The following is a 136,394-nucleotide window of genomic DNA, read 5'->3' as shown; positions in this document are numbered from 1 at the left end:
TCACCAAAGAATGGATGCTTTCGAATGATGGTGCTGGAGGAGACTCGTGAGAGTCCCATGGACTGCAAGAAGATCCAACCTCTCCATTCTGAAGGAAATCAGCCCTGAGTGCTCACTGGAAGGACAGATCCTGAAGCTGAGGCTCCAAGACTTTGGCCACCTCATGAGAAGAGAAGACTCCCTGGAAAAGACCCTGATGTTGGGAAAGATGGAGGGCACAAGAAGAAGGGGACGACAGAGGACGAGATGGTGGGACAGTGTTCTCAAAGCTACCAGTTTGACCAGACTGCGGGAGGCAGTGGAAGACAGGAGGGCCTGGCATGCTCTGGTCCAGGGGGTCACAAAAAGGCGGACACGAATAAACGACTCAACAACAACAATAGCAGGAAGCCCCCTGAAAAAGCGGCTTTCCTCAGATGGAGATGCAGCACCAGGGAAAGCAAAACTGCGCCCGTTGAATTTCTGCCCTCTAGGCATCTGTTTGAAGCAAAGAACCTAGAGGGCAGGTTCTCTTTAACAGTTTGAAAGGAGCAGATAATCAAGTTGTCCGTTCTCTACAAGAGCTTCCGCCTCTGTTTCTCTCAAGTTTTATTTTACAAAATCTCCCCCATCTCTCTCTCTGTGGCTGGAACCGTACAGCAGCGGTTTTTATTCAGTTTGAAAGGTTCTGGGGAGAGGGGCATTCTGAGAACAGCAGGATTGCTCCAGCTGTATGCTAATCGTAGCACCTGCCCCCTTAAAAGTCTCTGGAGCCAGCACTGTCCTTCCAAGTCCTTGGACTCTGCGGCCTCCCATCCCCAGCGTGCTGGCGGGTCTCATTGATAACCAACTGGATTTGCTTCCAAGTAAATACAGTTTTTCTGCCCACATTTCTTAATCCCATCAAGCTCATCCTCATCATGTGCAAGAAAACTAACATCATATTTAAAACTCCCCAGGGTTGGGGGGGAGTGCTGGCATATAACCTAAGCACCAGACAGCATTATTGGAGGTTTCCTGTTTGACTCTGGAGTGATGGCTCCAAAAATTATAGCAAACGACACTTGTTGAAAAATTCTCGAAACGTCTAAAAGCAAAAAAATAGTGATGGATTGCCCAGTAGGCAGACTTAAGCACCATATTATTTTCAATGCTTAGGGACTCTAAAGGTCTTAACCAGGCCCTGCCCTGATGATTTTGTTGTTACTTTATTCAGTATATCTGAACAGCTAATGTTTAAGGGATCCACTGGTAACACCTCATGGACAACTATATTCAGATAAAAGGTAAAGGTAAAGGACCCCTGACAGTTAAGTCCAGACACAAACGACTCTGGGGTTGTGACACTCATCTCGCTATACTGGCCGAAGCAGCCGGCGTTTGTCCGCAGACAGTTTTTCTGGGTCATGTGGCCAGCAGGACTAAGCCGCTTCTGGCAAAACCAGAGCAGTGCACAGAAACGCTGTTTACCTTCCCGCTGGAGTGGTACCTATTTATCTACTTGCACTTTGACGTGCTTTCGAACTGCTAGGTTGGCAGGAGCAGGGAGCGAGCAGCGGAAGCTCACCGCATGGCAGGGATTCGAACCGCCGACCTTCTGATTGGCAAGTCCAAGAGGCTCAGTGGTTTAGACCACAGCACCACCCACGTCCCTAATGAGACGAGATCAGGCAAGATTGCTGGGCACCCAAGAACAAAGAAGGATGTAGGGAATATTACATTTGTTTTAGGTTTTTTGCATAACTTGTGTTGTGGAAAATCAACAAATTAATAGGTAGATGATAGGTGATAGATAAGATAGATGACAGATAGATATGGATGATAGATAGATAGATAGATAGATAGATAGATATAGATAGATGGATTAAAATCATTTCTATGGGATCCAGTTGGAGGGCAGTTTTCAGGGAGCTCCATTAACACAGGAGATCCAAAGTTGGCACAATATTTTTAACTGTTTGAAAACTTAAACAGTAACATAAGCTACTGCTTCTTATTAAAAGAACACACACACACATTAAGATCAGAAGATACAACAGAGGGATCCTTTATCAGCATTTAGAGGCCTGTGTATTTAGCATAATAATTTGTCCTCCCTTTCTCTGATTTTCAACATCCCGTGGTGTTCAGGCACATAGGTTTTGATCTGTGTAGAAATCTGAGTGACTGAGGAGTCTGTGGGACCCCAAAGCATACACTTCCTAAATTCCCCATCCTACAATGGCAACCAGTTCACTGAATGTGTAACAAGTGTTTTAACACGACACAACTTGAAACCCTGGTTGAAAACCCCACACATCACTTCTGTTTGCTTTCCACAGAGTCTGATTCTGTGTTCACCTTTTCTTCCACTCCCCCACCTCCATTTTCCCCCCAGGCCCTCCCAGATGCCCCCAGCTTCGGCTGCTGACCTGCGAGTGCTTTGGCAAACTGTTGATTACTTTATTATTTGAAGGTGGGGAGAGAGAGATGTCTGTACCTTAGCTGTGACCCCTGGACATGTTCAGTCCAGAAGGTGCCAGCTATTGCGTCCATGGACTGAAGCATGGGAGGGGGGGAAATGCTCAGTCAAACATGCGCCCCAGTACCTAAGATGATCTCCATGTTCACTCAACTGGAAGAATGCCAACCTTTGCTTCTGTTCAACTGTTGGTAACAATGCTTGGAACGTCCCCTCTAGAATGATACAGATGGAGATATTGTGGGGGCTCTGCACTCTTCCATTGCCTGGGGGCCATTTCAAATCTCCCCACTTCCTAAAATTAAGTTGCAAATCAAGCCTTGAGCACTGTTGACATAGCTGGAACCCCATTTCCCACAATCATAAGGACTAGAGCCATCATTATTTGCGAGTGTGGAGGACTCCCTGGTCCTGAATGCTGCAACTGTGCCCCTGAAGGACCAGGTGCGCAGCCTGGGAGTCATTCTGGACTCACAGCTGTCAGTGGAGATGCAGGTCCATTCTGTGTCCAGGGCAGCTGTCTACCAGCTCCATCTAGTACGCAGGATGAAACCCTCCTTGCCCACAGACTGTCTCACCAGAGTGGTGCATGCTCTGGTTATCTCTTGCTTGGACTACTGCAATGTGCTCTATGTGGGGCTACCTTTGAAGGTGACCCGGAAACTACAACTAATTCAGAATGCAGCAGCTAGAATGTGGACTGGGAGTGACCTCCAAGACCATATAACACCGGTCTTGAAAGTCCTACATTGGCTCCCAGTATATTTCCGAGCACAATTCAAAGTGTTGGTGCTGACCTTTAAAGCCTTTAAAGTCTCCACCTCCATCGTTCTGCCCCGACACTGAGGTCCAGCTCCAAGGGCCTTCTGGCGGTTCCCTCGCTGTGATAAGCCAAGTTACAGGGTACCAGGCAGAGGGCCTTCTCGGTGGTGGCACCCGCCTGTGGAATGCCCCCCCACCAGATGTCAAAGAGAAAAATACGGTAACTACCAAACTTATAGGAGACATCTGAAGGCAGCCCTGTTTAGGGAAGCTTTTAATGTTGAATAGGTTATTGTTTTGTTGGAAGCCGCCCAGAGTGGCTGGGCAAACCCAGCCAGATGGGCGGGGTATAAATAATAAATTATTATTATTATTATTATTATTCAACCTAAACAGATTTCAATTATGCTGAACAGGCAAGTTTTGCCCTTGCAGGCAAAAGCTCAGAGATCTCCCTCCCTGTCCCACAAAAAAAGCAGCCTGGAATTTGGATGACTAGTCCAAGAGGACAACTGACCAATTCTTCAAAGGTCAGCGATTCATTGCTGCGGCCCGCCCCCCACTGCAAGGCCTTAATGCCTTTCCCAGGGACACACTTTCTCCCCACTCCGCCCCCAATGCATTTGCCAGCCCAAGGTGTCGAAACAATGGTGATAGGACAGTAGGGGGGTGTCCCAGATTCCTGCCATGTGCCGCCAGGGTGTGAAACTGCAGCCCCTTCTCCCTGGGGGTGGGCAACACACAGCTGAATAGGAGGCACACTCTTTCGCACCTCGACACATGGTGAGGAGGGGGGGGTCAGCCCTGGTGCACTAATGAAAAGGACAATACCCATTCGCACATTGTCAAGAAGAGCATCTCAGAGCATTTCCCAAGTTGAGTAAAAGCCAACTCAGGATCCAGGAGATGTAAAATTGACAAACGGTTGAGGGGTTGGGTATGTTTAGCTGGAGAAGAGAACACTGAGAGGTGACACAATAGCCATCTTCAAATATCTACACAATAAAACAAAATGCCCAAAGAGTACGTCATTTTGTTTTTGTGTGTGTAGAAGATGACGAGTGAGACCTCGTCGAAACGTCGCCTAGACACCCCAACTTTTACACGGGAAGACACCCGAGGACACCAAAACCTGCATTCCTGTACCCGTGAAAATCTACGAAAGCAAATATATATATATATATATATATATAAAATTGATTTTTTAACGTATCATTTTCAACAATTGTGAAACATACTTTTATACCTTATACAGTATTTTAGACTTCCGTCAATCACATCTGAACATTTTCCTCTCTTTTCCACTTAGTTTACATTTCTTACTTTCACTATTACATTTAAGTTTCATAATTAATAGCTTTCACCTTTATCTTCTTTGCAATATTTCATATATTCCTCCTTACAAAACTTCTTGTAGTCCTACTAGGGTAATTGGTTGATTACAATTGCTCTTCAAATAATTTGTATATTTGTTCCAATCTTCTGTGAATCTCTGGTCCTGCAGGTTTCGAATCCTTCCTGTCATCTTATCTAGCTCTGCAAGAGTAGGATAAAGCTGCACCAGGGATACTAAAATGGATAAAAAGGGATGGCCGTAACAATCAAAGAATAAGACCAGCAACAATTTTCCCTATAAAAAAGGGCTAAAGAGTTTGGGAGATGTTTTGCTAAGAAGGAAAAAAGTTGGGAGGGGCATTAGAGCGCTTTAGAGCAGAGTGTGGCACTAAAATCTTAGAGCTGCACAATTAAACAGGTCAGAGAGAATAAAATTCTCAGCGCAGCACACTACCGTCAGATATGCTGAAGGGAACTACTTTAGACAGCTATGAAACCAATGGCAGCTAAATGATGATTGCATGTTCAGAGGCAGTGCACATTTTTTAAAAATAGCATTGATAGAATTCTGTCTATCTATATCTTGTTGTTTAGTCGTGTCCGCCTCTTTGTGACCCCTGGACCAGAGCACGCCAGGCACTCCTGGTATCTTTGAAAACACTGTCCCACCATCTCGTCCTCCGTCCTCCCCTTCTCCTTGTGCCCTCCATCTTTCCCAACATCAGGGTCTTTTCCAGGGAGTCTTCTCTTCTCCTGAGGTGGCCAAAGTCTTGGAGCCTCAGCTTCAGGATCTGTCCTTCCAGTGAGCACTCAGGGCTGATTTCCTTCAGAATGGAGAGGTTGGATCTTCTTGCAGTCCATGGGACTCTCCAGAGTCTCCTCCAGCACCAGTCTACCTATATATGATCTATTAAAACATACAGATGTTTGCATTAAAGAACATCACAGCACCAACTCTTTCCTTAGAAACAGTTTGTTGGAATAAGAAAGTCTTCACCTGCCAGGAGATGGACAACAAAAAAGTAGCCAGTCGAATTTCTGGAGTTCCTATATTCAGAAGCTCCCATCAGCCCCAGCCAGCACAGTCAATAATTGGCGGTTCCCTCACTGCAAGAAGCCAAGTTACAGGGACACTGCAATGGACTACTGCAATGTGCTCTACGTGGGGCTACCTTTGAAGGTGACCCAGAAACTACAACTAATCCAGAATGCAGCAGCTAGAATGTGGACTGGGAGTGACCTCCAAGACCATATAACACCGGTCTTGAAAGTCCTACATTGGCTCCCAGTATGTTTCCGAGCACAATTCAAAGTGTTGGTGCTGACCTTTAAAGCCTTTAAAGTCTCCACCTCCATCGTTCTGCCCCGACACTGAGGTCCAGCTCCAAGGGCCTTCTGGCGGTTCCCTCGCTGTGATAAGCCAAGTTACAGGGTACCATGCAGAGGGCCTTCCCGGTGGTGGCACCCGCCCTGTGGAATGCCCTCTCACCAGATGTCAAAGAGAACAACAACTACCAGACTTTTAGACGACATCTGAAGGCAGCCCTGTTTAGGGAAGCTTTTAATGTTTGAGGCATTACTGTATTTTAATATTGTGTTGGAAGCCACCCAGAGTGGGTGGGGAAGCCCAGCCAGATGGGTGGGGTATAAATAATAATAATAATAATAATAATAATAATAATAATAATAATAATGCCTTCTCCAGAGTAAACAAAGGAGCCGACCCTCACCTCTTTCACTCCGTCTAGCTCCAAAGGATGAGAAGACGTCCTCTTAGTGGCTAAAAAGCTCCCCTTTCGTGCTGATAGACTGGCCCTTGGATGTTGGAGGCAGAAACAGTGATGGGTCTTTGACCCACCATGACCCTGGGCGACCGTACAACTGGCTAGTGGCCCTTCCTCGCCTCTGAACTAGGATGGGCATCAAGTCAGGTCCATCAAGGCTTTTCAGATGGATGGGTGTACCCAAAGAGCACATGTACAGTATACCCTAAGCCACATTTTCTCCCTCCTATCAATAAAGAAAAGGGCAGGCTTCTTGGGACGGCAGCCAAAACTCCTTTCAACCGACCCATTAAAAAAAAAAAGGCATCGTCTCGCTTCCTTTGCCGGGCTGAGCTGTAAACAAACATCATTGCTGCATTAAGAACAGTCCGGGGATGTCAAAATATTGGCACAGCCACTGCCAAGGCAAAAGAGGGGTAATTAATTCCTGAAAGGGAGGTTATTGGGGGGGGGGTTGAGTGGGGAGAGGAAGAGAAAGCTGTAATTTTTAAGAGGATCCCCCATTTCGCAAACTGATGCCAGGGAGCAGCTCTGGCAAATTAATGGCCGGCTGCTGTTACAGTGTTAATATCTTAAAGCAGGCATCGTTGCAAAGGGACCTCCTAGCTACAGAGCAACTGAGAAGACCCATTTTGCAGTGGTGCCTGCTGAACTGGAAATGAGGCAGCAGGAAACCTTGAACTCAGTCTGAAATAGACTCGGAGTCAAGAGTGGATTTCGTGCTCTTTATTCAGCTCATAGTGGTGAGGAGGAATGGAAGTTCCCCCAGAATGTCTGCCTTATATACATTATTTACACAATGGGCCCCACGTGATTGGCTAATTCCAGGATTCACCTGTAAGCCAATCAGGTTGCGGATTCACTTCCACTTGGAGCCGGATTGGGTGGCTCATGTGGACCAATCAGACTGCTGCATTCTGAATACTATTGTTCTAGGACCAATCAGACTGCTGCATTCTGGATCCTATTGTTCTAGGACCAACCAGACTGCTGCATTCTGAATCCTATTGTTCTAGGACCAATCAGACTGCTGCATTCTGAATCCTATTGTTCTAGGACCAATCAGGCGGCTGCATTCTGAATCCTATTCGACTCAGTACATAACACAGTCTCTGCCAGGGTGGTTGAAAGGCGCCTTTGTCAACTTGGCACCCTTCAGATATTTAGGATGACAACTCCCGTCATCCCCACCCAGCACAGCTGTACGGCCACAGGGGTGCCAAAACATCTGGAGGGCACCAGGTTGGCGAAACCTGTTTTGAAGATTAGTGCCCAGATCTGGCCATAGATGCCCACTCAGCCACAAGTTTTCTTATTCCCATCTATAATTCACAGTTTCATTGATTAAACATTACACCATGACATAAGATTTAATTCAATCCTGCCAACGTTTTCATATTTCTACAGTTCTCACTTATATATATATATACCATAAATTTACTCCATTCTTTTTGGTACTTCGTCTCCTCCTGATTGTGAATTCTGTGTGTCAGTTTTGCCATTTCAGCGTATTCAACCAACTTTATCTGCCATTCCCTTGCAGTCAGAATCTCTTGTAACTTCAACTTCTGGGCTATCAAAACTCTGGCTGCTGTTGTTGCATACAGGTATAATCTTTGATCTGACTTCTTAATATCTTCCCCCACCAAACCTAGCAGAAATTCTTCCGGCTTTTTTGGGAAAGTGTATTTAAACGTCTTTTTTAACTCGTTATAGATTGATTCCCAAAACTCTTTTATTTTCTTACATGACCACCACATATGATAAAAAGTGCCATCCTTTTCCTTACATTTCCAACAAGTTTTACTACTTGTCCTATACATTTCTGCCAGTTTGGTGGGCGTAAGATACCAGCGATAGACCATTTTCATAACATTCTCTTTCTACTTCTCTCTTGATACTGTGAACGGTTCCCTAGCTTCAACTCTTTCCCAAACTTCATCTCCTGGTGGGACTGGGAGAGACTCCGGTCTGAAATCCTGGAGAGCAGCTGCCAGTCCGTGCAGGTGATACTGAACCAGATGCACCAATGTTCTGACTTGGTATAAAAGCAGTTTCGTATGTTCCTATGTTCTTGTGTGCGATTTACTCGCTCTGTATGCCTGGGAAAATAAGGGTGGGATTTTAGTTTATGAACAAAACTGAGGCTTGCCAGCATTTTTCTGGAGACACCCCCCCTTTCTCCCCCAGGCTATAGAAGTATACTCTGATAGCATGGCGGCAGAGTTGATTTATTTTTGTAGCACAAACCTTTCTCTTTTTTTTGGAGAAAAACAACAATCCTGCTGTCAGCGCTGGGTGTTCCCCAATAATTTACAGCCCTCCTTTCCCCCGCTTGTGTTTTCCCTGTAAATAGCAGGCACAAAAGAGGTGCGGAGAAGAGAGACACAACTGTGAAAACATTCAAGGGTGGGGGCACGCAGCATCTGAGCATGTGCAGAAGACCTTTCTCAGCCTGCAGAGACACAGCTTTTGAAAGAAGGGACTCTGGTGGCCAGGGAGCGCTGTGGCTTCCAGGTGGGGCCCTCTCTTCTTCTTCCTCCTCCTCCTCAAAGGAGGAGGTGTAAAGACACCTCTGCTACCATGGCAGAGAATGAGCAGAAGCGAAGCCTTTCCTAGCACGTTCCTGCTCTTTGAAAGTGGCTGTGACGTGTTCTTTGTGCTGCTGCATCAAAGTCTATGGCAAATCAGCCAGAAAGAAAGCCCCAGTGTCAGGAGTGTGCGCAGGAGCCGGGCCCTGTGACCAATAGGACTTTGCAGGACTGGGGCCTTCCTAAGTTTGTTCTGGAGAGGCAAGGTGCGGCCACACAGGTGAGGCCGATTGGTAACTCACTGCACCTGGTGGCAAGAGCCGGGAAGGGATATAAGGTCAGCATTTCCCTTCGGCTCTTTGCCACAGCAACACGTTCCCTGCCTTGCTGCATTTGACTCCCTGCTTCTTGATCCTTGGACCCCTGACTTTGTGACTCCTTGCTTCCTGACCCTCGGACTCTTGGCTCCTGACTCCTGGCTTCTGGACCCCCATTCCTGCTCCCACCCTGCCATCTTGCTCCTGGTCCCAGTGTCCCCAGCCGGGACTTCGATCTCCTGTGAATCGGACCATGACACGCAGCTCAAGTTGCTTTTTTGAGTCTTGAGTTTGATGCTGGCACAGCCGGCCCTCCTCTCAGGCAAAGCAATGGCTGCCTCAGGCAGCAAATACTGGGGGGCGGGGAGTGATGTCATGTCGATGCTGCAAAAACCTTGCATGCGTGGGCAGCGCCGAGGCCACAATGATCTGCTGCGTGGAAGCGCCCCTGGTGCACGCAAAGACTTTTAAATCCGTGTATGAGGCAGCAAGCTTGCATCCAGGGCGTGGGAGGCCAAACAAGCCCAGAGCCGTGCTGTAAACATGAATGGAAGGAAGTGGCACAGAGGGCTGTGTCTCCAACCTGTCTGCTGCCAGCAACTTGGGCCGGGTTTTTGCTTTCTTTTGGTGGAGGGGAGGCAGTGAGTGGGATACATTAGGAAAGAAAAATGAAAAGAAAAAGTACGCATTCTGAACAAATGAAAAAGCAATTCCCACCGAGTTCAGGTCTCGTCCCTGGCTGAATGTTATAGCTGAAATGGATATTTCCCCGTAGTCTTCGCTGTTGTTGGGGGTCCAGGGTGCCTTCAGAGTAGTATCAGAGTAGTATCAGTGTTCAGAGTAGTATCACTGTTTCTCAGGAATCAAGCACATGCCAGAAATGCAGGCTTGCACAATTAAAGAGGATCAAAGTGTTCTTAAAAAGCAGAGACATCGTCTTGCCAACAAAGGCCCGTATAGTCAAAGCTATGGGTTTCCCAGTAGTGATGTATGGAAGTGAGAGATGGACCACAAAGAAGGCTGATCGCCGAAGAATTGATGCTTTTGAATTATGGTGCTGGAGGAGACTCTTGAGAGTCCCATAGACTGCAAGAAGATCAAACCTCTCCATTCTGAAGGAAATCAGCCCTGAGTGCTCACTGGAAGGACAGATCCTGAAGCTGAGGCTCCAAGACTTTGGCCACCTCATGAGAAGAGAAGACTCCCTGGAAAAGACCCTGATGTTGGGAAAGATGGAGGGCCCAAGGAGAAGGGGACGACAGAGGACGAGATGGTGGGACAGTGTTCTCGAAGATACCAGCATGAGTTTGACCAAACTGCGGGAGGCAGTGGGAGGCAGGAGTGCCTGGCTTGCTCTGGTCCAGGGGGCACGAAGAGTCGGACACGACTGAACGACTAAACAACAACGGGTTCTGTTGCTCTAGTGCAACAAATCCACTGAAAAGAAAAGGCAAGACTTTTTGCAGCTAGGAAAGTGACAGGGATACACACCAAGAAGCTTGGGATGAACCAATGATTAATGGGGAAACCGAGAAACACCTTGCCAACAAATCAGAACGAAGGCTCAACGAAGGCTCCATGCACACTGTTCATTTAAAACAGTATCGTACCAGTCATTGGAACAGTCATGGCTTGCCCCAAAGAATTCTGGGAGCTGTAGTTTGTAAAGAGTGCTGAGAATCAGTAGGAGATCCCCTATTATTTAACTTACTTACTTACTATACTGCTCTATACCTGAAGGTCTCAGGGCGGTTCACATTAAAAATCACTTACATAAAATCAAAACTAAAACCAGATTACACCTCCCCTCCCCAAAAAGAGCCAGCATTTTTAAAAAGGTAGAGGATGTCAGGTCAGGCAAAGGCCTGGTTGAAGAGGAATGTATTTGCCTGGCATCTAAAGATGTATAGTGAAGGCGCCAGGTGAACTCCCTGGGGAGAGCATTCCACAGACGGGGAGCCACTGCACAGAAGGCCCTGTTCTTGTGCTGCCACCCTCCGGACCTCTGAGGAGGCACAAGAAGGGCCTCAAAACATGATCTCAGGGTCCGGGTAGGTTTATATGGGAAGAGGCGGTCCTTGAGGTATTGAGGTCCTGAGCCTCACACAGCTGCAATTCTCACAATGGTTTGTCAATCAATCACTATTCCCAGGAAACTCTGAAATTCATTGCTCCTCAAGTGCCTGGCAGGGGTATTGATTAGGGGCTGTTGCTGAGGTCGACATTTAGGTTTGGAGATCTTTGCCACTTCCAGGATTATGCTACTGTTCTTTCACTGTTAAGGATTTACTTGTGAGTGGACTATTTAATTTTATCGCATATTAGTTGACACAAAAGGCTTTCGTTAGCCTATCATTTATATGACCATGGTATTTCAATGTCTTGTACTGTATTTCTTAGTGAAAGATATTGTGCAAACTTTTTTTTTGTGGTTGTGAGCTGCCTTGAGCAGTTTGCCAGAGAAGAGCAGCGCACAGATCAAAGTTCATGAACTATGGAACTCCCTGCCACAGGAGGCCACCAACCTGGACAGCTTTAAGAGAGCATTGGACTAGCTCGGGTACAAGGCTATTGATGGCTACTAACCCCAGTGCTGATGCTCTTGCCTGCAGTTGGAAGCAGAAATGCTTCTGAATATCAGTTGCTGGAAGCCACGGGACAAGCAAGCTCTTCAGCTTGGGTCCCGTTTGCAGGTTTCCCAAAGGTTGGCCGCAGTGCAAACAGCATGCTGAACTAGATGGGCCACTGGTCGGATCCAACAGCCTCATCTTATGTCCTTCAAGGTCCTTTTTTAACTGGGAAGGTCACCGTCAGGGCCGGGAACGCTCTGCAGGCAAAGCATGTACTCAGCCACTGAGCTATGGACAGACTGAGGTCTTCCCACACAAGTAAGCATTGAGGAATCTCTCAGTGCTCATTTCCAAAACATACAACCTCGCAGCAGCAAACTGCACAGTCAGATTACCAGTGAAGGCGGTGAAGGTCCTGTGTGAGTGTCTGGAGGCGGTTGGAGGATGGATGGCGGCTAACAGATTGAGGTTGAATCCTGACAAGACAGAAGTACTGTTTTGGGGGGACAGGGGGCAGGCGGGTGTGGAGGACTCCCTAGTCCTGAATGGGGTAACTGTGCCCCTGAAGGACCAGGTGTGCAGCCTGGGAGTCATTTTGGACTCAGCTGTCCATGGAGGCACAGGTCCATTCTGTGTCCAGGGCAGCTGTCTATCAGCTCCATCTGGTAGAAGAAGAAGAAGAAGAAGAAGAAGAAGAGTTTGGATTTGATATCCCGCCTTTCACTCCCTTTAAGGAGTCTCAAAGCGGCTCACATTCTACTTTCCCTTCCTCCCCCACAACAAACACTCTGTGAGGTGAGTGGGGCTGAGAGACTTCAGAGAAGTGTGACTGGCCCAAGGTCACCCAGCAGCTGCATGTGGAGGAGCGGAGACGCGAACCCGGTTCCCCAGATTACGAGACTACTGCTTTTAACCACTACACCACACTGGTATGCAGGATGAGACCCTATCTGCCCGTGACTGTCTGGCCAGAGCGGTGCATGTTCTGGTTATCTCCCACTTGGACTACTGCAATGCGCTCTACGTGGGGCTACCTTTGAAGGTGACCTGGAAACCGCAACTAATCCAGAATGCAGCAGCCAGACTGGTGACTGGGAGTAGCCGCCGGGACCACATAACACCGGTCCTGAAAGATCTTCATTGGCTCCCAGTCCGTTTCCGAGCACAATTCAAAGTGTTGGTGCTGACCTTGAAAGCCCTAAATGGCCTCAAAGGCCCAGTATACCCGAAGGAGCGTCTCCACCCCCATCGTTCTGCCTGGATACTGAGGTCCAGCTCCGAGGGCCTTCTGGCAGTTCCCTCCCTGCGAGAAGCCAAGTTACAGGGAACCAGGCAGAGGGCCTTCTCGGTGGTGGCGCCTGCCCTGTGGAACGCCCTCCCACCAGATGTCAAGGAAATAAACAACTATCTGACTTTTAGAAGACATCTGAAGGCAGCCCTGTTTAGGGAAGCTTTTAATGTTTAATAGGTTATTGTATTTAGTGTTTTGTTGGAAGCCGCCCAGAGTGGCTGGGGAAACCCAGCCAGATGGGCGGGGTGTAAATAATAAATTATTATTATTATATTACCCTCCAGATTTTCTTCATTCACACGCTGAATCGCCTCTCTTGCAGCTTCTGCTCTACTGAACCAAGCCTGGGTGAGCAATGGGAGGCTGGGGGGGGGGGGGAGCGGGATGCAGAACAGCAGCCCGGGGGTGAGGTAATGTCAAAAGGTGCAGGAAACGGATTCATTATACATGCCAAACAGGAAGCAATGAGACAAGACCTTGGCAACACTAGGATTTATTTATTATCGGAGGTGGTGGTGGGGAAGGACGCAGGCCCTGCAAGTCGAACTGCAACCTTGTGTGTGTGTGTGTGTGAGAGAGGGGGAAATAGAGGACAATTACATCCCAGATTAGCAGCCTCTTGCCTCCCAAGCTTCGAGGCAGAGTGTGAGGTTTGAATTAGATGCAAAAACGACAGCTCAGCAACCTGCAGCTTTTAGGGGTCACTTAATGCAGCCTTCCTGGGGTCTTCCAGCTGCTTTGGACTATCAGCCCCAGAAGACTGCTGTGCAGAACAGCTGGTGTGTGTGTGTGTGTGAAGGCTGGATTGTCCATAGTTTTCAACACAGCAGCTGTGCTGCCTTAGCCAAGCCCCACTCAGCAGAACCAGCTCCTGGGCCTCAAAGCTCAGCATGGTGTAGTGGTTAAAGGTAAAGGGACCCCTGACCATTAGGTCCAGTCTTGACCGACTCTGGAGTTGCGGCGCTCATCTCGCTTTATTGGCCGAGGGAGCCAGTGTGCAGCTTCCGGGTCACATGGCCAGCATGACTAAGCCACTTCTGGCGAACCAGAGCAGCGCACGGAAATGCCATTTACCTTCCCGCCGGAGCGGTACCTATTTATCTACTTGCACTTTGACGTGCTTTCGAACTGCTAGGTTGGGAGGAGCAGGGACCGAGCAACGGGAGCTCACCCAGTAATTGCAGGGATCCGAACCGCCGACCTTCCGATGGGCAAGTCCTAGGCTCTGTGGTTTAACCCACAGCGCCACCCGCGTCCCTCTGGTGTAGTGGTTAGTGTGCCAGAATAAAACCCAGGAGAGACTATGGTTCAAATCCCTGCTCAGTCATGCTCCCTGGGTGACCTTGGGCCAGTCAGATTCCTTGAGCCTGAACCTACCTCACAGGGTTGCTATGTGGATAAAATGGGAAGAGAAGCGCGTACGATACACCTTGAGTCAAGGCAGTCACGAAAGCGTGGACTGTGGGGCCATCAACAAACCTTATTTTCCTTGTTATCTTACTGATAACCATTAGATAGATTCCACCTTTTCCTTGGGATATAAATGGAATACATAGATAATAAACAGAACTCTCCCATCATATGATGGTGACGACGATGGGGTCAGGTGCTTAGCCTAGCACTGATCAATACAACAGAAGCCACACTATTTATGCCACCCAAAGCGCTAACAGCCAATTCAGGATGCAGGAAGAAGTCCAGAGAATGAGCCTTTTTAGTGGTGGCTCCTCAACTGTGGCAATGTTCTCCCTGGGAAACCTTGCCTGGCACCATCATTGCCTACCCATAGTGCTCAGGCAAAGGCACTCCTATCTACCAAGGGATTTGGCTCTTAATTGGCCGTTATCTTTCATTTTGGTAGGGCAGGATGTATCCTCTTTACAGTGTAGCTGGATGTGCATCCTTAGGTTAATTTCTGACCTTCCAGTGGTTTTTTTTTAATTTGGCATTGTATGCTTTTGAAAAACAGACAACCCTGCGCATGGCTTTTTGGAAGGCACCCCCCTCCTCCGCCAAGTCTGAAATTACTCCGCCCCCCAACACACACGGCGCACAGAGAAGCCACCCCCTCTCCTTCCTGTTGTTTGGCTGCAAAGGGGGGGGGGGGTATCAGTGCAAAGTAACCTTGCATTTAAAAATCAGCCAGGAGGGGATGCAGACCTCCTTCCAGAGTCACGTCCTGTTTATGTTCTAAACACTTCTGTGCCTCCCCCCCCCCCACCTCCAGCTGTTTATTCCTCTCATGTTCCCCACCTTAGACAGCCTGGAAAGGGATTTTCTTTGGGGGAAGGAGATGAGAAAGGGGGGGGGGGAGAGTGTGGGAAAGATCTGGATTCAGTTCCTGCCAGGAAGTGTCTTTCTCCGCCCCCCCCCTACATTCTTTCTAAGAAGAATAAGGTAAGGAAGGCGGAAAAACACACACACACAAACACACACACAGCATTTTCAGCTGCCCTGGAAAAAAGGGCAAATGGTGCCAGGAACTCACCAGGCCTGCTGTTAATCCCAGAGGGACCAGGCCTCGCTCTGTGCTGTGCCATGTGGGCTGGGCGCAAATGCTGGGCATTGGGGGCATGCTCTGTGCTTTGGCTTGAAACTGGTTTGCTCACATGGCACATGGCAGCCATTCTGGCCAGTTCACAGTCAGAGAAGCTGGAACTAAGGACTCACACTTGCAGGTATCGCACCTGCCCCCGCTGCAGCAATCCAGAACCGCTGTGGCACATCTTTGTGCAAGAGTTGCGCTTGCGCAGGAAGGAGGCAGACTTTTGCTCTCTTGCTACCTGGGTGGCTGCTCTGTGCAAAGCTGCTTTTGGCCACGTTCCTCAACTACAGAAAGTCCACACCCACCCACCCTAATCTACAAATTCCTCTCCACGTCCAACACATCAATTTCCCACCCAACTCCTATTGCCCAGCTTTTTCTCCTGAGTCTGGCAACTTGGTCAACTGAAGGTGGTGTTCCTAAGATGCTTAGCTGTCCAACAACCCGTTACTTGCACAGCAAATCGTGTATTATATATTTGGGCTGAGAGGGACAGTCCCAAGCACCAGTAGAAATCCCTGCCCCAGAGGGTTTTATTGACATTTACAAGGAAGGGGGTGGTGGGAAACCGCAAGGCATTTTTAAAAATGCAGCACAACAGCGGAGCAGGAGTGAAACCCCCTCCGACGGCTGTGTGCTCCTCCTCTATAAAAGCTCACAGCCCTCCGCACCCCACCCCACCCCTCTAGCCCAGCATCTCCCCAGCTGGCTCCCTTTCCTGTTTACATCCGGACCTGGACTGCGGAGGAAGACTGGAGCTGACTTTCCTGCACTGAGATGTCAAGGTGGGGAGAAGGTGGGGCCAGGGAAGTCGCGCTGGAAAAGAGGCACTCTCTTAGGAAGCAGGTTCCCATCTAAACGAGAGGATGAAGACTCCTGTGCGCACGCATTCACACATTCTGGCTGGGGAAACAGGGCCCGACAGTGCCTTCGCTAGAAAGATGGCCGTTTATTTCAGAGTACACCCAACATTCATTTCTGTTTGCCCCAGAAGAGTAGCAGCAGGGCCTGGAGCCTGAAGGGAACATGATAGCAGGATGCGAGAGACCGGTCCGGAGGCGATCTAGGAGAATACTGCGTGCCCCCCCATCCTCCCCCCTTTCCTGGCTGGGACGGCGAGGCTCACTTCCTTGGCTGCGCACAGGAGAGGCTGCTCAACAGGCCACCGCAAATCCTGCTGCTCCAGAAGAGCTCCTCCCCTGGAAAAAGAGAGATCCCAGTCTATGCGCACGGCGGTCCAGGCCTTGGTGGGGATATTGCTGCTGGAAATTAAGGGAAGGATGAGACGGTGGGTGCCAGCTCTTGCAGCCCCTGGCTTTGGGGGGCAAAGTCTGTGGCGCACCCTCAGGTGTGGCTCTCGCCTCCAGAGCGGCCGAGGAGTCCGTTTCTGCGGGCAGCGTGGCTGTCCCTCGAAGGCGCTGGCGTCACTGCTGCTTGGAGCGAGGCCACAGACGGCTTGCCAGGGAGCCCAAGAAGAGCTGCTGCTTCTTATGCTGGGAGAGGTCAGAGAGGCGTTGCTGCTCTTCCTGCAAAAGGACAGGCGACACAAACGGGAGCCTGGTCACCACCAAGGAATCCAGGAAGCCTGCCGCCCCAGGCCCTGCCGATCCCATTCCCGTACATGTGGGCGTGTCAAGGAGGCTAGCAGAGTAACTCAGCAGCCTGGCTCACCTGCCACATTAGGCCAGAGACTTGTTTTTAAACTGCCTTCATGCAGATGATCAGCAAACCTTGGTTGCTTGCCCAGGGTGGTTTCGGAGAAAAACAAACCGCAAGCCCAGGATCGAACGGTGCGGAAGGGCAGACTCAGCTGCTTGTTTTGTTTGCAGGACCACAGCAGGGGAGGGGAAGAGCTGCGTGAATTTTTTTTTTTTTGCTGCATGCAGCAGCATGCTGCTCACGTCACAGTAAACCATGGTTTGCTTTAAACTGTGGTTTAATGTGAGGTTGAACTAGGCCAATGCGTGGAGAAGGCATTCTACAGATCCTCTGAGGCACTTGCCTTCCCTTGAGAAAAAGGAGAACCAACCAAGATATGGTGGTGAAACGCAAAAAATCTTCTGGGACCCCACTGTCTGCAAAAGCCAAACTCGGCCTAAGATCTGTATTGAGTGTGGGCCTTTCTCCAGCAGCATTTTTGCCCACTGGGCTGGCCTCACCATACGAGATGGTGGTGTTACCACAATGAGCTTTGAACCTTGCAAGTAAGCTAAAATATTTATACTTTATTAGCAAGGAAACCAGGATTTCCCAACGAAGCGACTGGGACGGTGACTCTGCAACCCCAGCTCCCTGACCATGTTTAAGGGCTTCACCAAAGCAGTAGCAGCCTCCCCCACCCAAAGACAAAGCCCCCAGCCCTGGCTCTGCACTCCTCCTCACCTGTTCCAGCTGCGACTGCCTGCGCTTGAATGCCTCCAGGGGATCCTCTTCCAAGGAGTAGTTTTCCAGCACGGTCCGGACGTCTTCTACGCCACTCAAGGCAATGGCTGTCAGGCAAGAAGGAGGCAACAAGCATTAAAGGAGAATCAGCCTGGATCATGTACCCATTTCATGTATTAGTGACACGGTAGAGGGCAGCTTCCTTATGTCCCTGAGTCAGACCATTGCTCCAACTAGCTCAGGACTGTTTACTCTCTCCAGGGCATGGGCAGGCAAACTAAGGCCCGGGGCCCGGATCTGGCCCAATCGCCTTCTAAACCCAGCCCCTGGACGGTCCAGGAATCAGTGTGTTTTTACATGAGTAGAATGTGCCCTTTTAATTAAAATGCATCTCTGGGTTATTTGTGGGGCATAGGAATTCGTTCATTACCCCCTCCCCCCCCCCAAAAAATAGTCTGGCCCCCCCACAAGGTCTGAGGGACAGCGGAGCGGCCCCCTGCTGAAAAAGTTTGCTGACCCCTGCTCCAAGGTTCCAGGCAGGGATCCTTTCCCCAGCCCTAGCCTTGGCAGTGAAGAAGGCAGAAGATGGGTCTCCTCTTGGGTTTCCTGTATTCCACCCGGCAGTGCCTACACGCCATGTAGCTCCTCTCTGCAGCGGTGGGAGTCAGAAATCTGCTGCGTTTCGAAACAGGAGATTGTTTGACCTTGAAGTTCTGCACCCTGACACTGCCATGGATACAGTGGTACCTCGGGTTACATACACCTCGGGTTACATACGCTTCAGGTTACAGACTCCGCTAACCCAGAAATATTACCTCGGGTTAAAAACTTTGCTTCAGGATGAGAACAGAAATCGTGCTCCGGCGGCGCGGTGGCAGCAGGAGGTCCCATTAGCTAAAGTGGTGCTTCAGGTTAAGAACAGTTTCAGGTTAAGAACGGACCTCCGGAACGAATTAAGTTCTCAACCCGAGGTACCACTGTACAGTGGTGCCCCGCAAGACGAATGCCTCGCAAGACGGAAAACCCGCTAGACGAAAGGGTTTTCCGTTTTGGAGGTGCTTCGCAAAACGAATTTCCTATGGGCTTGCTTCGCAAGACGAAAATGTCTTGCGAGTTCCTGCGGGGGTTTTTTTCCTCCCCCCCCCCTTTTTCCCAAGCCGCTAAGCCGCTTATCAGCTGATCCGCTAAGCTGCTAATAGCGCTAATCCGCTAATGGGCTTGCTTCGCAAGACGAAAAAACCGCAAGACGAAGAGCCTCACGGAACGGATTCTTTTCGTCTTGCAAGGCACCACTGTAAGTGGAACAGGCACTCACTGAATACCTTTGGACAGGGATGAGGATCCTACAAATGCTTTGGGGTCGTCCCACGTCCTATAGCCCAGCTTTTCTCAACCTTGGGTTCCCAGGTGTTGCTAGAAAACCCCTCCCAACATCCCTGACTGCTGCCCCTGCTGGCTATGGATGATGGGAGTTGTAGTCCAACGACATCTGGGAACCCAAGGTTGAGAAAGACTGGACTAGATAGTTCACGTGGAAAAGAGAACAAGCTTGTTTTCTGCTCTGAAGAGCAGGACTCAAACCAATGGAGTCAATTACAAGAAAGAAGATTCCAACTAAACCTCAGGAAAAGCTTTCCGACAGCAAGAACTGTTCAACAGTGGAACCGTCTCCCCCAGGAAGTTGTGGCCTCTCCTTCCTTGGAGGTTTCTAAGCAGAGGTTAGACAGACGGCCATTTATCATGGATGCTTCAGCCGAGATCCCTGCACTGCAGGGGGTTGGACTAGCTGGACTCTACAATCCCATAATTCTATGATTCTATTTTGGGTGAATGTCTCCTTACTCTTCAGGAAGGCAGCAAGGTCGAAGAGTGTCCGGTCGTCCGAATTCCCGTCCCACTTCTTCAGAGCCATGCCGTTGAAGGGCTGCAGGCGGAACGCCTCCTTCTTGCAGTCCACCACCACCACTTTCGAGGGATCTCTGTTCAGGCAGGAAATATCCTGGCGAGAGAAACACACAGAGGCAGGCTGGAGGGGTCACCAGCAGACAAGGCAGGCTTCCCCCCAAAAAACTCAACAGGCGTTTTAGGACGGGCCTGCACAATGACACAGAAACTTCCCAAGGTGCAATTGTCCTAGCCTACTTGACAACAAGAGAAATGGGTCAAAGGCCCTGAGAGGTTCAAGAGAGCTTGAAATGGAAACTGTGTCTTGAGATCTAATCACCGCCTTTGAATTTCCTGGTGAATATTCCTCCCTGCCGCCCCCTCCCCTGCCACCCATTGTTCTGCTTCAGAACCTTGGGTTTTTTCTTGGCGTTTTGAGTTTAATACGTAATCTTAATCCAGGTATCCATTTCTGCAATACAGGCACAGAACCCGCCTTGTGTCACAAGAACGTTAAGATTGCTGTGACTTTGCTTCCAAATAAGGAACTTCAGGGGTGAGGCGGGGAGAAACTGATCTGAATCTCCCTTGCAATGCAAAACTATTTTCTTTGAAAGAATGAAAGCAATTCCTCTTTCGACTGTCCCATTAAATACTCCAACCCCGCCTCACTCACATGGGCGTTCCTGCTATATCAAAGGCTCCCTCCTTAGAATCCTTCTTTCCTCTTTCCCTGTTTTCAACCCTGCAACTACAGTCCAAGCCTTCAGCAGTTTTACCATCTCTGAGGAACATCAGAACTGCTCCTCACAGCAGGTGGGGGGGGGAGAGAACTCCTTGCCCCCTTCCTCTGCCTGCCTCACCCCTCCTCCTCCCCCCCCCGCCCCGCTTTCACTTAGGAAAATAGAAAGAAAAGAGAATCCACAACAATCAGAAGCGCACATGCCATGGAGTGAAAAAGACACCCCACAGGCTCCGGGGCAGCAGATGGGAGGTGGAGGGAGGGAGGGAGGGAGGGAGGACAGACAGAAGGCAGGCTGGCTTGCAGCAGCGACCACCGCACTCTATTGTGGAGCACAGACACAGGGGAACTCGCATTGCGGAACACGAGGAGGGCACCTGCTGCTCCAGCCTCGCGCTCGCCTAGGCTGGGTAGCGGGGCCACGGGTTCGAAACACAGCTGTGGAGGCAGGGCTGCAAGGGAGGCCCGGGTTGCTGCTGCATAACATCGCTTTGCAAGGAGATGCAGACAGGGAGGACCAGCGTCCCTTTGCCAGAGCCCACTAGGAACGGCGGGATGTTCAAAAGGTCTCAATCCCTTGGTAGTGCATTCCTGTGGATTTTCACCCTCTGGGTTCTCTGGAACTTAACCCTGTGGCAGTGTGAAGAGTCAAGATTTCAGCACGCCTGTTCTCAGTGATTTTAAGGCAATACAGGAGGAGGCCAAGAGCAAGATGCTCAGCCAGCACTCGGCAGGCAACTGGTAAAAGGGTAAAGAAATCCCGCACGTGCTCTCCTCTTTGGGGCTCTGTGTCAAGCCCACCCTCACCCCCAACTGGCCACAGCTCTCAAAGGAGGCACCGGGGATCCAGTCTGGGAATCGAAACGGGTCCTCTCATCGATGCTTGCTAAAGAGCAAACCCTCCCAGAAGTATAATAATAATAATAATAATAATAATAATAGTAATTTATTATACCCCGCCCTTCTGGCTGAGTCTCCCCAGCTGGGCATCTCCCCCCACAGAAAGCCTGGCTGCAAATACCTTCACGTGGTGTCCATCCATGTAGCGCGTGGCATCGCGGAAAAGCCGGTAGGAGATGAACCCGTGAGGGTCCACGCTGTCGATGAGGGGGAAAGCGGTCTGGAATGGAGAAGGGGAAAGCGGAATCATCTCACGTGCCCAAAATATTTCCAGGATCTGTCTTTGTAACAGTGGTAAGAGCAAGTGAAGGTGCTTTCTGCACCATGCCATTCAGCTGCTTACGATACTGGTTCAGGAGGCCGTACTGGCACATTTATTTCCGGAATAAACACACTGCTTGATTACACACAAACATACAATGATAAAGCACGGGCCTCGAGGGTCTGGCCTGCCTATTCTTGCAGCACGAGCAAAAGCCTCACCCCCCCCCCCCGAGGGACACTGTGCCAACCTGTGCCTCAGGTCTTGGCCAGCTGTGGGGCACTCTGCCACTAACGGACTTTGCTGTGGCTCCGCCCCAGCTGCAACAAAACGGGTCTCTCCCGTATCGGTCTCTACAGCCGCAGCAGGTGCTGTAACCTTCCGAGAGTTTGACTTCACGCTGAAAGGCACACTCTCCCATCGAGACAGAGAGATGCTGACATCTGGTCCAAAACTGGAGAAGCCTGCACCACTTCCCAAATACGCTCAGGGTAGGCTTTCCCTGGAAGGCATTCCATAAACGTGGACCAGCTACCAAAAAACACCCTCTTTAATGCGTCTGCTCTCTTAGGAAGGGGTCATCGAGTGGTTGCTAAATTGTGAAGCATCACAGATTAACGCACATCGTCCTTTTGCCCTGTTTACTGGAGCGACAGCTCTGAACGCAGATAGCGCTTTAGACCTGGGCTTAACAGAATCCCATGTGCTAAGAGCAAACAAGCCAGGCTGCTCCCTTGTCTTCTGCCCACAAGTCTCCTGGCCGTGCTGTTGTTCTCTCCCCACAAGGACAGGCCCACTCAATTAGCACAGTAATAGCCTGGATTCAATGGGCTGAATGGCGGTCCGGCTGGACCCATACATATTCAAATGAGCAGCGGCACACTCCCCTGTGGGACTCCCCTCCTGCCACTCAAGCGTGAGAAAGGAGAAGTGGAAGGGAGGAGACTGACCCAGGAGGATGCTGAGCAGGCCGGCCCTCTCCTACAGGACACAAATTCCTGAGTCCGCTGCAAGGCTTTGGGGACCCCAACTGTGGACCCCTGCCAGCCCTTGCACCACGCAGATGTGGGATGTGGCACTTGGCACAGAATTCAGGATCTCAAGAAGCCCAGTGTTTCTTTGTTTTTTAATGAAACAGCAAACTTCTAGTGTTTATGGTTCCTGAGATAAGATGGGCAACAGTCTGGGGTGGAGCTTTCATGTCCTTTCCCCACATCCAACAAAAGCAAAACATGGCAAGTGTGCTCGAGTTGCATGATTTATAATAATAATAATAATAATAATAATAAAATAATAATAAAATGTTATTTATATCCCGCCCTCCCCAGCCAAAGCTGGGCTCAGAGCGGCTAACAACCGTAAAATAATACAGAATTCTATAATCAATTCATTATAAAATCAGTTCAAATCAAATTAATAGCAACCATTGGGCTAGAGTTCTGTGAAGAATTACCAAAGGATGGGGTCAGGCTGTGCCTTGGCCAAAGGCCTGGTGGAACAGCTCCGTCTTGCAAGCCCTGCAGAAAGATGTCAAGTCTCACAGGGCCCTAGTCTCTTGTGACAGAGCATTCCACCAGATCGGGGCCACGGCCGAAAAAGCCCTGGCTCTGGTCGAGGCCAGCCTAACCTCCCTGTGGCGTGGGATCTCCAAGATGTTTTTGTTTGCAGACCGTAAGGTCCTCCGCTGGGCATACTAGGAGAGGCGGTCCTGTAGGTATGTCTAAGTATTTGGGGTGTGGGTGTGTGTTAGTGTATGGGCTCCAGCCTTGACCTGCTTTCTCTGGGCTCTTACATTCCCACAACCCTTTTAAGTCCTTCATTCTTACAACTCTCTTCAAGGCTCTCCCACTTTCCAGCCTGCCCTGAGTGGCTGCAGGTAGAGAAGCAGCCCTGCAGCCCTCCTTAACACACCCTGAACACACACAAAAACACAAGCGGAGGAGGGAGGGTTTGTGGGGAATACGCCGCCGGAGGAGAAAAGCGGTGCACACCTATATTTCCGCCTAGGCAGAGCCATCTTTGCTTCCTGGGATCAGGGTCCCAGGGTCAGAAGCTAAGGAAGCCAAGCCATGCCTGGCAGGGGGCAGCGACAGAGCACTCACCATGCCCGTTTCAGAGGTGAAGATGACAATTTCAAAGAGAGGCGCCAACTGCTGGAACAGGTTGTCAATGCCTGGCCTCTTCTTGAAGCGCCAGCCGGTCACTAACTGAGGGAAGGGGGGGGGGGAGAACAGCGTCAGGGCAGTTGGGGTACAAGAGGCGAGAAAGTGGAGCCTTGGGAGAAAGATACAGAACCAGCTGCACAGAAAGAGCGCTTGCCAACCAGCACAGATCAACCCTGGCAGGAGACCAGGAAAAGTCCATGACCCGTCCCCAAATACTAAGGCAGCTCTTTCTGCATATCCCGGCTACTGCACTGCAAACAGGAGTGCAGGAAACAGTCCCCTGTGCTGTCCGTCAAGGGATAGGCTACCATATCACTTAATCTGACCTAGTAATACTCAGGTGGGGTGGGGGGAAATGAGTACGTTTGCTAAAGGTAAAGGTACCCCTGCCCGTACGGGCCAGTCTTGACAGACTCTGGGGTTGTGCGCCCATCTCACTCAAGAGGCCAGGGGCCAGCGCTGTCCGGAGACACTTCCGGGTCACGTGGCCAGCGTGACATCGCTGCTCTGGCGAGCCAGAGCCGCACACGGAAACGCCGTTTACCTTCCCGCTGGTAAGCGGTCCCTATTTATCTACTTGCACCCGGAGGTGCTTTCGAACTGCTAGGTTGGCAGGCACTGGGACCGAGCAGCGGGAGCGCACCCCGCCGCAGGGATTCGAACCGCCGACCTTTCGATCGGCAAGTCCTAGGCGCTGAGGCTTTAACCCACAGTGCCACCTGCGTCCGAGTACGTTTGCTACACCTCCCTAAATGGATACGTACCGACCATTCCGGATGAAGGAGAACATCTGTGAGTTCGATGACTAGAGTGTAAGGGGGCTGGTAATAGGGCTCCTTCAGGGGGTCTGGGAGCAGCTTAGGACTGGTTGGCTCTATGATCATCTGCAGGAGACACAAACAAAGAGCAGCAGCAGCAGCAGCAGTTAAAAGAGTGGAGGACAGACCCTTCCTTCCTTTGGCGCGTCCAACTTAGAGGTTACCAGAGTTAGGCTGTCTCTGTCCACACAGGGCATGGGTAGGCAAACTAAGGTCCGTGGGCTGGATCAGGTCCAACTGCCTTCTAAATCTGGCCCGCGGACAGTCCAGGAATCGCTGCATGGATCGCCAGCGCATACACGTTCTTTCCCTTTCCCTCTCACAGCAGTGGTGGCTCCTCCCTCCCTCCTCCTGGCTTCTCCCTGCCCTGCCTAGAGGAGGAAGGGGGCTGGGCTCTGTTGGTGCCAGCCCCTCTCCAGAGCCCTTTTGCGCACCACTCATCGTCCCTTGTTCATTCCCCCCCAATATAGTCCGGCCCCCACAAGGTCTGAAGGACAGTGGACCGGCCCCCTGCTGAAAAAGTTTGAGGAGCCCTGACATAGGGGCACAGTAGGGCTATCAGCCAAAGCTAATGGAGTTTAATTACTTTCTAACTTAATCTTTCATTATCTGATGACACCTTCAGTTCTGGTCTGGTAAAAAGGAAGGAAATAATTAGCAGCAGCAGCAGCAGCAGCTGTTCTGGAGCTGCATACAGAGGAGAGGATCGGATCCAGACTGCTTCAATTATGTCCAAACAGTTGTTCTGATCTGTACATTTTATTACTTCTTTCAATTAAGCACAGAAACACAACACAAGAGTACACAGTGCAAGTTTTTCTTTTCTTTGGAAAGACCTTCAAACTTTGCAGTTTGTTTTAAAGCCAGTCTTCACATTATCCAAACAGACCGAAAAGCCAAGGTGCGTTCTTGCAGCTGCCACAAGGATAAAGTCTTTGTAGAGCGGACTCCCCGCCCCCCCAGCTGTGCCTGGCGATGGTCCTTAAAAGGAACATGAGTGCCCAAGCAAAGCAAAGCTGTCGGGCTCCAAGCAGCTTGCAGGCTGGCAATGGCAGAGTTCAGGCCAGCGATTTTATCACCCTGGCGGCAGATGGGATTCTCAGCGCACAGCAGCGGCAAGAGGCACAGAGGTGCTGATAGCAAAGCAATAACCCAGGAGCAGAAGCCATTCAGATACTGTCCCAAAAAAACTCAAGGCCCGTCAGGCTTGATGACTGATGGTTTGCTTCCTTTTTCTAACCAGCCCATCCACCTGCCCACACTTCAATCTCACAAGGGTAGTTTGGGAGGAGAAGACTGAGAGGTGATAAGGTGACAGTCATCTTCAGATATCTGAAGGGCAAGCTTGTTTTTTTGAAGGGGGGGGTTTGCTGCTCAAGAGGTTAGAAAGTGAGCCAATGGATTCAAATCACAAGAAAGGAGTTTCCAACTGAACGTCAGAAAGAACTTTCTGCAGGGAAGAGCGGTTTGACAGTGGAACGCACTCCACTGGAACCCGGGCTCTGTTTTTTAAGCAGAGGCTGGATGGACATCTGTCAGGGGTTTTTTAGCTGCGATTCCTGCATTCCTGTGTGTAAGACTTGGTTTAGATAAAACTAGCTCATCGGTTAGATGCCTGGAGTCCATCTTCAAATGTCACTTATAAGTTCTGAGCTTTGTGTGTGTGTGTGTAAAAGCAACAACTGTTTTCAACATACAAACTCATAATAAGCCATGACTTTGGCTTAAATGCAGAGCATAAAATCGGAAGAAGAAAGCGTTCAGCGCCACTGGCACACGCGCACAAAGGCTCTGGGTGCCCCTGGGCTGAAATCAACAAAACTGCTGCTAAGAATTCAGAGTAGCAGCACCCATTTGCAAACAGGTGTTTCAACAGGAGAAAACAAAACCAGCTTTTCTTCTGGTCACGGCACTTAACACTGGCAAAGGAGTGTTAAGGTCTCCTAGTGTTTCTCCACAACCAGGAACTTGCTTTAAACTTAAAGGATCTGAGGGCCTGAACTCTTGGGACACAGAAGTGCCTGCACAGCAACTTACCTTTTTAAAAACCCAGTTAGGATACAGCTCCTGCCGACACTTAGGGGAAGCCAATTTTTTACGTTTGGGGAGAATCAGGAACAGATTCTGAAAAAGGACCACAGAAGGCTCACTCACCTGCCTGTAATCTTTAAAGTATTTGTATGATCTTCGGAGCTGCTGGATCACTACGGGATCTGAAAGCCAATTCAGAGAACAGGGTCACCAAAGGAAACACCTTGCAGGAATGTCAAGGCACCTGAGTTCGTGCTCTGCACATGTCTGAACTTCGTTTCCCCCCTCCAAATACTTGGAGGGGATTTTTTGTCAAGGAGGGACGGTGCGTGTCTCTGCGTTGGTAGACTTTACTCGCGCCGATGTGCCTTTCTGCTTTAACTGTCAAGGCTTCAGGCAGAGAATCTAGGGGGACCTAGCAAACAGTCTCAGCTCCTTCAGAAATCAAGAGCTACACTTCCTGGGGAATCTTTGGGGGGCTGGATAAGCTATTCCAGTTATATTTATTTCAAGCCAGTTTATGTTCAAGCTGGCTTGTTGTTTCATTTATCACTGGGAAGAAAAAACTCCCTCCCGGACTGCAAAGTGTTCCCAGAACCAAGAGAGGTAATATTTAGCTGTGATTCCTTGCCTTTGCCGGGGGACTGAGCTAGATGACACTTTGGGTCCTGTCCAAGTCTGCAGTTCTATGATTCTGTTGCTGCTGCAGCAGCTAGTAAGCGTAAGGCTGCCAAAAGTTAAATCTATCTGTGAATGGGTATTAACCAAGCAGGGCTCTGTGGCTGGCAGCTTAGCCGGGGCTCCCTGTTCTGTAACACCCCCCAGTCCCCCCCCCCCAAAGCCATCTGATGCAGTTTGAACATATGCGGAGTCCTGCAGTCCTTCCAAAAGAATACTAATGGATTCCTCAATTACCAGCTCACTTAAGCAGAGGTCAGGCTGAAGAAGAAAGAGCGTGTGAGCCGAGACCACAGTCCCACACCAGCGCTGTTAACTATCCCTCTGAGATTACAGCTTCAGCATCTTAGCGCCAGGGTTATTCAAACAGAAACTGTAAGTTAATCAATCAAAGGCAGGCGCATTGAATGGGGCGTAATTTGGGAGCCATTGTCATGATAATTCAAGCTGAGCAGCTGGGGAGGATGACTGGCTGCACCAAGACACAGGCAAAAGGGATTCAGGTGTCTGCCAGGGGCTTATATGGTGGAATTTGGCTGAGAGGCTGCCGCCGGCCACCGCCAGACTGAAACGCCTCATTTTTAGACAGTTGGCTGCAACAGGAAGGAACGAAGTTAAACCGGTATTAATGCTCATCCAACTTGGATGCACCAGAACCTGTTCCAACTTTTAGATCAATCTCTTCTCTTGGTCAACAGAGCCTGTGAGAATCTAATAGATTATGTCTGAATAGGATGAGAGTGTTGGAGATACGTGCGAATGTGTATGTGAATTCGGTCTTGGGTGTTTGATTTTCGTTGTTGTGTATACTGTGTATATACGGACAATGACAATAAATCTATCTATCTATCTATCTATCTATCTATCTATCTATCTATCTATCTATCTATCTATCTATCTTTACTCGAGGAGGCTCTGTGCACCACAGAAAGATGCAACTGGCCACGATAATACAGTCTATGTTGTCGACTGATTTCAAAGCAAGCGGCCACTTGTGCTTCAAACACTTGCTTCAGTGTCTGCACATTTCTAGCGACCTACGACGTTACGCTATAAAAAAATTAAGGCCGTTGGTTTTGTTTTCTAGGAACCAGCTTAAAAATTCCGGCAGGCATTCGCTGGTCACGAACAAAGGAGGACAAAGCTCAAATAATTGGTATTTATTTACATAAACTGTTACGTGCCCTAAAGCTTTTGATATCTGGTTTGCTGCAACAAAGGACAGGATCAGTCTTCCAGCTCTGTATATGTAAATAGGCTAGATAACTAGGGGTGGGGTGGGCAGCAAGATTTAGATCATTTTGCACCATATATTAAATTATCTAATAGACTGGATTTCTATTCTATGTCTCAAGGAATGCTCTCCTCCCACTCATCCTCCTGCACTTGGGAGCTTCTGAAGAGGCTTTGCTTTGGCTTCCATCTGACGTTAGCCCCAACAACAGATGTGGGAAACAAAGAATAAGAATAAGAATAAGAATAAGAAGTATATGCTCCCATCTGACTGGGTTGCCCCAGGGTGGTTTCCAACAAATTAAAACATCAAACATCAAAAACTATACCTTTGGCCCTCCAGATGCCACTGAACTACAACTCCCATCATCCCTGGAAACTGGTCATGTTTGACGGAGCTGATGGGAGTTGTAGTTCAGCAACACAACACCTGGTGGGCTAAGGGAGCAGGGCTTTCGCTATGGCAGTCCTAAATTTCTCTAAGATCCAGCTCCTCCCTGCTGTCTTTTCGAAGGAAGCCGAAGACACTTTTCCCCCAAACGTCCTTGATTTTAAAGACGTTTGGCTTTGTGTCTTGTGCTGCTTCTGCTGCTGTTTATTGAACCTGGGCTCTTGATATCATCTGCCCATTTTACTGGCTGCTGTTTCCATTCTATGTTGTAAAATGCTAGCACAGCGTTTCCCAAACTTGGGTGTCTTCAGCTGTTTTTTTTTTAAACTACAATTCCCATCATCCCTGATCACTGGTCTTGCTAGCTAGGGATGATGGGAACTGTAGTAAAAAACAACAACACCCAAGTTTGGGGAGCGCTGTGTTAGACACCTCCCAACAAATGGTGAGCTATTTTAAAAGCTAAGCTTTTAAAGATTCCTTAGGGGGAAGTAAGCTGACAGTTAAATAAGACACAAGGAGAGCGAAGGAGGGTTGCAGAGAGAAATTTCGGTGCTCCAGCACAAGGACCGGGACAGAGCAGCTTACACAAAAGGTGCCAACAGGAACCTGTACAACTTTCTGTCAATGGGTGGATGCGGTTGGGGAGTGAGCTGAAAATCTGGACGGCAGGGAAAGTGGTGGGAAGTGTAAATGGGGTGAGGAGGGGGTGGGGGTGGGGAAGAGAAATAATAAATCTATTGTGGGCAACAATGGGGCCACGACTGGAGAATGCCTTTTAATCTGCTGGGAGCATATGCCAGGCCGGCTGAAAGGAGCTGGTGAAAGAAGCTTCCTATCCCAGGAAAAAAAAAAAACACAACCCCACAACACCCTCCCCTCCCTACTGGCTTCCTACATATTTTATCGGGAAAGTTCCCCTAACCGGGCAATCTGCTTTCTGAAAGCCCTGCGCTAAGTTCCATCTGGCCTTCTATTGTACAGACTCCCCCCCCAAGAGCCTCCGTTCGCTTTTGAAACTCCTGGACTGCGAAAGCCTGTTAAATAAATTAATAAATAAGTGACCCCGCTCATGTGCAAGTATTTCAGGACAAGGGAGCTAGAAATAGCCCAACAGTGTCCTCACTAAATCAAGCTCAAAAGTGTGCATTTTTTGGCAAGGGGCAAACGTTGTTGATGATGCACCAGGGAGGGGATGCTGGGAAGACGACGGTTGCTCAGCGGAGCAGGACCGTCAGAGACACCCAAAACTAAGCACTCCAAGGAGAGAATCATGTCTGGGGGCTCCCGTGGGCCAGAGGCTCACATAGGGTGTTGTCCCAGCCAAACTGGCAGCTGCAAAGCGAAATCTCAGGCAACCAAGACACGCCAATGGCGTAGCTGTCAAATTTTCCCTTTTCTTGCGAGGAATCCTATTCAGAATAAGGGAATTTCCCTTTAAAAAAGGTAAAGGTTGACAGCTATGCAATGGTACGGAAAAGGAGAGGCCTCCGCAAACCCGATTCTCTCCAGGTATTTGTGAGGACAACCTCCGTCATCGCTCTGGGCCGCTGGTCATTCTGGTGTTCGAAACACCTGATGAGCGCCAGGTTGGAGGGAGCCGCTTCAGAGTCTGACCCAAAGCTCTCGCTCCCCGCAGGATTCTGTCTTGAAATCTGCCTCTCCACCTGCCCCTCTCTCTTCAAAAGCGGAATAGCTAAAGAGGACATCTGGAATGCCTATGGCTTTGCCTTGCCCCGGGGGACAGGCACACCCCCCCTTGCACCCCCCTCTCCCCTGCCCCAAAGGCTCCCCGTCTCTCCATTCATCCGCATCGTAACCTCAGTGACTGCTCTTTGCCTCCAGCAGCCCCCAAGAATGGGCACTGGGGGGGGGGGTTGGGTGTCTGTGGGGCGCAGCAGAAGCATTGTGAACTCCCCCCCCCCCCGGCACAAGTTCCGCCTGACCTTCTGTTCTCGACAAGGGGCAGGCGTGCTGTTTATGCACCGGTACATCTGCTCTCAAGGCAGACGCAGAAAAAAGCCTCCTCCCCAAACCTTTCACCCGTCCAATTAGAAATGTAAAGCAATTCTGGTTATTCCTGGAAGTGTTATGTGGGGTTTTAATTTTTTGCCCCCTGTAAAGAGGAGGGTGGGTGAGCAGGTCACGCTTGTTGCTGTTCCCTTACTCTCTGGTTTAACACATCAAGGAATTAACATATTTATAGCTTAACTTCTGGGGCATTTCATCTCTCCCCCCAGCCTGCCCACCAGACTTCTCAGCTGCTTAAATACTGGCTAGCTGGCAGCACAAGTTTAAAACGCTAAAAACAGGACCGGGTTTTTATCCGATGTGCCTTGGGCTGCAAAGAAGGTGCTTGAGCAGGGAACGTCTATTGATGCACACAAGGTACGAAATGCTATCATGTCCCAGGTTGCAGCTGGGTCAAACAGCAGCTTTAATGTAAAACCGTTGAGAACTAAGAACGGTGGCCCTTTTCCCCATTCTAGTGTTTTTAACCTTTGTTCTGTGCAGCTTTAAGGTCAGGCTGCAACACAGGATACTTCAGACTTCTCCAACTTGGTGCTCTGGAGATGTTGTTGGGACTACAACTCCCATTGTGCCCCAAACACTGACCATGCGAGGCGGGACTAGGGGGAGTGCAAAGTGCCTGGAGGTCTGCAGATGAAAATGATGGACTATATGGAACTTGCTGAACTGACTGGGAGACTCCGTGACCAGAGAGAAGAGACGGTGGAAGAAGATTGGAAGAAGTTTAAAGAATATTTGAAAAAATATGCTAACATTTAAATCTTAGAATGGCTTTGGAAGTGGATATAGGTTGTAGGGTTAGAAGTTAGAAGATAGTGTATTTTAAAACAGTATTATTTGTAAGGGATAAAATGTGAAGATTCTTATGGCAAAAGTACCGTATTTTTCACTCCATAAGGCGCACCTACTTTTTTTGGGGGGGGGGGGGATTCAAGAAAAAAAATTATTTAAAGGTAGCGCTGAGCAGAGCGCGGAGTGTGTGTGTGGTACTTGCAGGCTTTTCCCCGAGGAGGGAGAAGGGCAGCCCCCCACACACTCCGCGCAGCTCTTTAAGGGGAGCGCGGCTCTTGGAGGCTTTTGCGGGAGGTGGGAGAAAGTGAGAGAGCCTCGCTCTGTCCCTTCCCCTACCTCCCGCAAAAGCCAGGGATAGCCGCAGGAAGCCTCCCTAGGGTAGTGGGATGAAGGCTCCTCGCTGCCCTGCAGAGGCTTCGCAGGCTACCCCAGAGCTGCTCAGGAGCTTGTCAGGGCTGGCGGGGGAAGCCCGGCTTTCCCCCACCCCCAGCCCCAAAAAGCACGCCGGGGAGCACCTCCCAGAGCTTGTTGGGGCTGGCGGTGGGGGAAGCCTGGGCCACCCCCAGCCCCAGGGACCACACATTCACTCCATAAGATGCACAGACATTTCCCCTTAGATCTTAAGAGGAAAAAAGTGCATCTTATGGAGCGAAAAATACGGTACGTGTGATTAAAAAATGGTTAAAATTATGATATATGTAAACTGCTAAAGATGAGGTAATATGAAAATCAGATGGGGGGGGGGACTTGGGGAAGCTCACCTAACAATGTTTAGAAAAAATAAGGACAAGACAATAATCTGTTTGTATTGTTTGTTTTTCTGTTTGTGTTGTTTAGTTGTCTTATAAAATGAATAAAAAAATTTGGAAGAAAAAAAGCAAAAGTGCCTGGAGGTCACCAGGCCGAGGAAGGCTGTACTCAATGACACTTCCACTAGTCATCATCCTCTCCAACTTTCCATCCAGAGCATGCATAAAGCTCTCTTCTACTAGCACTCGGAAAGCTGCCTAGCAGGCCTTAGAAGCCACCAGAGTACCTTTTTCGCTCTCAAATGCACTCAAATCTGGTCCACAGAAATGCCGAGAGCTCATCACTGTGCTGAGAAAGTACCACAAGGGCTAGTTGTCAGGTAAGCATGAATCTTATGGCTTTTCAGCCGCTCCAGTTCCGCTCTGACTGATTAGCCATTACAAAAACTTCAGGAGATAATTCAACTGAAACGTGGAAAACATTCACACGCCTGCAACACAACGGCATCGGTACTGCAAGATCTGAGGTGGGAATTGGCATATTTGTAGGGATGAAAGCATGGGATTCTTAAAACATAAAAAGCCCAAGCGCTGTCTAAGGTATTCTGAGGCACAGAAAGGCCTATGGTACAACATCTCTTTCTCAAGTCTTCCGGTGCTACCAACAAGGGTTCTCCTGTCTAGCTTGCTGTGACCCCAACATATCAAGGGGACTTTTAAAAAGCAGGAAGGATGCTCTGCCTACTCACCGTTATCAAACTCATCGGGGATCTGCAAAGAGAAAAAGAAGGTAGTATAATTCTTTTGACTCCACAGCATGTTTCAAGTCACAAGGCAAGAGCAGAGGGGAAACAGCCTGTGGGTGCGCCTATTTCGCAGTTCATTTATTCTGACCAAGCGTAAGTAAGGCTCAGCTACAGATACTATTTTGCCTTTTATGTCTTAAAACCTCCCCAGCAGCTGTACCCACACCATTTTACAGTTTTCGGGCTTCATCTATTGTTTACTTATTACATTTATATTCTGTTTTCCCCCCCGCAAAAGGAGCCCAGGGAGGCAAACACATCAGCCTTAAAACGCAATTAAAAAAACCACAGCAACATACCTATCCTGAAAGCAAGCAAAGCTGGAGGAAGGATTTTCATGCAAGTGTTTTACTACTTTCAGCTTGTTCAGCCCTATGAAGCAAGAGCCCTGGCATTCCTATTTTATCAGCAATAAAAGAAAATTGGGCAGAGAAGCCCAACCAATTCAAGATTCTGGACCAGGAGGATCCAAATTCCCACCTGGGACCACGCAGCTGCTTTTTACCTTTGATGGGCACCAGAAAACCTTGAAATGGGAAATGCATCTTTATAGGCTTGCTTGGTCTACATTCGTTTTATTCATTTAATTTATATACACCCTTCATCTGAGGATCACAGGATGGTTTACAGTATAAAACTACAAAAATGCATAGCACAATAGCAAGCAAAACCATATCCCACCCCCCACCCCCTGTTTAAAAGGCCATAGATTGTTTAATGAGCCAAAGGCCTAGGAGAAGAGGAACAATTCACCTGGTGCTAAATGTACGTAATGAAGGCCCAAGGCAAGCCTCCCTGGGGAAAGCATTCCACAAAGGGGGGGGGGGCCACCACAGGAAAGGCCCATTCCTGTGTTGCCACCTTCTGGACCCCTCGTGGAGGGGGCACATGAAGAAGGGCCTCAAATGATGATTGCAAGGTCTGGGTAGGTTCGTATGGAGAGAGGTGGTCCTTGAGGTATTGCAGTGTGAAAGGCTTCTATCTCACCACAGATCAATATGTGGATCAATGAGCCATGAGAGATCTAGATAATCTTCAAGGGTGAAGACAGCCCAGGCTGGGCATTCAGAAAGGCACCCTCCTTGACGCCTCCCAACTGTTAGCTTCTAAATAAAAGGACACATTCTACTCATGTAAAAACACCAGGCAGGCTCTACAAATAACCCAGAGATGCATTTTAAAATAAAAGGGCACATTTTGCTCATGTAAAAACACGCTGATTCCCAGACGGTCCACGGGCCGGATTGAGAAGGCAATTGGGCCGGATACAGCCCCTGGGCCTTAGTTTGCCTACCCATGCGCTAGAGCTCTGTAGCAGAATGGATGCATACATTGCTCAGGTGTCTCCAACAAGCCAGCCAAATCTCAACAGTGAAAATGCTCTTGGAACGAGGCTGCATAGCAGCGGCATGACTTCCTTCCTTCCTTCCTTCAATGTTTACAGAGCAGCAACTACCTCAGGGTTGTGGCAGCTGTGGACAGTGGTTTTGTGCTGGCTGTTCCTCCAATGCAGACGGGTCAGTGGAAAACAGGCAGGGTCAAAATGGGCAACAGGAAGGAAGAGTGGCACACACAGAAAACATGGGTTATTGTTGGTTTGTGTGTGTGTGGCGGGGGTGTATTTATTTCCCATAACCCACAGCACCCTTCCAGGAGCAGGGACCTATTTTTAAAAAGGACAGGCAGGATACGGTAGAGACCCAGACACGGAGGAAGCTTAGCAAGACAACGCTTGGGTACAACAAGAGGAAGTGACATGGTTTGGGGGGGGGGTGTTTGCTCTGCAGAGCTGCTGGAAGCCACAACGTGGGTTCAGGAGTTGTCATTGCTGCACCTACGCAAAGATGCCCTAGGGCAGCCTTCGCCGTCTGCCAGCTGTCTGGACTTGCCTCCTGGTGCTGATGCAAGTTGTAATCCAAAGGGCACCAGAGTTGGCGAAGGCTGCCCTAGGAAGACAAGAAACAGGATTTTGATGCAATGGAGGTTTTGTCACGGATTCTGGAGGCGGCACTGAGAAAGTGCAGGACTATGTATGTCTTCTGTTGTATAAAGCTCTTACAAATTGTTTCGATCAATGGTGTGGTCTTCCCTGAGCTATTGTGTAAAGGCAGGGTGTTAAAAGCCTCTCAATTTATATGCCTCTTCCCAATGGAATCTCAATGGGGCCAATGGCATCAAATGAAATTAGTGTGAAAGGTACAGAAACAAATCAGATGCTCCTCGATCAATCTCTTTCCTCTTCGTACTTGCTATCACCATTAGAAATATCCCTTAACTCTTCTCAGGCAGCAATCGGTGAGTATTTGGTGATCTCAAGTAACAGGATAGTTGCCACACTGCAGATTTTAGGCCGTGTGTAGTGGTTAGAAGGTTGGGCTAGGACCTGGGAGACCAGGGTTCGAATCTCCCCACTCAGCCATGAAGTTCACGGGGTGACCTTGAGCCAATCACTCCCCCTCAACCTAACTTACCTCACAGGGTTGATGTGGGGATTAATTGAGGAGGGGGAGAGCCATGCACACCACCTTAAGCTCTTTGGAGATAGGAGATAAATGCAAGAAATAAATAAATGGCAATTCTGCCCAGCTGTGATGCAAAATGATGCGTTAAATGCCGTAGGGGAAAGGAAACTGCTCTGACCCATTTTTCTTCCTCCAGGTTACCACAAATTGTCCCTTGTCCAGGTCTGGCACATCCCACCAGTGACAGACACCCGAGCAAAACAAAGGCATCTACAGTATAGCTATTGGTGAGAGTTCAGCCCACTGCCAAGAGACTACACTTACCATGTCGAAAGCAACAATGAGCATGTCCAGAGTGCTTCTTTGCATTAACCACAACCAGCCATGACTGGGGAACGTACCCCCAACACCTGACACCTCTGCTTTTAGGAGTCAGCTACCACTTCTGAGCTGGGGGTTATTCCATTTTGTGCTTGACAAAGTAACTTGAGCTTTGGGACTGCAGCCAAATGGCCCTCACACCTTTAAGCTGCGGGGCTGCATCAAGGGACAGAGCTGCGCTGTGCAATCAATGAAGAGGCTTCAGCAACCTCCACACAGCATGTTTCTATAAACACTGCCCTAATCGCCCTGACCCTCATGTGCCCCAGGTTTAGATACCATAGAGCCCCCATTTCATTAAGCTCACAGTGCCAACAGATTTTTCAAAGGGTAACTATAGCAGGGAGTTGTTTTAGTAATCCGGATTAAACACGAGTCTTGAAAACTGCTTTTGTACTGTCCAGCTCACTTCTGGGTGTCTGGCGGACGATGGGGAGGCACCCACAACTGAGAAAGCCTCTGCCCTCAAAAAGTTCTATGGGCTGACTTACTCCTTCATGCCCTCTTGCCGCAAGAATAAGCAACACATATCCACAAGTTGAACCTTTGTTACTGTTGAAGGCATTAATAGGATACGATTCTCTCCATCTCTTCTTTCCCAGAGTGCCTCTAACTTCTCCATAGAAAACAAGACCACTTCCTCTTTGGAAAGGAGCCATTCAGACTTGCAAACGTCAGATTAAGATCCAAAGAAATGCAACCAGTTCTACATGCCTAAGGATATTTTAGCAGCCCCATGATTATCACACGGGCACAGCCTGTGAAACAGTTTGTGGTACCCCTGGGGGACGTGTGTGTGTGTCTGCTGTTATACATATTATATTTTTCTCCTATCACGTCTGATCAAACTCCTGTTTGCCTCTGAAGTAGCTCTCTAGTTCTGGGCCTTGGATATTACTACAATATTCGTTTCTACTGTTTCTTAAAAATTCCAGGGATTTCCCCTCTGCATTTATGCCAAAACGATGGTACACCATTGCTTTATTTTCTCTATTAATCTTAACTTAGGAAGAAGTACTCTGTATTTCTGCACTCTAGCATGATGAGCACTGCTTCAGAGTTATCTGCAAACATCCAAATTCTGAACAGGATGTAAGTCTTCAGAGCGGTGGGTGAAGGGGGGGGGGAATCAAGTGAGACTGTCTTCTTAAATGGGTCAAAGCTTTGCATGCATGGATTTGTCCGCCTGAAAGACTTTGCTTTCCAGGTTGCCAAAGTTCTGTGCTGGTTGAAATTCAGGCCCTGCAATTTTTTTTTTTTTACTGTACACTTGTAACAGATATTTTCATTGATGCACAGGGCAAAGACGACTCACTGGAAAAGCCCAGCCCAGTTTGAAAGGCTCTATAGGGATGCACCAGCTGTTTTGAGTGCTGCAGAGTCCTTGAAAGCCACAACAGAATGGCTGCAAGCAAGATTTCATTGTTCGCAGACACAGGCGCAGGAGCCCAGCAGCTGCTGACCTGAAATGGGCAAGACCCCGCTACGAAAACAATGATCCATTCCCCTAGTCAAACAAGCTGCAGAAAGTCTTCCCACAAAGTCTTCGGCGCTGACCTGCTCTGGACAACGTCACGGCGGCTCTTGGCCTTGTGGATACGATGCAAAGTAACTATACCGGGACTGTCCTTGTCAGAGCAGAGGCAGAATCAGGTCCAGAGAAAGGCATCAGTAAGCGCTCTTGGGTGAAACCAATTCTGTCAGTCACTGAACACACACAGTTTATGAATCACTTTGTTTTGCTTTTACTCCGGTGTTTGGGATTATGTAAAATAACCGGGAAATGGCAAGGCGAAGGACTTTAAGGCACAGCAAGACTAATCCAGTGTCTAATCTCCCAACTCCCTTTTGCACAGGGCAGTGGAACATTGGCTTGGCAGGGCAGGAAACTGGAGCTGACAAGTGGGCGCAAGCAGAGAACTGGCAGCTGTCAGAGGCCCTCCAAGCTCCATCTTTCTTGTACTTAACCAAATGCCACCATTGTTACCAAGTCAGCCCAACTGGGCATGTAAATACTGAAGAGAATCCTGGCGCTTGCTGGCCCAAGTCTAGCAGCTCCCCAATTCAAATGGCATCCCCAGAGGCACCATTGTCTGGCTGGGTTTTCGAAGATAGATCTCTATACTGGTTTCAATCCAAGAAGACTCGAGGGATCATAAAGGCTGAGGGATTCTCCGAAGTCTGTCGAGGTCAATGCACTTCAAACCCCGGCACTTCCAGGGAGCACATGCACCCTGACAAGCCTGCTGTGGAACGCCTGTGCTTCGCAGAATATTCTGGCAAATGTTCCAGGGTGCAAAAACAGAGGACTGGCCAGGGCTTTTGGCTGCAATGTTTTCCTGCATGAATTGTGAGTATACCCCACAAGGAAACCATCTAGAATGTCCTCCCCCAACCCAGTGCCCCTCTGATGTTTTGGACTACAACTCCCAGTGCTCTCTGGGGCTGGCGGGAGTTGTCATCAAAAGCATCTGGAGGGCACCAAGTTGGGGGAAGGCCGTTTTTCTATAATATCTCTCCCCAAGCGCCTGCTCACTGCAAGAGATAATGTGCAGGGGGCAGACAAGCTGCCTTGAAAATAAGCTCACACACTACACTACACTGAGGATCCCCATTTGCTTCTCAGAAACCTGCAGAGTGTTGGAGAACACAGTTTGAAAAGCACTGACCTAACAGATTATTTATATGTTAAAGAGTGGCGCTCAAGTTGTTTAGTGCTAGTCATTTAGACTGATGTTCCCCATGTCTTCTGAATCTACTTTGTGGGAGAGGGGTTCCAGGTTCCTTCAAAAGAAAACTAAGACAGAATGTAAAAAGTGCCTCTGTGAGGATACAGGAGGCCAGATAAGCAAAGAAGATCAAGAGAGAGAGGGCAGGATGCTATCCCACTGTAGCCATCCAAACAGACCCAGAGAAGCAGCAGATGGCATACCTGCAATTACACAGACTGGGGTGCATCAGCCAGCAAAAAAGTGTTCAGATCGGTATTTTGTTCCCTGGGTTAACCAGTCTCAGCAATTAGGTGAATCTGAATTTCAGCTCTCTGTGGATGTTTCTACAACCAAACACTTTCCACAGGAATCTCAAACCCAGTTCAGTTTGAAAGTTCAACAGTGCCACCTTGAGGGTTAGATCTGGAAAAGCACACACCACAGACACCAGGGTCAAATACACAACAAGACACCTACACGTGGTTAACAAAAAGGGCCTCTTTTCTACCTGATGTTCATAAGACATCCTTGGAGAAGATGTTAACTTCTTAAACATCAGCTCCAAAATGTTTAGGAGCCGTTAGGACCAAGTAGCTCAAAACACTGTGAACAAACTAATCCAAGCCTCCAAGTCTACAAACTAAGTGCAAGTCTCCAACTTTTAAGCTGCTGAGAGCTAGGAAGTTCTTCTAGCCCTAAGAGATGTGCAAAAATTAAAACAAACAAACTGTCAGAGGTGCAATTCCAGTATGCACAAATATATGGGTTGACCAGGTTCTGAATTTTTTCCAGTTGTGCATCTTGGTGATAAGACATAACAGGAAGCTGCTCTCAATTTCAATTTCCATCTTCTTCCTTGTTGCGCCTAAAATGTGCTATTTTCTAGCTCCCTCTTTTCTCTACTGTCACAAAGCTTCCCACCTTCCAAGGTTCATCTGGATCCATAAGCCTTTTTTCAAGATATCCGTGCTGAAATATTTCTGGAACTCACCAGAATGAACCTAGTTTTGCATTTTGTTTAAAACCAGAAGCTGGAAGATCAATGCTGCGCACATGAAGGCTTGAAGAGTGACAAAGGAAATTTGTAATTAAAAAAAAAAAAGATCAAGAAACTGCCTTCTGCAAATCCACACTTCCCAGAGAAGGAGGAAAAGGAACAGTGTGGGAAAGAGAGGCAGATCAAAGGCCAGCCCCATTTTACAGCCACTTAGGCAAAGATGCCCAGACAAATCAGGTCCCCCTGAAGACCCTCTTGCACCCAGGTGATGCCATGCGACTTGCAGGAAGCTGTGAAGTGTGCCAAGGCCTTTGGAGAAGACACATTTGCTCCAGCACAGGCAGCCGGAGCTTCATTGGGGCCATTCACATGAATGCGACAGGCAGCCTAAAAAGGGCTATTAAAAAAACCAAAGGGGTTTTATTATGGCTCAAGAACAGCAGGTAAGGGAAAAGACACAAATACCTTTGAGAAAGGCAGGCACACAACCACTTCAAAGCATGGCAATTCCCCAATATCTCCACAGAAATTTCAGCTGTGAAAACCCTCAACTCTGCATCCCCTGAATCAGCTTGACAGATGCCATGCTCCCTGTGGACATTCCTATAAAGGGGATATATTTTGCTATAAACTTACAGCTGTGCACATTTCCAGCTTATTCTACTCCAGCAGCCATCGCCCACATTTTGCAGGAAGCCTGGGTGTAAAGTGTGAGTTCAAGGAGAATGGAGCTGCCCTCTGGGGACTCTAGTGCTCAGAGGCACATTTCACTGAACATGAAAGGTAAATTTAGGTATCATGGCTAAGAGCCACAATCTAACCCGCATGAAACGGCTTTCCCTTTTGAAAGCAATGATCAAGTCCTCTGACAACATCAAGCATCAACATCAAGAAAAAACAATGCTGTCCAGGGTTGTAAAGACTGTGGAGAGAATAATTGGGTGCACTCTTCCCACCTTGGATCAAATCTATGCTGCCAGGTGCCATAAGAAAGCTGCAGAGATAGCACATGATAGTGCACACCCCAGAAATGATCTCTTTCAGCTTCTGCCTTCTGGAAGAAGGTACAGGGTTATAAAGACTAGGACTAGCCGCCCGAGAAACAGTTTCTATCCAAATGCGATTTTGGTTTTAAACGCAGTGTAAGGTAGTCTCTATGGGTGTATATTGTATTTAAAAATGGGGTATCAGAGTTTTTAGGAGGCTAACCTGGTTGGGATAGCTGGGATAGCAGGCTTGTTGGGTTTTGAATGTTTTATGTAGATTTTTCAATTTTGTTGTTCTGTATGGGACAATGACAATAAAGATTATCGTATCGTAGAGGCAAATGCAGCAACTCCTTTCCTTCTCTTAGAAAGGGAAGAGACAAGGCATAGGCAAAAGAGCCTTGCATTCTGAGACTCCCTCCACCCCAGCACAAACACTTATGACACGCACCTCTGCAAAAGAGGGCAATTATGCCCGGAAGGCCCTTGTTAGCACAAATGATCAAAAGCAGTAAGCTGGCATGCGCCAGCAATAAGCTGACCTGCTGCCTGCAAAAGGTGAGAAGGAATTTGTGGAAGCATGAAAGGAGCATGTTAGCACCAACTGAAGGAGGTAGGTGGAGGGAAGGGGAGAAAGAAGGGCCATTCACCTGGGAGTGCTCCTTGCAAAGGAATACTGCAGGCAACTTCCCCAAGACAATTTAGCTGCTGTTTACAGCACAGTGAGAAGTGACAGCTTTGTCTTGAACATCAAAAGCTGGCCAGTTATAGAAAGGCAATAAGGAAGTCTTACCCACAGTTCAAAACAGTTAATTTGGGTATGTGACATGCAAGGCCACTAGCACTTCACACCTCCTTCCCTCAAGAGCACTCAAGGCTTGTGCTGCATATCAAAAGAGAGTAGACAGCCCTAATCAGCCTCCTTTAAATGGTTACAGAAGGGTACTAGTGCAGAAAGCAGAGATATCCTCCCCTCCGCCCCACATGAAAAGCTATGGAGGGTGAATCACAATTTTTACAAAGCACCAAAAATTAAGAAGTTTTGACAAAAAACAACACAAATTCTAATCTAACTTCCAAGCTTTGGAATACAATGTTAATTCAAAAAGCCCTACCCACCTACATAGGAGTAAGCTCCAGTATGAGCAAACTTATGTAAGAATGAACAGTTAAAAAGCTGTAACCTCCACAAACACATTTGAACTCAAGGTACCCAAATTAATTGCACTTGCCAAAAGGATCCACTTATTGGCCGGTCATGTTAAAGGGGTGGGGGCTACAAGAAAAAGAGGCCCATGGAACGGGGTCCTTCACAGATATGCTGTAACCCTTAACCACCATCTGAAGCAGGTATAGCTGTTGTGCAATAACCTTGCTTTGCTCCAGGTGTGCACCAATACTGTATTATTTCAATAACAAGCAATTAAACCCAGTAGTATACAGAAGATTGCAGTGAGCTTTATACACTAAGATTTTCCCATCCAGACTCCTACAAGAGATGAAGGAAGCAGACCAGGAAACAAGTGTTTTGCCTATGTTCCCGCTCCTCTCACCAGCAGCAAAATCTCAGAGGAGACCTGTAATAAACCCTCAAATGGGCTATAGCAGGAGGTTTTTCAACAATTAGTCCAATTAAGGCAATCGTTTCCAAAGGGATGCGTTAGGGAGCAAAGGGAGCCAGCAAAAGCCACAGTTGAATATGCAGAGCTACCCAGTTCAAGCTCCCAGGACAACAGGTAGCACAAACTCCCACCAGCAAGGCCCATTCACACATCCATGGCAACATGTGCCTGCTACAATTAGGACCACAAAGCATTTATGGGAACCTGGCTTCAGACTTCTCCCCACAGCCTCTTGCTGGTCTCAGGGCTGAGTCACAGTGGAACAGGAAACAACCACCCACGTCTTTTTTTGGTGGCATAAAAGGGACTTGGGAAAGGTGGGGACTTGGCTCAGGCTAGCTTATATCCTGTGCTTAATGAAGAAACATATGTTCGCTTTGCTCAAAGTTAGGCTTGCCTGGTTTGCTCATATAGTTTGTTCAGGATCAGAGCCAGCGCAAGTGAGAGAGCCTGGAGTGGCAAGAGACATTTCAGAACGGGTGGCGGGAAAGGTATGTTGCAGGGGGCAGATGGCAATACCAGGAAGGAGAGAGAAGTAACTGGGAGTGCAGAAGCACTGGTGCCAGAAACTGAAGTGGTCTTGGAGGCTTGGGAAAGTCTTTTATCAACCAGCTGCAACCCTTTGGATTAATGAAATGCATTATATGAAAGCAGTCTAGAAACCTCAGCTGGTCAAGAGTAGAGAAACAAGATTGTTAAGTGGAGCTGGTTGATATGATATGATATGATCAAATCAAATCAAATCACATCCAGTCCAGTTCTTTACCATCTACTTTGGCTTCCAATCCATTTCCAGGCCCAGTTCAACATAGAAAGTTACCCAACACTGAGGCAGATCAGCAGTGCGGTATTATCTACACAGACTGGAAGCAGGTGGGGGGATCTTTCCCAGCCCTACCTGGTAATTGAACCTGGAATCGTCTGCATTCAAGGAATGTGTTCTAACCTTAAGATATAATAATAATAATAATAATAATAATAATAATAATAATAATAATAATAATTTATTTATTTATTTATTTATACGCCGCCCATCTGGCTGAGTTTCCCCAGCTACTCTGGGCGGCTTCCAATCAAGTGTTAAAAACAATACAGCATTAAATATTAAAACCTTCCCTAAACAGGGCTATGACCCTTTTCATTATGCTAGCGGTAAAAAGTAAAGGTAAAGGGACCCCTGACCATTAGGTCCAGTCATGGCCGACTCTGGGGTTGGGATGCTCATCTCACTTTATTGGCCAAGGGAGCCGGCGTACAGCTTCCGGGTCATGTGGCCAGCAGGACTAAGCCACTTCTGGCGAACCAGAGCAGCGCACGGAAACGCCGTTCACCTTCCCGACGGAGCGGTACCTATTTATCTACTTGCACTCTGACGTGCTTTCGAACTGCTATGTTAGCAGGAGCAGGGACTGAGCAACGGGAGCTCACCCCGTCGTGGGGATTCGAACCGCCGACCTTCTGATCGGCAAGCCCTAGGCTCTGTGGTTTAACCCACAGCGCCACCCGTTTCCCCTCATGCTAGTGGTATTAGCCTTTAAAACTCTAATCATCTTGGGGCTGGGTTACTTCATGGATTGCCTCCTTCCATATATATATAACTACCTTAACATCTTCTGAGGGCTTTGTTTGGGTGACTTCATCAAATGAGATTTAGTGGGTGACTACGAGAGATCTGGCTATTTCAGCAAACGCCACAGCAGTGATGGAACGCCCTACCCTTCTAGGTTTGCAGCCTCATTTTCCCAGGCTTTTTGTGTGTGTGTGTGTGTGTGCTTTTAAGGTATTTTATACGGCTGCTATTCCACTGCAAGTTTTGAACCTTGATTTGCTCTGCTTCTGGTTTTACTCTGTTGTAGAATGATGCTTGTTGTAGTTTGCACAGTAAAGCATCCTGGGAACTGGGCAGTATATAAATGCTGTAAATATTTAAAATTAAATACATCACTTCCTGGCAGACCTGCCCCCCTAAGCAGTGTAATGAATTCTGAAGAGTTACGTGTTCAAGGCTGAGCCCTTCTTGTCATCAATGAGTTTACTGGAGAGCCAAAAGGAGCTGGGGAGAACGAGGTGGAAGGCCTTCCAGGATGCCCTTAAGGGCTGCCAGTCCATGTCTTGCTCTAGACCTCTCACTTGATTTCTGAGCTGAAAACTATGAGGGCCACCTGCCCCATCTGAGGGGTCCAGATTTGACCGTGGTGCCTCCAGTTGTTGATTTGTAGCCTGGAGGGTTTTTGCCATTTCACAGCATGCTACAATGGTTAAAATGCTTCCGGAAACAAAGAAACAAATTTTGGCAAGCTTTTCTGGATGGATTAAAAGGTTTCTGCCTTGGACACTCATTCTGTATTGCTTTTAAAACTTGTATTTAGTTGCTTTTCAGTAAAGTTTTAAAACTATCTCTAGCGGTTTCTTTTGACAACGAGGTCCCTTCCAACTCTACAGTTCTTTGATTCTCTTTTTGTAAATTGCCTTAAACTCATAAAAAGGGTGAGCCATAAAATTAAATAAATAAAGCTGGATATAGGCACGAAAGACCTGAGCCCATTGCATGGCATTGGAAAAGCAACTCTCAGCCTAATCTTCTATTATTATTATTATTATTATTATTATTATTATTATTAACCACCCTTGATCCACAGATCTCAAAGAATGTGACAACCAGTAAATCCTTTGGATGCTGAGAAATGGCAGTGCACTTTACTGCCACCACTCATGAAAACTGCACTTAACTACTCCCATCTTCTACACGAGGGGCAACCAGAATCATGCTGCTGGCCTCCAATATTCTATAGCTTGCTTATGTACTCAGTTCTTAGCAGGTAATAAGTTTAAAGGTTGCCAAGTTTAACCTTCACTCTGTTGCAAGATTGATACAGTGGAACCTCGGGTTGCGGACGTAATCCGTGATGGAGGCATGTCCGCAACCTGCAGTGTTCGCATCCTAAAGTGCCACGTCTGCGCAATTTGGCACTTCTGCGCATGCACAAAGAGCGATTTAGCGCTTCTGCACATGCAGCGAAACCTGGAAGTAACCCGTTCCGGTACTTCCGGGTTTCCCGCTGTCCGCAACCTGAAAACACATAACCTGAAGCGCCTGTAACATGAGGTATAACTGTACAGCATTCAGCAGTCAACTGTACAGCAAGTATCAAGCACACAGTGACCCCTAGTGGCAGACACCTAACAAGTCAAAGACTCAGGAAAGATACAGCTTACCTTGACACCATGCTCATCTACCGAATTGCTACCTGCCACCAAAAACAAAAAACAAAAACAGGTCACTTTGCATCATTTCACAGAATGGTGTGTTACAATGTCCAAGAAGTATATATAATACCAATTCAGTAAGAATAAGAGGGTGTTTGATATTTCATTCTCAAAAGAACAGCTGATCACAATTTTTAAAAATATTGTAACCTTACTGGCAAGCAGAAGAAGAGAGGAATAAGGTCCTTCATTTACCAGTTACAGATAGGTAGCCGTGTTGGTCTGCCATAGTCAAAACAAAAAAAAATCCTTCCAGTAGCACCTTAAAGACCAACTAAGTTAGTTCTTGGTATGAGCTTTCGTGTGCATGCACACTTCTTCAGATACCTACTGGAAGGAAATTTTTTGTCTTCATATACCAGTCAGAGGAGAGAGATAACCATCTGAAAAGACAGATCATATTTCAGGAAGTAACAGAGTGATTCCGTGGGGAATTCTCCACTGTTACCGAACTCTTATGTCAATTGTGATCCAATAAAGGCCCCCATGCGTTCTGCAAGAAATATCGATTTGCTTACAGCAGCTGGAGCTCCTCTGTTACTGACACTATAAGAGATCAGCCCAAGATAAACAAGAGACTATCACAATTACTCCAATTACATGTCAAACTATATCCACACCAGCCCTGTTTTAAGGACGTTAAGTGTTTCTCATAAATTGTTTGTTAGGCAAGTGGGGACATAACCAGCCAGCCATTTCTGTTGTTTTCTATAGGGAAAATCCCAGTGTGTTCCTGATAGCCCGGCATTTTCCTACCATGTATCTACACTGAGGAGACTCTTGAGAGTCCCATGGACTGCAAGAAGATCCTACATATCCATTCTGAAGGAAATCAGCCCTGAGTGCTCACTGGAAGGACAGATCCTGAAGCTGAGGCTCCAAGACTTTGGCCACCTCATGAGAAGAAAAGACTCCCTGGAAAAGACCCTGATGTTGGGAAAGATGGAGGGCCCAAGGAGAAGGGGACGACAGACGACGAGATGGTGGGGCAGTGTTCTCGAAGAGACCAGCATGAGTTTGACCAAACTGCGGGAGGCAGTGGAAGACAGGAGGGCCTGGCGTGCTCTGGTCCAGGGGGTCACGAAGAGTCGGACACGACTAAACAACAACAACAACATCTACACAGACAGGATCCCCTCCCTGAACAACATGGCGGAGCCTCCTCCTCTGGTGCTGTTGCTGCTGCCTTCCTCCTCCTGCTCTTCCCTCCTCTGGTGCCAGGGACATGGTCAAGGCTGAGAGAGAAGCCACCTCTGAGCCCTGAGGTGTCACTGCCGCTGCCCCTGAGTGGAAAGCCCTTGAGAGAGCATGTCGGAGCCCAGCCTACAGAGCACCAGCCAGGCTGACGAAGAGGGCAATCACTGTTGCTGGGGCTCAGTAAATGGATCTTGTCAGTGAAGTAGGTGCTGGAGGAGGTGGTGTTGCTGCTCTCAGTCCTAGCTTCAGCCCCCCCCCCCCCCGAATCTGCAGAGTGTATAGCAAGGTTTGTGTGTAATTCTTACTGATATTTTCAGATAGCGGGACCTGTATGTATTACATTGACCAGCGCAGGCTTTTTGACTGTTAAATCTACCCCCACCCCACCCCACGCTTGGAGGCATGGAATTACTGCTGAATCTTCCAACAGTAATTAGAATCAGATTTGGGGCATTTGCAGCAGAAATTGCAAACTGTATTTTGTTAGCAAACCCTCTCAGTGAGAAGTCTTCATGACCAGACAACCAGCCACTTATGCAGGCAGGGAAGACACAGCCAGGCCACAAGCTCTTCACAGCAGAGAGCAATGCTCTCCTGGCAAGGCTATACAACCCTCACAACTTGAAATCCACAGAACCTGCAACCCACGCTGCATCACTGATCTCCGGCGGGCTAGGGACAAAGGTGAGAGCTGTTTCCTAGTTCTGCTGGATCTCTCAGCGGCGTTTGATACCATTGACCATAACATCCTTCTAGACCGTCTTGAGGGGCTGGGAGCTGGGGGCACTGTTATATGGTGGTTCCACTCCTTCCTCTTGGGCCATGTTCAGAAAGTGGTGGTGGTGGGGGGGATGAGTGTTCAGACCCCTGGGCTCTCACTTGTGGGGTGCCTCATGGTTCTGTCCTCTCCCCCATGCTTTTCAACATTTACATGCAGCCACTGGGAGAGATCATCAGGAGGTTTGGGCTGGGTGTTCATCAGTATGCAGATGATACCCAGCTCTACCTCTCTTTTAAATCAGAACCAGTGAAGGTCCTGTGTGAGTGTCTGGAAGCGGTTGGAGGATGGATGGCGGCTAACAGATTGAGGTTGAATCCTGACAAGACAGAAGTACTGTTTTTGGGGGACAGGCAGGTGTGGAGGATTCCCTGGTCCTGAATGGGGCAACTGTGCCCCTGAAGGACCAGGTGCGCAGCCTGGGAGTCATTTTGGACTCACAGCTGTCCATGGAGGCACAGGTCAAATCTGTATCCAGGGCAGCTGTTTACCAGCTCCATCTAATATGCAGGATGAGACCCTACCTGCCCGCAGACTGTCTCACCAGAGTGGCGCATGCTCTGGTTCTCTCCCGCTTGGACTACTGCAATGCGCTCTACATGGGGCTACCTTTGAAGGTGACCCGGAAACTACAACTAATCCAGAATGCGGCAGCTAGACTGGTGACTGGGAGCGGCCGCTGAGACCATATAACACCGGTCCTGAAAGACCTACATTGGCTCCCAGTACGTTTCCGAGCACAATTCAAAGTGTTGGTGCTGACCTTTAAAGCCCTAAACGGCCTCGGTCCAGTAAATCTGAAGGAGCGTCTCCTCCCCCATCTTTCTGCCCGGACACTGAGGTCCAGCTCCGAGGGCCTTCTGGCTGTTCCCTCACTGATATTCCCCCTTTCTTTTCCTTCTCCTCCTGCGATGAGGCTACATTTTAATATTTTAATGTTCCATTATTTTAATGTATTTTATTTTTGTTTTTAAGTTGTAACCATTCATCTTGTTTTTATTATTGCTTGTAAGCCGCTCTGAGCCCGGCCTTGGCTGGGGAGGGCGGGGTATAAATAAAAAATTATTATTATTATTATTATTATTATTATTATTATTATTATTATTATTACTGCAAGAGACCAAGTTACAGGGAACCAGGCAGAGGGCCTTCTCGGTAGTGGCACCCGCCCTGTGGAACGCCCTCCCATCAGATGTCAAAGCGATAAACATCTACCTGACATTCAGAAGACATCTGAAGGCAGCCCTGTTCAGGGAAGTTTTTAATATGTGACATTTTAGTGTATCTTTTATCTTTGTTGGAAGCCGCCCAGAGTGGCTGGGGAAACCAAGCCAGATGGGCGGGGTACAAATAATAAATTATTATTATTATTAATTATTATAAGAACAGAAACATGAACCAGGAATTTCCACAATTCAAATCAGCTGGAAGACACCTGTCAAAGTGAATAAGAGGTTGGAAACCCCCCCCCCCCCAATAGTACTGATAATGGGACTGGGGATGCAGTCTGAACTCAACATATATTTATTTATACATATATATGTAACATATATTCATGAAGGGACCCAGGTGGCGCTGTGGGTTAAACCACAGAACCTAGGACTTGCCGATCAGAAGGTCAGCGGTTCGAATCCCCGCGACGGAGTGAGCTCCCGTTGCTCGGTCCCTGCTCCCGCCAACCTAGCAGTTTGAAAGCACGCCAAAGTGCAAGTAGATAAATAGGTACCACTCCGGCGCGAAGGTAAACAGCGTTTCCGTGCACTGCTCTGGTTCGCCAGAAGCGGCTTAGTCATGCTGGCCACATGACCCGGAAGCTGTATGCCGGCTCTCTCGGCCAGTAAAGCGAGATGAGCGCCGCAACCCCAGAGTTGTCAGCGACTGGACTTAATGGTCAGGGGTCCCTTTACCTTTAACATATATTCATTTATATAAGCAAGCACATTTAAAAGGTTGTAAATTGTATTTTTATTTATTTCTAGAGTAAACCATAAAGCTCAAACCATTCCTTTCAGTGGATGAACACAAACTCACCAAAGATGTAAATAATTGCTACGCCACTGCCTGCTCCCATAAGCCCTGCTATCCTGAGGACCATCTTCTTTGCATAGGCAGTATTTTCCTTCTGCTTCTTCTCTTGCTGCTCATCAGAACTTTTTCCATCTTCACCTTCTGCTGACTAGAGAGAGAAACAAACACATATGGAAATAAATGGCTTCCCAAAACTGCAGGAACCTCTTTTTCCTGTTTAAGTAGCCAAGGCCAGGATATAAATGTATTGTTGTTGTTTAGTTGTTTAGTCGTTTAGTCGTGTCTGACTCTTCGTGACCCCATGGACCAGAGCACGCCAGGCACCTCTGTCCTCCACTACCTCCCGCAGTTTGGTCAAAATATAAATGTATATAAGTTAACAAACTTCAATAATGTTTCTTGATTGTCTGGATGGTGAGATGAACACGTGTCTGTAGAACCCTCTGACTTTTGCATATCTGAAGCAGACTACGTACAAAGGTAAATATCAGATCCCTTTCTCTACCGCTTCTGCATCTGTTTCCGTCCACCACTTGAACGTGGTCCCCAGAAGCAAATTTGCTCCTTTAGCTGAAAAAGGTTCCCCACTCCTGATTTAAGAAGAATGCTTCTGCCCTTCAGAATCATTGCTTATCCAAAGAAAGATGAATCAGCTAAAACCCATTAAGTCAACTAAGATTTCATTAATGAGATGACAGGTCACAATTACCGTTACTGAAAAATTCCACAGGATTGCCATGTTAAAGTCTGTTACAGCAAACACAACTGAGTCTCAGAACATCTACCCTGCTGTCAAAATGAACTCTGGTCCATGAAACCTCATTCCATAGACAAACCAGTCCGCCTTAAGGAGCTTTACAGGACCCTCTTGTCATACTAATGAAGGGAGATATGTAAATTTAACAAATAATAACAGGACCTGGGGGAGGGGAAGACTAGGGGGGTGACGGTACATTTCATGTTTTTGTATTGTGATTTCATCTTGTGAAACGCCCTGAGACCTGTGGACTGGGAGGGTAGAGACTTTGTCAAGCAAGACCTTCTTCCACCTACCTTGCCCCACCCTCCACTCTCTGCTTCTCAATTTGTGTTGTATTATTTTATGCACTGTGGCTTGCCGTTGTTTTACTGACTGTAGTTTAGAAATTATTTCTTGCAATTGTTAAGGGTGGGTTTCTGTTTAATTTTCATGTGCTGATATTTAATATAATTCCGTAACTATTCTCATGATGGTTGAATGTTACCTTATTTGATGCTACCTTTACCGGCCGAGGGAGCCGGCGTACAGCTTCCGGATCATGTGGCCAGCATGACTAAGCCACTTCTGGCAAACCAGAGCAGCGCACAGAAACGCCGTTTACCTTCCCGCCAGAGCGGTACCTATTTATCTACTTGCACTGGTGTGCTTTCGAACTGCTAGGTTGGCAGGAGCAGGGACCAAGCAGCAGGAGCTCACCCCCTTGTGGGGATTCGAACCACCGACCTTCTGATCGGCAAGTCCTAGGCTCCGTGGTTTAACCCACAGCGTCACCTGCGTCCCCTTTTTGCACTGCACAGGGCCCTGCTGAAATTTGAGATCCCAAGGTCTGTCCCTGGCTTGTGTCTATGTTCTGTGGATGCAACTGAGATATAGTTCAGTCAGTAAGCAGCATTGTACTTAGGTCAGCCACACAACCTGGCTATTGAGCATTCATCCAGATTTTTTTGGGCAGGGAGAGTAGGTGACATTGCATTGCTATCCCACACTTCCTATTGCATTATCATATCACTTTCCCTTGTCCTATTGCAAAAAAAAAAAGTCTGACTTGAGCATTCATCCATGTCCCTGATGATGATGAGATGATTAATATAAATTTAATTAATAACAAGGATAATACTGAGCATGACAATGAGGAAGCCGCAGGCTGCTCTCCCCCCAGGGTCTGCGGCGGGGGGGCGGCGCGGGAGCAGCGACGTCACGAGCCCCCTCCCCGTCATCCGGGGACCCTCCTCGCCCCGCCCCCTCGCCTCACCTGCTGCTGCTGCTGCTGCTGCTGCCGCTGCTTGACCGCGTCCCTCAGGACGGCCTCCGTCAGCCCCACCCCCACCGCCTGAGGGGGCGCCTGAGGAGGGACCCCCGCGCTCAGCGCTCTTCCGGGCACCGCCCAGGCGCCGCGCCGCTTCCACCGCCGGCAGCACCGCCCGCCCGAGACCCCAGGGCCGCCGCCCTCCTGCAGCAGCAGCAGCAGCGCCCGCCGCCCGCCCGCCAGAGCCGCCGCCGCCGCCGACAAGGCGCGAGCGGCCGCCACAACCGCCGCCATCTTGCCTCGCGCTGCACTGGGCGGCGCATGCGCCGGGCTCGGCCAATCAGGCTGAAGGAATGGGAGTAAGGCCTAGGAAGCGCCCCAGCCAATCAGAGAAAGGCCAGAAGCGGCGGACGCCCACCCCGTTTGACGTTTCTGCCTTGGCCAATCAGCTGACGTTTCCCGCCCACCCGTCGGCTCTCGGCCAATCACGCGTCCCACTAAATCGCCGGGGGTTTAATTCTCTCCAGGGCGGGAACTCCGAGCGGACAGCGTGCCGCATTGCCCAATGGGAGGGGGAAATTGGGCGGGGCGAAGGTCAGAGCGCCTTCTTATTGGTTAGGAGGCGGAGGCGGGCTTTTCCTGCCGGTACAGTGATTGGCGCTCCGCAGGGGCGGGGCCAGCAGGGGCCAGGAAAAGGTGGCCGCCAAGGTTAAAGGGGCAGCGCACGTGCGCGACCCCGGCCTTCATCGAAGCCCCCAGTGGCACGACCCGCCTCGTCACGCATTGCTTTTTTGACTACTGCCTCCTGCAGTGCTGGCCGCCCACTTGGGATGGATTTAAAAGAGGGTTAGACGAATTCATGGAGAGGCTCTGCTCTGCCTCCACAATTGGGAGGAAGCAGTGCTTCCTAATGCCAGTTGCTGGAGCCCACAGGGGGGGGAGGACCCTTGTGCTGGTCTAGTCCTGGCTTGCAGGTAAAATAAAGAAATTAAGGTTGGTGCATTTATGAATACACACTGTAGCAGGAAACACTCCCCCCCCAATCATTCAGTTTGTACAAACTTCACACACACTCACACACTACATACGCTACGCTTCTGTTATAAATTCATAGAAAATCAACCATGCATCGGATTTGCACTGTTCTACTCCATGAAGGAAGGGACGCAGGTGGCGCTGTGGGTTAAAGCCTCAGCGCCTAGGACTTGCCGATCGAAAGGTCGGCGGTTCGAATCCCTGCGGCGGGGTGCGCTCCCGCTGCTCGGTCCCAGCGCCTGCCAACCTAGCAGTTTGAAAGCACCTCCGGGTGCAAGTAGATAAATAGGGACCGCTTACCAGCGGGAAGGTAAACGGCGTTTCCGTGTGCGGCTCTGGCTCGCCAGAGCAGCGATGTCACGCTGGCCACGTGACCCGGAAGTGTCTCCGGACAGCGCTGGCCCCTGGCCTCTTGAGTGAGATGGGCGCACAACCCCAGAGTCTGTCAAGACTGGCCTGTACGGGCAGGGGTACCTTTACCTTTACCTTACTCCATGAAGGACGGACTACAAAATGGGGAAGGTTTGATACAGGGCAGCCATAATCCCTTCACCATCCCAGCACATCCACAGGAGCCCTGCCCAGTTGCTATGCCAACCCTGATGGTCCTAGACAGAAGACCATCAAGATCTTGCATATAGGAGTGGATTCAGCATGGACTGGAACAAAGGACAATGATCAGCTCTTCCCTCTGGGGGCAGGAAACTGCAAACTCCCCTTTGTCTCCTGGAAGTGACTCATGGGGAGGGGGAGAGAAGGGAACCAGCCAGGTGACAGGACACTCAGGTTACCACCACCACCCCTCCCTCAACCCCTCCTTTCTGTAATGTATGCATGATGTTTCTGGGGGTGGGCTTGACTTACAGGATGGGAATTCCAAAAGTTTTTATAAGACCTTGCACACCATTTTTCTGTGTCTTTCCTCTCACCTGCAAGTGAGGGGAGCACCCTGTCGCGACAGTCTTTCTTCAATAAAGACCAAGCCTACAGGCTGCTGATTTGCTTCAATTTACTCTGGTTGGTGTCTTTTTGTCCAAGGGAGCCCTCGGATTTTTCCAGTAACCACACACACACACATATATGTATATTCATAAATGCACCAACCAAGCACGTACATCGATATATAAACCACATGTCTGAAACCCCACAGAAAAGTCCTGAAACCATTTTGTCCCTCCCAAATTGACCTCAAACATTTCTCTGCAAGGTCAAAGGAAAATGGAAAAGGCCCCCCATTGTCTCCTCCTTCACAAATCCTGTCTTAAGGGTATGTCTGTGTATGAAAAAGGGAGCCTTTGACCTGGCTCAGGAACTAAGTCATTACAAAAGACTGGCCAGGCTCCCCGGGGTATCCAATCAAGTAACTATTAACAGTTAACCTGCCAGGCAGGAGATAAACGACACACTCAAATTTCTGTTGTAGACCACCCTTTCTGTAATGTAGGTATGATGTATCGGGGGGGGGGTGGTCTTGAGCTACACCCCTTTCTGTGAATTATGTATGATGTTTCTGGGGGTGGTCTTGGACTCCAGGGCGGGGAATTTAAAATGTCTATATAAGGGCGGGCACACCTTTGTTCTGGGTCCTCCTCCTTCTCCTGTGTGTTGAGGGGGCACCCTATTGTAACGGTTCAATAAAGATCAGGCTTACTAGCAGCTTTGCTTCTCAATATTCTCTGGTTGGCCTCTGTTCTTTTCTCCAACTGATGGAGAACTTGCAAAGGACTCTATAAGGGCTCTTGTGTTCCACATAAGGAATAAGGGCAGGTTTTTTGTTTATTACGCAGGCTTCCCACAGGCATCTGGTTGGCATCTGGGAAGAGGATGCTGAGCTATACGGGCCAACGACAGGCTCTTATCTACACAACCAATACCCAAGGATATGTCTGCCTAACAAAGTTTTATTGCAAATATTTGCGTTGGCCATCCGCTTAGCTTTTTGCACTGGCACCAACTCCTTTTCTCTCTTCGCAAGGCTGCAAATGGCAACTGACCCATCGTCGCCTAACGAGCTTCAATGCGAAATAGGACGTTATCTCCTATGTTCACACATTCTAATCACTACACTAAACTGGAACCTACTCTAAAAGGTGTTGGCATGCCCAGGACTCAAATCATAGAATAGTTGGAAGGGGCCTCCAAGGGTCATCGAGTCCAACCCCCTGCAATGCAGGAATATCAGCTAAAGCATCCATGACAGATGGCCATCCAACCTGTTTAAAAAGCTCCAAGGAAGGAGAGTCCACAACTTCCAGAGGGAGGCCGTTCCACTGTTGAATATCTCTTACCCAGGGGTGTATCGGGGGGAGGGGGCCCTACGGGGGGAAAACGGCAGTGAACTCTTACCCTTCCAGCTCAGGCTGGATATGGGAATACAGTGGTACCTCAGGTTAAGTACTTAATTCGTTCCGGAGGTCAGTTCTTAACCTGAAGCACCACTTTAGCTAATGGGGCCTCCTGCTGCTGCCGCGCCACTGGCGCACGATTTCTGTTCTCATCCTGAAGCAAAGTTCTTAACCCGAGGTACTATTTCTGGGTTAGCGGAGTCTGTAACCTGAAGCGTATGTAACCCGAGGTACCACTGTACAGTAGAATCTGTGCAAGAGATATACCAAGACTTGTTCTGTTCATTCCTGTGAAATGTACCATAGACAGTCTTTTACACCTTGACTGCACCATTGAAGGTGGGAGCCAGAGAGTTGCTGTGGTGGGTAGCTCAGCCCATGATCAATAAATGCAGAAGAAGACAAGAAAGGCATATAGCCAACAGACACCATTTTGATAGCACTCAACTAAGAAAACCCCCAGCAGGTTATTACACTGAGAAAACTTAGGCGGAAAACAGTCTTCTCAGTCAAACTGCAACATGAAACGTCACCTGTTCTGAACTCAGAAGGGTCTCTCCCCTCGTATGAAACGTAGAGAAGAAGAGTTTGGATTTGATATCCTGCTTTATCACTACCCGAAGGAGTCTCAAAGCGGCTAACATTCTCCTTTCCCTTCCTCCCGCACAACAAACATTCTGTGAGGTGAGTGAGGCTGAGAGACTTCTGGGAAGTGTGACTGGCCCAAGGTCACCCAGCAGCTGCATGTGGAGGAGCGGGGAATCCAACCTGGTTCACCAGATTACGAGTCTACTGCTCTTAACCACTACACCATGCTGGCTCTATATTAAACGTAAACAGCATTTAACACTCCAAGAAGACAACTGCAATCTGTTGTCTAGGAAACCTGGCTCCAGAAATAAGGCAGAAATATATTTAAAAGAAGATGATACAAAACTCATGATGAATAAAAATATGAATGGCTAGGAGAGAACGAAAATATGAATGGCTCTGCCTCCAGGGTCAGAAGCTCTAATGCTTCTGAATCTCAGCTGTTGGAAGCCAAATGACGGAAGTGTTGCTCTTGCGCTCAGGTCCTGCCTGCTAAGGTTTCCCACCAGCTTCTGGCTGGCCACTGCGAGACCAGGATGCTGGACTGAGTGGGCCATTGGCCTGATCCAGCAGGGTCAAGTCTTGAAGGCGACGGTTTCTCTACTAAGGTGAACACAGCACAGGCGTACGTGGTGGATGAGACTATTTTATTATAGCAAGCTACACACTGGATGGCAGCAGAGGGCCTAAGGTGCTACGAGAGAGAGAGAGAGAGAGAGAGAGAGAGAGAGAGAGAGAGAAGGGAATACGGTTGTGCTCCACCCACAGGCTTCTGCTGAAGTCACTTTATGCATATATGCAAGACTGTCCCCCAACACCCCCCCCCCCGAAAAAAGGAAATCACCTGCTGAGCTGGGGAAAGAAGCAGCAACAGAGGAAAAAAAGAACACGGAAAATAAAACTTTCTTTGGAGCAAAACTGTACAAGGACATGCTGTACCAGTCTGCAGGTGATATGCTTAAAAAAAGAAGAACGAAATAAAGCAGCCACCCACACAAAAATGGTTCTTCCTCTCTAGGCCTCCAGCAGCTTGCCAAGGAAGCGCAGGTTGAGGATCTTGAGCAGTTCTTCCAAGTCCATGCGGACGATGCCATCCTCTCCGTCAATGCTCAACAGGACGCCGGTGGCCTCTCGGTCCTCTCCCAGGATGACCTTGACCTGCAGAATCGGGAGAAGCTCAGGGTCACTGATCCAAAAGCTGGAGCCACCCCACCCCACACCTCATCCCCCCAAAAAAAACCCCACACTGGCCCAAGTGCGCACAGATAGGACCAATAGTAGGAACAATTAACAAATGCAACAACTGTGTGGTACGCTGGCAGCGCACGGAAATGCCATTTACCTTCCCGCCGGAGTGGTACCTATTTATCTACTTGCACTTTGAAGCGCTTTCAAACTGCTAGGTGGGCAGGAGCAGGGACTGAGCAATGGGAGCTCACCCCGTCGCGGGGATTCGAACTGCCGACCTTCCGATCGGCAAGTCCTAGGCTCTGTGGTTTAACCCACAGCGCCACCTGCGTCCTGATAATGGGCCTAATTGCAGGCAGAGATGAAGCAGCATACAGGGCAGGTTCAAAAAGTATCTACATGGTGCTTAGAGAATAACTTGCACCTAAATATTAGTAAGACAAAGGAGATGGTGTTGGACTTCTGGAGGAAGAGAAGAGAACCTATGCTGTTGTATATCGGGGGGGGGGGCGTGTGGAGGGAGTCTCCTTTAAATTCTGGGAGTTTACCGTAGTGAGGACCTCACTTGGAAAATCAACATAACTCAGGTGGTCAGAAAGAAGAAGAAGAGTTTGGATTTGATATCCCACCTTTCACTCCCTTTAAGGAGTCTCAAAGCGGCTAACATTCTCCTTTCCCTTCCTCCCCCACAACAAACACTCTGTGAGGTGAGTGGGGCTGAGAGACTTCAGAGAAGTGTGACTGGCCCAAGGCCACCCAGCAGCTACATGTGGAGGAGCGGAGACACGAACCCGGTTCCCCAGATTACTAGACTACCGCTCTTAACCACTACACCACACTGGCTCTCAGAGCCCACAGAGACTCAATTTCCTCAGGGTCTTGCGAAAGAATAATGTTAAACAACAACTGATGAACTCCTTTTCTCGGTCCACAATAGAAAGTGTCCTCTCATATTGTATCACAGTGGGGTATGCTGGCCTGACAGCCACGGACAGAAAGTCTCTACAGAGGGTGGTGAACACAGCACATGATATCATGGGCTGTCCCCTGAGCCTGCCAGATGACATCGCAAGGGATCGTTGCCTTAGGACAGTGAGAAAAATTCTCAGGGACGATTCACACCCTGGCCAGCACCGCTTTAATCTTCTACCCTCGGGCAGGAGATATAGAAGTATAATCAGCCGTACCAACAGGCTAAAAAACACGTTTCTATCCGTGGGCTGTTAGGCTGCTGAACAGAAAATATATTACAACTGACTTTTGGGGTTGGTGTGTTGTGCAACAAGCACACAGAGTGCAGTGAGATTGATTGTGTGTGGGGAGGGAGGCTCGGTTAATTTCACTGTACACAGGTTGTACATTGACAATAAAGGTATTACAGTGGTGCCTCGCAAGACGAAATTAATCCGTTCCGTGAGGCTCTTGGTATAGCGGTTTTTTTGTCTTGCGAAGCAAACCCACTGACAGTTTAGCGGATTAGCGCTATTAGCGGTTTAGCGGCTTTTAGCGGATCAGCTGATAAGCGGCTTAGGGCTTAGGAAAAGGAGGGGGGAAGGGAAAAAACCCCGCAGGAACTCGCAAGACATTTTCGTCTTGCGAAACAAGCCCATAGGGAAATTCGTTTTGCGAAGCGCCCCCAAAACGGAAAACCCTTTCGTCTAGCGGGTTTTCCGTCTTGCGAGGCGTTCGTCTTGCGGGGCACCACTGTATTATTAACCGAAAACAACCGTGATTAAAAGGGAACGAGCAGCAGTTGTGTACAGTCTCCACCAAACTGGGTTGGCGGGCAGAGCGCCTCATACGAAAGTGCTCCCCTGGCCACTGTCACTGCTGCCAGTTTCTTAACCCTCTCCTAGTATTGTCTTTCCCTCTGTGATCTGGGACCGACCCCTGCCAATCAGGAGGGGAGACCATCAACCACCACCGAGAATGAAAGTTGGGGTTGAGCAAGAGAGCTCCTGTGTTAACCCTCTTCAGGACAGGAGAAGCGCAGCAACTTAGTGCAATGTGGCCACCTGCTTCCTCCTGTTCCTCTACTGTTTCGGACTATAAACTCTAACGGGAGTGGTACCCCAAAACATCTTGGTTGGGGGAAGGCTGCCATACAATATTTTTGCAAAAAAAGGATCATCACAGCAAAAGGACTTGAGACGGGAGAAACATCTTGCACGTACCTTATTGTTCTTGGTTGGTATCACAGGCTCCAGGTGCTCGCTCGAAATGCTGACAACCTTCTCGCTGTCCTTAAGGTAGACTGAGCACATCCCACCCTGTCAGGGCAGAGGAGGAAGGAGGGACAGAGACAAGAGGGGAGGCAATCAAGGTGACCGGTTGCAGATGTCAGGGCAAGCAAGCAATTAATCCAGAATGCGGCAGCTAAACTGGTGACTGGGAGCGGCCGCTGAGACCACAAAACACCGGTCCTGAAAGATCTTCATTGGCTCCCTGTGCATTGCCAAGCACAATTCAAAGTGTTGGTGCTGAACTTTAAAACCCTAAACGGCCTCAAAGACTGCAGACATTGTTTTTCATGGGTAGTGGGATCCTTCATTCCTTATAATGCACTTTATTTGAGAGTAAGGGGTGCTCAGAACTGGGGCAGGGGAAGGAGTAGGGGGGAGAGAACTACATAGAGATTCATCTGGAGTATGAAAAGCATCTAAACAAATCCCTGGCTGTTTCTCACGCCCCAGACTAGGGCAGAATGGCTGCTTTTTCTTGAGTCCAGGCCTTAGCTAGACACTTTGCAGGACAAAAATGCCCTGCTCTGCTCTTATTGGGTTTGACCAATGGGAAGCTCTGCTACTGAACCCTGCCCAACTCTTTAAATCTTCCCCCCGCCCCCGTTCCCCTCCGTCTCCTGACCAACCCATGCAAACAGCTATATCCATCGATACACTTACGGTCACGCTGCGGATGACTCCGGTCTGCCCCACGACCTGGCTGTCCAAGTAGGTGTCACGTACTATGACCTGGATGTCGGTGGTGACCCAGTCGCTGGAGCTCTGCTCGATCCCAGAACCTGGTGTGTGGGGGTTGTAAGCTCCAGGAGAGGGAACCCCTGGGGTCATAGGGCTGTAGCCCACTGGGCTAGGGCTGGGACTAGCCTGGAGAGACAGACAGAGACAGAAAGTCAACGAGTTATCAGGGTTTGGTTGACGTCAAAGCAAAATGCATCTCTGTGGATTTAACAGAATGCATTGCTAATTAGACATCTATAGGATTACGCTGCTGTAACACGTTCCTTGGCTCCCAATAATATATGGGAATTGGGGTAGTTACACCCCCACCTTCTTTAAGGTAAAGGGACCCCTGACCATTAGGTCCAGTCGTGGCCGACTCTGGGGTTGCGGTGCTCATCTCGCTCTATAGGCCGAGGAATCCGGCGTACAGCTTCCGGCTCATGTGGCCAGCAGGACTAAGCCACTTCTGGCGAACCAGAGCAGCGCACGGAAACGCCGTTTACCTTCCCGCCGGAGCGATACCTATTTATCTACTTGCACTTTGAGGTGCTTTCAAACTGCTAGGTTGGCAAGAGCAGGGACTGAGCAACAGGAGCTCACCCCGTCGCAGGGATTCGAACCGCTGACCTTCTGATCGGCAAGCCCAAGAGGCTCAGTGGTTTAACCCACAGCACCACCCCCACCTTCTTTAGGGCTACTTAAAAAAGACCTGCATACTCTGAGTGACACAGGGTGGTGTACAAATGTAAAATGTAATAAATAGTACCCTGTTTCCCCGAAAATAAGACAGTGTCTTACATTAATTTTTGCTCCCAAAGATGCTCTAGGTCTTATTTTCAGGGGATGTCTTATTTTTCCATAAAGAAGAATACGGTACACATTTATTGTCTAACTGTGAGTCAGCCAGACTCTGTCAGGGCAGAGTGAGCAGCCAGGCGATGTGGGCTCTCTCGATTTAAAGGGACCTTGCACTGCCTGAACAGCTCCGGCTGTGCTGCGGCAAACAGTGAGCTGTGCGGTGGAGCCCGCCGCTACGGTCCAGAGGAGTCAGACGCCTTATGGTAGCTTCGGGGGCCTTATATTCAGGGAGGCCTTATGTTCGGGGGAGACCTTATTATCAGGGAGGTCTTAATTTCGGGGGGGGGGTGTGCCTTATATTGCAGCGAGAGGCAAAACTGGAAGTAGGTCTTATTTTCGGGGGAGGTCTTACTTTTGGGGAAAGACGGTAATACTGACTGTCTGCTTCTGTGTTTAGACACAGAGTCACACGTTGATTTATATGTGGCAGAAGAGCTACAGTGCACATGGCAAGATCTTAAGCTCTATGCATTTCTGCAATTCATTTAAAAGTTTGCTGGCCCAAATCTTCTATGACACAAGCGCACACGTTCTTTGCGGGAGAGGGAAAATCAGTCCGCAAGCCTTTAGCTGCTTTCAAGGGCAGCACCCTCAAAGCCATGCTTTTGGTTGCGTGTATTAAGGAGACCCAAACCCTACCCAATCTCAACCGTACCTGGTAAGCCATGGGAGACGGTGTTGGGTGGTAGCTGGCCGGAGAGTGGGTGTTTTGGTAGCCAACGGGGCTAGGCGCCACTTGGTGGAAACTCTGCGGGCTTGGACTCGGCTGGTAGGAGCCCTGCGGGGATGGAACGGCGTAGGGAGAAAACTGGTCTGTGTTATACCTGCCAAGAGAGAGAGAGGGCTTTGGTCAGGAACAGGTGGGGAGGGACGGAAACACAGTCAAGTCTTCACTGCCCTCCGCCAGTTGCTTCCTCAGGTTAAGCTCTGGGGTATTACACTCAGAGAAATGGCATCCTGGTCTTGACCTTTAAAGCCCTTTGTGGCTTAGGGCCCTCGTATCTACGGGAGCGCCTCTCCTGGTCTGCCCCGCAGAGGACCTTAAGGTCCATGAACAACCAAAGTTTAGAGGTCCCGGGCCCTAAGGAAGTCAGACTATCCTCCACCAGGGCCAGGGCCTTCTCAGTGATGGCTCCGGCCTGGTTGAATGCTCTGTCTCATGAGACCAGGGCCCTGCAGGATCTGATTTCTTTCCGCAGGGCCTGTAAGACAGAGTTGTTCCACCAGGACTTTAATTTGAATTCAGCCTGATCTTTTATTTCTCTTTTCTTCCTTCCCCCTCCCCTTTTATGAAGATTACCCGCTCTGAGACCCCACAGCTAATTCTCCCCTGGCCTCCTCGCTGGCCCAAGTAGGACCAATTCAGCCAGCTAGCCCTGGGCATTATCTAATGCTTATTTCCCCTAAATTGATTTTTGAATATTGTTATTCATGTTTTTATACTGTGTTTTATGCTGCTTTTATAATTAAGTGTTTTAAATTTGTTGTTAGCTGCCCTGAGCCCGGTTTTTTAACTGGGAAGGGCGGGTTATAAATAAAAATTATTATTATTATTATTATTATTATTATTATTATTATCCTGAATTCTTTGGGAGAACATCAGTTTACTCCACAGAAGAGGACTGTAAAGCACTAAGAAATTCACCCACATCTTAGGCAAATAAAATCCTTTTTGTTTCGCTTTCTCCATTCACAGAGATCAAGAGAGTTCTATGGAGTCCAGGGGGAGGAGGAAGGAGGCAATACAATTCCTGGAAGAAGCAACAAACCCTCCCTTCCAACTCCAGCGCACTTACATAGCTGGGGTCCCAGGCGTCTGAGGGTTGTACGGCGGGTTAACCTGCGGGGAAGAAGGGTCGGGATAGCCAGGAGTCTGTGGGTTGGGGGTTCCGCCGTAGCCTTGTGGAGAAGGGGTGGGCTCGTCATCAAAACCATAGTCGAACTCTTCATCCGCCCTACAGAAAAGGAAGGGGGGGGTTTGGAGGAGGCAAAAGAGGTCAGCTGGGCTCAAACGGATTCACGCCTCTCCACCCACCCAGCCTCCTCCTCCGATGAGGAACACTAACCTGGAGGGAGTGTTGGGGTTGTTGGGGTCCCAAGCCCCACTCTGTGCGGGGGTCCGGCTGCCGTCGTGCAAGGGGGTTTGAGAGCCGTAGTGAGGAGTCCGGTTTCCTGAAAGGTGGACGCATGTCATGAGGTTAACACCCAAAACCAGAGGGTGAAAAAGGCAGCATCTTTTACATGTATACCAGTGCTATCCTAGAAATCTCCTTTCTCTTGCTTAATTTATTCCGCTCCTTAAAATTAGTAAGAAGAAGAGTTTGGATTTGATATCCCGCATTATCACTACCCGAAGGAGTCTCAAAGTGGCTCACAATCTCCTTTCCATTCCTCCTCCACAACAAACACTCTGTGAGGTGAGTGGGGCTGAGAGACTTCAGAGAAGGGTGACTGGCCCAAGGTCACCCAGCAGCTGCGTGTGGAGGAGCGGGGAAGCGAACCCGGTTCACCAGATAACGAGACTACCGCTCTTAACCACCACACCACACTGGCTCTCAGTAACATTATTGAGCTGTGGTTTGCTAACTAACAGGAAACCACACCTGACAGGTAAGACCTGACTGTTCTCCCCACCCCGGCCCCCATGGCCCCCCTCCATCCTCTACTCACCATCATGCGACGGAGTCTGTGACCCATACATTGGCGTGCGGGACCCTGACCCATACATGGGGGTCTGAGAACCGTACATGGGTGTCCGTGCATAAGTGGAGGTCATGCCACCTGGTTTCTTTGAACCGCTGCCAGAGGGGAAAGGGAAATGCTCGTTAGATAATAACAGAATCGGGACACACACACCCTTCACTTTCTAGAAAAGAACAGACCCCGCATTCCCCAGGCATAAGGAGGAGCTATCCATTCATTCTCCATGTGGGCTGGGGCCAATGGGAGCCCGTCATCTAGACCAGTGTTTCCCAACCTTGGGCCTCCAGCTGTTTTTGGACTACAATTCCCATCATCCCTTGCCACTGGTCTTGCTAGTCAGGGATGATGGGAGTTGGAGTTCAAAAACAGCTGGAGGCACAAGGTTGGGAAACACTGATCTAGACACCACCCCGTCCCTGCAGCCAATGAACGGCCAGGGATGCTGGGAGTTGTAGTCAAGCAATGCACGGAAGGTCGCAGGCTCCCAAACCTAGTCCAAATTCCCTGGTGCTTTAAGATGATTTGCACTAAAAGCTGGGCCAGTCTTAGTCTGAAGGCAGCCCTGTTTAGGGAAGCTTTTAATGTTTGATGCATTACTGTATTTTAGTATTTTGTTGGAAGCCACCCAGAGTGGCTGGGGCATAAATAATGTATTATTATTATTATTATTATTATTATTATTATTATTATTATTAGCTCTGATGGGAAGGTCCGTGAGAGGTTCAAGGAAGTCAACCAGTTTGGTGGAATCATCTTTCCATTGGGGTAACATAAAACCCCTGCTCTCTTTTTCAGCGTATCCACAGTCCCTGAATGCAGGGAGCACAATGTGTTGGCTCTTCTGTGCCTCTGGGAATCCCAGGTAGTAGGGGACCCCAATCTAGCGTATATTACCAGTGTGTGTACAACAGGGGGAGGGAACCTGTGGGCACCCAGCTGCCACTGGACTACAACTTCCCCCATCCCTGACCACTGGCCTTTGAGTCCAGCAACTTCTGGCAGACCCCATAGGTCCCTCCCCCTCCGCCCCACCAGGACTTGCAGGAGTTAGGTGTCTAAAGCGTCTTCCCACGCTGCCCCTCTGCATCCCTTATTCAATCCGTGCCGGCTCTTACAAGGTCGTGAGACGCTGTCGGTCCACAGAGATGGTCTGGCAGGTGGAATGTAGCTCCACACGGGCGGTGGATTCTGTGGCATCCTTGACCATGCCAATGTAGCCTGTGAGAGATCGGAACCGAGCTTGTTAACCTGGGACACGTAGGGCATTGGGATATTCCGTTCCACCTTAAGGAACAGGCATGTCACATGCCTGTTTACACTCCAGCACAGCTTGCTGGGAACTTCCGTTTGCATATAGCTCTTGCTTTTGACACAAAGGAGACCAGACATGTTTCCTTTTCTCCTGATGTACGCTGAATAAACTGCTTGCAAATATGCTCACACAGCCTCTCCTGCCACTTCTGTTTGCGCAGCTTTTACTCTGCTGAGTAGCGTGCCCTGGCTTTCGAAGCTCGGGTCGCAGATTCATGTTGCACCAAGGACTGGAGTTCGCCTGGCACATCGGCCGGTGGGCTGGAGCCAGCTGGGGGCCTGCCAATTGCCCCCGTTTCCTTGGCTGCATGCCAACATAGGGGGCACTGCCAAACTAAGCTAACTTCCTCCACCACATGCCTGGGAAACTGAATCCCTCGCCTGTGGATGTCTACCACTGCAAAACCATTTTCATTTAACTACGGATCACTTACAACCCCAGGGCTTCAGGGGGGGATAATCCTGGCAGGGGCGAGTTAAGAACATAAGAAGAGCGCTGCTGGATCAGACCAAAGGCCCATCTACCCCAGCATCCTGTTCTCAGCAGCCAACCAGACGCCCATTATGGTAAACCTGTAAATGCAACTTGAACCTATGCTTTGTGAATCTGTCTAATAGCTGCATACCAAGGGGGGGCCTTTAATCTCATGCAGCTACCACCTCCAGGGAAGGTAATGACGCTCAACTCAGTTGAAAATGGCTTTTCAACTGGGAGTTCTTTGCAAACCAGTTTTCCCAGTCCTGTCCTAATTAATGTGCTGCAGAACGGGAGACAACCTGGAAACACTGCTGTTTTAATCACTTTAAGTATTCTTAACCTGTTCCAGGATCCGATAGTGAAAGGTGGGCAAGAGCGAGGGGACAGCTTACCTTTGTAGGGGCCTTGGGAAATCCGCACGGTCTGCCCAATGAGGTCGTTATCTCTGCGCCCGCGGCCTCGGCTCATCCCACCTCCTCCAAAGCCGCCGCGCTGCCCTGCGGAGCGGGAGGAGGAACACAGAGGTGTAGCACAGAAACACAAACACTCCCAAAGAGACCCCAGCTTGTCGGAAACGTCAGCGGTTGCAAGCCTGGGAAGATGCAAAATGTGCATCTCCCTCCCCTGCTGTAGTCGTGCACAACCTCCCCCACCAATCTCATCAACACCTTCAATTAAGGTAGGTAAGCTGTGCTGGTCTGACGCGGTCGGAATGGATTAAAAAATTAAAAATTAAAAAATTGTCCAGTAGTGCCTTAGAGACCAGCTAAGTTTGTTCTTGGTATAAGCTTTCGTGTATAAGTTTCAGATATCTGAAGAAGTGTGCATGCACACGAAAGTTTATACCAAGAACAAACTTAGCTGGTCTCCAAGGTGCAACTGGACATTTTTATTATTTTTTTATATATATAATCATCAATTATATACACCCTACCACCCATAGACCTCAGGGCACAACGTAAACATTACAATACAGTGGTACCTTGTTTTAAGAACAGCTTAGTTTATGAACAACTTGGATTAAGAACGCTGCAAACCCGGAAGTAGGTGTTTTGGTTTGTGAACTTTGCCTTGGAAGCAGAACATGTTCCGCTTCCTGTTGAGTGTAAATTGAGTCCCCCGCTGCTATGGGAAAGCATGCCTTGGTTTAAGAGCGGACCTCCAGAATGGATTACAGTGGTGCCTCGCAAGACGAACAGAATCCATTCCGCAAGTCTCTTCGTCTAGCGGTTTTTTCGTCTTGCGAAGCAAGCCCATTAACGGATTAGCGGATTAGCGCTATTAGCGGCTTATCGGCTTAGCAGATAAGCGGCTTAGCGGCTTAGAAAAAGGAGGGGGGAAGGGGAAAAACCCGCAGGAACTCGCAAGACATTTTTGTCTTACGAAGCAAGCCCATAGGAAATTCGTTTTGCGAAGCACCTCCAAAACGGAAAACTCTTTCGTCTAGCGGGTTTTTCGTCTTGAGAGGCATTCGTCTTGCAGGGCACCACTGTAAGTTCGTAAACCAAGGTATCACTGTATAAAAAAACAGAAAATACGTAACAAAAGAGAAGACAACCCAATAATTCCCCCTTGCACAACACATTTTTTAAAGGGCATCAGGTGTCAATCAACCTTTACCACTGGCAGAAAAAAAGCAGGTGCGTGTCAGCGTTCAGAGTTTTGGAGGGATTTGGTATTTGTTTTAGTGCCTAGAATAACAGACTCACAGCTTATTCGGTGGCTCCCTTGTTCCTTCCAGTCTCCTGCTGCCGTTCATTTGCAGCAGTGCACCTCCTTGCTGGGGGGAGGGGGCAGAAGGGGGAAACAGGTGCAACTCAGATCCCAGGACGCCCCAGGATACGTACCTCCGGCGCTGGGATGCATGGGGCTGTTGATGCGAGGACTCATGGGCTGGAAGCCGCCAATGGTGAAGTTTGTGACATCCCGGGGCTGGGGGGAAATAAGAGAAATGAAAAGTTCGGAAAACATCAGTAAGCCCCCACCGCACACCCCGCAATCTGGCGCAATGTTTTGGAAAAGGAGTCGGTGAGGAGCAGGAGGGGGAGAGTGTTAGAATATTCCGCTCCACCTTAAGGGACAGGCATGACTGTTGTGTGTCACATGTCTGTTTACACTCCAGCACAGCTTGCTGGGAAGTTCCATTTGTGTATAGCTTTCGCTTTTAGCTGTCTTGCTTTGGACACGAAGGGGATCGGACATGTTTTCCTTTTGCCCTGATGTATGATGAATAAACGGCTTGTAAATATGCTTACCCAACCTCTCCTGCCACTTCTGTTTGCGCAGCGTTATCTCTGCTGAGTTGCATGCCCCAGCTTTTGAAGCTGTGGGTCGCAGGTGCTGCAACAAGGACTGGAGATCGCCCGGCACACTGGCCGGTGGGCTGGAGCCAGCTGGGGGCCTGCTAAATTGCCCCCGTTTCCTTGGTTGTATGCCAACTCTTGCTTTTGGTGGGGGGTGGGGTGGGGTGGAAAGGGTGGTCCCAGAGCCATCCTTTTGCTGCTGCTAACACCAGAACTCGTGGACATCTAACAATGCTGATGTTGGAAGATTCAGGATGGGGGGAAACAAAGCACTTGTTAAAACAGAGCATAGTGGAAATGGCTGCCACAGGAGGCTGTGATGGCTACTAGACACCATTGCTCTACTTTGAATCCCAGTTTCAGGAGGCTGCAGGAGAGGAGAGGGCTGCTCTTGCGCTCAGGTCCTGCTTCCAAGCTCCCCAGTGAGGCACCTGGTTGGCCACTGTGAAAACAGGACTGTCTGGCCAGAGTGGTGCATGCTCTAGTTATCTCCCGCTTGGACTACTGCAACGCGCTCTACATGGGGCTCCCTTTGAAGGTGACCTGGAAACTACAACTAATCCAGAATGCGGCAGCTAAACGGGGGACTGGGAGCGGCCGCCGGGACCACATAACACCGGTCCTGAGAGATCTGCATTGGCTCCCAGTACGTTTCCGAGCACAATTCAAAGTGTTGGTGCTGATCTTTCAAGCCCTAAACGGTCTCAAAGGCCCAGTATCCCTGAAGGAGCGTCTCCACCCCCATCGTTCTGCTGGACACTGAGATCCAGCACCGAGGGCCTTCTGGCGGTTCCCTCATTGCAAGAAGTGAGGTTACAAGGAACCAGGCAGAGGGCCTTCTCAGTAGTGGCGCCCGCCCTGTGGAACACTCTCCCATCAAATGTCAAGGAAATAAGCAGCTATCCTATTTTTAAGAGACATCTGAAGGCAGCCCTGTTTAGGGAAGTTTTTAATGGTTGATGCTGTATTGTTTTTAATATTCAGTTGGAAGCTGCCCAGAGTGGCTGGAGAAACTCAGCCAGATGGGTAGGGTATAAAGAAGAAGAAGAAGAAGAAGAAGATGATGAAGAAGAAGGAGGAGGAGGAGGAGGAGGAGGGGGAGGAGGAGGAGGAGGGACAAGATGAGCCAATGGCCTGACGAAGCAGAATCTTATTATTTATTAAATTTGTAGACCACACTATACCCTTAGATCTCAGGGCGGTTCACAACCTAAAATCACAATTTCTGTTTGGCCACTATGGGAGGCAGGTTGCTGGACTAGAAAGGCTCTGCTTGGGACCTTGTGAAACCTAAAGGACTACTCAATTCGAAGCCGTGACAGACCACTGTGGATGACAAGGAGAGAAAACAATTTGCTTCGTGCAAAATTTACTGGGCCTTAGGGTTACCCCTCCAACCAACTTCTTTACATCGCAAGGTTATTAAATGTATTAGTCAGAGGGCAGCTAGTAGCAATGTTGAACCACTGATGTCCTTTCTAAAAATGATGACGCTGAGACGTGTTCACATGGAGGTGTGCATATTATCAACAACAACAGTAAGGTTCTAAAGAAATAAAAAACAAAGCGCTAAGTGGGTTTGTGCATGGAGAACGAGGTCCGCTCACACAATAGAACCCCCCACCCAACAGTTCCATGCAAACAACAATGTAGTTGAATCCTTGCCCCTGCCCCAAATCTATTGCCAGCAACTGCTGGTTGGTCAGAGGGGTTGCAACCAAGATTAACATGCCCCTCCTGAGAGGTGAACTACTTTCCCTTCTTACCTTTGAGCCCCCGGCCAGAACCAAATGGCGCGTCTTGCACACAAACATGCCCCCGTTTTCCACCAGCTTCTTGCAATGCAGGAAAGCGAAGCTCCTGAAGAGGTGGCGGATCTCGCCCTCGCGACCCTGGAAAGAGAGGGAGGCAGCAAGGGGCGCTTTTAGTTCAATGGCAGCAAGCGTAGCCTGGGTTGAGTTGGAGGCCACGGCCTCTGCACAACAGGCAGGCTGTCAGATGCAATGGGCAGGAAGCCCTGCGCACCCAGAGCCACCCCAGCTGTGCAGCTCAGCACCCTCGGAGCCTGCCCTGCTCCTCACCGAGTGGGGCCCGTCGATGACTTTCACAATGTCTTTGACATGGATGTTGTTCTGCTCAGAGTCCAGCGCCACGGCAAAGCGGTTGTCCTTCTTCCGGTTCACAGCCTGGTGCCTGACTGTCACCACTTTGCCATACATGTTGAGGACCTGGGGGGCGGAGAAAAGGCTGAGTCGCAGGGTTGGGAGATGTGGAAGGTGGGAAAACACCTCCTCAGCTCCCTGGGATTCTTTGATGAATGCTGTATGATGAGCGAGGCATATGTCCTTGTGCACATGTGCATACACAAGATCAGCTAAAGATAAAAGGTAAAGGACCCCTGGGATGGTTAAGTCCAGTCAAACACAGCTATGGGGTGGACTCATCTTGCTTTCAGGCCAAGGGAGCTTGCGTTTGTCCACAGACAGCTTTGCAAGTCATGTGGCCAGGAGGACTAAACCACTTCTGGTACATTGGGACACTGTGACAGAAACCAGAGTGCACAGAAACACCGTTTACCTTCCTGCCGCAGCAGTACCTATTTATCTATTTGCACTGGTGTGCTTTCCAACTGGTAGATTGGCAGAAGCTGGGACAGAGCAATGGGAGCTCACCCCGTCGTGGGGATTTGAACTGCCAACCTTCTGATCGGCAAGCCAAAGGGGCTCAGTGGTTTAGATCACAGCGCCACCAGCTGAAAATGACTTATTGTGCCTTAACCGTGAAGATATCCCAAGTGAACATTCTTGTTTTATAATTTAAAAAACAACAACCCCACATTTGTCATTCTGGATTTGATCCATTAAGGAAAGCAAAGTAAGATAAAACCACGCAAGATGCAAGGCTGTCTCTGATGTAAGGAATGGAAGGCAGCAACTCCCATAACCCAACCAACCCGCAAAGGCAGCACCCACCTACCTGGAAGGTCTCCCGCTCCAGGCGGACAATGACCCCCACTGTCTGGGGGTCCAGCTGCACCAGCTCCCCCCACTCGTGCTGGCCGCCAACATCCACGCCAGAGGCTGTCTCCGAGCAGAGCTGAAGGTCTCGGGGGAGGACTTTGAGCTGCAGGAGGGAAGGGAGTGATCTCAAAAAGGCACTTTTGACATTTTGACTTAGGTAACATAGCACAGATGCAGAAAGGAGAGGTAATTACGAGTTTGGTTTAAAGTCAGGAGACTGGGGATGGGTAAGATACACATCACCAAAAACCACCGAGACTCTCAAGACACTCCACCACCACCAAGGCCGAGACAGAGGCTGTTTTTCTCTGCCTGCCAGCCTCACTCACCTCATGCATTGTGAGGTCGGAGAAAAGGATTACAAAGTTCTCCTCCACACGGACAATCAGTCCCGTGTCGCCCTCAAAGCGGCCGGCAATCACCTTCACGTGGTCCCCCATTTTGAAGTATTTGCGCAACTCCTGAGCCGGGAATTCTAGCATGTCCTAGTGGGGGAGGAGGAGGGAGAACAAAGAATTGATGGAAACCGGAAGGGAGAGGGCTCTTTTGCTTGAATCCGGCTTGTGGTTTTTCCATAATGGGCATCTTGCCAACCACAGCGAGACCAGAATGCTGGACTACGTCGGCTACTGGGCAGATCTAGCAGGCTCTTCTTATATTCCGTCACGATCAACAAAGCCAGCCAATAAAAAAAAAGCAGCGTGTGTCTCATGCAGGCATCTCATCTAAGATGCTGGACTCAATGGGTCTTAGGCCTGATCCATAGAATCATAGAGCTGGAAGAGACCACAAGGGCCATCGAGTCCAACCACCTGGCAAGCAGGAAACACCATCAGAGCACTCCTGACATATGGTTATAATAATAATAATTTATTATTTGTACCCCGCCCATCTGGCTGGGTTTCCCCAGCCACTCTGGGCGGCTTCCAACAAAGATGAAAGATACACTAAAATGTCACATATTAAAAACTTCCCTGAACAGGGCTGCCTTCAGATGTCTTCTGAATGTCAGGTAGATGTTTATCGCTTTGACATCTGATGGGAGGGCATTCCACAGGGCGGGTGCCACTACCGAGAAGGCCCTCTGCCTGGTTCCCTGTAACTTGGCCTCTCGCAGTGAGGGAACCGCCAGAAGGCCCTCGGAGCTGGACCTCAGTGTCCAGGCAGAACGATGGGGGAGGAGACGCTCCTTCAGATATACTGGACCGAGGCCATTTAGGGCTTTAAAGGTCAGCACCAACACTTTGAATTGTGCTCGGAAACGTACTGGGAGCCAATGTAGGTCTTTCAAGACCGGTGTTATATGGTCTCAGCGGCCGCTCCCAGTCACCAGTCTAGCTGCCGCATTCTGGATTAGTTGTAGTTTCCGGGTCACCTTCAAAGGTAGCCCCACGTAGAACGCATTGCAGTAGTCCAAGCGGGAGATAACCAGAGCATGCACCACTCTGGCAAGACAGTCTGCAGGCAGGTAGGGTCTCATCCTGCATATTAGATGGAGCTGGTAAACAGCTGCCCTGGATACAGATTTGATCTGCGCCTCCATGGACAGCTGTGAGTCCAAAATGACTCCCAGGCTGCGCACCGGGTCCTTCAGGGGCACAGTTACCCCATTCAGGACCAGGGAGTCCTCCACACCTGCCCACCTCCTGTCCCCCAAAAACAGTACTTCTGTCTTGTCAGGATTCAACCTCAATCTGTTAGCCGCCATCCATCCTCCAAGCACTTCCAGACACTCACACAGGACCTTCACCGCCTTCACTGGTTCTGATTTAAAAGAGAGGTAGAGCTGGGTATCATCTGCATACTGATGAACACCCAGCCCAAACCTCCTGATAATCTCTCCCAGCGGCTGCATGTAAATGTTGAAAAGCATGGGGGAGAGGACAGAACCCTGAGGCACCCCACAAGTGAGAGCCCAGGGGTCTGAACACTCATCCCCCACCACCACTTTCTGAACACGGCCCAGGAGGAAGGAGCGGAACCACTGTATGACAGTGCCCCCAGCTCCCAGCCCCTCAAGACGGTCCAGAAGGATGTTATGGTCGATGGTATCAAACGCCGCTGAGAGATCTAGCAGAACTAGGACACAGCTCTCACCTTTGTCCCTAGCCTGCCGGAGATCATCATCATATGGTTGTCAAGCCTCTGCTTAAAGACCTCCAAAGAAGGAGATCCAGCAGGACTCAAGGTGTCTGTGCTCATCCTAGCCGCAAGCAGGCACTCCCCCACCCACCACAGCAACGAGGGCTCACTCCCATGTCACATTTCAGCTTGCGGTTATAGATATCGCTTGGCAAACAGCCTACATTGGCTGTTCCCTGACTTTGGGGGCATTGGAGCCACGTACCTACGGGACCGCCTCTCCTGGTCTCCCCGCGGAGGACCTTAAGGTCCACAAATGACAACATTTTGGAGGTCCCAAGTCGGAAGGTGGTTAGATTGGTCTCAACTAGGGCCAGGGCCTTTTCAGTACTGGCCCCGACTTGGTGGAACGCTCTGTCACAAGGGACCAGGGCCCTGCGGGACTTGCAGGGACTGCAAGACAGAGCTGTTCCGCCTGGCCTTTGGTTTGGACTCAGTCTGACCCTTATGTTTCTCTCCCCTTATGGTTTTGATCTATGGGCTACTTTTAAAATGAGGCTGCATTTTAAACTGCATTTTAACCTGTATTTTAAATTGGTTTTTTCCCTCTATTATGATTTTACTGTAATTTTATTGGTGTTAGCCGCCCTGAGCCCAGCTCTGGCTGGGGAGGGTGGGGTATAAATAAAATTGATGATGATGATGATTATCCCCATGGCTCCATAAATTAATCCCCAGTTCCTCCTGCCCTACAGAAAGCATTATTCAGAACAGAGGTTTGCACAATCCACGTAAGGAAAATAGTAACACAATACAATTCAGAACAGTGACCACTGATTGCACATCTATTCGAAATCCAATTCAAACTACTTAGGTTGAATTACCGTATTTTTCGCTCTATAACACGCACCCGACCATAACACGCACGTAGTTTTTAGAGGAGGAAAATCTGTAGGCATGCCACCCGTAGGCATTCCCTCCATAACGCACAGACATTTCCCCTTACTTTTTAAGAGGAAAAAAGTGAGTGTTACGGTGCAAAAAATACGGTAATTCAATGAAACGGATGAATTTGATCCAATGATCTAAGATTTCCAAAGCCATTTACACCTCCCGCGGCCCCCTAGGTAATCCCACTGCCCACTTTGGGAACTACGGCTGAGATCCTTATGCACCCAGTATGCCATGACGCCAGAGAGAGGAAGAAGGGAGAAGGCAGGGAGCCACTGTACCTTGAGGTCTTCGTGCTTCGGCATGATGGTGATCTTGTTCCCGTCCACGCTTAGGATCTTGCCTTGCAGGTTGATCAACTCCCCCTCACACACCTCCACGTTGTCGCCGGGCTGGAAGTTGTGCTCCCGCTCCTTCCCTGAAAGCCGGAAGGAGGTAAGTGAGACGGCGCAACCTGGGCAGCTTGCCACAGCCTCCTTCCTGAGAGAGGAAGCGTGTGGCGCGTTCCGATGGCCTTGGCCTACCTGGAAGGCACAAGGGACCCGGGACCATTGGGGGCTGTGGGTCCTCTTGGCGGGGATCCGCATGAGCTAGGAGCGAGTGCCTGGGGAGTCACAGAGGAGCACACCAGAGGCGGCAAAGGCCAGCAACCTCACTCTACGGGGGGCTGCCCTTGAGACTGACCCAGAAACTCCAGCGGGTGCAGAATGCTGCAGTGAGACTCCTTACGGGGTCCTCGCCGTGGGATCACATTCACCCGGTGGTATACCAGCTGCACTGGCTCCCAGTGGCGTACAGGATCAGGTTTAAGGTGCTGGTTTTAACCTTCAAAGCCCTATACGGCCTAAGACCCTCGTATCTATGGGACCGCCTCTCCTGGTACGTCCCACGGAGGACCTTACGGTCTTCAAACAAAAACATCTTGGAGGTCCCGGGCCACAGGGAGGTTTGGCTGGCCTCAACCAGAGCCGGGGCTTTTTCGGCTGTGGCCCCAATCTGGTGGAACGCTTAGTCACAAGAGACTAGGGCCCTGAGGGACTTGATATCTTTCCGCAGGGCCTGCAAGACAGAGCTGTTCCGCCTGGCCTTGGGCCAAGGCACAGTCTGACCCCCTCCTTTGGTAATCCTCACAGAACTCTAGCCCAATGGTTGCCATGAATTTGATTTTGAATTAATTTTAAAAGGAATTGATTTTAGAATGTTGTGTTACTTTTATTGTTGTTAGCCGCTTTGAGCCCGTCTTCGCCTGGGGAGGGCGGGATATAAATAAAATTTTATTATTATTATTACCTGTGCTTTCCGTCACCACCTCCAAGTCAATGCCTTCCGGTTGGTCTTCAAATTTCTCCAGCTCAGACAGGGTGGGCTTCACTCCTTCTGTGATCTGACGATGCCCAGGAGACAGCACGGGTGGTTTGGAGGGGGAGAGAAAGCGAAAGACACAGAGCAGGCTGAGGGGGTGGGAAGGACAGAGGCAGCACCATCTACACCAATACTGAACTTTTTCAAAGGCCTCACTCCCTGCTTCTGCCAGGGCTGACTTGCAGATCTCACGCCCCCCGGGGACGTTGATTGCCTCGCGAGGGACTACCTAGGAGGACACATCAGCACCGGCAGATGCAAAGCAGGCACTGGCAGGTGCCCGTTAGAGAACACAGCCCTGGTCTGGCTGGACCAATGGCTCCCCCACCAGGTTCAAGCCAGCCTCCAGCGCAGAATGTCAGCTACCTGCCATTTCCTCTTATACAACAATGGTCTATACCTCTTCCACCCACCCTATTGGCTCAGGGCTCCCCCAATCCTTACCACGGCAGACATAGCAAAGCTCTTGAAGAGGAAGCCCTTCCTGCTGTAGCGATTCCCCTCAAAGATTAGGAAATCCCCATCAGAGGCCACGTCGCCGCCCAAAGACCTGGAAAGGAAGGGATGGAGAGACTTAGCAGTTAGCGTGACCAGCAGCAAGAGAACAGCTGGAGATGATCTAACACTTGCTATCGGCTTAAGGAGACTAAGAGAAGAGATCGTAACGGAAAAAGAGAAATTATACGAACAATATATGATGTGGCAACACCAAGATAAGACTGGATAGAATTATGAACTTTGTTTGGACTGATTGGGACATTAACGCAGTAATAAGAAGATGATCTGAATCCCCCTTTGGATCTTGAAGTATGGGTTCCCCCAACAAAATTTAAAAATTTGGCTTTGTAATTTGGAATCTATGCGATGTGATTTAATTTGATGTGATTGGCCAGTTAATAAAAATTATTAAAAACAAAAAAAAGAGAACAGCTGGAGATGGACAAATGGGTTGGTTCCCCAGGAAGACAAGAGTCTGCAGCTGTCATCACTCAGCCAACAGTCTTTCTGCCCTGGGTTCCCCCTCTCAGGCCCTTCAGCACCCGCCTCCTCTCCAAATCTGGACACACAGACCCCCCCCACCCCCGCCCTTCTGGAATCTCACCGGATCTTTTCGGCATCAAAGAGGCGCTGCGGCGGGCGCTTGAACTTCTTCTTCTTGGCAAACCAGTCTTTCTGAAATGGGAGAGGAAGAGGCAGGGTTTGCGAGGGGAGAAGCAACCCAGGAAGTGTGGTGGTTTTAGAGAGAATTTAAAGGTGTAAGTGGCTAATCCCCAGCTAGGGGCCTGCCTCACCTGCCTTTGGCCCCTGGGCAAGATCCCAAAATTATGGAGGCAGAGGCAAAAATTAGATAACTAAATAAATAAAGGAGTCGATCATAAAGGAGAGAACTGGGTGTGTCCAGTGGGCACATGCAGGTGTGTGTGTGGCCACACCCACTTCTGGCCACGCCCACTGATGACCAGAACATCCCAACTCATCCAACGGGCCAAGAGCAAAGGCAGCTTACAGGGGAGAAAAGGTCAGTTTGCTCTCGTTTTAGGGAAACGCATCTCTGAATTACACTGGAGCCAACTCCAGTCTCTGCAGACCCTGCTCCCGAGGGCGGCTGCTTCTGTTTTGACACACCAAAGGGTGAAAATGAAGCACCTCTTGCCTTTCTCAGCCCACCAAACCTGGAGTAACCAGAGGCAAAAAACCAAAGGCCCAGCGGAAGCACCCAAAAGGAGCACTGGTGAATGGAGGGTCCTGCAACGAGCCGAGCCAACATACCAGGCTCATGCGGGCTTTGATGCGGTCGAAATCGATGCGGGGAATCATCTTCAGGGAAATCTGATTCTGGCTGGGCTCCACATAATCCACCTAAGCGGAAAAGGAGGGAAAAGACATTGGTCGGTGTTCAGATTGCAAGCAACACAGATCAAGCACAAACTCCTTGCTCAAAGGCAGGGGTCTCTATCCTCCACCTTGTGCAATCCAGACCACAGGATTCTCCATGTAGCATGCACTGCTGTCCAAACTTTTTTTTCAAAGAGGGCCAGATTTGATGAAGTGAAGGGCCGTGGGGGCCAACCAAAGTTGTTGAGCTTTTTGGGGGGTTGGAGTTGTTGAGGTTTTTTTAAGGATTTTACCCTAGGGAAATAAACTGCCGCAGGGGCTGGATTAAACAGACCGGCTTGCCAAATTAGGCCCCCGAAATGGACTTTGGACATACAGTGGTGCCCCGCAAGACGAATGCCTCGCAAGACGGAAAACTCGCTAGACAAAAGAGTTTTCCGTTTTGGAGGTGCTTCGCAAAACGAATTTCCCTATGGGCTTGCTTCGCAAGACGAAAATGTATTGCGAGTTCCTGCGGTTTTTTCCCCTCCCCCCCTTTTTCTAAGCCGCTAAGCCGCTTATCCGCTAAAAGCGCTAATCCGCTAAGCCGTCAATGGGCTTGCTTTGCAAGACGAAAAAACCGCTAGACGAAGAGACTCGCGGAACGGATTCTTTTCGTCTTGCGAGGCACCACTGTACCTATGTTGCTAACATAGAGAGCAAAATGGCTGGCAAACACCAGCCTACGATCTTTCAGGTTGTTGCCACCTTTCAAGCTGAGATGAACAGCGCTAAGGAGATTCCAACTAAACATCAGTAAGAACTTCCTGACGTTAAGAGCCGTTCAACAGTGGAACAGACTCTCTCAGAAACTGGTGGGCTCTCCTTCATTGGATGATTTTAAAGAGAGATGGGATGGCCATCTGTCAGGGATACTTCAGTTGTGATTCCTGCATTATAAGGGTCTAGACTAGATATTATCCCTGGGTCCCTTCCAACTCTACAATTCTGTGATCCTACACAAGGTGTCTGAGAAGTGGAAGTCTCAGCGGCTGCTTTTTTGGAAGCAGGTCAAAAGCTTTCAAGTTCTGTTAGGGATTGTAGGACAAGACCTGCCAAGAAAAGTAAAGAACTTATTTATGTACGCTACAATAGCGGCAAAAGTCCTGTTAGCACAAGGATGGAAGAATGAGGAAATCCCCACGAAAGAAAAATTGATGAGCTATGTGGAACTGGCCAAATTGACATATAAACTGCGTGAAAAGGACAACTGTGACTTCAAGGCAGAATGGGAACTTTTTACAAGCTGTCTAAAAAGACAGCAAAATGAATTGGAGTCTTTGGCAGGTTTTGAATAAAAATTTATTAGCTGAACATATGATAGGCATAGTAAGGACACGTGCAGTTTTATAACATGCAGAAAACAATGTATGTAAAGAAATCAGGGAGGGGAGCCAAGGGAAGTCCTTGGGGGGGGGGGGAGAGGGAGGGTTATAGAATCATAGAATCCTAGAATCCTAGAGTTGGAAGAGGCCACAAGGGCCATCGAGTCCAACCCCCTGCCAAGCAGGAAACACCATCAGAGCACTCCTGACATATGGTTGTCAAGCCTCTGCTTAAAGACCTCCAAAGAAGGAGACTCCACCACACTCCTTGGCAGCAAATTCCACTGTCGAACAGCTCTTACTGTCAGGAAGTTCTTCCTAATGTTTAGGTGGAATCTTCTTTCTTGTAGTTTGGAGCCATTGCTCCGTGTCTGCTTCTCTGGAGCAGCAGAAAACAACCTTTCTCCCTCCTCTATGTGACATCCTTTTATGTATTTGAACATGGCTATCATATCACCCCTTAACCTCCTCTTCTCCAGGCTAAACATGCCCAGCTCCCTTAGCTGTTCCTCATAAGGCATCGTTTGAGGGGGGGGGAGGGGAAAAATAATGTAATTGATTAAGAGGATTGATAAATTGTTATGTGGAAATTGGTTAATAAAAATATGGAAGGAAGAAAGAAAGTTAATAAAGCAAAAGACAACATTATGGGCTTAAATTTAAAAAAAAGCTTTCAGGGCAGGCAGGACACTGCTTTGATTCTGCGTTGCAGGGGGTGGACTAGATGACTCTTGAGGGACCCAACCATTCTGTGATGCTATGACTCGTCTATTCTTTTGCCTATGTAACTTGGCAAATCACCACACACGCAGCAACTAGAAAAATAAGCTAAGCCCCAAAACATCATAACCCATAAGCCTTCACTCCATCAGGTACATTAAAATACAGTCGCACCCTGGATCCCAAACACCTTGCGAATTAAACGTTTTGGCTCTTGAACGCCGCAAACCCGGAAGTGAGTGTTCCAGTTTGCAAACGTTCTTTGGAACGTCTGACGTGACTTCCGTAGCTTCTGATTGGCTGCAGGAGCTTCCTGCAGCCTATCGGAAGCCGCGCCTTGGGTTCCGAATGTTTTGAAAGTCGAACGGACTTCCGGAATGGATTCTGTCCGACTTCCGAGGTACCACTGTACAAAGAAAAGACCCATCATGCCTGTCGTTAATTCCTCAATCCGGACCCTCAGCCAAGGTCTCATCTCACCTGAGCGATGTCGTCCTTGTAGATGCCCCTCTTGAGGCGCACCCACGACTTGGGCTTCAGGTTGGTCACCTCCTTCACCACCTTAAGCACGTCTGTCATCTCCTTGATGGGCACCATCTGCTGGTTCCAGTAGCCCATGCGGAGGTTGCCCACCCCTTCGATGGCCTGCTTGACATGCGTCTGCTTGTAGGCCTCCACGTAGATGTACCCTTTCACGTGCTCGGGGGCGACCACCGATTTGATCTGCAAAGGCTGCGGAGGAAGAAGAGGGGTGGGTTACGCACAAGACAGGCTGGGACATCGCTTGTGCAGAGTCTCCAAGCTCTCAATGTAGCTCTCTCACATCTCTTGTTTATATTGCTCCAGGCCTGCCACACTTTGCAGGAAAAGGACACGCCAGGCTGGAACTTTGCTGTACCAGGCAACCATAAAGCCACTCACTGGCTCATAGAGGCAAAGTGGACTTGGCCCTGGGCAATCAGGCTGCCCAGCAATACACAGGTCCTCCCTCCCTTCCCTGTTTGGAGGAAGTTAAGAGAGTATTCCAAGCGACAAGGAAGGACTTCTGCAGCTTTTTTCTTTATCCAGATCCTTGGCACAAATGAGGAAACGTAAGAAGAGCCTTACAGGATGAGGCCAAGGGCCCATCTAGTCCAGCATCCTGTTTTCACCGTGGCCAACCAGACGCTCCAATGGGAAGCCCAGGGGCAGGATCCGAGCCCAAGACCACTCCTGTGCTTCCCAGCAACTGTTAATCAGATGCATTACTGCCTCCAAACGCCTTATCCTCCACAAGGTGAGATGTAGCCAGTTAAGTAATTCTCAAGAGCAGACCCAGTGAAATTCATGGGCCTGTCTACTAATTTCAATGGGTCTGCTCCGAGGCTCACCAACCTTGGATCTTGCCCACTGCTTCCTCCAATCCGTTGTGTTAAAGGTTTATGAGGAGAGGCAGGGAAGAAATCCTTATTTTCTCATTCTTCACTGTAAAGTTGGCTCCCGGTGGAACACAGGGTCAGATTTAAGGTTTGGTTTTGTCCTTTAAAGCCCTTCACTGCCTAAGACCCACATACCTACGGGACCGCCTCTCCCGGTATGCCCCACGGAGGACCTTAAGGTCCATAAATAGTAACACCCTAGAGGTCCCAGGCCCTAAGGAAGTCAGATTAGCCTCAACCAGAGTCAGGGCCTTTTCAACACTGGCTCCAGCCTGGTGGACTGCTCTGTCTCACGAGACCAGGGCCCTGCAGGATCTGATTTCTTTCCGCAGGCTTGTAAGACAGAGTTGTTCCACCTGGCCTTTGGCTTAGAATCAATTTGATTCCCTTCCCCTCTTTCTTTTTTCCTTTCTCCTCCTGTGAAGAGGCTGCATTTTAATGTTTTAATGTTGTATTTTAATGTTGTATTTTAAGTTGTATTTTAATCAACTTGTTTTTATTATTGATTGTTAGCCGCCCTGAGCCCGGTCTTGGCTGGGGAGGGCGGGGTATAAATTTTTTATTATTATTATTATTATTATTATTATTATTATTATTATTATTATTAAAGGCAAGACCCCCAACTCACTCCCCGGCCCTCTGCATCTGGCAGAGGATTCTGGGAAGGGGAAGGCCTGGTGGCAGCCATCTATGACGGCTAGCTGGCACATCAAGCCAACGTTTGCGTCTTCTGTTCCCCCCTTTCCAGCCCACTTACTGTGTCTGTGAACTGGTAGGCGATGAACTTCCTCATGAGCGCAATGGCTGTGGCCCGCTCCTCTCCAATCTGGGAGTGGGAGAGAGAAGGGTTGGAATGAAAAAGGATGCCCGGTGGCAGAGCGGCTCCATTTGACGCAATGCGAAAGCAACCTCTCTGAGCCTGCGGGGCTTACCTTGCATTTCACAGTCCAGAGGTTGGGATCCCTGGATGGGGAGGGGAGAACAAACACCGAAAGGTCAGCTCGCCATGGCCAAAGTAGGCATTGCCCGCTACTTAACGCCAGGGCTGCAGCCTCTCAACTGGGCCATCTCAGTCCTGCCCTCACGTCCAGAGTCATTCCCCCCCCCCCAGCCTTCACCCCGCTAAGTCTCACAAGGCCCAAGTCTTCTGATCCTGCAAGAACAGAACGCTCACAACAGAAAGTCCTTACTTGACTCCAGGAAGTAGCTGTTGCTGCGTGATGTCGTCAGAAAGCTCATCGGAGCCGCCGTACACCCTGGAGAAACAGAGAGGGGAGGTCTGTGAGGTCCGAGGGTGGAGGGACAAGGCCAAGAAGCTGGCCAGCAGGAGTGTTTCAAAACGGGGAACCGCCGGCAGGATAAAAGTGGCATACTCACGTCTCGCGCACCGAAGACTGGGCATACTTCTTCATGTAATACTCGCCCAGCTCCTCCTCTCTTTGGTCCCTGTTTTTTTTTGCAGGGGGGGGGAGAGAAACAAGAAGCGTGAAGTGAGAGGGGACGTATTAGCCAGGCCAAAGTACTTTGCACATGTTCTGGTGCAGCAGAAGGGCAAAGGCAGGAAGCCCAAAGCTCAACCGCCACCCCAGTCACCTGCAACAGCCAAATCACTTGACTCCCTGAGGTGTATATTTTAGGAGCCGCCTTACTGCTGTGGTTGTAAATGGTTTTAATACTGAATTTTAATTCTTGTAATGTGCCCTGGGACCATAGGGTGAAGGGCGGTTCTTGCAGGGCTTTACCAGAAAAAGAAATCAATGAGTGACCAGCTTTGAACATCTGAAAGCAGGGTTTAGGGGGCCCTCCAGACTACCAACTCCCTTCACCCCTGGTCACTAGCTGTGTTGCCTGGGGTCAAGGGGAGCTCAAATCCAACACACAAACTCCCTTGCTCCTGCTCCAAAATATCCCTGATTTTGCAATCTGACATATTAGACACTGGTTTGCTTGAAGACATAGAGTTTGGCCACGCAGAATTTGAGATTCAGGAAGAGGGAATGGGAGACACACAGACACTCATGCAGTTTCTTAATATAGTCGAACCAGGGAAGCCAAACAGAATCCATTCTGGAAGTCCGCTCGACTTCCAAAACATTCGGAAACCAAAGTGCGGCTTCTGATTGGCTGCAGGAAGCTCCTGCAGCCAATCAGAAGCTGTAGAAGCCCTGTCGGCTTCCAAAAATAGTTTGCAAACCGGAACAGGCACTTCCGGGTTTGCGACGTTTGGGAGCCAAAATGTACAAGAGCTAAGCTGTTCGACAACAAAGGTACGAATGTACAATACAATCGCATCTTACATGAATTTAACTTGCATGTTTTTAACCATACATGATTGAAGGCAGGCTGGTTGAAATTGCACATGTTAAAGGCAAGCAAGGCAGAGAAGCTTTTAAGCCATCATCTATTAGCTGCAGGGCAGTTCCGAGAGTTTGAGTATACAGTGGCACCTCGGGTTAAGTACTTAATTCATTCGTGAGGTCCGTTCTTAACCTGAAACTGTTCTTAACCTGAAGCACCACTTTAGCTAATGGGGCCTCCTGCTGCCGCCGCGCAGCCGGAGCACGATTTCTGTTCTCATCCTGAAGCAAAGTTCTTAACCCGAGGTACTATTTCTGAGTTAGCGGAGTCTGTAACCTGAAGCGTATGTAACCCGAGGTACCATTGTATACGATTTTTATGTCTATATGGAACCCTTGGAACTGAACCCCCATATAAGATGCAATTGTACACTTATTTCAGTAGAGGCAAACCAGGCAATTCTGCTTTCAAAATAAACACACCAAGTCCTGCCAGACACCTGTGCTGCTCCTGCTTTGTGCTTTGCTCTGCATGCAATGCCATTTACCTCCACAAGTTTTGCAGCCTCCGTGCCCCAGAGCGATCCTCGTCCAGAACCACATTGTCAATGTTGGACGCTAGAAGAAGAAACAGACGTTTGCAATGCTGAACAGAAGAGGCAGAGAAGAGTTTTTTTGTTGGGCAAAGTGTACGGGCGAGAGCTACAGAGGGAGGGGAGACCTTTCAGAATTGCAAACACTTCAGGGCCTGGTCTGTTTGCAAGTTGAGATACCCTGCAACGCTCTTTGAAAACTCCACTGTGCTTGTCAAGAAAGACCAGAGAAAAGGAGGAAAGGAGAAAGGAGGAAAAAGAGAGAGAGACTTGCAAACGCTGCTAAGGGAGTCAAGGACCCGCCATTAAGGCTGAGATATCGCAGGACAGCCCCTGCTATGCATGGGCAGCTCCTGGCAGCCATGGCCTGTTCCACCCTGTTTCTGGGTGAGGAGTCCTATGCCAAAAATGAGGAACCTGTGGTCCTCTAGTACGGCCAGTGGGCCAGGTATGAAGGCAACTGTAGTCCACTGCAGGGTCACAGTTTCACCATTCCTGTTCTATGCAGCGGTCTTCTGAAAAGGAAGGTACATTCTTTTGGATACAGACGGGAAATGTGCGCTATACGCTTCTGATGGGCACTTGGAAGAACGGCTCATAGAATTGAAGAATTGTAAGGAATCCCAAGGGTCAACCCCCAAGTCACAGTAAGCCCTGGCAGATGCCCACTCTTCTCCCAGGCCTCTGGGTAATTAAACAACCTATGGACCTTTAAACTTGGGGGGGCGGCGGGGTGTGTGTGTGGCAGTAGCATGTTATTGTTTCTATTTGCTACTATGGTATGTATTTTTTTGTTCTATATTGCAAACCACCCTGTGCTCCTCAGATGAAGATCCTCATCATCCTCGTACCTACGGGACCGCCTCTCCCGGTATGCCCCACGGAGGATCTTAATGCCCATAAATAGCAACGCCCTCGAGGTCCCAGGCCCTAAGGAAGTAAGATTAGACTCAACCAGAGCCAGGGCCTTTTCAACACTGGCTCTGGCCTGGTGGAACGCTCTGTCTCATGAGACCAGGGTCCTGTGGGATCTGATTTCTTTCCACAGGGCCTGTAAGACAGAGTTGTTCCGCCTGGCCTTTGGCTTGGAGTCAAGTTGACCCCCTCCCCATCTTTCTTTTTCCTTTCTCCTCCTGTGATGAGGTTGCATTTTAATGTTTTAAGGTTGTATTTAACCTTGTTTTTAAGTTGTATTTCAATCAACTTTTTTATTATTGGTTGTTAGCTGCCTTGAGCCCAGCCTTGGCTGGGGAGAGCGGGGTATAAATAAATGTTACTATTATTATTACTATTATTATTATTATTATTATTAAGAGTGGTATAGAAATTTAATAGATAATAAGAATTGTTCTTTTCCTTATGTTTAGATTTTGTATGCTTTATGGACAGGTGTATGACCATCTGTCAGGGAGGCTTGAGTTGAGATTCTGCATCGCAAAGGGTTGGCCTAGATGACTCTCAGGGTCCCTTCCAACTCTCCACAATTCTATGATTCTTTGTCTCAAGTGACTAATAAATTGCAACAGAAATCTACGGACACCTGCAGGCTGTTCTCCTGGGCAGGTCCGGGAAGGAAAGGGACAGTGCTTGAATTACCGTATTTTTTGCTCTATAAGACGCACCAGACCACAAGACGCACCTAGTTTTTGGAGGAGGAAAACAAGAAAAAAAATATTCTGAATCCCAGAAGCCAGAACAGCAAGAGGGATCTGGCTTCTGGGGTAGCCCACGAAGCCTCCGCAGGGTAGCGGGATGAAGGCTCCACGCTGCCCTGCGGAGGCTTCGCACAGCAAAGCCAGAACAGCGAGAGGGAGCAGTGCGCAGCTCTCCCTCTCCCTGTTCTGGCTTCTGGGATAGCCGCACAGCCTGCATTCACTTCATTAGACGCACACACATTTTCTCTTACTTTTAGGAGGAGAAGTGCGTCTTATAGAGCGAAAAATATGGTGCTTGGGACCACTGGAACAGCATTCCTGCTCAGAAGACCACTGCACTACCAGAGAACTCAGCTACAAGCCCATTCCCTGCATGCCCACATCAACTAGGCGTTTGCTAAGCATGCTCTCCCACCACCCCTCACGCACAGAACCCCACCTGGCTGAAGGGAAGCAGAGAAGCAAAGGCAGCTGGTGAAGAGGAAAGGAGCTGGAATGAAGAGGATAAAAACAAAAACCGTTCTTACCTTCAAATTCCTCTGCTCATGAAGAGGTGGTGGTGGTGGTGGGAGGGCGGACAATATGAGCCAAATAATACCATCAAAACCAACCACAGGGTGAGGGTGAATGGGGAACAGAAAAGCGGAAGGAACAAAATTAAGATGCGGCACACAAACCAAGCAGAAGCGAATGAAATGCACGAGAACTCAAAAAAAGAGAAGCCACCAGGCCGGGGGGGGGGGAGGCAGGGGGAGCACTACCCACAGGCAGGGGCAGCCTCGGGGGGGGGGGGACAACGGCCGGGAGCCAGGGGCTGCCGCCGATCCTAAGAAGCAGCTCTCCCTCCGCTGGCCGCTCTCGTTTCGCACCTCCACAACCGACAGCATTTTCGCAAATGTGACAACCCGCGGTCACCCGCAACTCTTGGAGAAAAGTCTGATCGGTTTCAGTGCTTTCCAGAAATGGCAAGAACATTAGAACAAATGAACATGGGAATTTTAAATGAAAAAGTTTCCAGCTCTGGCAGGAAATAAAACAAAAGAGGAAATCCTTTTTTTTTAAAAAAAAAAAAGAAATTCAGTTGCATTTCCAGTTTTAGGGATCTGACTTATAACCAGAAAAGGGAAAAACATTCCAGAAAATTAATTACGCTCAATAAAGCAGATTATGTTTTTCTCAGGCTTCTTTAGGTTGCTTTAGGGTTACACACAAGCATTCGAGAACTCAGCACCAGTGAGGAATTTCCTGCTTCCTCCTCAGGAGGAATGCTGCCAAAATGTTCTGTGGGACGTCAAAGCTTGCATGCTCCTACTTGGTTATCAGTTACTCCAGATCCAAGATTATCTTCACGAAAAGGGTTCTCCTTACCTTTCTCCAGAATGTCTTCTGCACCATCCTCCCACTGGTCTTCGTCTTCATACTCATCATCCACATCTGGAAGGAAGAGAAAGGGAAGGGACGAGGTCCACATGATAAGCCAGGAGTCAAAGATTACATGTCTCTTATGGTTGGGGCAGGGGGCAGAGGAGAAGAGTCTTTTTTTGTTTTTTTACCAGCTTCATCTAAAATAAATCCGCCATGTCTGGGTTTCTTCGCAGGCCGGTCATCATCGTCCTCTTCCTCCTCTTCGTCATACTCTTCCTCCTCCTCTTCTTCCTCTTCCTCCACTTCTTCCTTCTCGCTGCCTACGGCACTGACACGCTCCTCTTCAGCCTGCATGTTATTGAATGAGAACCTTTAACCTGTGACTCGCAGGTGGTTCACGCTGAAGCCCACAGAAAGCAGCTTTACTTATGGGTGGGGGAAACAGCACCAAACAGCTTGGTTACATGGAAATGGAAACCACAGGCCCCAATTCCTAGCCCCAACCTGCTTTTAGACTTAGGAGGAGATATCCGGGTCTCTAGAGAACTTCTGCCCAAGCTCAGTCCTTGGATACGGCTTGAGAGTCAGAGGCTAGGCAAACACAAGCGGCCCTGTGCTCCTTGTGGGATTGTGCACCCTCCAACGTGCTGGTGAACTAGGCTCAGTTTAAAGCATGCTTTGATTGGTACATAGGGATGGTTTCTCTCGTTAAAGAAGCCCAAACCTCCCTTGGGTGCACACAGCTGGTTGGGGGAGTCTCTGAATGAGGACGACGATTAATTACATTTTTAAGAACCTCAAGGCGGCTTACTTCATTCTCCTCCTTATTCTACCCTCATAACAACCCTTTGAGGGACTGATCCAAGTCACCCAGAAAGCTTTGTGGCCAAGTGGGGACGTGGACCCTAGTTTCCCTAGTCTGCCGCTACACCATACTGGCCCTCTTGTTGTTCCTTACATCTGCCTCCTCACGGTAAAGACAGAAGCTTTTCTCTAAGATGTATGCGGAATGAAAAGAAAGGCTAGAATAGATATTGCTGCATTCCAAGGGGTTGGGCAAGATGGTCCTTAGGGTCTCTTCCAACTTTAGAATCCTATGATTTACTCAATTAACGGACTTAACTTAGTCATTCCAGTGGGTCAATTCTGAGCAAGGCTAGTGCTGGATACAACCCAGAGTTTGCCCTGCTGACTCTGCAGCCTAGGGCCCAGGTACCTATGGGACCGCCTCTCCTGGTATGCCCTGCAGAGGACCTTAAGGTCCTCAAATAACAACACTTTGGAGGTCCTGAGCCTCAAGGAGGTTAGACTGGTCTCAACTAGGGCCAGGGCCTTTTCAGTACTGGCCCCGACTTGGTGGAACGCTCTGTCACAAGAGACTAGGGTCCTGTGGGACTTGATATCTTTCCCGCAGGGCCTGCAAGACAGAGCTTTTCCGCCTGGCCTTTGGTTTGGACTCGGCCTGCCCCTTATGTTTCCTTCCCCTTATGGTCTTGATTTATCAGCTACTTTAAAATGAGGCTACATTTTAAATTGCATTTTAACCTGTATTTTAAATTGGTCTTTTTTCCTCCCCCCCCTCTTTCCCCTATTATGTTTTTATTGTGATTGTATTGGTGTTAGCCGCCCTGAGCCCGGCTCTGGCTGGGGAGGGCTGGGTATAAATAAAATTTATTATTACGAAGATGAAGATGAAATTGCTTACAGAAAATGTGCTCTGCCCCAGCCCCAAGTTCAAGAGAAGCCAAAACCCGAAAAGACATGTCAGGTGAAGGGTATAAGAGCTTCTTCCTCTGTTCCAGGGTGGAAGATCCACACATAGATCTCCTTACCTGCTGAGACTGTGAACAGCTTTACATGTCTGCAAGATGCCTTGGTGATGTACAGTGGTGCCTCGCAAGACGAAAATAATCTGTTCTGTGAGTCTCTTCGTCTAGCGGTTTTTTCGTCTTGCGAAGCAAGCCCATTGACGGCTTAGCGCTATTAGCGGCTTAGCGGCTTAGCAAAAGGGGGAAAAACTCGCAAGAACTCGCAATACGTTTTCGTCTTGCGAAGCAAGCCCATAAGGAAATTTGTCTTGCGAATCGCCTCGAAAAACGGAAAACTCTTTCGTCTAGCGGGTTTTTCGTCTTGCGAGGCATTCGTCTTGCGGGGCACCACTGTAAATGGTGGATAGGAAGGCTGCAAATCTGCCAAATAAATAAATAACCTGCCTCCCCTCTCCACAACTCAGGCCAAAGACACACTTCCTTGAAGCAGGTGTGCCTGCATGAAGCAGGTGTGCCTGCATGATCTCCTCCACCTCACCTCGTTCTCCTCCACCTCTTCCGCCTCACTGCTGCGCTCGCTCTCATCTTCAGAGAAGTTGCTGTCCTCGCTGTCAGACATTGCAGCAACACTTTTCTATCCTGAAGAAAAAGCATAAGCCTCTTAGCCACCATAATAGGCTTGCAAAATCCATTTTTGTTGCCCACCAGTTAATCCCCACGCTACAGGAATAAAGTTTAGCAGAACACGAACATCTGCAAATAATAAAGATTCATCAGTGATGTGAGGAACAACTTCGGACCAAAAATAATGTATCTCTGGACAAGACCACATCATAGGCCTCAAAGAGCATTTACATGAGAAGGGAAAGACAAAAATCAGCATTATGCAGACATCATATAACTCAAATTCTCCTTTACATCTGCAGCTGCGTCAGAAACTCAGATATAAGCTAGGTGCCATATGGCTCCTTAAACTAAGGTCACAGTCACCAAAACGGAATGCCGAGTTGCCATATTTGGGCAAGACGGCTCTAAAGTCTTATTTTTCAAAGGACAGACAGTGAGAGCTGGACCATAAAGAAGGCTGATCGCCGAAGAATTGATGATTTCGAATTGTGGTGCTGGAGGAGACTCTTGAGAGCCCCATGGACTGCAAGATCCAACCTCTCCATTCTGAAGGAAATCAGCCCTGAGTGCTCACTGGAAGGACAGATCCTGAAGCTGAGACTCCAATACTTTGGCCACCTCATGAGAAGAGAAGACTCCCTGGAAAAGACCCTATATTGGGAAAGATGGAGGGCACAAGGAGAAGGGGACGCCAGAGGACGAGATGGTGGGACAGTGTTCTCGAAGCTACGAACGTGAGTTTGACCAAACTGTGGGAGGCAGTGGAAGACCGGAGTGCCTGGCGTGCTCTGGTCCAGGGGGTCATGAAGAGGCGGACACGACTAAACGACAAGTTGAGATGACAACCTTGAGCTAGCTTAAGAACTCTGAGAACTTAAAGAAGAAAAGTCTGGGACAGTCCACATATATACTGGCTTATTCCCATCTCTTTTTCTTAATGGTGACACAGACCATTCATAACATAGGGATATTCTTCACAACTGTGAGCAGTGGGGCAGTGGGGTGGGGTAAGTGTAGACAAGCTACAACAATTAACTCTAACGTTGCTCGCTGCTCCTGCTCAGGCTGCATAATTCATTCTGACTGCACAGATAACTGATAGGATTCTACAGGATGTGGTATTAAGTGGGTGAAAAGAGGAAAGATCCAATGATCCACAAGCATGCACCTCCAGATGGTGGAGTTGTCAGGCACCATCCAGACACCCGGACATCTTCACCTGGTCACAAGTGGCCGATAACCAGGTGCAAAATGCACCTGACTAAATTTGAACACTGCTTAAGAATAAGCCAGTATTCTTCAGCTTCTTCAAAACTGGGGTGTCTTTATGGTGAATATGTACTTTAGGGAATGCAGGGGGGGGGGGTTGCCTGAGAACTGTATAATGTATTTATTTGTTGCATTGATATTCCATGTTTGGGACGTGGGTGGCGCTGTGGGTTGAACCACAGAGCCTAGGAATCCCCACGACGGGATGAGCTCCTGTTGCTCAGTCCCTGCTCCTGCCAACCTGGCAGTTCGAAAGCACGTCAAAGTGCAAGTAGATAAATAGGTACCACTCTGGCGGGAAGGTAAACGGCATTTCCGTGCGCTGCTCTGGTTCGCCAGAAGCGGCATAGTGATGCTGGCCACATGACCCGGAAGCTGTACGCCGGCTCCCTCGGCCAGTAAAGCGAGATGAGCGCTGCAACCCCAGAGTCGGCCACGACTGGGCCTAACGGTCAGGGGTCCCTTTACCTTTACTATCCCCCCTTTTATTCTCCAAGGAGCTCAAGGCAGTGCACAGTTTTCTCCCTCCCTCTCATTTAATCTTCACAACAACCACTCTGAGCTGTGAGAGGTAGCAACTGCTCTCGCCAGGTCACACCCACTGAGCTTCCCTGTGGCTGAGTGGGGTGGATTTAAACCCTGGTCTAAGTCCTGGTCCTCATTTAATCCCCACAACTTTGTAGGGCAGGCTGGGCTGGGAGACACACACCTAGTGAAACGTGGGTCCAGGGTTGTGGCGGCAGTGGGACTTGAACCAGGGTCTCTCCCAGGTCCTAATTCTAGACCAGGGGTCAGCAAACTTTTTCAGCAGGGGGCCGATCCTCTGTCCCTCAGACCTTGTGGGGAGCCGGACTATATTTTTTTTTTGGGGGGGGGGAATGAATGAATTCCTGTGCCCCACAAATAACCCAGAGATGCATTTTAAATAAAAGGACACATTCTACTCATGTAAAAACACGCTGATTCCCGGACCGTCCGTGAGCCGGATTGAGAAGGCAACTGGGCCGGATCCAGCCCCCGGGCCTAAGTTTGCCTACCCATGTTCTAGACACCACACCATGGACCACATTGAGCCGCTTAAGCAGGAAAATATGGGATATAAATCAAAACCAATGCTTAATTCTTTTAATGATTCCCCCCTTATGCTTTGGCTGTTCTTTTTTTCTCCTTTTTTTTTAACCTGCACACCTTCATGAGTCCTTGTCAGGGGAAAGGCTTAAATATATGACACTGACACAGCTCAATTAGTACAGCATGAGACTGTTCATCTCATGGTTGTGGGTTTGAGTCCCGTGTTGGGCTAAGGATTCCTGCATTGCATTGGGGTTGGACTTGATCCTTCCGACTCTATAATTCTATGACATAAAATTCAGTGTTGAAAACTCCAACTGTTCCAGGAACATTTTGAAACAGGGAATTTCATTAATGCAGTTTCTGAGCTCTGGGCACAGTACTGAACCTATAGATTTCCGATTAAAACAAAGAAGAAGAAGAAGAAGAAGAAGAAGAAGAAGAAGAAGAAGAAGAAGAGTAGTAGTAGTAGTTTGGATTTGATATCCCACTTTATCACTCCCCTTCAGGAGTCTCAAAGCAGCTAACATTCTCCTTTCCCTTCCTCTCCCACAACAAACACTCTGTGAGGTGAGTGGGGCTGAGAGACTTCAGAGAAATGTGACTGGCCCAAGGTCACCCAGCAGCTGCAGGTGGAGGAGCGGGGAAGCGAACCCGGTTCCCCAGATTACGAGTCCACCGCTCTTAACCACTACACCACACTGGAAGGAAGTGGAAGGAAAGGAGAACTTTTGTTTCTGCCTGCCCACTTCTAGCTACAACACTGGAGAAGAGACCCTCTTCTTAAGGATATTGGGGGCGGGTGAAGGACTACACCGTGTGAAAAATGAAAATATTTTAGCTGCAGTTCATCCATTTTCAGCTTTGAATTCTTGTTATAAAAAAGGGCACCTAGACATTCTGTTGTTACACCCATTTAGGTGCCATTCAGCTCGTAGCTTTTCTAACACTGATATAACAACAACAACAACAACAACAACGGTGGAATAAAGGCAACAAAACAAAACAAGAAAGCCACCAAGAGCCATAAGAAAGGGACCCTTCCCCTTTCATGTACGAACCCATTATTATTATTAATATTACTGCTACTGCTACATACTACTACTGATAGTTTATCCCATTAGTGATGTACAGAAGTGAAAGCTGGACCATAAAGAAGGCTGATCGCCGAAGAATGGATGCTTTTGAATTCTGGTGCTGGAGGAGACTCTAGAGAGTCCCATGGACTGCAAGAAGATCCAACCTCTCCATTCTGAAGGAAACCAGCCCTGAGTGCTCACTGGAAGGGCAGATCCTGAAGCTGAGGCTCCAAGACTTTGGCCACCTCATGAGAAGAGAAGACTCCCTGGAAAAGACCCTGATGTTGGGAAAGATGGAGGGCACAAGGAGAAGGGGACGACAGAGGACAAGATGGTGGGACAGTGTTCTCGAAGCTACCAGCATGAGTTTGACCAAACTGCGGGAGGCAGTGGAAGACAGGAGGGCCTGGCGTGCTCTGGTCCATGGAGTCATGAAGAGTCGGACGCGACTAAACAACAACAACAGGGTTCATTCATTTTCAGCTTTGTGTTCTTGTTATCAATAAAAGAGCGTCTAGACATGCCGCTGTTGCACCCATAACCTTCGGTTTAAGGTGGCATTTAGCTCCTAGCTCTCCTATCTCAGTTCCTAACCCCGATATAGCAACAAACGGCGGAATAAACAAAACAACAAAGCCACCAAGAGCCACAAGAAAGGGACCCTTCCTCTTCCAGGCACGACCCCATTATTATTATTGCTGCTACTACAGTAGTACCTCGGGTTAAGAACTTCATTCATTCCGGAGGTCCGTTCTTAACCTGAAACTGTTCTTAACCTGAAGACCACTTTAGCTAATGGGGCCTCCTGCTGCCACCGCGCCACCAGAGCACAATTTCTGTTCTCATCCTGAAGCATATCATTTTTTGAGCAATACAGTGGTACCTCGGGTTAAGTACTTAATTCGTTCCGGAGGTCCGTTCTTAACCTGAAACTGTTCTTAACCTGAAGCACCACTTTAGCTAATGGGGCCTCCTGCTGCTGCCGGAGCACAATTTCTGTTCTCATCCTGAAGCAAAGTTCTTAACCTGAAGCACTATTTCTGGGTTAGCGGAGTCTGTAACCTGAAGCGTATGTAACCCGAGGTACCACCGTATAACAACAAACGGCGGAATAAGCCAAACAAGAAAGCCACAAGAAAGGGACCCTTCCTTTTCCAGGTACGACCCCATTATTATTATTATTATTATTATTATTATTATTATTATTATTATTATTATTATTATCATTATTATTACTATTACTGCTACTACTAGTAGTAAAATTTGTAGGCCCCCCTCCGCCCGACAATCTCAGGGGGGGGTTCACAACCTTTTTTTTAAAACAACCACAACAACAACAACAAACAAACCGAAAGGGAAAACACAACATTGCGCGGCACGGGGTTGGGCTAGATGACCTCTGGGGGTGCCCCCTCCCACCATTCTGCGGTCCCGCATGAGGGAAACCACACCCACCCACACCCCTCTCCCCCCCCCCCGCGAGGCCGGTGAGGGGACGGGCCCGGGAAGCCAGGCCTCCTCCCTCAGGCCTCCTCCGGCCCGCTTAGACCCGGGCCTTGCCGAGCCCTGAGGGGAGCGGCCGGCAGGCGGGCCTCGTCGCCTCCCTCCTCCCCCTCTCCTCCCTCACCGCGCTTCTCCGGAGGCCTCCCGCTTCCCGCCGCCGCCTCAGGGCCTCTCCGGGGGGGTGTGAGGGGGAGAAAAACCGGCGCGGGCGGCGGAAGAGAACCGGAAAAACCAAAACAGAACCGCCTCGAGCGTCTGCGCGCGCACGCGTACAAGGTGTGTGTGTCTGGTGGGGGGGTGTGGAGAGAGGAAATCTCGCGAGAAGACGAGGAAATTGGGCCGCCCGGGTCACGTGCCGGCGGAGGAAGGGAACAGCGACGTGTTACGCGAGTGGCGGCGACGCGGAGGAGGAGGGGGGGAAAAAATGGCGCCCCCATCACGTGATCGCGCTCGGCCAATTACGGCCCGTCGCTTCTTCCCTGGTTGGTCTGGGGCGCCATGGAGGAAATTGGGCCGCCGCCCGGGTCACGTGCCGGCGGGGGAAGGGAACAGTGACGTGTTACGCGGGTGGCGGCGGCGACGCGGAGGAGGAGGGGGGGAATGGTGCCCCCGTCACGTGATCGCGCTCGGCGGCCCATTACGGCCCGTCGCTTCTTCCCTGGTCTGGGGCGCAACAAGGAGGGGATTGGCCGGCGGGGTGTGTGACGTAGGAGTTGTGGAAGGCCAATGGCAGCGCTGGGATGGTTGGGCGGAGAAGGAGGGGAGGGCGCAGGGGATCCCCAAAGGGGCAGCCCGGGCCGTTCTACTCGGAAGTAAGCCCTATGGCGTTGAATGGGGCTTACTCCGCAGTAGCTGCGCGCGGGATTGAGGGCCTGCCAAGGCTCCTCAGCCCATTCATTGCCCCAGGGGTCGCCCCCCTGAATTCAGTTGGGCTTACTCGTGAGTAAATGACGTGCCTGGTGGGATCAGGCCGCAGGAACCATCCGTTTCATTCATCTGACTATTTTCCATTTATTTATTTTTCTTTTGTAATACCGACTTTATTCTGTTTGTTATTTTTTTAAAGGTTTTTTTTAAAATTATTATTATTTATTTTTTTACCAACAACCCAAACACAGTGAAAACCCCCAGGCGGCTGATACATTGGGTATACATAATCAATAATAACATATTCAAATCAACCACATGGACAATTCTATATACCTTAACACTTCTCTCTCCATATGGTTTATTTAACTTTTAACATTTTACTTACCCTAAATTGTTCAAACCTGCCCAAATAATTCAATATTTTCTCAAACCAATCCTCGTCCTTCTCTTGAAGTTGGTGCAAAAATGGTATTATACACCTGTAAGGTTATATGGGAAAGCACACCTTGGCTTAAGAACAGACTTCCGGAACGGATTCAGTTCGTTAACCATGGTACCACTGTATTTATTGTCAAGCATAACAATTACAGTCTTTTCTACAGCTCTTGTTACCTAGGCAGCTACAGTGGTACCTCGCAAGACAAATGCCTCAAAAGACAAAAAACTCGCAAAACGAAAGAGTTTTTCGTTTTTTGAGTTGCTTCGCAAGACGGATTTACCTATGGGCTTGCTTCGCAAGACAAAAACGTCTTGCAAGTTTGTTTCCTTTGTCTTGCAAGTTTGTTTCCTTTTTCTTAAAACCGTGCATTCACTTCGAGGAGCAACTCGTAGCACGAGGTGTGGAAGCCTTTTTTGAGGTTTTTGAAGACTTTGGTGCTTTTTGAAGCTTTTCCAAAGTCCGTGCTTCGCAAGACGAAAAAATCGCAAGACGAAAAAACTTGCGGAACGAATTAATTTCGTCTTGCGAGGCACCACTGTATTCCCAGGTCTGCACTGTATGAAGCAGTTGGAGCAACAGGGGGGCCCTCCCCCCCCACTTTATGTACCTTCCCTTGAAGAGCTGCATGCACACAGCTGGAGACTGCGCCTGTGTGCAAACTTCCTCTGCTCCCCCCTTTTCAGTCCTCTCCTGGTTCAGAGAGACAGTGGTGCAGGAGAGGGTGGGGAGTGCCCAGCCCTTCACTTCCCTGACCTGCCTCTTCTTCCTTCTCTTCTGACCCATCCTGTGCTCCACCCTCCAGCTCTGAAGCTTCCCCAGCCTCTCAGTCTTGCCTCCTGGCTGGTACAAGTGCCCACAAACCACTACCCCCCCTCTCCCAAGTCAGACTCCAGCCCCTGCTTCTCCGCATGCACACTTCTCTCTCTCTTTTTTTATAATAATATTTATTGACAGTTTAAAAATTACATAAAGAAAAAAATAGAAAAAGAAAAGAATTAAACAATACAATACATTACAAAAGCAAAAACACTACATAAAACATTAAATTAACAAAACAAAACAAGGCAATTAAAAACACACCCAATAATTTCAAAATCTTGTCTTTCATTCACTTGTTTCAGCGACCTCCTCTCACCTCCCTTTTTGTATTCCACTTCAATTAACTGTTTCAGCAATTCCTTTCCATCTTTCTCTATCTTCTGTCCTGTAATTTATCTTAACATATTCTAACCTTGTTTTTTTCCCTTTAATACATTAACAATCTATCTGTACCTATTTCCTTATAACATTTCTGCTAAAGCCATATAGCTTCATTCCATCATTTTTCTAACATTCATTAATTTTACAATATTTCTGTAAAGAATCTTTAATTTTTTTCCAATCTTCTTCCACCGACTCTTCTCCCTGATCTCGGATTCTGCTAGTCATTTCTGCCAGTTCCATATAGTCCATCAGCTTCATCTGCCTCACATGGACACTTCTCAACCAGTCCCTGAGACCCACACGTTCCCCCGCCCCTGAAATAAATGACTATCTTTACTTCTCAGGTGATTGTGTTGTAAACAAAAATCTGCCCTTTCCCCCCTTATGGGGTATCCAAGAGCCCATATAGAGTCCTCTAGGTTCTCCATCGGTCAGAGAAAATAACAGAGGCCAACCAGAGAATATTGAGAAGCAAAGCAGCTAGTAAGCTTGATCTGTTTTATTGATCTGTTGCAACAGGTTTCCTCGCTCACCACACGCAGGAGGGAGGAGGAACCCAGAACAATGGCACACAAGGCCTTATATAGACATTTTGAATTCCCTCCCTGGAGTCCAAGACCACCCCCCAGACACATCATACCTACATCACAGAAAGGGTGGTCTACAGCAGAAATCTGAGTGCGTTGTTTATCTCCTGTCGTCGTTTTATCTCTTGTCTGGCAGGTTACCTGTTAATGGTCACTTGATTGGATACCCTGGGGAGCCTGGCCAGTCTTTTGTAATGACAAATACTTAGTTCCTGAGCCAGGTCACAGGCTCACCCTATTCAAACACAGACAGACATACCCTTAAGACAGGATTTGTAAAGGAAAAGACAATGGGGAGACTTTTCCATTTTCCTTTGACCTTGCAGAGAAAACATTTGGTCAGTTTGGGAATCAAAAATGGTTTCAGGTCGGTTTTCCTGTGCTGATCTATGTACGTGCTTGGTTGGTACATTTGTGAGCATTTATTATATATCTAAGACTTTAAAATTCTTACCACAATTGTTATAAGAATTTTAAAGTCATATATATATATTAGATGTTCATAAACATACCAAGCAAACAGATACAATATGTAAACCACATGTCTAAAACCCACAAAAAAGTCCTGAAACCATTTTCTCTCTCCCAAAATGACCTCAAATGTTTCGGTGGAAGGAAATGGGAAATCTCCCCTTTGTCTCTTTCACAAATCCTGTCTTAAGGGCACATTTAAGATATGAACAAGGTGTGAGCCTGGGACCTGGCACCTGGATTCAGGAATGGAGTAGTTAGCATAACAAAAGAGTGGCCAGGATGCCCAGGTAATCCAGTCAGGTAACCTGGCAGACAGGAAGAATCAAGACATCCAGATTTCTGCCCCTTCTCTGATGCATTAAGAGGGTGGTCTTGGGCCACACCCCTTCTGTGATGTATGTATGATGTTTCTGGGGGTGGTCTTGGACTCCAGGGCGGGCGGGCAATTTAAAACTCCTGTGGGAAGCTGTTGTGCAACAATAAAGATCGTGGTCTACTGACCGCTGTTTTGCTCCAAATTACTTGACTGGAATTTTCTTCTTTTACTGTCCTCATGGACCCACGAGGGACTTGCACCCCGACGAGCTGGGCTCTTGAGTAGCCTCTCACTCCAGAATTTATCCTTATCAATTTTGTATTGAAAGCCACTTAATTAGATTTTAATTTGATCCTGACTTGTTTTTAGGAGGTAATTTAATTATTGTTTGATTTTATATTAATGTTATATATTTGATGTTAGCCGCCCTGAGCCTGGTTTCGGCTGGGGAGGGCAGGATACAAATAAAAGTTATTATTATTATTATTATTGGAACATGACAAAGGAAAAAAAGACATTTATCAATTTGAAAACGATCATGATCCATGCAGGTAAGATGAGATGAGGAGCTCAAATCCTATCCTCATAACGACCCTCTAAGGTAGTTCAGGTTGAGAAGAGGAGAGTTGCTTAAGGTGCAGAGATATCGTTCCAGGTATCCCTGGTCTTCTTCCCACACACTAACCGCTACTCCACTCTGCCTTTCTCGGTGGTGTTTTGCACCAGCTCTTTCCTCCCTGCATACTTTCTGGTCTTTCGTTACTGTCTCCCCTGCTGTCAAAATTTAGACTGCGAGCTCTTGGGGCAAGGACCGACTGTCCTTGTTTTATGTGTGTTGTTCTGTTTATACTACATAAATCTCCCAGTATCTGCTGAGGGGATGGATAGCTGGAACCCAAGAAATGGCTGTCTCAGTGATGACAACCTTTTCCCAGCCCAGGGGGTCATATTTCATCTGGAGAAACAAACAAAGAAAACCGTAGAGTCAGGAATAGAAATTGCCCTTAGGAATAGAGATTTCTCCAGGGGATACAGTTCTGAACAGCATGAAGGCCCTGGCTGTGTTGTTTCGCTGATGAGGAAGAGACGGGGAAGAGGAGATGCAGATGGCAACTTCTTGTTTTGTGAACCTTAAAAATCGGACTCTCGGGGGGGGGGGGCGTCCCCATTCCGGCTGTAGATTTTCTCAGGGGAAGGACCTGCCAGATGGGATTTGTCCACTCTAGAGAATTCAGCTCTGGAGGGAATCTGCATGAAGGGGAACTCCTGAAAAGAGAAGCAGACCAAGATGCAGCTGTTTTTAACGAGGAACATCTGGCAGTTCTGTTTACTCGGCAACGGAGAAAAAGTGCAATGCCCCATCTCGGTCAATTCTGTGGAATTTTGAAGTCATAAACAGGGTAAGGTCATCCAAGATCATGAAGTACAGTGGCACCTCGGGTTACAGACGCTTCAGGTTACAGACTCCGCTAACCCAGAAATAGTACCTCGGGTTAAGAACTTTGCTTCAGGATGCGAACAGAAATCACGCGGCGGCAGCAGGAGGCCTCATTAGCTAAAGTGGTACCTCAGGTTAACAACAACAACAGTTTCAGGTTAAGAACAGACCTCCAGAACGAATTAAGTTCTTAACTCGAGGTACCACTCGAGGTACATGCTTGGTATTCCACCAACTGCTTAGTTGCATAGCGTTTTAGGTCCCTGCTTAGTTTCCTGTTTTTACCAGCTCTGTGCAGGCATCTCAAGGCAGTTCAGAACTGGTGCAGAATGGCAAACGTGGTGCAGAATTCAGATTCTGTAAAACCTAGTGCTTCCCCAGATGAACTGTTTCTTCATCCTTATTTGCTTGCACAAAACTTATGCGGGCATCAGACTATGTCTGGTATTATGCTGTGGGTTAAACCACAGAGCCTAGGACTTGCCGATCAGAAGGTCGGCGGTTTGAATCCCCGTGACAGGGTGAGCTCCCGTTCCTGCCAACCTAGCAGTTCGAAAGCACGTCAAAGTGCAAGTAGATAAATAGGTACCGCTCCGGCGGGAAGGTAAACGGCGTTTCCGTGTGCTGCTCTGATTTCGCCAGAAGCGGCTTAGTCCTGCTGGCCACATGACCCAGAAGCTGTACGCCGGCTCCCTTGGCCAGTAAAGTGAGATGAGCGCCACAACCCCAGAGTTGTCTGCGACTGGACCTAATGGTCAGTGGTCCCTTTACCTTTACCTTTACCTTTGCAGAGTGGTAACACAATGAAGATCATTCGTCCTGATTTGCCTGTGGCCTCTTCCTCCACACCTGGTTCCTTCCCCCGGGAGGCAGTCGCCATCTCTTTGAGCCTCTGTTCCCCCGTCTTAGCCCCCATAGCTCCATGTCACCCTCCTCTTCCCCCTTCCTGTCCTTCTTATGTAAACCATTGTGCACTTGAAGATTTTAATGCTGTTTAATGTTTTGTTGGTTAATTTTATTGCGTGCATCTGCTTGAAGTGACTAACATGCGCTGGGCTTGCTTGGCTGTGGGGGGTAGAAATTCCATAATTTTTTAATTCTTTGGGGGCAGAGTTTGCACAGCCCCAAGTTCAATACATCTTATGCATGGAAACAAAAGTCCAGAAACTGTTAGTAGCTGAATCTGGCCATTACCCGCCAATCTACCGGGACATTCGCAGGGAAACCAAAATGCTTGTTTACAAAGCTATTGTACCACCAACCTTACTATATGCTTGTGAAACATGGACCACTTATAAACACCATCTCCAATTCCTCGAAAGATTCTATCAATGGTGTCTCTGAAAAATGTTACACATCACTTGGGAAGACAGGCAAACTAATACCAGAAGCAAAGTTCACCAGTGTCGAAGCAATGATTCTTCAACATCAACTTCGTTGGACTGGTCATGTTGTTCGGATGCCTGATGATCGTCTTCCAAAGCAACTACTCTATTCCGAACTTAAAAAGGGAAAGCGTAATGCTGGCGGTCAACAAAAGAGGCTTAAAGCCTGTCTCAAGGCAAATCTTAAAAAATGTAGTATAAACACCAACAATTGGGAAACACTGGCCTGCGAGCGCTCCAGTTGGGAAACAGCCTTGACCAAAGGTGTCCTGGGCTTTGAAGACACTCAAACTCAGGACGCAAGGGAGAAATGTGCGAAGAGGAAGGCACGCTTGGCAAACCCACACCGGGATCAACTCCCGCCCGGAAACCAATGTCCCCACTGTGGAAGGACGTGTGGATCCAGAATTGGCCTCCACAGTCACTTATGGACTCATTGTTAAAACTGTGTTTATGGAAGACAATCTTACTCGGGTATGAGGGATTGCTGATGATGAAGGAGAAGGAGAAGGAGAAGAAGAAGAAGAAGAAGAAGAAGAAGAAGAAGAAGAAGAGATGGGTGGGACCCTGGGAGACCCCATAAAAGGGCTGGTCACGCAGCCATCTTCCCTTCTTCTTCTTCGCTTTATACCATCTTGCTATTATTTTGCTCTCTGCTGGCTCTCGGCCAGCAGCACATGGGCTCAGTCCCCATATGGGACTGAGATTGTCTTTTCATGGAAGACAATTTTATTCAACTACGAATGATCGCCAATGTTGAATCTTGGGGGCTAGCCTTAAAACTAGCCTGTCCCAGTTTGGGTGTTACAAATCTGAATGACCCTTCTCTGAGCCCCACATCTCTGTATAACTAGCTTGGGTTTGTCTCTCACTGTCTTAACTGTCTTCACAGTCTTAATTGCAGCAAATGTTATTTTGGACTTTCCGCGGATCTGCATTTGCTCTCACTGAACTTTAAAGAGTAGGTTTCCACAGTGGAGCCACTGGGACTTTTTAGTTTAGAGAAAAGGCAAGTAAGAGGCAACATGGTAGAGGTTTATACAACTATGCTTGACATGGAGAAAGTGTGTCAGGGGGCTGCTACCGGAACAGGGGAGGGAGGCATGGGAATACAGAGAGGTGCCCACGCTTCTGAGCAGCAGCTCCTCCTTCAATGATGGGGAAAACCACACCTCCAGTGGAGCAGAGGGGGAGTGGGAAAGCCAAGCGAGGGGAGGGCTACTGAGAACCCAGTGCTATCCCAGAGGACCTGTTTATTCATCCTTATTTGCTTGCACAAAACTTATGCGGGCATCAGACTATGTCTGGTATTATGCTGTGGGTTAAACCCGGAAGTAATGGAGTGTGTTACTTCCGTGTTTCACCGCTCGTGCACGCGCAGATGGTCAAAATGATGTCACGCGCATGCGCGGAAGCGGCGAAACGCGACCTGGGCACGCGCTGTTGCATCTTACGTTCTGTTCAGGATGCGAACGGGGCTCTGGAACAGATCCCGTATGCATCCTGAGGTACCACTGTATTGCTGTTTCATCCGATGCCTAAGCCAAAACTACTCACATGCTGTAACCAATAAAAGCTGTGGCCTAATTTTGCCCATTAACCTAACATAATGTGTCTTATTATACTCCTATGCGGGTGGCACTGTGGGTTAAACCACTGAGCCTAGGACTTGCCGATCAGAAGGTCGGCGGTTCGAATCCCTGCGACGGGGTGAGCTCCCGTTGCTCTGTCCCTGCTCCTGGCAACCTAGCAGTTCAAAAGCATGTCAAAGTGCAAGTAGATAAATAGGTACCACTCCGGCAGGAAGGTAAACGGCGTTTCCGTGTGCTGCTCTGGTTCTCCAGAAGCGGCTTAGTCATGCTGGCCACACGACCCGGAAGCTGTACGCCGGCTCCCTCAGCCAATAAAGCAAGATGAGCGCTGCAACCCCAGAGTCGGCCACGAGTGGACCTCATGGTCAGGGGTACCTTTACCTTTTTATGCGGGTGGCGGGTCCTCGACTCACAACAGGAGGCTGGACTAGGTGGCCCGTGGTCTGATCCAGCAGCCTCTTACGTTATTGGAAACCTGCCCTTTGCATTTGTGTTTCCCCCCAAGCAGCAAGTCCTCAAATGGTGTCAGGAGCTGGGTGGCCAGCTCCTTAATTTGCATCGCTGACAGAAGGCTGCTTAACTGATGTAAATAAAGCCACCCCACCCTCAGGCCATGGAGCTTAGTGTGAATCTGTTCTTCATTACTGTAAGTAATAAAAATCTTTCTGCCTCCACTCATTTTCATGCAAACAACTTCGGGGAAAAGATCCCTTACCATTTTTAAAATTTATTGGATGGCACCAGATGCCTACAGCGTGAGTTATTCTTCCTTCCTCTCTCTCCAGAGTGTTTGTTGATGGGAATTAATATCCCTGCCTTTTCAAGTTTGGGAAGCTGGACCGGCCACTGCAAAAGGGCTAGTTTTTAAAAGCCAATTGGTCGGTAGCAAAGGATGAGCTAGAAGGACGTGAGAGGCCAAACTGTGGCTTGAGCCAAGAAAGACTGAAAAGCCACAAGATTGGTAAGAATCAGAGGACATCCAGGTCAGCCGCGGACAAATGGCGGATGACAGAGACTCAGCCTGAGTGCCTTTGAGGCCTCAGAGAGAGCATCCTTCGACACTGCTGGACCCTTCGGAATCCGAACTTTTCCTTTCAGGCTTTCTGGAGAAGGCGCTTTGTCCATGCTCCCTTCCTGCCACTTCACAGCTATTGGGCCGCTCAGGACAATTGTCCCGGAGGTCCTCTGCCTTGTTTCTTGTTTGGCATACAGTGGCGCTGTGGGTTAAACCACAGAGCCTAGGGCTTGCCGATCAGAAGGTCGGCGGCTCGAATCCCCGCGACAGAGTGAGCTCCCGTTGCTCTGTCCCAGCTCCTGCCAACAGCATTTTGAAAGCACATCAAAGTGCAAGTAGATAAATAGGTACCACTCCGGCAGAAAGGTAAATGGCGTTTCCATGCGCTGCTCTGGTTCGCCAGAAGCGGCTTAGTCATGCTGGCCACATGACCCGGAAGCTGTACGCCGGCTCCCTCTGCCAATAAAGCGAGATGAGCGCTGCAACCCCAGAGTCGTCTACGACTAGGCCTAACGGTCAGGGGTCCCTTTACCCTTTACTTTAAGGTTGGTAGTGCAATAGCTTTGTAAAGAAGCATTTTGGGTTTCCTGCGAATGTCCCGGTCCTCAAACACTCTGCACTTCAATCAGGAGAAAGCCGCACTCGCAGAGCTCAGGCGATGCTGGATTTCGGCATCAGTGTCGGCCCTTGTGAAAAGCTAGGAGGTGTGATTGGCACTTTCCAACGTTACACCACTGAGTTGGATTTGTGCTGCTGCAGAGGGGTTATTTTGTGCTCATTGGCGCAGCACTTTGGTTTTTTGGATGTTGAGCTTTTGCAAGATGTACACACACACCATGTTTGTGAGAAACAACATGCAAGAACACATTATATTAGGGGGAACTGCTTGCAAAAATGTGCACTTTGGTCAAAAACAGTATACAAAAATGTGTTTATGGGGGAAAGTCACACTAAAATGCTGAATAACTTTGAAGACGACTTTAAATTTATTTATTTTTTTAATCACCAATTGCTGTGAAAATGCGAAGAACTGAATTTTAGAAAGAAACAATGAGAATTTGAGGGGGTTGAAACAGACAAACCTTTCCGTCCCCCCTCAAGGGCTATGCCCAAGTCAGTGGGCATTTGAAAACTCACCAATTCTCGTGGTTTGATGGGCAAGCCCTCCTGCCTTCTCAGCTGCAGCAAATGAAACCCCTTCAGCTGACATCGTCAGAGCTCCTCCGAGATTCTCCGGGGAAAGGAACACCTAGTTTTCATGAAGACACCACAATAACAATGAGATGGGTAAAAACAAAATAAAAAAAATTCCTTCCAGTAGCACCTTAAAGACCAACTAAGTTAGTTCTTGGTATGAGCTTTTGTGTGCATGCACACTTCTTCAGATACACATGCACACGAAAGCTCATACCAAGAACTAACTTAGTTGGTCTTTAAGGTGCTACTGGAAGGATTTTTTTTTTTTTTTGTTTTGTAATGAGATGGGTAATTCACAGGGTACCCTGGCTTGGGTTATGGGACTGGTTTGTGTCAGGATATGCTTGCTCGGGTAGTCCTAAGTGGGCAGCAAGGACATTGATCTCACCATACCTGGATGTAGAGGTAACGCTCCACTTTGCGAAGGCAAACCTCGCACCAGATGTGCAACAGTATGTCAAGGAACATTACGCCTGCTTTCCCTGACCTTTTGCCTTCTTGGCTAGAAAACAGGGTTTCCCCCCTGACCTTTTGTCCTCTCACAATTTGTTTGTTAAACATATCGCTTGGCTGGAGCATGACGGGGGACACAGACGTCATCAAGTATCGGGGGAACATCTGAGGGAAACACCTGCTGACACATGTATTTGCTAACACTGGAAATGTGCTTAGATGGAAATATGTTAAGTTCAGGGTGGTTTCGCTACTGTTTCCAGTTGTTGATTTCTGCTAATAAAAGGAGCCTCTGCAGAGCTAGCCGGCAGCTTGCTTGGAGCATGCTTGCCTCAGATGACCCAGGCAGACAGGAGATTCACAGGGGCCAGCTAGATGCCCTCATGGGAAACCTTCAAGCAGGACCCGGGTGCAAGAGCCATTCTCCCCTTCTGTCATCTCCACCCACTGGCATTCTGGCATGCTTGCTTGGGGAAAAGCCTTGCTTAACCTCAGGGGAAGGGATCGCTGCTCTGCTGCTACTTATCAATGAATAAACATTCCCCAAAGGCAGTTCCGCCCCCACCGCCTGCGTTGATGTAGATGGGAGCACAAAGAAGCCCAAGCCCTTGTAAATCACACACTTTATATTTAATACAGTGCAACAAAAATAGTTAAGAATGCAAGAACTTTTACAGATTAAAAAAATAGTTTTTAAACCATCTGATGGAAATACATTAAGTTCAGGGTGGTTTCACTACTGTTTCCAATTGTTGATTTCTGCTAATAAAAAGAGCCTCAGCAGAGCTAGCCGGCAGCTTGCTTGGAGCATGTTTGCTTCCGCCAGCTCACCAGCATTACCAACACCTGTCTCTTGTCCATCGCTTCACCTGGATACAAACATTGGTCCCCACCCTGTTTATGCTTCTCTAAGTGTTTTTTTTTTAAATCTGTCGTGAATCTTCCAACATTCAGGTTTGTTGGATTTCATGGAAAGTGCTCTCATTTAATCACCAGAACAACTCTTTGAGATCGGTAATACTGAGAAGCAGCAACTGGTCCCCATCAGCTGAGCTTCAGGGCTGGCTAGGGATTTGAACCCGGGTCTCCCAGGTCCTAGTCCAGCTCTCTAACCGCTATGCCACACTGGCTCTTTCATGTAGCCTGGTATCAACTAGACCTGGTATAAGGGAGCTTCCCATGTTCCTATATTAAGAACAGATAAAGTGAGGGAAGGGATACTTACTAGCTGTTGCCAGGAAGATCGGGATCTGTTGGGGCAAGGAAGAGATGCATGTCCTTCTGCTTACATTTGTGTAGGTGGAAGGCTAACCATTCTCTCTTCCAGTCCGGCTTTGGGTCTTGCAACTTGGAGAGACAACGGAGATCAGCTGCCAAAGCACTTTCATCCAAAATTTGCAACTTGCACCATTACTGGTGTGTCTGGTCCAGAATGTCCGGTCAACATCCACTCATCAGGACGGCGACAGCTGCCACCTCACTGGTACTGTCTGTATCCGTCGTCCACAAGACCTTCTCCTGGTGCAGCGGAAGTTGTGTCTCATGCCCCAAAGCAACAGGGTAGCCCAGGGTAGCTGAGGGCACCGATCATGCAAGAGATCCCTCCAACAGAGGAAGCCATGAATTGCCAACACAGAGTGGACGTGCTATCCCAGAGCCACAGACAAAGTCAAGGGGGAGTAGAATAAAATTGTTGCGTTGGAAGGGACCCAAGGACCGCCGAGTGCAACCCCCCACAATGCTGGAATTTCAGCTGAAGCATCCCTGACAGATGGTCACCCAACCGCTGCTTATGTGCTGGGCCTGGGGGGGGGTAACCTGAGTGACGCGGTACAGGTCCGGTCCCGAATCCAAGGGTTCCATGAGGAGTCAGTCCGACGGGGCCAAGGCAGGAAACCAGGTACAGGATCTCAGGCAGGTTCTAGCAAACATCAATGTTTCTCCTGCAACCTGGGGCGGGGTCCGATGGCCTTTTATCTCTGTCGGGGTAATGGCCTATCCTGATCCCCCGACGACTCACCTCCCTGTTTCGCCTGAAGGCGAGCACTCCTCCTGTGAGTACTCAGGTCTCTCCTTCTCTCAAACCTCAGTCTCTGCAGCTCGGGAGACGTCGGTGGGTTACTAGACCCAGGGGCCGCCTCAGCCTCCCTGACCCAACCGGTAGCAGAGCAGCTGTAAGTGATGGCCCAGCTGGAGGCAACGAGGGAATCTCTGCATCTGGAGCCAGGGCAGGCTCAGGCCCCTGACTCGGCCCAGCTGGTGCTTGTTGCAGGGGAACCTGTGCAGACTGGGTCTCTTCAGGGTCAGGCCCCAGACTTGGTTCAGGTGATGCCTGAGGCAAAGGATCCGGTGCAGACTGAGACCCCTCTAGCTCCGAGTCCGAGTCCCAGGCCATCACAGCTCAGAAAACTCTAAGGGAGGAGACTCCATCACCTCCCGAAGGAGCCCATTCCATTGTTGAACAGTCCATACAGCCTGGAAGTTCTTCCCTGTGTTTTGTTACAGTCTCATTTCTCATGATTCGAATCTGTTGACTCTGGTCCTACCCTGTGAAGCAGCAAGAAGCAAGCTTGCTCCTGCATCGATGGGGCAGCCCTTCAGGTATTCAAAGACCGATATCACCTCACCTCTCGGTCCTCTCTTCTGCAGGCTGAACATACTCGCTCCTTCAACCATTCCTCATCAGGCTTTGTCTCCAGTCTCTCGGTCTCCCTCCTCTGCACACTTCCAGCTTGACCATCTCCTCCTTCGACTGGCAAGGCTCCTCTTCACAGAGCGGGGGGTGGGCAGTACTTTCCCCCTAGGCTGATCCCGTTCCTGCAGTTCCACTGGTGTAGCTCCAGCAGCCTGTTCAGGAAAACCAGCACAGGCCGTTCGGGGTGGTAGCGGCAGAGCCGGCAGGTGGGGCAGCGGCTCTGACTCTGGCTCCTTCTGCGTAGCTTCACCTGCACCTGGTTCAGGCGGATGGCAAGCCGGGAGAGGAGGCGCTGGGTCTGCCCTTCCTGGGCCCGCTGAACCACCTGAAGCTCCTGGAAAAAGCAGCTCAGGTTGTCAGCATAGCAAACCTACTGGGACAAAGGAAAGAAGCAGAAAATGACAGGCAGCAGGGTTGTTGTTTTTTTAAAAAAGTAGCTTTGCTTGCATTATATTACAGGCACGAGATACGTATTTTTTGCTCTATAAGACTCACTTTTTCCCCTCCTAAAAAGTAAGGGGAAATGTGTGTGTGCGTCTTATGGAGCGAATGCAGACTGCGCAGCTATCCCAGAAGCCAGAACAGCAAGAGGGATTGCTGCTTTCACTGTGCAGCGATCCCTCTTGCTGTTCTGGCTTCTGAGATTCAGAGCATTTTTTTTCTTGTTTTCCTCCTCCAAAAACTAAGTGCGTCTTGTGGTCTGGTGCATCTTATAGAGCGAAAAATACAGCAATTCCTGTTCTGCATTTGCAAGAACTCACTCTTTTAGTGTTGTGGCACCTACACTTCAGAACTCCCTGCCTTTTGACACCAGGTGGGCCTCTTTGCTGTACTCTTTTCGGCACTTGCTAAAAATGTTTCATGGAATTGTAGAGTTGGAAGAGTTGGGGCATCCAGTCCGACCCCCTGCAATGCAGGTGTGGGGCTCGAACCCATGGTGCTGAGATTAAGACTCACATGCCCTTCCAATGGAGCTGTGTTTCTCTTTAGACAAGCCTACCCAGATACCTAGAATGCTGTTGTGTGGTTTGGGGGCTCATGGCTGGTTTTCAGGTTTTGAATGTTTTCAATACAGTGGTACATTGGTTCTCAAACTCAATCCATTCTGGAAGCCTGTTCGACTTCCAAAACATTTGAAGATGAAGGCACAGCTTCTGATTGGCTGATTGGCCCCGGGGAAAATGCCGACTAACGTTTGGCTTCCAAAAAAACATTCACAAACCGGAACACTTACTTCTGGGTTTGCAGTGTTTGGGAGTCAATTTGTTTGGTGGAGCTGTGGGTTAAACCACAGAGCCTAGGGCTTGCCGATCAGAAGGTCGGCGGTTCGAATCCCCACGACGGGGTGAGCTCCCGTTGCTCGGTCCCTGCTCCTGCCAACCTAGCAGTTCAAAAGCACGTCAAAGTGCAAGTAGATAAGTAGGTACCGCTCCGGTGGGAAGGTAAACGGCGTTTCCATGCGCTGCTCTGGTTTGCCAGAAGCGGCATAGTCATGCTGGCCACATGACCCGGAAGCTGTATGTCGGCTCCCTCGGCCAAGAAAGCGAGATGAGCGCCGCAACCCCAGAGTCGGCCATGACTAGACCTAATGGTCAGGGGTCCCTTTACCTTTACTAATACTTCCACTCAACTGCTTTGAGTGTCGCTGGTTCTCCTCTCTCTCTCTCATAACAACCAAGAGGTATATCATAGAATTGTAGAGTTAGAAATTACCCCAACCCTTACAATGCAGAAATCATGTCAATTGAATGAAATAAGCTAAGATGAAATTATCCCATTTTTATTTCTTTCAACCCAACATAGAGATGGCTGGGCCAACCAGCTTTGCCTAGTTTGCCCTCAGCATCTTGGTGGCCACTCTCAGGAGGACCAAGGCCCAGAGACAGGGGAACCATCAGTCTTACCCAACATGGGCTTTGTTATGTACTGAAGCTCTCACCCTGGGCCAGCAGGGGGATACCTTAGATAGTTGTGCAAATAAGGGATCGATAGTGACGTTCAGTGATTGGATAGTTACAGAAAGTGGCTACTGTTGCGTTGTAGTGGAGCTCTATATAAGCAGGCTGGCTGAACCCTTTCGTTCAGTTCTGTCCTGGCCTGTGAATAAACAAGAGCTGTTTGAAGAATTGCTGTGTCGTCTGATATGTTCACCCAAAACGTAGCAGGCATCGTCCTTAAAAGAGGAGTATGGGGCACGATAGCTTTCACGCTAACTTTTGACAGCTGGGCCTTCTTCTAATGCCTGCTGGGTGGTTTTGTTTTACCTGCTGCGTTTAAATTTCGCCCTTCTCACAACACAGCTGCCTTTTTAACTGCTTTTCATCTGTTTATAAGCCATTGGCTTTGGGGAAATGCTTAAACGAAGAAGCGCATGAGGCGCATGTTTCAGCCAAGCACAGATAAGCCCCAAGCCCACAGGCTGTTTGCGAGCAAGAAGATTTTGCCGGTTCCCACCCCACCCTGCTCTCGCCATACATACTGTCTGCAGGAGATACGCACGGTGATATTGTTTGGGGTGAACAGGGTCCCGTTGCTGGAGTTGCCCTGGAGGAAGACATCAACAGGCAGTTAGAGGAGAGGCTCCAACCTTCCTGGGAGGTTTTTGGACATAATAATAATATTAGTATTGATAGACCTTTCCTTTGGAGTATCAGAATTCACTTCAAGAGTCAATTAGACAGCAGTAAAATATTTTTATTTTGTCATGACAAAGTAACGGTACAGACACGCGTTGCCCAATGTCTGCCCCCGAATTCTGAGCGAGTCAGCTTTTTATACATTTGCAGAATAGAAGACCACCTGATTTCTTGTAAACCACCTGATTTCTGGGAAATCGAAACTTATAATAAGTTCCTATTACCATGTAAGGTCTTGGTCTCCCCTCCCTCCTTCCTGCAACCTCCCTTATCCTGGTATGACAATAAATTCTTGTTCTTTATCTCTATCTGACCAAGCTAGACATTCCAACGAGGGACCCAATTGCACTGTAACACTTAAGCAACAAACCCTGTCCCTCTGGCTGGTGTATCCTTTGGGATAATACAACAATTATATTGTAATATGGGGCCCAATTGCACTGTAACACTTAAGCAACAAACCCTGTCCCTCTGGCTGGTGTATCCTTTGGGATAATACAACAATTATATTGTAATGTGCCCCTTCATTATAATTTATTATTTACACCCAGCCACTCTGGGCAGTGTGGGCAATATTCCAGGGCAATATTCCAGCAAAATATTGAAATACAATACAGTGGTACCTCGGGTTACATACGCTTCAGGTTACATACGCTTCAGGTTACAGACTCCGCTAATCCAGAAATAGTACCTTGGGTTAAGAACTTTGCTTCAGGATAAGAACAGAAATCGGGCTCCGGCAGCAGCAGCGGGAGGCCCCATTAGCTAAAGTGGTGCTTCAGGTTAAGAACAGCTTCAGGTTAAGAACGGACCTCCGGAACAAATTAAGTACTTAACCCGAGGTACCACTGTATTGCTCAAAAAATGATATGCTAATATGCATAGATTAAAATGTGAAGTACTGGATGGAAGAAAATTAGTAAGGAAAGAGAATAAGAATATATAGATGATTTGAGAAGATTGTAGAAGGCAAAGATTATTGTAAATTGTATAATGTGGAGGAAGTGGGGTTGGAGGGAAGTGGGAGGAAGGAGAAAAGAATAACATGATGGATTGAGGAAACAGAAATGTAAATTATGGGGGGATGGGGAGGAAATGGTGTTAGCTTTGGTACATCTGTATTGTAATGTAATATGTGAAAACCAATATATAAAAAAGAAATACAATAATTCATCAAATATTAAAAGCTTCCCTAAACAGGGCTGCCTTCAGATGTCTTCTAAAAGTCAGATAGTTCTTTATTTCCTTGACATCTGATGGGAGGGCGTTCCACAGGGCGGGTGCCACCACCAAGAAGGCCCTCTGCCTGGTTCCCTGTAACCTCACTTCTCGCAGGGATGGAACCGCCAGAAGGCCCTTGGATCTGGACCTCAGTGTCTGGGCAGAATGATGGGGGTGGAGACACTCCTTCAGGTATACTGGGCGGAGGCCATTTAGGGCTTTAAAGGTCAGCACCAACACTTTGAATTGTGCTTGGAAACGTCCTGGGAGCTTATGTAGGTCTTTCAAGACGGGTGTTATATGGTCTCGGCGGCCGCTCCCAGTCACCAGTCTAGCTGCCGCATTCTGGATTAGTTGTAGTTTCCGGGTCACCTTCAAAGGTAGCCCCACATAGAACACATTGCAGTAGTCCAAGCGGGAGATAACTAGAGCATGCACCACTCTGGCCAGACAGTCTGCGGGCAGGTAGGGTCTCATCCTGCATATTAGATGGAGCTTGTAGAAAGCTGCCCTGGACACAGAATGGACCTGTGCCTCCATGGACAGCTGTGAGTCCAAAATGACTCCCAGGCTGGGCACCTGCTCCTTCAGGGGCACAATTGCCCCATTCAGGACCAGGGAGTCCCCCAAACCAGCCCGTTCCCTCTCTATCTCTGGACAGAGACTGGACGGCCATCTGTCACAGACCTTAGGGTAAAGGACAAGTTGTTGTTATTGTTGTTAATTTCTATGTACACCTTTCCTTAATATACACATTTTTGTAAATACTCTTTGGCTGGAGGACTGCATTGCAAAATTCAGGCGGATTTTGAAGGCAGGCTGCGTTTCCGTGGCCGTATTAGTTCAAAAAGTGCAGGTTAGGTAGTTTCTCGTTAAAATGAAAAATGAATCTGATTTCCTTCCCCATCCCATGTCAGATGCAATTTGTTGATATAAGGCAGGCTCCGACTCCTAAGCTCCCCTAGGAAATGAGCAAAGAAGGTTGGGAGGCGATCAGTGCCAAAGAAAATAAGGAATCCAGGGTTGGCTGCGCCACGACTCCCATGTTTGCTTATCCCTTCATATCATAGCTATCAGCGCATGCTAATCATGATCTCAATTCTCTGACTGCCGGTCCTTATATAGCCAAAACAGCTCCACCCGCGCAGAAGAGGGTGGTGTTAGCAAAGTTGGAGGAACTCTGGAGTTTTGCAGAAATCCTTAGAAAAACAGACCAGTGAAGATTGAGGAGAGAGATAAGGGCAGCTGTGGTGAGTCAAAGACTCCCGGGAACTGTAGTTTGATAAGGAGGCAGCCCCCCACAGCGCTATAATTCCCAGCACCCTTAAAAAAAACAACCCCACAGTTCCCAGGATGATCTGGGAGAAAGCCATGGCAAAGTAGAAAACCAGTGCTTTAAATGGACAGTGATGGAGAACCTTTTAGAGACCGAATGCCCATACTGCAACCCAAAATCCACTTATTGATCGCAAAACGCCAACACGTCAATTTAATATGAGATCATAATGATTGTCTGCATGCACACATACAAATAAATGTAAATAAGCTAATAAACCCAGCGAGATGGGTGGGGTATAAATATTGTTGTTGTTGTTGTTGTTGTTGTTGTTAAAAAGGTAAAGGGACCCCTGACCATTAGGTCCAGTCATGGCCAACTCTGGGGTTGCGGCGCTCATCTCACTTTACTGGCCGAGGGAGCTGGCGTACAGCTTCCGGGTCATGTGGCCAGCAGGACTAAGCCGCTTCTGGCGAACCAGAGCAGCGCACGGAAACGTCGTTTACCTTCCCGCTGGAGCGGTACCTATTTATCTACTTGCACTGGTGTGCTTTCAAACTGCTAGGTTGGCAGGAGCAGGGACCGAGCAACGGGAGCTCACCCCATCGCGGGGATTCGAACCACCAACCTTCTGATCAGCAATTCCTAGGCTCTGTGGTTTAACCCACAGCGCCACCCGCGTCCCACCACCACCACCATTATTATTATTTATTATATTTTGCTGTTTGATGAGAGTTTGCCTAAGAACTCCATGAATGCTAACCTCGAGTTCTGTGATGAAGGAAAGGCAGGCCATTGGTGTACGCAGGGGCAGCCCTTATCATAATAATAATCAGGATAGAGCAATAGAAATATTAAAACATATTTGGTGGGTATGTAGCTTGTAAAGAGTGCCGTGGACAATTTACTGTATTTCCATCCTCGTAACATTAAAAAGTCCTTCTTGGCTATTTTATCTGTCCTACTTAACTAGCTGACTCAAACCAGAAGGGAAACAGCTGTTAGCTTCCTCCTTTCTGCTGCAAAGACCTGTGAAGGGATTTTGTCAAGGCTGTATATTGTCTCCCTGCTTATTCAACTTATATGCAGAATTCATCATGCGAAAGGCTGGGCTGGATGAATCCCAAGCCGGAATTAAGATCGCCGGAAGAAATATCAACAACCTCAGATATGCAGATGACACAACCTTGATGGCAGAAAGTGAGGAGGAATTAAAGAACCTTTTAATGAGGGTGAAAGAGGAGAGTGCAAAATATGGTCTGAAGCTCAACATCAAAAAAACGAAGATCGTGGCCACTGGTCCCATCACCTCCTGGCAAATAGAAGGGGAAGAAATGGAGGCATGAGAGATTTGACTTTCTTGGGCTCCAAGATCACTGCAGATGGTGACAGCAGCCACGAAATTAAAAGACACCAGCTTCTTGGGAGAAAAGCAATGACAAACCTGTTGCTATCAAAGGGTTAAAAGGTAGCAGAAACGCTCTAATCACTGAGCAGCTGGAGGTCATTAGGCTTCCAGGAACATGAGTTTGGTGACAGCAGCCACGAAATTAAAAGACACCAGCTTCTTGAGAGAAAAGCAATGACAAACCTAGACAGCATCTTAAAAAGCAGAGACATCACCTTGCCAACAAAGGTCCGTATTGTTCAAGCTATGGTTTTCCTAGTAGTGATGTATGGAAGTGAGAGCTGGACCATAAAGAAGGCAGATCGCCGAAGAATGGATGTGTCAGGGGTTCAGGAGCAGAGACACAGGAGGGGGAGCAAATGGAGAGCGAGGAGGAGGAATCCGAGTGGGGTGGAGGCAGTGACAGTGGCCAGAGTCATTCCACGAGCCTCTCCAGCGAATCGGAAGATTCACAGAAGGGAGCGCCGATGGCCAGGGCAAGGGGGGCTCCAGGGGGAAAACCCCAGGAGGAAGGGGCCAGCGGGGACTCCCTGAGCAGCAGTTGGAAATCAGGACCAGCTTCCCCACCAGAGCGCAGTAGGGAGGGGGAGTCCCAGGAATCGGGACCAGTGTTCTCACCACCAGCGAGAGGAGATGAGTCAGGTTTGACCACGCCCACATCGGAGAGCGGGGAAACGGTCAGGAGGAAGGTTACCGGCTGGGCGCGCGCGCCAAGTTCAAATGTACAGGCGAGCGGCACGGCAGGGAGCCCGGATAGGGAGCCAGGTCCTAAAGCCCGCCGGAAGGAAGGGCAAGACTCAGGGGGGTCAGCATCAGAAGAGTCCAGGAAGGAGGAAACCCCAGGGGGCAGAAGGACCCAGAGGAGGAAGGAACAGCGCAGGAGGTGGAGCCGGGCTAGGATCTTAAACTGGTGCAGAAGGGATAGTGACTCAGAGGGGACTTCGCCGATCTAGAGTCAAGACGTAGGGCTGCGCGCTCTGGGGTTTGAAATGGAAACTAAACTTCAATAAAGACTTTTGTACATTACATCAACCGGGCGTTGGTCCTCTGTGAGCTGGGACCTAGAGGCAGTCCTGACAGGATGCTTTTGAATTCTGGTGCTGGAGGATACTCTTGAGAGTCCCATGGACTGCAAGAAGATCCAACCGATCCATTCTGAAGAAAATCAGCCCTGAGTGCTCACTGGAAGGACAGATCCTGAAGCTGAGGCTCCAAGACTTTGGCCACCTCAGGAGAAGAGAAGACTCCCTGGAAAAGACCCTGATGTTGGGAAAGATGGAGGGCACAAGGAGAAGGGGACAACGGAGGACGAGATGGTGGGACAGTGTTCTCGAAGCTACCAGCATGAGTTTGACCAAACTGCGGGAGGCAGTAGAAGGCAGGAGGGCCCGGCGTGCTCTGGTCCAGGGGGTCATGAAAAGGCGGACATGACTAAACGACTAAACAAAAAATTGCATCTTGGTTTGCTACTGTTCTGAGTTTATATAATCACCATAGATTTTAACTCTGTGTCTGCTCTGTACGGTATGATTTGGGTGTTTCAATTAGTTTTTAACAGAGCCGTGACTCTTGTGTACACTTTGCTCTAGCACTTGGTTGCAGGTTAAAACTTGCCTCTCCTCCGATGATCAGTTACACATGAGGAAATGACAGTTGGTGGGAAAGAGCAAGATAACAGTACGGAGAGAGAAGATGAGTGGAGGGGAAAAGCAGATAATAGGAACTATTGTTCAAATGGTGATATAAACATTGACTTCCACAAACTCGGGTTGCGGTTATTCTTTCTCCAGCTAAAGAGTGAAACTCAAACCTAGCAGTTGCCAAACTTTTTGGGGGCCGCTCCCTTCCCTTGGTTTCACAAACTCATCCCCAGTGTCCCCTACCCTGTACTGTGCAGTGGTGCCTCGCAAGACAAAATTAATTCGTTCCGCGAGTTTTTTTTGTCATGCGATTTTTTTGTCTTGCGAAGCACGGACTTTGGAAAAGCTTCAAAAATACCAAAGTCTTCAAAAACCTCAAAAAAGGCTTCCACACCTCGTTCTACGAGTTGCTCCTCGAAGTGAATGCACGGTTTTAAGAAAAAGGAAACAAACTTGCAAGACAAAGGAAACAAACTTGCAAGACGTTTTTGTCTTGCGAAGCAAGCCCATAGGGAAATCCGTCTTGCGAAGCAACTCAAAAAACGAAAAACTCTTTCGTCTAGCGAGTTTTTCGTCTTACGAGGCATTCGTCTTGCGAGGTACCCCTGTACAAAGCAGGATAGTGCTTTGAACAACCCACTAAGGAAGATGATAACCCAATAAAAATTTAAGAAGTAGCAACCGATTACACATTCCCCCCCCCCCCAATCCAATTCATAGATGTTATGTAGTGAAGTTTCACCCTGGGCCAGCAGGGGGATACTGTATATAGTTTTCACTCAGGTCTGTAGATAGTTTTCCCTCAGGTCCGCGTCAGTTATTTTAGGCGGGAACTCTGGGCTGTTGTTGTTACAATGTTGACAGCCGGCTGCCTATAAAAGCAGGCCGGCTGAGCTGTTTGCAGTCAGTTCTATTCCAGCTTACGAAATAAAGAGCTATTTGGAGAAATCGCTGGTCGTCGGCTATGTCAACCCACAACTTAACTCTGGCGACGAAGGTGGGATCGATGGACATCAGAGCACAGCCAGATGCGGCCAGCCTCTGAACTGAGCTGAATCACTGAGCTGAATCACAGAGCGAAATCACTGAGCGAAATCACTGGACAGAACCAATTCAGAGCTGACTGTTCTGGCTAGAGCACGGTGTTCCATCCATCGCCCTTCACGCCGGCATCGGAATCATGGCTTCACTTGTGCCTCTACCGCCGTTTGCGCCAGCCTCTGAATCATGGGATTCCTACCTCGCTCGGTTCGACTGCTACCTCCAAGCCAACGAGCTGACAGCAGTATCAAAGGATCGTAAGCAGGGCCTATTACTCAGCCTCTGTGGGCCTGAGGTGTTTGAGACAGCCCGAGCATTGGTTGCGCCCGAAGCAGTCCAGGCAACACCATGGGACACGATCCAAGAGAAGCTCCGCAACCACTACGCACCAAAGCCGTCCAAGATTGCTGCCCGCCATGCGTTCTACCACCGGAACCAGGCAGAGGGGGAGTCAATCAACAACTACACCACCGCCCTGCGACAGGCTGCAATGCACTGTGAGTTCCGAGACTTAGACGATGCCCTGATGGATCGAATCGTCTGCGGGGTCCGGGACATTCATCTGCAACGGCATCTCCTCGCCAAGCCAGACCTCACGCTGCAGAAAGCCATTGAGGAGGCTGTGGCCTCAGAAGCTGCTGAACGCTCTGCCCAGGAGATCCGCAAGTCCAGCAGCCCGCGTCTTGCTAGGGAGCCAGTTCCGGTGCATCATGAAGAGGCCAGCAGTGATGAGGCATCCTCCAGTGAAGGCGATGACGTGCACCAGACAAAGCGGGAGCGCAGGAAGTTCCAACAGAAGTCCAAGGGCCAACCGGAATGTGCCGGCTGTGGAGGCAACCATTCCCGTGCCAAGTGTCGATTCAGAGACGCCATCTGTAGGAAGTGTTCCAGAAGGGGCCACATCGCTAAGGTCTGCCGATCGGCTCCATCTGACACCCCCCCCCCTTCATCGACTCGCAAGTCCAAGTCTTCACTCAAGTCTGCCAAGGAAAGTTGTTTCGCTCTCACCAGCTGCCGCTGCCCGTCTGGAACCACGATTGGCCAAACCGACTCGCCTACGCGACGCAAGCTGAACGTCACGGTGCTCATTGAAGGAGCTCCATGTGACATGGAGATCGACACCGGGTCTGCCCTGTCCATCGTGTCGTGGAGCACCATCAAAAGACTGGTACCCAGAGTGTCCAAAAGGCAACTCGACTCTCACCGCATACACCTGAGAGACTACCAGGGAAACGACATTCCCGTGGTAGGCGTTGGCCGGTTCCGGATCGCCTTCAAGGATTTTTCGGGCCTGCTCCGGTTGGTGGTGGTCGAAGGTCAGCGGCCAAGCCTCCTAGGGCTAGACTGGTTTGATGCCCTCGGCCTGGAAGTCACCGGCATCAACTGCATCTCTAACGCAGAGACTGAGGGTCTGGTCAAAGACTTTGCCGAGGTTTTTGACGGCACCTTGGGGCAATATACAGGTACGCCCATCTCCTTTAGCCTTGATCCACAAGTCGCCCCCATCAAGCTAAAGCCACGCCGGGTTCCCTTTGCTCTCAAGGCTAAGGTGGACGAACAACTGGACAAACTGATCGCCCAAGGAGTTTTGGAGCCGGTTGACCACGCCAAGTGGGAAACCCCCATCGTCACGCCTGTCAAGCCAGATGGGTCGGTGAGAATCTGCGCTGACTACAAGTGCACGATCAACAAGGCACTTCAGCAGCACGCTTATCCGGTTCCTGTTGTCCAACACCTGCTGCATTCCCTGGGTGAGGGTAAGGTCTTCGCTAAGCTGGACCTTGCCCAAGCCTATCAACAACTGCCAGTCGATGATGCCACTGCTGAAGCCCAGATGATCGTCACCCACCGGGGGGCATTCCGTTGCCGCCGGTTGCAGTTCGGGGTGAGTGTGGCTCCTGGCATCTTCCAAAGCCTTATGGAGCGTCTCCTGCAAGGGCTTCCGGGCGTGGTACCATATTTTGATGACGTCTTGGTGTCTGCAGACTCACACCAGCAGCTGTTCGAGTGCCTCCATGCCGTGCTGACCAGGTTCCAAGAGGCCGGGCTCAAGGTAAAGAGGGAGAAGTGCCAGATCGCCGTTCCACAGGTAGAGTTCCTGGGCTATCTTATCGATGCCTCCGGCCTTCACCCGACCACATCCAAGATCCGCGCTATCCAGCAGGCCCCCACCCCAAAGAACAAGACGGAGTTGCAGGCATTCCTGGGGCTGCTGAACTTTTATAACATGTTCCTGCCCCACAAAGCCACAGTGGCTGAGCCTCTTCACCGACTCCTTAGCACTAAGACGCCTTGGGCCTGGGGTCATCGGGAGACGGCGGCCTTCAACGCGGTCAAGGCTCTCCTTTCATCAGACAGTGTGCTGGTACAATACAGTGAATCCAGGCCGCTGGTCCTTGCCTGCGACGCCTCACCTTTTGGCATCGGTGCTGTCCTTAGTCACCATTTTCCAGATGGAAGAGAAGCACCACTCGCCTACTTTTCCAGGACACTATCCCCGACGGAACGGAATTACAGCCAGCTCGACAAGGAGGCATTGGCACTTGTGGCTGGAGTGAAGAGGTTCCATGAATACCTCTATGGCAGGACTTTTGACCTCATCACTGACCACAAGCCACTCCTGGGCCTCCTCGCTGGTGATCGTCCAACTCCACCGGTCCTCTCGCCACGCATGCTGCGATGGACTGTTTTCCTGGCTGCCTACCACTACCGGCTCATCCATCGCCCGGGGAAATCGATGGGCCATGACGACGCCCTCAGCCGTTGCCCTCTTCCAGCATTTGTGGAAGACCCGGCTCCAGCTTCATCGCTCCTTCTGGTTGAGGATCTTCCGGCAGCGCCTGTATCAGCTGCCACTGTGGCTTCCGCGTCTGCCCAGGATCGCACCATCAGCCGGGTGCTCAACTGGGTGTGGAGGGGGTGGCCACAAGGGCCTTTTGCATCGGAGTTCCAGCCCTTCGCAACCAGACAACATGAACTCTCAGCTCATCGCGGCTGTCTGCTGTGGGGAGACCGCGTCGTGATTCCCCAGGGACTCCGTCAGCGCGTCCTGGAGGCTCTGCACATTGGCCACCCGGGAATTGTCAAAATGAAGGCGTTGGCTCGGTGTTACGTCTGGTGGCCTAATATGGACGATGCCATCACTGCCTGGGTGTCCGCCTGTCAAGCGTGCCAAGAGTCGAGGCCTGCACCACCGGCAGCTAAGGGACACACCTGGGAGACGCCAAAGACACCCTGGTCGAGGGTGCACATTGATCTGGCTGGCCCCTTTCACGGCTGGACCTTTATGGTAGTGGTGGACGCCTATTCCAAATGGCTGGAGGTCGCCCTGATGCCCTCCACCACTACCGAAGCTGTCATCCGGGTGCTGCGAGGCCTGTTTGCAACGCATGGGTGTCCTGATGTCCTTGTCTCTGACAATGGACCACAGTTCACGTCAGGCACGTTTGAGCGGTATCTTTTGGGACTGGGCATCCGCCATGCCCTAACGGCACCCTTTCATCCATCCAGCAACGGGCAAGCGGAAAGAATGGTGCGCTCGGCAAAAGAGGCACTGGCGCGCCTGGACCGGGGAGACTGGTATGAGCGGGTCGCCGAATACTTGTTCGTGCAACACATCACCCCTCATGCGGCCACAGGGAGGAGTCCTGCTGAACTGCTTATGGGCCGCCGCCTCAGGTCACCGCTCGACCGGCTACACCCGGACTTTGCCGTGGCTGAACCCCCAGGCTGTGCCAACGCGCCACGGTCATTTGTCCCAGGAAACCAGGTCTTTGCCCGGAACTATGTGGGGGACATTCCTTGGGTGCCAGCCACAGTAGTGGGAGTCACTGGACCTCGCTCGTACCAGGTGGCACTCGAAGACGGACGCTTGTGGCGACGGCACATAGACCAGCTTAGGCGCAGGGTTGGGGACTTGGACACTACCGAGGTGCCCCCAACTGCGCTTGCGGCTCCAGAAGAGACACGTACAGATGGCGAGGCCCCACCTACACCTCCCTCGCAAACTGCCAGCGTGGAGCCGAACCAAGCCGCTTCAGAGGGTCTGCCAGACTTACCACAGACTCAGACCACTCCACTTGCGGAGGCTCCACCCACAGCAGCGGATCCAGGGGAGTTGGTTCCAACGCCACCTAGGGTCGCACCACAGCCTCAGCAAGAACTGTGTGGCCCTCCGGACTTGGCTACCAGTCCCCGGCGGTCTGGCAGAGTTTCCAAGCGCCCAACTTATTTAAAGGACTATGTTGTTGGACATGTATCACTGTTGGTCTAAGTATGGGAAATGTAACCAATATGCTTTTGTGCCTAATTGAACCATTACGCGTAGTGCTGTATATAAGGAAACCATTACGATTGTAACTAACGCCTTATCTCGGTGGGGAGGGGTGTTATGTAGTGAAGTTTCACCCTGGGCCAGCAGGGGGATACTGTATATAGTTTTCACTCAGGTCTGTAGACAGTTTTCCCTCAGGTCCGCGTCAGTTATTTTAGGCGGGAACTCTGGGCTGTTGTTGTTACAATGTTGACAGCCGGCTGCCTATAAAAGCAGGCCGGCTGAGCTGTTTGCAGTCAGTTCTATTCCAGCTTACGAAATAAAGAGCTATTTGGAGAAATCGCTGGTCGTCGGCTATGTCAACCCACAACTTAACTATAGAATCATAGAATTGTAGAGTTGGAAGGATCCTAGTTACAGATAGGTAGCCGTGTTGGTCTGCCATAGTCAAAACAAAAAAATTTCCTTCCAGTAGCACCTTAAAGACCAACTAAGTCAGTTCTTGGTATGAGCTTTCGTGTGCATGCACACTTCTTCAGAATCCTATTTAGCTTAATCAGTTCAACAAAACTGGTGATCTAGTGTTGCCAGGTTTTCATAGTCAGGTGGTCATTTACATCTCACTATCCCCTCTCACCTCTTCACACCTTAGAATAAACGGCTTCAAAAGCTCAGTATCCCTGAAGGAGCATCTCCACCCCCATCGTTCTGCCCGGACACAGAGGTCCAGCGCCGAGAGCCTTCTGGCGGTTCCCTCATTGCGAGAAGCAAAGCTACAGGGAACCAGGCAGAGGGCCTTCTCTGTGGTGGCGCCCGCCCTGTGGAATGCTCTCCCATCAGATGTCAAGGAAATAAACAACTACCTGACATTTAGAAGGTATCTGAAGGCTGTCTTTAGGGAAGGTTTTAATATTTAATGCTGTACTGTTTTTAACACTTGATTGGGAGCCGCCCAGAGTGGCTGGTGAAACCCAGCCAGATGGGCGGGGTACAAACAAATAATAATAATAATAATAATAATAATAATAATAATAATAATAATTCACATTAAGGAGGGAGAAGCTAGCCAGCGGACAAGCCAAGATGGAAATGTTTTAATGATTATTTATGTAGACATGTGACTACAGGTGGTCATGAGCTTACCTGCCCAGGTAACACAAGGGCAAGTCACACAACACTCTCTCTTTGACTTCCTCTATCGCTGGAGCAGCTTTTTAGCTATACAGTCATACTTCATGTTACATCCGCTTCATGTTACGTTCTTTCAGGTTACGTCCCGCAGTGACCCGGAAGTACCGGAAAGGGTTACTTCCGGGTTTCGCCGCTCGCGCATGCACAGACGCACAAAATGACGTCACACGCATGCACAGAAGCGCCAAATCGCAACCCACACGTGTGCAGATGCTCCACTGCGGGTTGCAGTCTTTTCATGTTGCGAATGGCCCCCAGTACTTTGCAACTAAGTCTGCCTTCAGGGATCCAACTGTGAACTGATGATGTGAGTAAACTTCTTTTATTGACTTTGAATAAGGTTGTGGTGTGTTCATTCTTTTAGGAGGGATATAAGGGGACTTACCAGGAATCTGATATTGAGAGGCTTAAACAAGCCTGCAACCAGCTACCCGCTGTGAGTTTAAAAGGGGAATGTGAAACTCTGCTAAGTAAAGGAACTTGCTAGCGCAAGTTAGGAAGGATATTAATAAACTATATACTCTCTCCTTTGGGATGGCAGAGGGTATATAGTTTATTAATATCCTTCCTAACTTGCGCTAGCAAGTTCCTTTACTTAGCAGAGTTTCATATCCCAAATGACAAAATTAATATTTTCTTGTACGCAACAACAGCAGCGAGAATGTTAATAGCTAATAATTGGAAAGGAAATTACGTTCCAACCAAAGAAGAATGGCTGAATAAATTATGTGAATACTTGGAATTAGCAAAGCTGACTGATTTGATAAGACAAAAACCAAAAAATATAATCCAGAAACAATGGAAATATTTAAATAATTATTTATGTAGACAAAGATTAAATGTAAGGCATTGGTTGTGTTTAGAATAGATTTATGAAAGATTTAGAAAACTTATTGATTAGAATATTTGTGTGAGATTGTATGAGAAAAATACAGAATAACAATCTTGCTTAAAATGTATATAGGATGTGCAGTGTAAGTGATGGAAGTCAATCAATGAAATTTTATGATTGAGATATTTGGAAGAAATTCTTCCAACTTTTCTTCTTTTTCTCCTTATTTTTTCTTTTTCTTTTCTTCCTTTTTTTGTTCTTTTATATATATGTGTGCTTATCTGAAATATGTATGCATGTATGTATATATGTATTTGCAATATTTTGCTTATATTTTGTAATAATTATGTTAACTAAAATTAATAATAATAATAAAAACTATATACCCTCTCCTGCCTCCCTGAACATTCCCACATGGGGATCACATCCCTAAACATCTGGAGGGTACTGGAGCTGGGAAACCCTGATTTGGAACACCCTACTTCCGCCCCCTCCATCCAAAACATCTGGCAATTTCAGCAAGCCTAATTTGCACACCAACTCTTCCCATCCGTCTCTTGGTCCCTCTTTACTCACCATGCGCTGGATGATGCTTCGTAGAAGCCCAATGGACTCAGTCTGACACGAGAGCTGCCTGGCGGCAGGGAGACCCAGGAGCAGCATAGCCAGGAGGAAGATGCAGAGGTTGTGCAAGGCTGAAGGGTGTGGGGTTGCTCCGATCTCGGGCATCATGTCATGCTGGGAGAACATGGACAGCCGCATTGTTAGATGCTTCTGGAGTATCCTGAAATAAGCAGAATGTGATGGCCTGGGAATCCGATTCAGAGGCTGAACCGGAGGAATCCCAGCCTGCACAGGAGTCCCCGCCTCCAGGGCCGGCTGAGCTGGGGCAGGGCCTTGATTCTGAAGCGTCTGCACCTGTGCCGGATCCTCAGGAGCAGGCACCAGGTGAATCCACTCTGGCTCCAGAGGTGGTTGAGGACTCAGTGCTTGCAGGTGAGTCTCCCCCTGGGTCCAGTAACCCTCCAGCCTCTTCTGAACTGCAGAGGCTCAGGGCAGAGAGGCGAAGGGAACTGGTTTCTCCCAGGAGGAGTGCTCGCCTTAAGGCCAGGAGAGGTGAGTATCCTGGGGGCCAGGGCCGCCCCTGGCCTCAGAGAAGATAAAGGCCAGTCAGCCCAGTCCCAGGTTTGGGGAGCAACGTCGTTGAAGAGCTGTTTCGGCCAGCACCCAGTCCTGTTCCTCGAGAGTTCCTGTCCTTGCCCGGCTTCCCTCTGTGGACCCCGCTTCGCCCGAGGAGGACTGTCTGCTGACCCTTGACTCAGGTCCTGGACCTCGCCCCAAGGTAACCTCCCCCCTGGACCAGCACACAGAAATTGCAACCAAACACCACCCCTGCCCTTCCACAGTCCTTATCACTGTGCTGGTCCCGGGGCTAACCGAGAGGCGAGGTCCGAGTCCAGTCCGAGGTCGAGGGTGCAGTATGGAGGCGGTCCGTCAAAGCTGAAGCTGGGTCCAAGGCAGGGAGTCAGGTGAGGTCAGGAACTCTGGCAGGAGAGCAGGACAGGGTTCAGACAGGAACTAGCAACCAACAATGTTGCTCCTGCAACCTGGGACTGGGGCTGGCTGGCTTTTATCTGCCCCGAGGCATAGGGCGGCCCCGGTCCTCAGGTGACTCACCTCTCCTGGCCTGGAGGCGATCCCTCCTCCTGCGGGAACTTACTTCCCTCCGCCTCTCTGCCCTGAGCCTCTGCAGCTCAGGAGAGGCTGGAGGGTTACCGGACCCAGAGGCAACCTCAGCTTCCTCTGACGGGACTGAAAGTGGAGGACCTGCAGGCAATGGGTCCTCCATCACCTCCGGAGCCAGAGCAGACTCAGCTGATGCCTGCACCTGAGGATCCGGCACAGGTGAGGACCCTTCAGGCTCAGGCCCCAGCCCCGGCTCAGCTGGTTCTGGAGGCGGGGACTCCTGTGCAAGCTGGGATTCAGGTTCAGCCTCTGAGTCTGAATCCCAGGCCATCACAGTCACCAAACAACTGGAGTGGGTGGTCTATTCCCAAGGCCATTCCTGTCAGATCAGGCCAATGGCCTATCTAGTCCAGCATCCTGTTCTCACAGTGGCCAACCAGATGCGTCTCTGGGGAAACCTGCAAGAAGGACAGGAGGATGCCAGGACCTTGGAGAGCTCCATGAGAAGACACCTTTTCCTAATACTTCTAATATTTCATTGTTAAATAAGTACTTAAGTTAAGCAACAAGTTTATCAAAATGAAAGGAATACAGAAAGGCCGGGAAGTCAAATGCTTTATTGTTAGAGAAGTTTGTATATTTCTTTTGTGATTTGTGATGATTTTGATTTTGCGGATAACAATGAATGTAAGTTTATGTTGTATAGATGCAATTCTGAACAATAAAGCATGAAAAAGGGGGGGGGGAAGGGAAGACACCTTTCGGTATTGATAAGCTGCCCAGCTCGTTGGGCTGCCACAACCCCCAGGTCCCTCTGGTCAGCAAAAGAAGGAGTCTCCAGCCAAGTTAAAGAAGCAAACAGTGGCTTGTGCAAAACAGCCTGGCTGGCCTAGCAAAGAGCAAATCTGTTAATATGACAAAGGGGCCTTATGGGCCATCAAAAAGGAATCCTTTGGCCTGGGGAGACAGATGTTGCCAAGGTGGTGGGGTATGTGTTTGAGGTGACAGGAAAAGAGTTTTTGAGCTGGGAAGGGTGCTGGGAAGAAGGAGGAAGAAGAAAAATTGGGATCCATCTTGGGCAGGCTGGCTGAAGGCTGGCTGCACTGCTGTGGGGGACAAGCGCCTCTTGAGATGACCACGCTGTGAGATCTGGATTCCTTTCAGGCATACTTAAAGTGTAAAGGTAAAGGTAAAGGGACCCCTTACCATTAGGTCCAGTCGTGGCTGACTCTGGGGTTGCAGTGCTCATCTTGCTTTACTGGCCGAGGGAGCCGGCGTACAGCTTCCGGGTCATGTGGCCAGCATGACTAAGCCACTTCTGGCGGAACCAGAGCAGTGCACGGAAACGCCGTTTACCTTCCTGCTGGAGCGGTACCTATTTATCTACTTGCACTTGACGTGCTTTCGAACTGTTAGGTTGGCGGGAGCAGGGACCGAGCAATGGGAGCTCACCCTGTCACGGGGATTCGAACCACCGACCTTCTGATCTGCAAGTCCCAGGCTCTGTGATTTAGTCCACAGCGTCACCCACATCTCAACTTAAAGTGTAAATAGGTGAATAAACCATATTTCTTAAAGCTATGACAGTCTCCGATGGGTCTCAATTCTCCAATGGGACACGGACCCTGTGTGAGTGCCTGGAACTCACGGAATCTGCAGAGGGTTATGACTTTTGTAACAGTAAGATCCCCTAAAGGAACAATGAATTGCACATTTACTCAAAACCCAGTTTAAACTATTTGGTTTCCTTAAATCAACAAAGCTGATGAGCTTGGCCAGTGAGGAAGATGGCTGAGATTTGACAGTTGAAAGGGAAAGTATTTCTGAAGGAGGTTTGACCTCAGTACGTGTTGTTGGAAGTCTCCCTGTTCTCAACTAGGCTGTCAGTAAGATTCCTCTCGAGTTATATACTGCTCTTGTTCAGCTTGTTATCAGTAAAGTGCTATCAATTTCTTTTCTCTCTGGACTCGATTTGTTCCAGTCTCTCTGCTAACAGCTGGAGCACAGAACATCTGGAGCGAGCCAGCTTGGCAGAGGCAGATGTAGGACACAATCCTCATGAGGTTTGCTCTTCAAGCCGCTTCTTCACAACTTTTCTCCGGAATCATTTCCCAGCTTGATGATTCACTTAGACAGCATCTACTCAAACATCTGGCAACAGAGTTCAAGCACATCTAAGTGGTTACTTGACAAATCTCCTGATTCATTGCTTCCAATCTCTGCTTCTAACAGAAGCAGACGCTTGGCTGCATGTCTAGAGTGTTTTTCACACATTGAAAGCACCTTTCGACCCATTGTAGGGTTGGAAAGCTGAAGAATGTCTAACAAACTGAGTGGCATGTTGGCATTCTAGCCTAGGACTTCAGAGACCCATAAGGGTGTCCTGTCTAGCTGCCAATAGATCCCCAAATCCCAGCGAACAGCTGCTGCCGCTGTTACACTTTCTGACTTATTTGCTCAGCAGATTGCTTGTGAATTGCCCATCTGACGGGACATCGGGACATCGCAGGAAGGAGATCCTCTCCTCTCTCTGTTTTTGATTTCTAAGGAAAAGGTGCGCCTGCGTAGGAGTGGCTCTGGAGAGTGCCAGCCGTGCCGTGCTCTTAGACCTACATTGGCTCCCAGGACGTTTACGAGCACAATTCAAAGTGTTGGTGCTGACCTTGAAAGCCCTAAATGGCCTCGGTTCAGTATAGCTGAAGGAGTGTCTCCACCCCCATCATTCAGCCCGGACACTGAGGTCCTCCTTCAAGGGCCTTCTGGCGGTTCCCTCATTGCGAGAAGCAAAGCTGCAGGGAACCAGGCAGAGGGCCTTCTCGGTGGTGGCACCCACCCTGTGGAACGCCCTCCCACCAGATGTCAAGGAAATAAAGAACTATCTGACATTTAGAAGGCATCTGAAGGCAGCCCAGTTCAGGGAAGTTTTTAATGTGTGACATTTTAATGTAGTTTTAATCTTTGTTGGTCCAGTCGCAGACGACTCTGGGGTTGCACCTGGTAGCCACAACCTTGGATTCAAACAGAAACCAAACGTAGCTTTCTCCCTCTGGCTTCTGCCTGCTTCTTGCTCACGTGCCTCAGCTCTCTGCTCTCAACTCTGCCTTTGTCCTAAATACTTGCAAATTCAGGGAGAGGATCCCACCCATTTGCCGCCTTGCGCACAGCCCTTTGCTTTGCTCCCCTTAATGGCCCGTCGCCAAGGCTATCACCCCACTGGGAAGCTAGCCTGGATATTCCAAAAATTAGACAGGGGGCCTAACCATAGCTGTCAATTTTCAGATTTGAAAATAAGGGATCAGCAGCCTCGAAAATAAGGGAATCAGCAGACTCACCTGTCCTGGGGACAGTCTATGGGATATCTAACAATCTGGGATAGCAGTGGGGAACAGCGGGAAATGGTACTGGAATAAGGGAATTTCCCGCAAAAAAGATTGACAGCTATGGGCCTAACCCCCCCCCCATAACATTATTATCAATGAAAGAGCAGGTAGGGCCTGAACCAATGGATTCGAATGACAAAGGAGAGTCTGACGAAACATCAGGAAGAACCTTCTGACAGCAAGAACTCTTTGACAGTGGAGCGGTCTCTTTCGGAAGATGGTGGGCTCTCCTTCCTTGCAGGTTTTTAAGCAGAGGTTGGATGGCCCTCTGTCATGGATACTTCAACTGAAATTCCTATATTGCCTGGGGTTGGGCTAGATGACCCTCAGGAACCCTTCCAGCTCTCCGATTCTATGAAGCTAGGAGTCCTGTCGCATTCGTGGGAACCGTTGTGCTGGTTCCCATTAGTGGGACTCATCCAAAACCCGCCCAGAGGTTTTCAACCGAAACATATTAATGGCAAACTTTTAAGCGTTTGCTGTTGCATCTAAAGCCTTCCCTAAACTACAAGCACAACACTCCCTTTCCCTGGGGGGTTTTCCTCCGTAAGCCTCCCTTCCTAAGCCAAACCCTCACAACAGTTGAGTAACTGTGCATGTCTTGGATATCTGACGGTTTGCCAGTGGGCAGCGGCGACCGGCTGATCTTTCTGAACTCAAGGAAAATGCTTGCTCAACAGCGTCCCCCAGCCTGAACGATGCCCGTTGGACAAGACACACACACAGCTCGGGTTTTCCGGAGCTACGGGAAGCATGGGAGAGTCAGAATTTGCAGCTGGCTGCAAGGGGTCTTCCGTAGACTCCAAGTGGGTGCTGTTTGCTACCGCCATGGATTTGCACATGTTCTGCTTTCTGTGCCTAAATGAGAAGGCATCTTGTGCTGGAAGCCTACAGCTCTATCCAATCCAATCGACAGCTCAAATCCTACAGGGTTTTGTGCTCCCGGAATAGCCCAGACTCCCATTGCTGCTGCCTGCAAGGTAAACCTCTTGGTTCTGGCGAGAAGCTTCTGTTCCACTTACCTGTTTCCACCTCGAATGTTCTTAGTTCCAGAGCCGTAGTTCTTGGGGTTGTGGAGGAGCTGGGTGGCTGAAAGAGCCCTGCAAACAAGACAAGCCAGGCCAAAGATGCTCATCCACTGCTGTTTCCGTCTGCCCTCTGGCTCCTCGCTGTGTCGGAGACCCTTCTGGCTGGACCCAGGCAGCACCAGCGATTCCGGACACTCGGCAGGATGCAATCTTCACCACACCTCTCTCGCTTCAGGGTGGCTGTTTGGCGTTCAAACAAGGAGACGACTGCAAAGCTTTCGCTGGCTGGCTGGCCAGCCTAAGGACAGCTGCCAATACAATCACAACCTTTCCCTTCCAGCCAACAAAGTCGTTAAAATAAAATAAAATTAAACAACAATCCAAAGAAGTCCCAGAGAGGACCGAGTCACTGCAAAGATGAAAGAGGGAAGATGGTCCAGCACTGTAGCACGCTTTGAGGGGGGGTCTGTGTAAAGATCATAGAATACTAGGATTCAAGAGTTGGAATGGCCCCCCAAAGGTCATCTAGTCCAACCCGCTGGAATGCAGGAATCTTATGTTGTGTTATGACATGTTTGCTATGTCATGCACATGTTGTAAGGGGCGTGTCTGAACCCACATGCATGTCCAGCACTCATGCCTCTTCCTACACAAGCTACTAAGGGGTTTGGCTAGAGTTATAATGTGCGTTTGTTATGAATATGTGTTTGCAAGCCCACAAGAGGAATAAAGCAAGGTTGGCCTGTTACATGGAATGAAAGGGATGGGTGATGTGGATGCTGTTCAGACAGCAAGGTTACAATATAAGCAAGCAGCAAGGGAGAAGAACTGGTGGAGGAGGACTGGAAGAAATTGAAGGATTATCTACAAAAACATTGTAAATTGTATGAATGCTAAGAAAGATGTAAGATTTGTAATAACATGGCTCCAACAAATTAGTAATAAGGAATACAAATTTGAAGGTAATTGAAAGAAAAGACAAACTTTGGATAAACAGTATTTTATAATTGAGTTCCAATAAGAGAGTCGTTAAATTTCAAAACTTGAGATATTAACAGTGGAAAATTTTATTATATATACTAAATTAAGTTAATAATTTGCTGGCAAAATTTTTATGAGTTTAGAAAGCAGGAACAAGAGGCGTGAGGAAGTCCAAGGAAGTGTATGAAATGTGGATATTGGAAAATGTTATGTTACTATGTGTCTTTATTGTTAAACAAAAATTTAATAAACATTATTTTTTTAAAAAAACCAATATAAGCAAGCAGCAAATCTTACAGTGCAAGCACCTCTTGATCTCAGGAGTAACATCATCATCATCATCATCATCATCATCATCATCATTTATTTGTACCCCACCCATCTGACTGGGTTTCCCCAGCCACTCTGGGCGGCTCCCAACAGAATATTAAAAACACAGTAAAACATCAAACATTAAAAACTTCCCTAAACAGGGCTGCCTTCAGATGTCTTCTAAAAGTCACATAGTTGTTTATTTCCTTGGCATCTGATGAGAGGGCGTTCCGCAGGGTGGGCGCCACCACTGAGAAGGCCCTCTGCCTGGTTCCCTGTAACCTCACTTCTCGCAGGGAGGGAACTGCCAGAAGACCCTCGGAGCTGGACCTCAGTGTCTGGGCTGAACAAGACATTCCTTCAGGTCTACTGGGCCTTTGAGGCCATTTTGGGCTTTCAAGGTCAGCACCAACACTTTGAATTGTGCTCAGAAACGTGCTGGGAACCAGTGTAGGTCTTTCAGGACCAGTGTTATGGAGTCTCGATGGCGACTCTGGACACAGAATCGACCTGCGCCTCCATGGACAGCTGTGAGTCCAAAATGACTCCCAGGCTGCGCACCTGGTCCTTCAGGGGCACAGTTACCCCATTCAGGACCAGGGAATCCCCCACACCCGCCCGCCCCCTGTCCCCCAGAAACAGTACTTCTGTCTTGTCAGGATTCAACCTCAATCTGTTAGCCACCATCCATCCTCCAACCGCCTCCAGACACTCACACAGGACCTTCACCGCCTTCACTGGTTCTGATTCGAAAGAGAGGTAGAGCTGGGTCTCACCCACATACTGATGAACACCCAGCCCAAACCCAAAGATAGCAAGGCCATTAAAGGCTTCAGATTGCATAATAGATGGATGTTTATCTTCCCAGGCTCCAAGTATGAGTCGGTTTGCACTTGCAAAGGCTCATAAAGCCCAGTTTTGTTGTTCAGTGTTATTGTTTGGATGCATTTACATAAAAAGTCGATGCCGATAAGAACAGGGCGCGACAACCCCACTTGTGTGATTTCTGTTCCTGACCTCAAGCAAAGACGTTAATTGCGAGAAGCTCCCATTCTCATTTTGGATAAAACGCTCAGCCAACCCAATTGTACAAACAAACCTTTCGCCATTCTCCCCTTGCCTCCTTTCAGGGCAGGCAGAAATCCAACTGGTCCATTTCTAGGCAAACCTCAAAGGGGCTTGTTGCTGATCTGTATAGAACTCTGTGCAACTTAAGGACATTCCTCCATAGAAGACAGCTTGGTTTTTTTAAGAAAGATATCTGGGAGATGTCTGACCCTTTCACCAATGTCTGAGGCCCATTTGGTGGAAATTCAGGGAAGGGCCTTCTCAGGCTAAGCAGGGCCAGATTTAGGTTGGATGAGGCCCTCAGCTCCCAGCTGTCCTTTGACCACAACAAATTGTCACTGTTTTTTGTGTTGAATAGACGCTAGATGGTAATTTGTGGACCTAATAGGTATCTCAAGCCATTTGCACATGTTTCCATGCAACCAGTTCATGCAGAATGTAGGCACCCTATATATATAATTTTTTTTTTAGACCCCTGACCATTAGGTCCAGTCGTGGCTGACTCTGGGGTTGCGGCGCTCATCTTGCTTTATTGGCCGAGGTAGCCGGCATACAGCTTCCGGGTCATGTGGCCAGCAGGACTAAGCCGCTTCTGGAGAACCAGAGCAGCGCACGGAAACGCCGTTTACCTTCCCGCCGGAGCGGTACCTATTTATCTACTTGCACTTTGACATGCTTTCGAACTGCTAGGTGGGCAGGAGCAGGGACCGAGCAACGGGAGCTCACCCCGTCATGGGGATTCGAACCGCTGACCTTCTGATCGGCAAGTCCTAGGCTCTGTGGTTTAACCCACAGCACAACCCTATATATAGAAAGGAGCAAAGCAGTGATATTTTAGGGAGCAGGCTAGGAGGCGGGGCCCATGACTTACATCATAGGAGCCGACACAACACAAAACACTGTTGCTGTAGGTAGGTTTTGTTTCATTTGTTTTTTATCTTATATTTTGGAAATGTACATCCAGTTTTTTCTCCCTTTAATTTTTTTGGGGCCCCCAGGAGAGTGGGGCCCTAAGCTAGAGCTTATTTAGCTTATACATAAATCTGGCACTGGGCTGCAGTAGTGTCGCGTGTGGGGCAGTTGCCCCGGGTGCAAAATTGAAAAGGGTGCAAAACTGTGACACCAGGTGCTGCCTCAACACAGCTGTTCACTTCCATTGCTGGGCTCCACTGAAAATGGTTTCCCGATGCAATCAATCAATCAATCAATCAATCAATCAATCAATATTTATTTATTTATTTATTTATTTATTTATTTATTTATTTATTTATTTATACCTGGCCCATCTGGCTGGGCTTCCCCAGCCATTCTGGGTAGCTTCCAACAAAATATTAAAATACAGTGGTCTGTTAAACATTAAAAGCTTCCTTAAACAGGGCTGCCTTCAGATGTCTTCTAAAATCCTGGTAGTTCGTTATTTCCTTGACACCTGGTGGGAGGGCGTTCCACAAGGCGGGTGCCACTACTGAGAAGGCCCTCTGCCTGGTTCCCTGTAACCTCACTTCTTGCAGCGAGGGAACCACCAGAAGGCCCTCAGCACTGGACCTCAGTGTCCGGGCAGAACGATGGGGGTGGAGAAGCTCCTTCAGGTATACTGGGCCGAGGCCGTTTAGGGCTTTCAAGGTCAGCACCAACACTTTGAATTGTGCTTGGAAATGTACTGGGAGCCAATGTAGGTCTTTCAGGACCGGTGATACGTGTTCCCGACAGCCAGTCCCAGTCACCAGTCTAGCTGCCGCATTCTGGATTAGTTTGCGGGAGCTCTCCAGACTATGGAACGACTCTTCTGTTCTCACCTCTGCCACTGAGATTTCCTGGTTGATGCGGACGCCATTAAGCGGTTGGATATGCATGCATACTCCATCCGGCCAAGCCCCTCAAATGTTTTATGGGGGGCTGAAGGGACCTCGGCCCCTAGGAGTTGGCTCTGATGGTTTTTAATTGTTTTAGAGCAGGGGTCAGCTAACATTTCCAGCAGGGGGCTGGGTCCACTGTTCCCCAGACTATATTTTGGAGGGGGGGGGGAATGAAAGAATTCCTCTGTCCCACAAATAACCCACAGATGCATTTGAAATAAAAGCACACATTCTACTCATGTAAAAACACACTGATTCCCAGACCGTCCAGGGGCTGGATTTAGAAGGCGATTGGGCCGCATCCGGCCCCCGGGCCTTAGTTTGCCTCCCCATGTTTTATAATATCACACATAGATGCAGAGCTCCCCTCATCCAACTGCACATTTCGCTCTGTCCGTTCCGGCTAGCTGCAAAGACACGGAAGGCAATAAATAGGAAGAGGCAGGAAAGCGGAACTGCTGTGCTTTTGTTTTTTCAGTTTTCTAAACTTTTATTAGGAATCTGATAGTACAGAAGCGTCAGCAGCAGGCTGGGAAATCCCCAAAGTCACATCTTTCTGAAAGTACAAGGGATGAAAAGGAGATGGGAAGCAAAAGGCTCCTCTGCTGGGGGTCCAAAAGTCACCCGGATCGCAGATGTCCCACCCAGATGTTGGGAGCCAGTGTGGTGTAGTGGTTAAGAGCGGTGGACTCGTAATCTGGGGAACCGGGTTCGCTTCCCTGCTGCTCCTCTCCCTGCAGCTGCTGGGTGACCTCGGGCCAGTCACACTTCTCTGAAGTCTCTCAGCCCCACTGTTTGTTGTGGGGAAGGAAGGGAAAGGAGAATGTTAGCCGCTTTGAGACTCCTTAAAGGGAGTGAAAGGCGGGATATCAAATCCAAACTCCTCCTCCTCCAGAGGGGGCCAAGGTGGCTCTGTGTGGCAACTGTCAGCATGGAGGGGGGAGATTGGGGAAGCTGTTAAAGCCAAGTGGGTGGGAGGCAGGCAGATCTGAGCCACCATGGGACCGATCCACCAGGACGTTCTCCTGCCCGACTCAATGATTTCAATCTGCAATGCAAAAGATTTCCCAAGTCTGTTTTGATGCCACGTGGCTAACAGCACAAAAGACTTATCATCTGTAAATGCATTTGTCCTGGAAGACAACACCGCGCTTGGTAGTTTTAATTTTTTGCCAGGAAAGTTTGTAATAATTTTAAAAAATTAAGAATAATGTAAATGAGGTCCGGGCAGGAGAGCTTTCTGGTGGGCTCAATCTCTGCAGGCATCTTTCAAGATATAGCCTGCGCTCTATTTTCTTTTGCAAATCGATCAGACTGCTTTCAAAGCAATTAACGCCAGTGAGTAACCAACTACACATCGCAGCCCTAAATTATAGAGAGGGGTGGGGGGGAATTACAGAGAAGGAAAAACTGCTCTGGGAATATCCTGTGGGCAAACCATTTGATGGAAAGTGAGAGCACATTTCAAGGCAGCCTAATTGCCGAAATCGCAAGCAAATCATTTTGCAAAGCAGCGGGGCTTGAGGAGCGCGAGGCAGTAAAAGGCAGGAGGAACAGGAGCTGACGTTTCAAGGGCTCACGGTTTGCTCACAGGTGATGCAAAGCAAGCTCCCAAATGCTCCATCCCTGTGGGATGGGACAAAAACATCTGGAGCGCAGGTGTGGCCAGTCTGACGGTATCTGCAACCCAAAGCAATATCTTCAAGGGCAGCAGTGAGGCTACGAAACAAAGTAAAACCAGGTCAGGCTATTTTTTTTGTCTAGGGATGGTGGGCAAATCTGTCCGTCTGGGTCCATTTCTTCCTTTCTTTAATTTCTGATTTTTATTGGCATTATAAACAACCCCAAAGTGATGTAGCCGGGTATTGCTTATGGAAAGCAAATAAGCAATAAAAAACAGACACCTCACCTTGCCAACAAAGGTCCGTATAGTTAAAGCCATGGTTTTCCCAGTAGTGATGTATGGAAGTGAGAGCTGGACCACAAGGAAGGCTGATCGCCGAATAATGGATGCTTTTGAATTCTGGTGCTGAAGGAGACTCTTGAGAGTCCCATGGACTGCAAGAAGATCAAACCTCTCCATTCTGAAGGAAATCAGCCCTGAGTGCTCACTGGAAGGACAGATCCTGAAGCTGAGGCTCCAAGACCTTGGCCACCTCATGAGAAGAGAAGACTCCCTGGAAAAGACCCTGATGTTGGGAAAGATGGAGGGCACACGGAGAAGGGGACGACAGAGGACGAGATGGTGGGACAGTGTTCTCGAAGCAACTGCGGGAGGCAGTGGAAGACAGGAGTGTGTGGCGTGCTCTGGTCCAGGGGGTCATGAAGAGTTGGACACAACTAAACGACTAAACAACAAACAACAGAAACAGGGAGCCAAGAAGCCAAAAGATGGAGAGGTGTTGATGGATTTCAACAAGAACAATAGAAATGGCGATGTACTGATATCAACAGAGCCATCTCTATTTCCTAAGGAAGCATGGATGGTGGATGTTGAGCATCTGAGTCCGAAAACATGCCGCCAGATAGCACAGAAATATTCTGGATCCTCCACCTGCCTGGAAACGTGCAGTTCATGCGTATTCCCCGCCCCCCAACAATAGCCAAAGACCCAAAGTTCTTATGCCCATTACTGAGCCCTCGAAATCCTGGCTGCAGCTACGACCCATGACGAAAGCTCTATTGGGTGACAAGCTTTCATGTTATTTGTTCACATATTGAGTGATGGCAGTTGTGGGGGAGCCTGAACAACTGGATTTAATTATTTTAGAGATTTCTCGGAACTTGGGACCAGAACAATGAAACGCAAGGGCATTCCCATCAAAGTTTCTCATTTTTCCAGTCATGTTCAGCCCTCTCTCTCTCTCTCTCTCTCTCTCTCTGATTCATGAAAATTAATTAGCATTTTAGTGTGAACGTCTAATATATATGTTTTTCTATGCAATTTTCCTAATATTTTTGCAAAGCAATCTCCCTGATATAATTGATGCTTGTATGTATGTTGTTGTTTAACTAATAAATGCATTTTGGGGCCTACTTCATTCTAGCGCATGCATTTTAAAAAAATACAAATCTGCATTACAAAAGTGCAAGTTTCGAAGGACGGGCTGTGCTTTGGGTTCATATACTGCAAATGCGAATCAATGCAAACCAAATCTTTTTCTTCTTCTTCAAGCCTAATTGGGTTGTCAGAGGCTTTCTAAGGAAACGCGTCTCCCCCATCACCACAACCCTTTTAAAACCGGAGTCGCTGGGGGGGGGGCGCGGTTCA

The 136,394-nt window shown here is 49.0% G+C and overlaps 3 protein-coding genes and 1 long non-coding RNA gene across 7 annotated transcripts; all 4 read right to left on the bottom strand.

Moving 5' to 3' along the window:
- Positions 1-16,504: 16,504 nt before the first annotated feature.
- TIMM50 (translocase of inner mitochondrial membrane 50) lies at positions 16,505-52,168 on the bottom strand (the record flags this gene model as incomplete). Of its 2 annotated transcripts, none has more annotated exons than XM_083754091.1 (11): positions 16,505-17,101; positions 17,958-18,064; positions 19,800-19,956; positions 21,605-21,703; positions 23,848-23,952; positions 24,675-24,794; positions 26,883-26,941; positions 33,383-33,404; positions 45,815-45,846; positions 49,872-50,018; positions 51,889-52,168. In XM_083754091.1, 11 exons carry the CDS (start codon positions 52,166-52,168, stop codon positions 17,000-17,002), a joined length of 1,230 nt encoding a protein of 409 aa, XP_083610217.1. In that variant the 3' UTR covers positions 16,505-16,999. The 2 variants fall into 2 exon arrangements, with proteins under 2 accessions (XP_083610217.1, XP_083610218.1); XM_083754092.1 differs by having other exon boundaries at positions 51,892-52,168.
- A 4,307-nt stretch (positions 52,169-56,475) lies between these two features.
- Positions 56,476-93,953, bottom strand: SUPT5H (SPT5 homolog, DSIF elongation factor subunit). 3 transcript variants are annotated; one of them, XM_083753626.1, is made up of 30 exons: positions 93,755-93,838; positions 88,620-88,720; positions 86,501-86,660; positions 86,316-86,381; positions 85,475-85,486; positions 83,248-83,317; positions 81,780-81,848; positions 81,593-81,658; positions 81,335-81,365; positions 81,160-81,228; positions 79,465-79,716; positions 76,835-76,924; positions 76,167-76,237; positions 75,509-75,614; positions 74,993-75,086; positions 73,984-74,120; positions 70,999-71,154; positions 70,626-70,772; positions 69,731-69,877; positions 69,416-69,541; positions 67,194-67,278; positions 65,739-65,843; positions 64,673-64,775; positions 63,525-63,652; positions 62,921-63,026; positions 62,651-62,809; positions 61,510-61,678; positions 59,937-60,140; positions 59,208-59,303; positions 56,476-57,003 (listed from the first exon to the last, which is right to left on the bottom strand). In XM_083753626.1, the coding sequence occupies exons 2-30, from the start codon at positions 88,698-88,700 to the stop codon at positions 56,860-56,862; spliced, it is 3,249 nt and encodes a 1,082-aa protein (XP_083609752.1). In that variant the 5' UTR covers positions 88,701-88,720; positions 93,755-93,838; the 3' UTR covers positions 56,476-56,859. The 3 variants fall into 3 exon arrangements, with proteins under 3 accessions (XP_083609752.1, XP_083609751.1, XP_083609753.1); XM_083753625.1 differs by lacking the exon at positions 85,475-85,486 and having other exon boundaries at positions 86,298-86,381; positions 93,755-93,953; XM_083753627.1 differs by lacking the exon at positions 85,475-85,486 and having other exon boundaries at positions 93,755-93,879.
- Positions 93,954-98,089: 4,136 nt separating this feature from the next.
- Positions 98,090-105,971, bottom strand: LOC310851839. Its single transcript, XR_014567867.1, has 3 exons — positions 105,825-105,971; positions 104,087-104,198; positions 98,090-98,785 (listed from the first exon to the last, which is right to left on the bottom strand). It is a non-coding gene; the product is annotated as an uncharacterized lncRNA (long non-coding RNA).
- A 1,344-nt stretch (positions 105,972-107,315) lies between these two features.
- On the bottom strand, positions 107,316-123,541 carry LOC310851755 (uncharacterized protein; the record flags this gene model as incomplete). Its single annotated transcript, XM_083754429.1, has 3 exons — positions 107,316-107,664; positions 109,794-109,838; positions 123,389-123,541. 3 exons carry the CDS (start codon positions 123,539-123,541, stop codon positions 107,368-107,370), a joined length of 495 nt encoding a protein of 164 aa, XP_083610555.1. The 3' UTR covers positions 107,316-107,367.
- Positions 123,542-136,394: the final 12,853 nt, after the last annotated feature.

Source organism: Podarcis gaigeae (genome assembly GCF_964106915.1).
Source record: "Podarcis gaigeae genome assembly, chromosome: 8".
In the NCBI taxonomy this organism is placed as follows: domain Eukaryota; kingdom Metazoa; phylum Chordata; class Lepidosauria; order Squamata; family Lacertidae; genus Podarcis; species Podarcis gaigeae.
Note: the sequence above shows the minus strand (reverse complement) of the source record. Positions and strands in the feature narration are given on the sequence as shown.

Excerpts from the sequence above, each read along its gene's own strand:
- SUPT5H (XM_083753625.1), bottom strand. The coding sequence starts at position 88,700 with ATGTCTGACAGCGAGGACAGCAACTTCTCTGAAGATGAGAGCGAGCGC. Across the intron at positions 86,661-88,619 it reads AAGAGGTGGAGGAGAACGAG|GCTGAAGAGGAGCGTGTCAG; the intron begins GTGAGGTGGAGG and ends AATAACATGCAG. Across the intron at positions 59,304-59,936 it reads GAGTCATCCGCAGCGTGACC|GGTGGGATGTGCTCAGTCTA; the intron begins GTAAGTGTATCG and ends CTGCCCTGACAG.